The sequence below is a fragment of the Dendrobates tinctorius genome, unplaced genomic scaffold, assembly GCF_039654945.1.
Source record: "Dendrobates tinctorius isolate UK_male_01 unplaced genomic scaffold, ASM3965494v1 ptg000069l, whole genome shotgun sequence".
NCBI lineage: Eukaryota > Metazoa > Chordata > Amphibia > Anura > Dendrobatidae > Dendrobates > Dendrobates tinctorius.
Genome location: NW_027361737.1, coordinates 11,100,286 through 11,239,390, shown reverse-complemented (window position 1 = coordinate 11,239,390; position 139,105 = coordinate 11,100,286). Strand labels below are relative to the sequence as shown.

The following is a 139,105-nucleotide window of genomic DNA, read 5'->3' as shown; positions in this document are numbered from 1 at the left end:
CTTGCTGGGTTTTGTGCAGCACTGACCTTTATCAACGATTGGCATTGTTGCAGCGCCCAGGACCCCCAGGGTCCAGCAAGAGCTGCGATTCAGGTGCAGAGCGCTAGCTCTGACAGGTAACATCTTCGGGTCCTGATTGGATCAGGTCCCAATGATGTTAACCCTTTGCTATCTTCTAGATGTCGCGATCATGTGGCATTTAGAAGGTGGCAGAGGGAGAGCTCTTTACTCACCTCTCCGACACCTACTGTGATGCAATGTGATCACATCGCACAGGATCCGAGTGTTTGTCAAGGCAGCCGGAGGTCACGTGATGATTTCCGGGTCTGCCAGCTACGGTGGCTTGATAGACTCAGCCATCAGCTGAGTCTAACAAGCGATCTGACAGTGTAAAACTCTCAGGTCTCATAAAATGCAATACATGTGTATTGCAATGCATGAGACCAGTGATCAGAAAAATAAAAATTGAAGTCCCATACAGGGACTAAACAAAAAAAAGTAAAAACAAAGTAAATTTTTTTTAAAAAAAATGCCCTGAACAAAAAGCAACAAAAAAGTCAAATGGAACTATAAATCGTAGTGATGAAACCGTCATCTTGTCCAGCAAAAAACAAGCTGCCATACAGCTCCATCAGTGGAAAAAATAAAAAAGTTATAGCACTCAGAATAAAGCGATGCAAAAAAAATTATTTTTTTCTATAAAATTGTTTTTACTGTGTAAAATGGACAAAACATTACAAATGTGGTATCACTGTAATCGTACTGACCCGAAGAACAAAACTGCCTTATCAATTTTAGCACACGCAGAACGACAATAAAAAAAACTCAAAAAACACTTCCTGAATTGTTAGTTTTTGTTCATTCTGCCCCTCAAAAATCAGAATAGAACGCAATCAAAAAATGTCAATTGCTCGAAAATGGTACCAATAAAAACATCAACTTGTCCCACAAAAAACAATCCATCACATGACTGTCGGCAGATATGTGGAAAAATTATAGCTATCTAAATATGGAGAAGCAAATCTTGTTTTTTTAAAAAAAAGTATCTTTTAGTGTTTGACGGCAGCTAAACATAAAAATCAATAAAAATCCGGCATCGCTGTAATCACACCGACCTGAAGAATAAAGTCGTTTCATCACTTATACTGCATGAGGATCAGCGTAAAAAAATAAAACCAATTCTTCACCTGTTGTTCATTTGTTTATTCTGCCTCCCAAAGATTGCAGTAAAGCTTAGTTCACATTTATCCTGCGCTCTACGCTGAGTGCCTACACCGGGGTTTCCATGCAAGTCTTTGAAATACATGATTCAGATGGAACTCCTGGCGGAAGATTCCCACAGATGAAGGCACTGTGGACGCTGTTTAACCTGTGATCCGTCGGTATCCATCTAGATGTGCATAAAAGCATGGTCAGCCCCGGTTTTGTGCACTTCTGAAAAAGACAATGCTGAACAGAAGCTAGAAAGAGTCCAAAGTAACTTTGCTGCCTCAATATAGTGAATGGACCCCTGGGGGCTTTCATCTGAATCATGTCACTCAGATTTAGATGGAAACCCTAAAGTACATGCTCAGCGTAGGGCATAGGATAAATGTGATCCAAAATGTTATGCAAAATATTCCCATTAAAAGCTTTAACTCAATCGACAAAAAAGCCCCCTCTCAGGTACATTATATGTTAATGGAAATATAGGGGGCTTCCACGTTACTGTTAGTACAAAAGCTCTGTAAAAGCACTATGGCAACAAATCCAACAAATTCTGCACTTCCATATACAAATGCCCCCCTCCCCTCTGAGCCTAAACTGCATGTTTGGCATTTCTGTAGCGATGAGAGCTCGCCTAATTTACGGGTGAATGTCTCCAGAAGCATGAGCTGGGCATAATGTACTGGTCACTACAACGAACTGGTCACTATAATGGCAGTTTGCAATTTTCATTGAGCAACATCCACTGCTGCTTGATTCTGGAAAACACTTATTGAAACAAAATCGTCACTACACCTGTATATAAAATCCCAGAGGGGTGTAATTTCTAAAATGGGGTCACGTGAGGGAGGATTCTGCTTTTCTGACACTTAGGGGCTCTGTATATATAGTCCACAAACTATTCTACTATAATTTGTTCTCCAAGAGTCAAATAGCACTCCTTCCCTTACGAGTCTCGCTGTGTGGCTAAGCAGTACTGTACAGCCACATATGTGGTATTGCCACGTTCAGCAGAAATTGTGTGACACATTTTGGCACCATTTTTACCCATTTCCCTGTGTGAAAATGTAAAACCTAGGGCTAGAACTGTTTTATTGTGGTAAAGTTGTAATTATTTTCTTCTTCACTGCCCAATGGTATAAAATTATGTGGCACCCCTGTGATGTTGATATGATCACTGCACCCCTAGATTAATTAACTGAGAAATGTAGTTTGTAAAATGGGGTCACTTATTTTTTTTTTTTACTTTTCTGGGACCCCAAGGGCTCTGCCAATGTGACATGGCACCCTCAAACCAGTGCAGTAAAATCTGCACCGTAATATGGCACTCCTTCCCTTCTGAACTTTGCACTGTACCTCAAAAGTAGTTTTCATCCACTTATGGGGTATTGATGTACTCAGGAGAAATTACCTAACAAATTGTACTGTTCCTTTTCTCCTATTATCCCTTTGGAAAATTGAAAATTGGGGTCAAAGCAAAATTTTAGTGGAAAATATAGTAATATTTCATTTACTCAGCCCAATGTTATACAAGTTTGAGAATTGCCTGAGGGTTAGAAAATACTACTCCCTCAGATAAAGTCCTTGAGAGGTGTAGTTTACAAAACGGGATCACGTGTGGGGGTTTCTGCTGTTTTGGCATGTCAGGGTCAAATGTGACATGGTATCCGCAACCTATTCCAACCAAAATAGTGCTCATTCCCCTTCCATCCCTGAGCCTAAGCAGTCATTTCCCAAAAAATATTGGGTACCTGCGTACTCTGAAAAATTGCACAACAAATTTTGGCATCCATTTTCTCGTGTTACCCTTGTGAAAATAAAAAAATTGGGGCTAAAGTAATATTTTTGTGGGAAAAAGTTTCTTGAGGGGTGCACTTTCCAAAATGGGTCATTTGTGGGGGTTTTTCACTGTTTAGGCTCCTCAGGGGTTCTCCAAATGCAACATGGTGTCCGCTATCCGTCCCAGACAATTTTCCAAAAGTCAAATGTCGTTCCTTCCCTTCCAAGCTCTGAGGTGCGCCCAAACAGTAGTTTTCCTCCACGAATGTGGTATCTGCGTACTCAGGAAAAATTGCACAACAAATTTTATGGTGCATTTTCTCTTATTATCCTTGTGAAATTAAAAAATTGGGGGCTAAAGTAACATTTTTGTGTGAAAAAAATAAATGTTCATTTTTAACTTCCACATTCATTCCTGTGAATCACCTGAAGGGTTAATAAACTTCTTGAATGTGGTTTTGAGTACCTTGAGGGGTGCCACACAGGCTGCTTCTAACAATACACACGGTCACTGGGATCTCACCTCAGCATAAGATCCCAGCCCTTCACAAGTCACCACACAACAGTCTTTAGATTCAGTCCTCCAATCCAGTAGTGCGGTGAGACATCACAATTCCATGTGGTAAAATAATATCCAATCTCCATACATGATACCAGGATCCATCCACAGCTGCAGATCCTTCTACTTCAAAACACACAGCATCAACTAACTGACCATGTGACTTATTGTCCTACCACTCTTAGTATCTCTGCCCAACAAAGGGGCTGATCCCAACACCCTCCCCCTTAAACATAGCTCCAAGGACTAAGAACATTCCAGAAACCCTGTCTGCAGTCTCTGTACAGGTTTGTATATTGGAGATGCCCCCTGCAGAGTGGAAAAAAGACAAGCATGCTCCCATCGGATACAGGGCAAGGACTGCTAATGTAAGCCTGATTACAGTATGGTCCATGTGTACAGGCTGGGGGGTGACTCTCTGTTACAAGTAGTTCCATAAGAAGAATTTTAAGGTCCTGGAGTGACCTAGTCAGTCTCCAGACCTGAACCCAATAAAAAAATCTTTGGAGGGAGCTGAAACTCAATGTTGCCCAGAGACCGCCTGAAATCTGAAATATCTGCAAAAGATCTGTATTGAAACATGGGGATTTAATACGCATGGTGTGTAGGTTTATTCAGTGTGTAGGGGGGATTTATTCAGTGTATGAGTGGGATTTATTCAGTGTGTGTGTGTGGGGAATTATTCAGTGTGTGTGAGGGGGATTTATTCTGTGTGGGGGGTGCATTTATTCTGTGTGGAGCGGGATGGATTTATTCTGTGTGAAGGGGGCAGGATTTATTCTGTGGGGAGGTGAGTGGGGAGATGGGTGTGGACACAGTATGAGTAGCGAGCGGAAATATGTGTGTAGACACAGTTTAAGGAGCAGGGGTGATGGAATGTATGAGGAGGAACTATGGGGAGCGAGGGTGATGAGATGTTTGTGGACACAATGTGAGTAGTTGGGGATGTGTGAGGAAATATGGAGAGTGAGGTGGTAAAAATGTGAGGAGACAGTATGGTTAGCAGGGGGGACGTACATGAGGAGTGAAGGGGAACCATGAGGAAACAGTATGGGGGGAGGAAAGTGTCACGATCCATTTTTGGATTCATGGCAGCTCTGGTTCAACTATGATTTAAATGTAGCTTTTTTCCTTTCAGGCCAACAGGGGTTAATGTTAGTTTCTCTTGCTGCAACTGCATAGTTGCTAGGTCAGCTGATGTGGGTGGTGACTACTCCCACCATCCTTTAAATAATCACCTGATGCATCAGATGACTGTCGGTGATACAGCAATCTATATTGACCAAGCCTGGAGTAAGGAGCTCACTGGCTGCCGTGGTGAATCAGCTGGTTTCGTGGACTTTGTAGTCTGGGTGCCTTTCTTCTGCTGTGCGGTGCTTTGCAGCTGGGAAGGCTATTAAGCTAATTTTGGTGTTTTTTTCCCCATCTGTCTCGTGTTTATCACTTTCCCGTGTTGTTCCATCTGCAGTGGTGATGCTAGCGCCCTTGCTGGCCAGTGCACTAGCCAGGGCAGTGCTAGTTGACAGTGAGGGACGAGGTTCCTGACAGCAGTGGGGGGAAGGACCCACTTAGGGTGTTAGGGGAGTGCAGGGACAAGTTCAGGTTTGAGCAGGAGGTGGCCATCCCCCATTTCCATCCCGTTGTGTGTATGTCGTGCCGTCGGCTGACCGACCCCCTAGTGGGTTCATGACAGAAAGTGTGAGTGGGCACAAAATAGAGACTGAGTAGTGTGGGGAAGAGTGTAAGGGCACAGCCAGGAAGAGACAGTATGCCAAGGAGGAGGAGTGTAATGAATAGGCACAGTATACTCTATCAGGTACCTGGATGTAAATTTTTTTGTGATATTGACTAATTCTCATATTTTTATTTATGTTAGGGACATTAAAGGGGTTGTCCAAGTTGATGCTGAGTCTGCAGTCATTCTATGTGACTGCAGACTTCTGTATTCTTACATTGCGCAATGCATACATGCAGGTACATGCTGACTAGACAAGCATGGCCTCTCAATTAAAATGAATTGAGGCAGGCCGGACAAGTCTAGTCAGAATGTGGCCAGAAGTATACAAATCACATACTTGTTGTTAGGGCTGGCGGAACGCACCAAATAATAAAATAGTAGTAGGTGCGTTCGCAGCCCGGGGTCCACTGTGCAGAGGTGGTACACTGCTGCTAGATAATGGCGGAAGAATTAAGCGGTGTGAAAACAGTCACACGTGGGTTACGTCACCCAATGTGAACAAGAGCAAACTCTGTTAAGCTCACAGAACCCAGCCAAAAGAGCGCACAGTGTACGGCCACAGAACTCTACCCCAAGGACACGGGGTTAGAGTCCCTCTAGGTCCACTGAGCGTGCGGTGTTGCTGCCACGAAAGCCGCTATAGACGCTGGCGAAGGAGTGTGGAGCACGTGCACTGAGGCGTGCCGAGTCACTGGTGAGCACTAATGCCTGACTCAAACCCTGACCTACCTACGCCTAAGCCTGGGCGCTAGCAGGCTAGGCTGCACAACACATGCATACCAAGGGTAGGGGTTTCTTAATGAGTCATTCACCAGAGACATTCATACGTGCATACATCACTCACTCCTCATAGTCTGAAAATAGTCTATCCTAGCGCATGGCCGAGCGGCCATGCGAGCCTTTTATAGCCGCGAGCGTCCGGGACCTTCCTGGCTTCTCGGATGGGCCAATCCAAACACGAGCAGGACCTGAGCACGTGACCTTCGATCTTCAATGGGAGATCACTCCATGGGCATGCTCAGTGGCCCGACATGGGGACTTAGTCCCTGGAGAATCTCGCTGCTGAGCAGCATGCATTGCCATAGCTGTGCCAGAGGTGGCAGCAGCAATTAAACCCACGGAGCTGGTCTGGGCAGAGCACTGGGACCGACGAGTTTGCTGAGCGACCTCCTCTGCGGCTGGAGAGGAATGGGAGACTGCCGGAAGCAAAGCTCGGGATTCCCGCTGTGCAGCGACAGGAACCCAACGCCTAACACTTGTGCTGACATGACCATTCACTCTTGCCACCGGCAAGGGAGAATCCTAAAATTTGTGCAGTGAATGCGCTGTGAGAATTCAGAAGCCTGCAGTCACATAGAATGACAGCAGACTTTGATCTTGAACCTGGACACACCCTTTAAGTATAAAATGAAGCCTTGTAGCCAATCCTAACAGCGTGTAATATCCTCACTGTCAGGATTCAGCTCTGCAGTTTCCATTAGTCATCACATGGCCGCTTCACTTATATGAGCGTTTCATACTGACGGTCACTTCACAAGGAGCTTCTCTTCCTCCTTCTCTCAGTTTTTCACTGATTATGTAGAGAATTAGGGAGAGCAGCTCATCAACACATGACTAAGGCTAGTTTCACACTAGCATTTCTGCCGTCTGCGCACGGCCGCCGATCTGCCGCGCCCCATCCTGATATCACCGCCTATTATCGCACATGGCCGCATGCAATCTGCGCACCCTATCTTTAATGTACGGTGTGCAGACCGTGAGCTGACTGTGGGCTAGTAGGATTTTTGAGTGTGCTGCGCACTTTTGAAGGTGCGCCGAGCGCTCAAAAAATGCAACATGCTGCGTTCGGCGCACACTGGCGCACCTACAAAAGTGCGCAGCGCACTCAAAAATCCTACTAGTGCACGGTCAGCTCACGGTCTGCGCACCCTATATTAAAGATAGGGTGCGCAGATCGCATGCAGCCATGTGCGATAATAGGCGGTGATGTCAGGAGGGGGCACAGCAGGGGGCGAGGCTTATCGGCAGCCGTGCGCAGACAACAGGAACGCTAGTGTGAAACTAGCCTAAGTGTGCAAATGACCCATGTACTATGGGGGGGGTCACCACACTGAATTCTTGCCCCAGGTGTCAGAAAACCTGGATACACCTGTCTGTGTAGGAACATGGTGTCATCATATCACAACTCATGGGCAGGGAAAGAGGCAAAAAAAAGAGGATACAGACAGGACAAAATGGGATCGATCACATGGTCTCAGAGACAGTGGAGTCTTCAAAATACTTCTCTATTCAGTATCCTGATTTTTTTCTTACCCGTCAGCTTGACACAGAGGTATAGTTGATTAGTAAAAAAAAAGAGACTGTTGTAGCAAAAGGAAGTCAATTTTACAGACTTGCAAACAATGGCCAGAAGCTCTACTAAACTTGTAAGCATTTGCATTAATAAATCTAAAATAAAAAGTAAACAAACTTTGTAAATAATAGTCTTGGCATGTTTTGCATATTCAGCTTCTGTGTAGACCTACGTGTCTACATGGCTACAGACCATATAAATAAAGCTTGTGCATGATCCTGCAGTCAAGTGAAGCTCTCTTCCATTGATCCCTATGCAAAGTTTAACATAGTAACATAGTAACATAGTTTTGAAGGCTGAAGGAAGACCTTATGTCCATCTAGTTCAGCCTATTTTTAGTGCAGCTGTTCTGCATTGTTGATCCTGGGGAAGGCAAAAAACCCACAGAGTAGAAGCCAATTTTCTCCATAGGGAAAAAAAAATCCTTCCTCTAAGCTGGGTCAACCATCTACCTATAATATTATGTTATTCGTAACCTTCTATACTGTTACTCACAAGAAAAGCATCCATTCCTTTCTTAAATTCATTCAGTGAATTGGCCATCACCACTTCCTCAGGAAGAGAATTCCAGAGCCTCACTGCTCTTACCGTGAAGAACCCTCTTCTATGCTGGTGCAGAAATTGTCTTTCCTCCAAACGAAGAGAATGCCCCCTTGCTCTTGTCACAGTCCTTGGTACAAACAGTTCATTGGAGAGATCTCTGTATTGCCTTCTGATATACTTGTACATATATATTAAGTCTCCCCTAAGTCTTCTCTTTTCTAGAGTAAATAGACCTAATTTTGATAACCTTTCTGGGTATTGTAGTGAACCAACTCCATTTATCATTTTAGTAGCCCGCCTTTGAACCCTTTCAAGTTCAGTAATGTCTTTCTTGAGCACCGGCGTCCAAAATTGCACACAATACTCCAAGTGTGGTCTGACGAGTGATTTGTACAGAGGGAGAATTATGTTTTCATCTCATGTCCCCAGACCTCTTCTAATGCATCCCATGACCCTATTTGCTTTGGTGGCAGCTGCCTGACACTGGGCACTCCAATTTAGCTTCTTATTGACTAAGATGCCTAAGTCTTTTTCCATGTCTGATTTCCCCAGCAGTTTCCCATTTAGTAAGTAATTGTAGCATCTGTTTCTCCTTCGCATGTGCATAACCTTACACTTATCTGTGTTAAACCTCATTTGCCATTTTTCAGCCCAATTCTCCAATTTACTCAAATCTGTCTGTAGTTGCAAACTGTCCTCCTTTGTGTTAACTACCTTACATAGTTTTGCATCATCTGCAAATACTGATATTTTACTGTGTAAGCCATCCACTAGATCATTAATAAATATATTAAATAGTAGGGGGCCCAATAAAGAACCCTGTGGTACAACACTAGTAACCCTGGCCCAATCTGAGTATGCACCATTAATAACAACTCTTTGTTTTCTATCACTAAGCCAACTACCTACCCATCTACACACATTTTCCCCTAGCCCAAGCTTTCTCATCTTACTTACCAATCTTTTATGTGGGACAGTGTCAAATGCTTTAGAGAAGTCGAGATAAATGACATCCAATGATTCTCCTTGGTCCATTTGAGAGCTTACATCCTCATAGAAGCTGATCAGGTTAGTTTGACAGGAGCGATCCTTCATAAATCCATGTTGATATGGAGTTAAAGATTTATTAACATTGAGATATTCCATAATGGTATCCCTTAGAAACCCTTCAAAAATTTTACCCACAACAGATGTTAAGCTTACCGGCCTATAGTTTCCAGGTTCCCTTTTACACCCCTTTTTGAATATTGGTACCACATTTGCTTGCCGCCAATCAAAAGGAACAGACCCTGTTTCTATAGAGTCTTTAAATATAAGGAATAGAGGCCTGTCTATCACATTACTTAACTCCCTTAATACCCGAGGGTGAATGCAATCAGGACCTGGAGATTTCTCAATTTTAATCTTACTAAGGCGGTTCTGCACTTCTTCCTGGGTTAGGTAGGTAATAATTAATGGGGAGTTTACATTATCACTCCGCATTTCCCCTGGCAAATCCTTTTCCTGTGTGAACACTGTTGAGAAAAAAGTGTTTAAAACATTTGCTTTTCCCACATCGCTCTCTATGATTTCACCCTCCTTGTTCTTTAAAGGGGCCGACACCATCAATTTTAATCATTTTACTGTTTATATAATTAAAGAATAGCTTGGAGTTTGTTTTACTTTCCTTAGCAATGAGTCTCTCAGTTTCCACTTTTGCTAAATGTATTTGTTTTTTACACATTTTATTTTTTTCTCTATAACTTTTTAATGCTTCTTCATTGCCTCCTTGTTTTAGCTTCTTAAATGCCTTGTTCTTGTTATTTATTGCCCTTTTTACATCCTTATTTAGCCACATTGGTGCTCTCCTGTTCCTAGCCCTTTTATTTCTGTACGGTATGGCTAGCTCGCAGTGGGTGTGTAAAATTGATTTAAATATTTCCCATTTATTTTCTGTGCTCCTACTTTTGAGGACATTGTCCCAATCAATTCGGCGAAGGTCCTCTCTAAGCTGATCAAACTTTGCTTTCCTGAAATTCAGCAATTTTGTAACCCCCTTCCAGGGCACCTTACCGAAGGACAAGTGGAATTGTATTATATTGTGGTCACTGTTCCCTAGGTGCTTATCGACTCGTACTTCTGTTATTCTATCTGGCCTGTTGCTTAAAATTAAGTCCAGAAGGGCTGTCCCTCTAGTTGGGCCCTGCACAAGTTGTGACAGATAATTATCCTTGGTCACTGACAGAAATTGGTTTCCTTTCTGAGATACGCAGGTTTCAGTTTCCCAGTCTATGTCAGGGTAGTTGAAGTCCCCCATAATAATCACCTCATTGTGATTTGCTGCTTTGTCTATTTGTTTCAATAATACATTTTCAGTGGCTTCTGTTATATTTGGTGGCTTATAACAAACCCCTATGAGGATTTTTACTTTTCCCTCCTTGTATCTCCACCCATAGAGACTCCACCTCTTCATTTCTCTCTTGTATATCTTCTCTTAGTGTGGGCTTTAAAGTGGACTTTATATATAGACAGACTCCACCCCCTTTCCTTTTTTTACGATCCCTCCTAAACAAATCATATCCTTGCAAGTTAGGCGCCCAGTCATAGCTGTCTTCTAACCATGTCTCAGTTATTGCTACTATGTCGTATTTTTCCTCATACATTACGAACTCCAGATCTTCAATCTTATTGGTCAGGCTTCTTGCGTTGGTCAGCATGCAGGAAAGAAGTTTTGCTTCCTTTTTCTTAGCTTCCTTCTGAGTACCCTGTCTTGGGTCCTCTGTAGCACATCTAGTATCCTTGATTAGTTTGTCCTTCTGCTGCATGTTCTTGTCTGCTGTTTTTCCTCCCATCCCCTCTTCTTCTAGTTTAAAAGATAGTAGATAGATGATTTAGATAGTAGAATGTACAAAAATGTAAATATCTGCTTAAATAGTCTTCATTGGAAAAAAAGAGGGGCTATTGGATGAAAAAACCCTCAACTATTCAAATGTTTACACCTTATCTCCTTATTCATCCATGTGTGCAATGTTTCGTCTGAGTACGTACTTATGAAGCTGACATGTTGCATACATAGCTGGATGACCAACTACCATATATACTAGTGTATAAGCCGAGTTTTTCAGCACTTTTTTTTCAAGCCCCCCTCGGCTTATACACGAGTCAATTGTCCCAGAGGGCCGGCGCGGGAGGGGGAGCGGCGGAGCAGCAGGTCATGAAGGCAGGAGCCAGCAGCTGTGGCTAAAGCCTGTGCTGCTGTAATAGCGCACAGTGCCAGCTCCATTCGCCGGCTTCCAGCACACATCCTACTCACTTACCTGCGAGCCCTCGCTGGCACTGCATCTCGTTCGTTCCGGCGCCAGTAGCTCTTCCGGCAGAGCGATCACGTGGCCCCGCTCATTAAGGTAATGAATATGCACGCCTCTCCACTCCCATAGGCGTGGAGTGCATATTCATTACCTTAATGAGCGAGGCCACGTGATCGCTGGGCCGAAAAAGCTGCTGGCGCCGGAACGAGGTGCATCCCGGGTACGCAGGAAGGTAAAATGTTTTTTTTCTTTGTTTTTTTAACAGGAATCATGCATACGAGGATAGGGGATCAAGGAGCCATATATACAAGGTTTGGGGATAAGGCGCCATGCATACCAGGACAGCGAAGGGGGAGCCATGCATACCAGGACAGGGACGGGGGAGCCATGCATACAATGACAGGGATAGGGGAGCCATGCATACAATGACAGGGACGGGGGAGCCATGCATACAATGACTGGGACGGGGGAGCCATGCTTACAATAACAGGGATGAGGGAGCCATGCATACAATGACAGGGATGAGGGAGCCATGCATACAGACACTCACGGAGCAGCCATGCATACAATAACAGGGGAGCCATGCATGCCAAGATAGGGGTGAGGGGGACAATGCATACCCGGCTTATATTTGAGTCAATAAGCTAACCCAGCTTTTCGTGGCAAAATTAGGTGCCTCAGCTTATACTCGGTTTAGCTTATACACGAGTATGCAGGGCTGTGGAGTCGGAGTCGGAGTCGTGGAGTCGGAGTCGGAGCTCATTTTGGTGGAGTCGGAGTCGGAGTTGGAGTCGGTATAAAATGGACCGACTCCGACTCCTAAAATATATAATAAATTGGGCACAGTAGTTCAATGCAGGATGTGCTGAATATTTTTTCATAGGAGTTTGGGAAAGTTATGAAATGTCCTATAAATGGCTGTTCTATTCCTGATCTAAGGCTACATTCACACACAGCGTTTTTCCTGTGTTTTTTGCGGATACGTTTTTCAGCTGCAAAAGTTGATCATCTTTTTAAAAAACTGCATCACCTGAAAGGTTTTTGAGCTCATAGATAATGTTTTCAATAGCAAAAACAGATTAGAAATCTGCTCTATCTATCCATTTATCCATATCTGTCTATCCATATCGTATCTGTACCAAAAAGAATGAAAACCGGGTAGTACACCAATATATATTCTGTTCTATCTAAATATCTTGATTATTGGATCATAAAAATGATTAAATGTCTGAGGTTCACATTGTACTACAATAAATTTTTCACTTAAATATAAGCAATATGTGTGGGAGTCGGAGTCGGAGTCGTGGAGTCGGAGTTGGAGTCGGTGTAAGGGAAATTGAGGAGTCGGAGTCGCAGGTTTGGCTTACCGACTCCACAGCCCTGCGAGTATGTACGGGTATTTCAGGTAATGACACATATGCTTTTTTTATTGACTGCCCTTAGAACTCAACTGGTCATACACATTAAAAAAACTGTCAGAAAAACTCGATGATTTCAGCACTACCAGCTAATGTGTATCTAATGTGTGTGGTAGTGTCACGATGTAGAAATGACAGGTATCTTAGGCTGGTTTCACATTAGCGTTCTTGTGTGCAGCGAATCGTGCGCAATAGAAATGCATGCAAAAAACGCATCATGCATTTTTGTATGCGTTTGCATTTAGGTGCATTCGTTCTTTAGGGGTTAAAACCTGTGTTTACACATTTTTATGGCAAAAACGCATGCTCACGAAAGCGCAGATGAATGCATGTCCATGCGCACGCCTGCGTTCCCATAGACTGTAATGCGTTATTTTGTCACATTCTGTGCGCATGCGTTTTTTTATGCCTTTTGGCGCACCCAAAAATACAACAGGTTGCGCCTGGAGTGCAAAAGCGCACACCTTGAAAAAATGCATGCGCACTAAAACGCATACGAGCGTGTGCAAACGCAAGACCATGCACCCCCCATGTTAAAGATAGGGGTGCATGACGCATTGCGCCGCAAACGCTGCGCACAAGAACGCTAATGTGAAACCCGCCTTACATTTCCACATGCCCAATCATTTTATTCTTAAGTGAGATAAGCCAGCATCAGAGGTGTCTGGTAGACTGGGACTGAATTGTTTTGCAGTGCCAGGTCCAGGGCCATGTCAATAATCTGTGGACAGAAGCTCTGAGTACAACCTCCTACCAGAATCTCCAATTGTTGTTTTGATTAGTTGACCTGGCACCAGTCCAACTAATCAAAAGAAGAATTGCTCATGCAGAGCGGTAGGAGGCCGCTCTCAGGGATCCCGCCCAGTGACTATAGACTACTGAGGTGGCCAGTGGACCAGATCCTGTGAATTAATTTGAACCAACTCTATTGCCTGGCAGCAGTCTACTACTCTCATTTTATCAAGAACTCAGACACACAGCCAATTGTGCATAAGTAGGGGTGGGATCAGTTTGGCCAACAACTGACTTTGGAAGAAAAAACTGTGACTGGTTAGAGTCCATACCATAGAGTATTGTTGTCCGCTAATATATAAATTCTGTAATCCCTTTGATAAATCTCACTGAGTATTTTTACTTTGGATGTTCTGTAAAGTTCATGTTATTCATCATATTGTAGTAAAGGGTCTATTTTGATAACAGAGTCATTCAGTACTTGTGAATGAGCCACACCATCAGGTACAGACTATTACTATTTTGGGTAAAAAAAAAAAAGAAAACACTTTTCTACGATCTTGTACAAGGTGGCGGCTTATTAATTAATTTTTAAAAAAAAATTTCTAGGTCACTCTTTATGAAATATGCAGTTTTCATCATGGGCCACTAAGGGCTTATAATATCCCTGGTTTTTTTTGTCACTTGCCAGCTCCCGCTGTAGACTTTAGGAGCGAGACCAGTAGAAGGCAATAAAGGGATACAGATACATTATAAAACTGAATGCAGATAACATTAGGTGATGATGAAAGCTCAATGTGTCCACCCCTTTTTCCCTGCACAGTGAGGTCTGCACAGGACACTGAGCATGCCCACAACACTTTCCCCTCCCCTTTTTCCCTGCACAGTGAGGTCTGCACAGGACACTGATCATGCACACAACACTTCCCCTCCCCTTTCTCCCTACACAGGTCTGCACAGGACACTGAGTATGCCCACAACACTTTCCCCTCCCCTTTTTCCCTGCACAGTGAGGTCTGCACAGGACACTGATCATGCACACAACACTTCCCCTCCCCTTTCTCCCTACACAGTAAGGTCTGCACAGGACACTGAGTATGCCCACAACACTTTCCCCTCCCCTTTTTCCCTGCACAGTGAGGTCTGCACAGGACATTGATCATGCACACAACACTTCCCCTCCCCTTTCTCCCTACACAGTATGGTCTGCACAGGACATTGAGCATGCCCACAACACTTTCCCCTCCCCTTTCTCCCTGCACAGTGAGGTCTGCACAGGACACTGAGCATACCAACAACACTTTCCCCTCCCTTTTCTCCCTACACAGTAAGGTCTGCACAGGACACTGAGCATGCCTACACTTTCCCCTCCCCTTTCTCCCTGCACAGTGAGATCTGCACAGGACACTGAGCATGCCCACAACACTTTCCCCTCCCTTTTCTCCCTACACAGTAAGGTCTGCACAGGACACTGAGCATGCCTACACTTTCCCCTCCCCTTTCTCCCTGCACAGTGAGATCTGCACAGGACACTGAGCATGCCCACAACACTTTCCCCTCCCCTTTCTCCCTGCACAGTGAGGTCTGCACAGGACATTGCGCATGCCCACAACACTTTCACCTCCCCTTTCTCCCTGCACAGTGAGGTCTGCACAGGACACTGAGCATGCCTACACTTTCCCCTCCCCTTTCTCCCTGCACAGTGAGGTCTGCACAGGACACTGAGCATGCCTACACTTTCCCCTCCCCTTTCTCCCTGCACAGGACATTGAGCATGCCCACAACACTTTCCCCTCCCCTTTCTCCCTGCACAGTGAGGTCTATACAGGACACTGAGCATGCCCACAACACTTTCCCATAGCAGTCAACAAAACCTGTGTGTTTCAAACACCCTACATAATTTATTTTAATTCTCTGGTATTTTTGCCAGGTTTTCTTACAGAATAAAGAACATTTAATAACAGACTGAAACCATCATACAACAACATGATACAGCGCTAAGAGATTTTACTCCCTCCTTTGATGGAAATCCATTTTTCTTTGCCACATTGCTTTGAAATAGTATTCCCCAGAAACACAATTATCAGAATGAACTGCTATTACACATAGCCGGCACTGTACCTAGAGCCGCCTCGTGCTTTATGACTTTGTACCAAACATATAATTGAACCAATAAATAAATCTACTCCACAGAGGAGTGTTTCTTTGATTTATATGAGCAGTGGGTCTTTTATTTCATTTTATGCTTTACTTGAACACAAAAGCTAAAACAATTAGGATTTATAGTGAAATGTTACCGGAATATATGACTTAAATGCTAGTGAACAGATGTTAGCTGTTTAACTATTTTATTCTGTTACTATGATTGAGCCATTGGCAGTAATGGTAATATTGGGTAGATATATGAAAGATATATACTTTCAGAGTACCTTGAAAATATTATTCAGTCATGGGCTTGTAATATCAGTGTATGCTTTTAAGATGAGGATTCCAAAAAAGATACAGAATAAATGGGAACACAGAAGCCTCCCCCCTAAAAATGGTATGTGGAAGTCAGGGAAATCCAGCGATCTTGCCAGGACTGTCAGAATATCTAATGTGTATGGCATTCTCCTAGCTCTCAGGAAACAGGTGGATTACAATGCAGAATCCTTTAGTTTCTCCAGGTAATAAGGCTTATTCCACTTTCCCTATTAAAAACAAATGTCCGCTCAAGCCAAGCAGGTGTGAGAGAAAGCCCTCTAAGGAGAATGGGCAACTTAAAGGTGGGTGTGGGCAAGATTCGTAGACTAATGCCCCCTTCCCACTGGTGGACACAGACAGAAAAGTACCCCTGTGCGAGAACAGTGTACTGAACATTTGCAGCCCAATAGCGCATCAAAATGCATAATGTCACCTGCTTTGGTGGTGGAAATGGGCCCCTGTGCTGCTGCTCAGGTTGTGCCAATGATATGTCCGCTCTTGCCCATTCCCCATATCTCGCGACGGCAGAAATGGGTAAATATACAAGCTATTCTACTCTCATTGGATCACGTTTCCATTGAGGTAAGAGGAACCAAGGGTGTAGCCAACTCTTCACCTCTATAAAAAGCCTGGTTGGCTGAGCTTATGGAGTCAGGGCAGATATCTTTTTTAGGCCTCATTCAGACGTCCATGTTTCACAAACTTTCTCTATCCATATTTATCAAGGACGGAACATGTGCCCATTGTAATCTATGCTACTATTCACATGTCTGTGTTTTTTTCACAGGCCGTGTGTCAATGCAAAAATCACGGAGACATATCCAGTTTTTAGTGTCATCACAGATGCAAGTGCCAAAACAAGTCTATAGGCCAATAAAAAATCCCAGACAGCACATGAATGGTGTCAGTGTTCAGTCCGTGTGCTGTCCAAGGATAGGAGAAGCTCTGTCATTTATTTATTCATACGTGAAAAACACTGATGACACAAGGATCCAAAACACTGATGACCCCAGTACCTTTTTTTGAGTACTTGAAAAACTTTTATGTCTGAATGAGGCCTTCAATGAATAATCGTTTTGCACCGGTTATCTTGAGTCTATGGCCAGACTTGCAGCTATGGCAGTGCTACTATTCCCTGTCTTCTGACCCACAATGCAAAATCAGAGCCCCTACCAATCATGTCCCATTTACAATTCGGAGAAGCTTTTATCTGGCACCATTGTCAGAGTGCCATCCACTGCTCTTGCGGGGCTGAGTACCCAAAAAATAACCCAAATCTGTACGGATAGGTTCACATAGGGCTTTTCCATAAGGATTTGGAAGGAGATCAGCACCAAAATCAACATCAAAAACACTTCTAATATGCTTTGATTACTCATTGTATTGATTTCTATGGAAAACCCATTTTGTGGTTCGGGCAGCATGAATCAGCTTTAAGTGATGGTATCTCAGGATGTTGGAGCGTTCGTTTTTTATGAATATTTTTATGCATTACTTCCATACGTTTCAGAAGAAACTAGATCCCAAATGAGAAAGTTATTCCAACCATGCAAAAAGATCTTTAAGTGTACTATATATGTGCCGCCATGCTTGGCTCCAGCAATACGGTTAGATTTAGTTTCTGACAAGACATGGTGAAAATCTTGGTTTTGCTGCAAAGTCAGGATTCCGTATGGGAAACAGTTACATGTGACCTTATGGCCAGTGGCGTAACTTGAAGCCTGTGGGCCCCAATGCAAAAGGTCCAATGGGGAGCCCAATTATTGCAAGTCTTTTCATAAGGCCAAAAGTGACATTTGGCCCCCCTAGGCTTCAGGGCCCAGGTGCGATTGTAACCCCTACACCTATTATAGTTACACCCCTGCTTATGACAATTGTAAAAATTCAACCATCACCAAAAGTCAGGATATCTTTCTTTCACACAAGCTCTTTTCATTCTTCCCATGCCAGTCACAGCTCCACAGTCACATTAGTGTGTGTGTATGTTTAGCACCTACATACTAGAAGATAATTTACACTCGTGGGTGTGGGACAAAATAGATAATTGCTCAAATGTAAAAACCGGACGGTGACATTAAAGGGAGTGTAAAAAATGCACAATGTAGCATTAGAGGACACAGACAAGCATTATTATGTGAGATCCAAGCCTCATTGTTGATTATATCAGAATAATCAATGGCTACATTCGGAATCTCAGCAGCTCTGAACATCCAGTGAGCAACAACACTGCCATCCAGTGGCCATAGCTGGTACTACAAGTATTTCATGTATTCAATCATCTTCAATACGTTTTGTAAATATATTTTATTAATTGCATCATGCAATATTCTTCAATGTCAAAATCGTAGGTTAATATCAATAAACTGAAATTTCCTTTGTTTACATCCAGAGGTTGAATGTCCTGATTAACCCCTTAGTGACAGCCATTTTGCAGCTTAATGACCAGGCCAATTTTTACAATTCTGACCACTGTGACTTTATAAGGTTATAGCTCTGGAACGCTTTAACGGATCACGCCGATTCTGAGAATCTTTTTTCGTGACATATTGTACCTCATGTTAGTGGTAACATTTCTTCGATATGACTTGGGTTTAGTTACGAAAAAAACGGAAATATGGCGAAAAATTTGCAATTTTCAAACTTTAAAATGTTATGCCCTTAAATAAGAGATATGTCACCCACATGTCTACTTTACATCAGCACAATTTTGGAAACAAAAATTTTTTTTGTTAGGAAGTTATAAGGGTTAAAAGTTGACCAGCGATTTCTCATTTTTGCAACAAAATTTACAAAACCATTTTTTTAGGGTCTACATCACAGTCATCTACATGACATAAAATACCCAAAAGTGACACTCTAAAAACAGGACCCCTCAAGGTGGTCAAAACCGCATTCAAGAAGTTTATTAACCCTTTACGTGCTTCACAGGAACTTAAGCAATTTGGAAGGAAAAAATTAACTTTTTTTTTACAAAAAATGTACTTCAGAACCAATTTTTTTTTTAATTTCCACAAGTGTTAAAAGAGAAAATGAATCACAAAATGTGTTGTGCAATTTCTCCTGAATACGACGATACCCCATATGTGGGGGTAAACCACTTTCTGGCCGCACGTCAGAGCTCGCAAGGGAAGGAGCGCCGTTTGACTTTTTCAGCGCAGAATTTGCTGGAATTGAGATCGGACGCCATGTCACGTTTGGAGAGCCCCTGATGTGCCTAAACAGTAGAAACCCCCAACAAGTAACCCCATTTTGGAAACTAGACCCAGCAAGGAACTTATCTAGATGTGCGATGAGCACTTTGAACCCCGAAGTGCTTCACAGAAGTTTATAACGACGCAGAGCAGTGAAAATAAAAAAATCATTTTTTTTCCTCAAAAATCATTTTTTAGCCCGCTATTTTTTATTTTCCCAAGGGTAACAGGAGAAATTGGACCACAAAAGTTGTTGTGCAATTTGTTCTGAGTATGCTGATACCCCATATATGGGGGTAACCACTGTTTTGGCGCATGGGAGAGCTCGTAAGGGAAGGAGCGCCATTTTAGAATGCAGACTTTGATGCAATGTTCTGCGTGCGTCATGTTGTGTTTGCAGAGCCCCTGATGTGCCTAAACAGTAGAAACCCCCACAAGTGACCATATTTTGGAAACTAGACCCTTTAGGACCTTATCTAGATGTGTCGTGGGCACTTTGAACCCCCAAGTGCTTCACAGAAGTTTATAAACGCAGAGCCGTGAAAATAAAAAACTTTTTTTTCCTCAAAAATGATTTTTTAGCCCACTATTTTTTATTTTTCCAAGGGTAACAGGAGAAATTGGACCACAAAAGTTGTTGTATCAGCGTACTCAGGACAAACTGCACCCCATATGTGGGGGCGAACCACTGTTTGGGCACATGGGAGAGTTCGGAAGGGAATGAGCGCGATTTTGGAATGCAGACTTTGATGGAATGTTCTGTGGGTGTCATGTTGCGTTTGCAGAGCTCCTGTTGTCCCAAAACAGTAGAAACTCCCCACAAGTGACCTCATATTGGAAACTAGACCCATTAAGGAGCTTATCTAGATGTGAGCATTTTGAACCCCCAAGTGCTTCATAGAAGTTTATAATGCAGAGCCATGAAAATAAAAAATCTTTTTTTTTTCACAGAAGTGATTTTTTAGCCCCCAATTTTTTCGTTTTCCCAATGGTAACAGGAGAAATTAGACCCCCAAAGTTGGTAAATAGTGGAAACCCCTCAATTCTAGCTCCAACCCTAACCTCAACACACCCCTAAACCCTACCCTAACCCCAACCCTAATGCTAATCCCTAGCCCTAATCCTAATTCTAACCCTAATTCCAACCCTAACCCTAATTTTAACCCTAATGGAAAAATGAAAATAAATTTCTTTATTTCATTATATTTACCTAACTAAGGGGGTGATAAATGGGGGGGGGGGGTTATTTACTATTTTTTTTGTTTTGATCACTGTGATAGGGTTTATTCACAGTGAACAAAATGTACCTGTAATGAATGAATTGAATCTGCCGGCCGATTCGGTCGGCGCACTGCGCATGCGCCCGCCATTTTCTTCCCGGACCAAGATGGTGACGCCCACCGAAGGAAGCAGGAGGGCCTGGGGACCACAAGCACCATCGAGAGGTACCGTGGGGGGTTTGGGGATCCTATTTCTCTCTCCTCTGATGTGCGATCACATCAGAGGAGAAATCAAATGCAAAATTGCGGCTTTTTTTGTGATCGCCGTTATAGGGTTAATAACGGCGATCGCAAAAGCGGGGTCTGTAAAAACTGACCCAATTCATGTTCTCTGGGTTCTCAGCTACCCCCCGGCAGCTGAGACCCTGGAGAAAATCCATGTCTGACGGGCGCTATTTACTTTCTCCACAGCGCCATGAATTAACAGTGCTGTAGTTTAAGTATCCTTAACTAACGTCGTTAAAAGGCGTATCGGCGGTCATTAAGGGGTTAAAGGGGTTGTTCACTACTGAACAATGCCAGCTGAATCAATGCAAGACCCCAATTAAAATTAAAAAAAAAAAAAAAAAGTGTATGCTCACCTCCTTTCCATGGATGCTGATGTCGCTCTTCCCAGATAGTGACATGACTTATGTCACATATAAGCTGCAGCTAATGCACAGTCACTTGTTAGCTGCAGGCTTTACTACTCTATTAATTAGAGTCCAGCCAAAGATCGTTTGCTCACTGGCTTAAGCTGAGGTTATCCTGTAGTGGACTGGTGAGATGGGCCCAGACTGAGGACGTACATTCAGTTCAAATAGGCGGCACACAGAACTGGATCAGGGAGCTGGCTGTAATTGTAACGTGCTGCTGCAGTGTTAGGAATGGCGGAACGCACTAAATTATAAAATAATAGTAGGTGCGTTCGCAGCCCGGGGTCCACCGTGTAGAAGTGGTACACTGCTGCTAGGTAACGGCGGAAGAATAGAGCAGCGTAAAAACAGTCACACGTGGGTTATGTCACCCAATGTGAACAGGAGCGGACTTTGTTAATTCACAGAGCCGCACAGCCGCTGAACGTGGATGCCGGAGCCTGTTAAACTCACATAGCCCGGCCAAAGAGCGCACAGCAAGCAGCCACAGAACTCTACCCCAAGGACATGGGGTTAGAGTCCTTCTAGGCCCACTGAGCATGCGGCGTCGCTGCCATGAGCGCCGCTATAGATGCTGACTATGGAGTGCAGAGCACGTGGCACTGAGGCATGCCGAGTCACTGATGATGGCTAATGCCTGACTCAAACTCTGACCTACCTATGCCTAAGCCTGGGCGCTAGCAGGCTAGGCTGCACAACACATGTGTACCAAGGGTAGGGGTTTCATAATGAGTCAGTCACCAGAGACATTCATACGTGCATACACCACTCACTCCTTATAGTCTGAAAATACAGGCTATCCTAGCGCATGGCCGAGAGGCCATGCGAACCTTTTATAGCCGCGAGCGTCCGGGACCTTCCTGGCTTCTCGGATGGGCCAATCCGAACACGAGCAGGACCTGAGCACGTGACCCTTGATCTCCAATGGGAGATCACTCCATGGGCATGCTCAGTGGCCCGACATGGAGACTTAGTCCCTGGAGAATCTCGCTGCTGAGCAGCATGCATTGCCATAGCTGTGCCAGAGATGGCAGCAGCAATCAAACCCATGGAGCTGGTCTGGGCAGAGTGCCGGGACTGATGAGTTTGCTGAGCAACCTCGTCTGCGGCTGGAGAGGAATGGGAGAAAGCCGGAAGTAAGGCTCGGGATTCCCGCTGTGCAGCGACAGGAACCCGACGCCTAACATGCAGTGTAGTACAGTGCAACCTCCACCAGGGGGTGTGTTGGCATATGCAACAGAAATGGACTTATTGTTTATGTAAAGGAGGACTTTACACTAGCCTGATAGTGTGAAGTTATATGTTTGCTGTATTGTGGGGAGGGAAGCTCTCTTGTTGTTACTTTTGCTTTTGAGTGTATTATACCAGCAGCACGGATTGGGTGCTTCTGAATTCTCTTATCTCATGTTTATCCATATGAACTAAACTGTGCTCCAAATTATTATGCAAAAAGAGTTTAGGAGTGATAAGGTTAGAATTTTTCTGTTTGTCATTTAAACTCATTGATGGTGATGTGTGTCAGGGCTCTTTATATCACTGAAAGCAATTGCAGATTCCTGTGCAAATTAGTTTGGCAGGTGTGTCCAAATAAAGGCAAGACTACTTAAGAAGGCTGTTCCACATTATTAAGCAGCCTACATTTTTTGCCAAAATGGGAAAGAAAAAGGATGTGTCGGCTGCTGAGAAGCAACAAATTGTGGAGTATTTAGGTCAAGGCATGACTACAATCAACATTGCCAAGACACTTCATCGTGATCATCGCACAATCAAAAAGTATGTAGCGGATTCCCAGCACACACGTGTGCATGCTGATAAGGAAAGATTGAGTACTCTTTCCAACAGGCAATTGTGTCAGGTTAAAAGAGCAGCTGCAAAAATGCCTTGTCATAGCAGCAGACAAGTTTTTGAAGCTGCTGGTGCCTCCAACGTTCCCCAAACAACAAGATGCAGGGTCCTTCAGAGGTTTGCAGCTGTGCGTAAGCCATCCTGTCGAACACCTCTATCCACTGCACACAAGCAGAAACGGCTCCAGTGGGCCAAACGATACATGAAGACTGACGTCCAAACTGTTTTGTTCACCGATGAGTGCCGTGCAACGCTCGATGGTCCAGATGGATGGAGTGGAGGATGGCTGGTTGATGGACACCCCATGAAAACACAGCTAAGGCGCCAACAAGGAGGAGGTGGAGTAATGTTTTGGGCTGGAATCATGGGGAGAGATTGTCGGCCCGTTTAGGATCCCTGAAGGGGTAAAGATGAACTCCATAATCTATGTGGAGTTTCTAAAACAGCACTTCCTGCCATGGTTCAAGAGGAAGAACCGTGCTTTCCGCAGCAAGATCATTTTCATGCATGATAATGCACCGTCTCATGCTGCAAATAACACATCTGCATCTCTGGCTGCTATGGGCATAAAAGAGGACAAACTTATGGTGTGGCCACCATCTTCCCCTGACCTCAACCCCATTGAGAACCTCTGGAGCATCATCAAAAGGAGTGTCTATGATGGCGGGAGGCAGTTCACATCTAAGCAACAGCTCTGGGAGGGTATTCTGTCCACATGCAAAACAATTGAAGCACAAACCATCCAAAAACTGACAAATTCAATGGACGAGAGAGATCAGAAGCTTCTTTCGAACAAGGGGTCCTATATGCAAATGTAACATCACCTAGAATAAAGTTTTGACTTGAAAACTGTTTGATTTCATTTTGTAATAAGCTGATAATGCTTATATTTTCACAATTGACCATTTTTTGTTCAAAATAAAAATAAAAAGGTTGAAAACTCTGCTGTGCATAATAATTTGGAACATGCATTTTGAGTGTTTATTATTTTGAAAAATATACTGTTTTCATAGGCAGTTTGTTCAAAAACATTGCAATTATACTAGAATAGTAGATGACTGGAAAATAACAATGACTGCAATTCATATAGGTAATTTAGAGAAAATATGAGAAATATTTTTTGCACAATAATTTGGAACACAGTGTAAATACTGTTTACTTAAGATAACTTGCTCAGTGAAGTTCACTTGTGTACCGGCAGATTCTCAGAAGATACACTCTGCTACAGGGTGATGGTGAGGGAAGAGAGGTTGCACCCCCACACACATAGTGACACAGAGCAACAGCACAGGTGTCACAGGTAATGAAAGAGTGGTCAGACTAGCCGAAGTCAGCTGGAGCGGACTAGTTTTTAAGATCAGCCCCCTTACGAGTTAAATCCGTGAGGGGTTTGACAATCTGGGAAAACCCCTTAATGAATTGGCGAAACCCAGAAAACGCTGAAGACTTTTGAGATGTCTGGGTTGCACCCAATCCACAATAGCCTGTACCTTCCTAGGTCCATACGAAACCCCTCAGTAGACAAAATGACCCCTAGGAAGGACAATTCCTGAGCAAAGAATGAACGCTTCTCTGGTTTAGCAAATAGTGAGTTCTCCCCTAAGCCTCTGAAGAACCGCACGGAGGTGGCCCATGTGACTGTGTCAGAAGAATATATAAGAATGTCATCCAAATAAATAACCATGAAACGTCCAATAAAGTCTGAGAAAACATGAATCATGAAATTTTTAAATACTGCTGGTGCGTTAGTCAGGCCAAAGCGCATAACCAAATTCTCAAACAAGCCCTCAGAGGTGAGAAATGCAGTTTTCCACTCATCTCCCTCCCGCATACATATGAGATTGAATGCCCCCTGAGGTCCAACTTAGAGAACCACTTGGCTCCAATTGATTGTACAAATCGGGTATAAGTGGAAGGAGATAAGTGTTTCTTATAGTGATTTTATTAAGTTCTCGAAAATTGAGGCATGGTCGTAAACCACCATCCTTTTTCTTCATGAAAAAGAACCCCGCCGCCACAGGAGAGACAAATGGCCAAATGTGGCCCTTACGAAGGCTATCAGATATACTCCTTCATAGCGGCCCGTTCAGAGGTGGAGAGATTGTACAGACGGGCTTTGGGCAATTTGGCAGTGGGAGTAAGATAAACAGCACAATCGAATGGAGGGTGTGGTGGTAGAACCTCAGCCTCCTTTTTGGAGAACACATCCTCAAAGTCCTTCAGGTACTCCAGAATACCCTCCAGACTGACGGATGACACCGATACAGAAACAAGACATTTCTTAGAACAATTGGGACCCCATTTAACAATATCCCAAGATTCCCAATTAATCACAGGATTTATGTAATTGCAACCAGGGGAACCCGAACACCAGTCCCGCAGGCAGATTGTCCATAACAAAGCATGAAATACGTTCCTGGTGTAAGGAACTCACTTTAAGGAGAAACTCCTCTGAAACAAATTTGATGCCATTCTTAAGCCAGTGGTGTTATGTCAATGGCAATAACATGGATAGGAGTCTCCAGCATGACTGTTCCTACCTTGCACCTGGACACCAAGTCAGAGTTAATAAAGTTCAAGGCTGACACGCAATCCACGAAGGCAGAAGTGGACGTAGAGCCACTCCCACAACAAAGTTCCACTTGCAACATTTTTGAAAATGGAGAAAAAGGTACATGTGAGCCTGGGTGACCTCCATGACAATCACCCAGACTCAGCCGCTTGTTGGTCGGTGGACAGGAGGAGCAGTCCTTTTTCCAATGTCCGGGATCTCCACAAAAAAACCCACAATTTTCCTTCCTGCCGCCGTCTCCTCTGCTTCTCCTCGAGGTTGGCGGCCCCCACTTCCATAGGTTTAGACAGTGGCAAAACAATTGCACCAGCAGAGAGCAATGGAACTTCTCGCTGTGCAATACCTCTCGCACGCAGCCTCCGATCCATGTGGATAGCCTGAGTCATAGCTTTCTCCAGTGAGCTGGATGTAGAGCCAGAGCATCCTTCAGATTATCCATCAGTCCACACCTGAACAGACCTCTCAGCGCAGTCACCCCAGGACACTTCAGTGGACCATCGATGGAACTCGGAGCTGTACCACTTGGCTGAGTGCTTTCTCTGAACCAGACCCATAATAGTGTCCTCTGCCACCCTCACATGGTCCAGTTTGTCATAGATAAGTCCTAGGGCCTCAAAGACCCTATCTACCGACATCTGTTCAGGGGCAGAAGGGGCAGCAAGAAAGCCCAAGATTGGAGACAATCCCTAAGTAAGGAGATTATAATCTCTACCCGCTGAGTCTCATCATCAGACGATTGAGGTCTCAAAGAAAAAAATAATTTACAACCTTCCCTGAATGTATGAAATTTATCTCTTATGCCAGAAAAGGTAGCAGGAAGCTTAACCTGAGGTTCGGGAGAACGCACAACATCATCAACTGCATCCCCAGGTCGACTAATCGCATGATGGGTAGTCTGAACAGTCAGTTTTTTTCTGTAAGAGAGTATGAGATGTGACAAGGGCCTGATGTTCCACTGAAAAACCATGCATCTCCTGTGTCAACCTGGAAACTTGATCCACTAAGTTACAAAATCCCCTTTAAATGTGTTTGGTCAGCTATAATGTAACATGCTGCTGCAGTGTAGTACAGCGCTACCTCCACCAGGGGGTGATGGTGAGGGAAGAGAGGTTGCACACATACACACAGCATAGTAACACAGAGCAACAGCACAGGTGTCAGGTAATGAGAATGATCAGACTAAGTCAGCAACTGTAAGGAGCAGAAGTACCAAGGGAGACAGCAAGTGTGTAGTCAGGGACGAGCAAGAAGTCAGTACCTACCAGGAACATGGTATCAGAAACGTAAGACGTAAGCAGTTGTCAGGGTATAAGCAAGAGGGTCAGAAGCCAGTCGGAAAGCATAGTATCAGAAATGGAAAAACCAGAAACAGAGTCCAGAGATCAAGCAGAGTCATACACAGGTCCAAGTAATCAGGGTCAGAAGGAACACTAAAGGAATACAGGTCAGAGGCACTAGTTTGGAAGCTTGCAGTATAGCTGACGCTGGCCTGTAGAGGACTGAAATAGCCCAGTCAGCCCCAGAATGAGGCAGAGGGGATTAACCCCCGCATGACCAGACCAAAGAGAAGACAGCAGAAAACAAACTCTGGACTGGATCATGGCAGTAATTTGAACAATCGGTCCCCCCTGAACCAGACTGTCGGGTTTGCCGTTAAGTGTTAGGTTGGTAGTATATTGGATGGCTGTCAAATTGGATGCACTCGATTGAGTCATGTATGGACACAGACATGGGTATCTGAATTCAACTCTCATACATTTAATCAAACATGTCCAGCTTATATTCACTGCTGGAGGGGTGTACACATTAGGTCATCTCTATGATATGCGCATGTCAGGACTTGTCATGAAATTATTTATTACAGTAAAATATCCTGTCATGCATATGTCAGCTGTTCATTTCAAGTAAGTCCATTATCCTAGTTATGTCCTTTCCTGACCGGTTATAATATCATAGGCTGCAGCCAATAGAAAAGGGACACACAATAATACATGGAATTTATCATAAATCACAAGCAGTACTGGCATGTATTGCCAATATACTGCAGCCAGACATGAGGGAGGACAGTGCAGGAAAAAGAGGTAAGTTAAGGAGACAGCCAGTGTCTTATATTCAGTCCCCTCACCTGTCTCTTGTATCTTATGCCTCTCTCATCACTTCTTCCATCTTTTCTATCTCCCGCTCTTTTCTTTCTTTCCTTCTGCCGCCTCTGCAGAGTGCTATATCTCAGGGAGTGGCAAAGTGCTCCTGCTGCAGGAGGATTGTGCCACCCCGAGAGACACATGGGAGCGCAGATGTCAACATTAGAACTGGATCAAGGCACTTTTTCTTGCTGGTTTGTAGCAACTGGTTCTGCAGGAGTAGCTGGATTCCCCCCGTTCACAAATGTTTTTTCTTTTTTTTTTTAAAAAACTGCCCAGTGAGCAGGAGCAAAAAAGGGGGCAGCGTGTCACAGCCAGTCCGGGCCCTCCTCTTTCCTTCTGCTCACTGGGCCCCTTACAACAGTAAGGGCAGTATTGCCCTGATAGCAGCCCTGGGGCTCACTGCCGGAGCCCACATCAAAGGGAGGGGAGTCGGACATCAGCATGCTATTACGACTGATGTCGTAAAGGGGTTAAATCAGTGTGCACCCATCCTAGATATCAGAGGACATGCAGAAGGACAAGCTTTATAAAGAACATCTGCTCAAGACAGAAGCCAAAAGTCAGCAGTGTCCTGTCAGGTGTCATGAAGGCACAGTCCTACACCGAGAGGAGGGGGCTAAAGGAGAAGATAAACACCTTTCTTTAGCTTATTGAGATTGATCATCCATCTCAGTCAGCCTGACAGCTTTAGTGCAGTGCAGGGAGTACTCTGGAGGAACTGTACATAAAGGCCCCGCCTCACTAAGCAATCTCGGTAGCGAGATCGCTGCTGAGTCACAAATTTTGTGACGTAACAGCGATCTCACCAGCGAGATCGCTGTGTGTGACAGCGATCAGCGAGCGGCCCCCCTGCCGGTATCGCTGATCGCTGGAAGAAGCCTCTGGACATTTCTTTGGTCGCTGGTCTCCCACTGGCCAGCACGCATCGCTGTGTGTGACAGGCGACAGACCAGCGATCAGGTTTAAAAATTAATAAAAAAAATAAAAAATATAGTTATTCTCACCTTCCGACGTCGCGTTCAGCCATCCTGCCTCTCTCCACGCTCCGGTCCCAGTGATCCTTTGCACGAATGACCGCGAGACTTTGTTATCCCTCGAGACCGTGACATCTCGCGGTCATTCGTGCAAAGGATCACTGGGACCGGAGCGTGGAGAGAGGCAGGATGGCTGAACGGGACGTCGGAAGGTGAGAATAACTATATTTTTTATTTTGATTCTATTTTTTACAGCGATGGCCAGCGATGCTGGGCGCTCGGCATCGCTGTGCTGATCGCTGGTGAAGCTGTCTGTGTGACATCTCACCAGCGATCACATAGCGACTTACTAGCGATCCTGACACCTTGAGATCGGTGTCGGGATCGCTAGTAAGTCGCTTAGTGTGACGGGGCCTTAACTAGATGGAAGTTGCTATCTTTCAAATCCTGACAAGAGTGCACTAGATAAAGCATACCTTTTTGATAAAGGTATTTAGAAAAATGTTTAAAAGTATTTTATCACATTTCTTGGAGAACGCCTTTAACGCTGATTGCCATAGGTGCAGGGATAGATAACAATCAGGGAACTAATACAATATAAAGAGCTTTACCTGATAGGGTGATTGCCAAAATGGTGGAAATGGGTCCTCACCAATAACCTGTCAATCCGATCAGTGACGTTTATAACTCAGTTACAAAAACTGTAAGCAATAAGCTTCATGGGTTTCCATGGCTGAGCAGTTGCATGCAAACCTTAGGTCACAAGGTACAATGCTAGTTGTCATCTGGAGTGGTGTAAAACCACCACCACTGGGCTCTGGATCAGTGAAAACATGGTCTGTGGAGTGACGAATTGTGCTGCGCAGTCTAGCAATCGGATTGATGAGTTTGGTCCATTTCTGATAAAGCAGGACTGTTCCTAGCTAACTCAAAGTAACGTCCATAAAGACATAGTTTGGCAAGTTTGGTGTGGGAGAACTTGATGGATTCGAATTCAACCCTATCCAACACCTCCTGGGATGAATTAAAGCAAACCTGTCAGCAGGATTTTGCACAGTAAACTACAGACACTGTCAGGTATCATTTTTATCAGTAAAGCAGCGCTAACCTGACTGTGTCTGTACTGTAGGTTACTGAACACAATCCTGGTGACAGGTTTGCTTTAAAACACATTGTGAGCCAGACCTTCTCATCCAACATCAGCATCTGACATCACAAATGCTCTTCTAGCTGAATGGACAAATATTCCTACAAACATTTTCGTCTGTGAAGTCTTTCTACAAGATTTTGAACTGTCTACAGCTGCAACATGTGAGCCGATTCCATATTAATATCTATAGGTTTAGAATTAAATATTATAAAAGCTCCTGCCTGAAGATGTAATGTGGTGGTGTCCTGATACCTTGGTCCATATATTGTGAGCGTGTTGCAATTTAGACAGTTTCTTCTTACTTATATGATAGGCATTACAATAACTATATGAATAAAACCCAATTAATGTATTGATAATTGCAGATAAATGAAAGCAGTGAACTATTTTCATTAATGATCTGTATGGGGGGGGGGGGGGGGGCAAGAAGCAGAGCAACACTTCAGGTTTGTTCACAATTTTAAGAACTAGTTCTGATGGAAGCTGGAGCCTTGTATATCCAATTACACTGTTAAACAGGGAATAACAGAGCAAGGCCGTGTATGTAGTTATGTGCAAAATAAAAGTGGATGTGTTTAAAACACCTGAGAAAAAAAGCTCAATCCTCATAATAACAAGTGTTTCCAAATACACAAAGCCACTGAGAGCACTGCACATTCAATTCCAAATGAAAACATGAACAAACATCAATTTTTAAACTGAAAACAAAGAAGGCATAATAGGCTGTTCAAAAAAACAAGTGTCGACATTTTCATTTACAACTTGCATATTTACAGTATAAATTGAAATTTGTTTACAGACTTAGCTTTTTCATTTATCACTGAACTAACATTTAGTTGCGTAACATTTATTTTTAATAACTGATTACATTTGTGTGACATGGAGTCACCTAACATCTGACACCTGCAGATATTCCATCCCAAGCTAGCTGGACTACATTCCACAGTTCTTTTGCATTTTTCATGTCACTCCACAAATGCTCCATCGGATGGAGATCTGGGATTGGCCTGGCCACTTTATAACATCAATGTTGTTGGTCTGGAACCAGAATGCTGCCCTGCTGAAATATACATTTCAAGGGCATTTCTTCTTCTTCAGAATAAGGCAACATGACCTCTTCCAGTATCTTGGTATATTCAAACTGGTCCATGGAGCCTGGTATGCGATAAATTGGCCTAACTCCATAGTATAAGAAACATTCCAAAGCGATTATGCTTCCACATCCATGTTTTACAGTCTTCACGCTGTACGGTGGCTTGAATTCAGAGTTTATGGGTCATCTCAATAACGGTCTGTGGCTTTAGACTCAATAAGAATAATCGTGCTCTCATCTGTCCATAGAATATTGCGCCATTTTTATTTAGGCTAGTCAGTGTGTTCTTTAGCAAACTATTTTTTCATCATGTCTTTTTTCAGCCTTTGTATGTTAGGAGGGTTTCTTGCAAATAGTTCGACTTCACGTAGGTGTTGTCTGATAGTTGCAGGACTCAGTTAACTGAAGATCTTCTTTGAGCTACATTAGATGCTTTGCCATTATTGGGATTCTACAATCTATGCGGATGGTGGCATTTCTTTTCCTACCACGTGTTTTGTTTGCCATTTTAAAGAATTGGAAATCTTTTTACCTGAACAGCCGATTTACAATTTTCTGCACTTCTTAATGTTTTCCCCTCTCCAATCAACTTCTTGATCAAAGTTTTCACCTTCGGTACAATGTCTGGTTTGAAACATTTTACGCACCAAGCAAGGGCTAAAACCAGCAGGTACAAGATTTGCTGCCCTTCTTTAAATAAGGGCAATAACCCACACCAGTTTCTTCACAGAATGAACGCTAGTTGTCCATTACTCGCCTACACCTAGTCATGAATTTTTTCACATCATGAATGATCTTTCTGCCAAAAACCATAAACATATTAGTGATGTTGGACTGCTATTATTTTGCACCTAATAGTGATAATCACATAAAAAAGCCAGAAAGCTTTGCGTCGGATCAGTTTCTTCTTTAAGAAAACAGACCTCACTCACACAAAAACCTGCTCAAATATACAGAACACAGACAACTCATTCTGGAAAGTGTAAAGCAGAAAAGACAACTCCCCATCAATTGACTGAGGATGAACCTTCTGCAGTGTTACTCAACTGAAGGGCAGTCCCAGTCAAAATGTGAAATTAGCAGTAGCACACAAAATGGTCTCCTTTAGTCATAACAGCATGGCCTCCACAAAGTAGCACTCCATGGCTGTTACCTCCATAAGAATTCAATCATAGTTATACAAGAAGTCAGGATTGTCATGCAGTCATGGCAAAAACAGTGCTTTCTCTTGTTGGTGAACCCTAGGATACTTGGAGTAACTTTCATTATAAAATGTAGCAGTTAAATATTCAGAATTTTGCCAGAATAACAATACTACCGGGTCAGAGGGGTATTAGGCAAATGTTTAGGGCTCATGCACGTGCCCGTATACTTGAGCGCAAAGTCACCGTAACCAGCAACCTTGTTTCAACCATATAGAACAAATGGTTTCAAGGACTAGTCTACTTGCGAATGTTCATTCTAGTTCAAAAGACTGGGCAGGCCATGTTGGGTTATTTTTTTTTATGCTCGATCAAAAGCACTAGCTGTATCATTGGGCTGAGAACCAACACTGCAGATGAAGTTAGATATTTTCTGGCTGCCAAAGGACCCACATATGTCTCATGTGTATAGGTGCATTTAGACTAGGCCTACAGAATGAGTTTGCTCTCAAAGGTCATATTGACAAAGATTATTGTATAACGCAGAATAAAAGTGAATGGTACTGCTGTAAGCAGGTCATAAATCCAAATTCTAAATTTGTGACGTGTGCAGCGGTACCATCATGGGTGTCAATGTGACCCCCATTCACTTGAAAAATGCTGTGATATAGCAGCAGACTTTGGCAGAGAGACCTGTGCTGCAGGCGAAATTCTGTGTAGCCCCAGCCTTCTGTATATAAGCCTTAACCCCCTCCGTGGAAATCAGGTAAAAGAAATAGCCATGTTGAATTTCAACATTCGATCCTTCTCTAGGGGAGAAGAGCCATCACAGGTGACTGTTTTCAGCGAGTAGTCTGCCAAGTACTTTGTGTGGCCAAGCATGCATATGTGGGAAGGGGAGATGTTCGCAGAACAAATACTAGGCTGACTTGCTATTAAAGGTGTATGGGTACCATAAAAAGATTTTTCTGGTTTTGAAAAACCTCCCTTGCCGAAACAGGATTTCTTTAAAAAAAAAAAAAAAAATACAAAAAGTTTTGCTAATCCTTTCAGGGTCTGGCGATGAGTCTCCAACATTGCCATGGTTGTCTTATTCTCTGCAATGCGAACAAGTCGACAGCACTGCAGCCAATGACAGCTCAGCAGTTCTGACTGGCTGGTGCCATCAACTCATGCAGAGCCAGTGAGCTCAGTTATTAACACTAGAGAAGACAAATTATTCAGAAGTATCTAAATAAGTTTGAACAATGGGCATCGACTAATAAATGCTATTTATCAGGGAGAAATGCAAGATTCTATAACTGGGTGAGAAAAATAAAAATTTCATCTGCAGAATGGGAGGAATAGAACTAAGCAACATGTGGAATGCAGTGTTCACTGCATTCCATGGGCGTGGAATGCAGTGAATATTCATGTCTCTTTAGCAGCAGGCAGCTGGCTCCTGCCACTCCACTGGTGCCAGGGGGGCCCCCTGACTCAGGGGCCCCATAAAAACTGCATGGTGTGCAGCCTATAGTGACATGCCACTGGCTGAAGGCTCCTGGGGTAGTGAGGGCCCTAAGCAGCTGCCAGCAGATATCAGTGCTTGTGCCCACCAGAGAATCCCCCAGTACTCCAGTGGGCCAGTCTGACCCTGCCCATACTGAGCTCAAGAAGCACTACCAGGCTCTTACACAATTAAAGTACAAAGATGTACATCCAAAAAGTGCTTTGCCTACAAAGACCCTCCAGTAAAAAAGCGCTGTGGTGACTAAGAAAAGGAGAGTGGTGGTCATGGGGGATTCCCTACTGAGAGGAACAGAAGCGGCTATCTGCCAACCAGTATTAATACAGCAAAAAAGGGACAGTAGTACTTACCTGCCCAGGTCTCAGAACTAATGCACTGTCAGGGTGCAGCAAACCCACGTAGTAAAGTTGGCAGCAACATGGGTGCAAAATACTGATGAGAAAATCACTTGTTCACCAACGTCCATGTTAATGCAGAGGTATGTACAAGGCGTAAGAGATGTAGAGACCAAATGTGACAAAATAGAAACGGAGATGGAGATTAGGTGTGCTGTCCAATTAGAAAACATGACTGACCTTTTACTCAGAAACGGTCACATCTGTCCATGAGTCATGACTGGCATCAAAGCACAGCTCCATTGACATTCATGACTTTCAAGGTGGAATGCCATTGTTTGGGACAAGGAAATCCACAATTCCATATAACCCTTTAATCAATCATCCATGTTCTGTCAAAATTGATACCAGGTTTGTTTCATACAGTTACTCACTACATATCCACCCTAATACACCTCAGTCCAAAAAAATCCAAGCTGAAATACCAAACAACCAATGGACAAATGAAGTGCCATTTTAGGAATAAATGGCATTTTTCCCTAGGCCTTGTTAACCCCTATATTTCTTAAGAATAAGATGCATAATACCTCGCCTGGTCACACCAACACATGCCAGTGGGCAGGTTTCACTTCTTACATTACACGAGTAATATCTATTGTAAATTCTACAATGGCTCAGAAAAGCCAGAATCCTTACCAGTAATGCTCTTTTAATGGAGTCCACTACAGCACCCACTGGAGAGAGGGATCCGCCCATAGGAACAGGAAACCTACAGAGATAGAAGAGGGCGGTCCGCCTCGCCTCCTCATTTAGATTTCAGAGTACCTGGAGGACCGCCAATTATTAGGCAATCATATTATTCAATATTTTAATTTATAAATTTTATATCTAAGAAGGTGTATATACGCTATGTTAACTTTTAGGGAGGGTAGTGAGTGGCTGCTGTCGTGGACTCATTAAAAGAGCATTACCGGTAAGTAATCCGGCTTTTTACCCTTCGCCACGACAGCACCCACTGGAGAGACTTTCAGAGACCTTCACCTGGGAGCGACCACCGTGCTGAGGACAGCTTTACCAAAGGCTAGGTCAGAGGATGATAAATTGAGCCTGTAGTGGTTATAAAAGCTAGAAGGCGCCGACCAAGTTGCGGCCTTACGTATAGACTAGATTGCGATGTTTCCCCTCTCCGCCCAGGAGGATGCCATAGCTCTGGCGGAATGTGCCCGGATACCCTCCGGAGGATCTTTATTTCTCGCGGAGTATACCAGACAGATTGCGTCTCTAATCCACCTGGATAGGGTACCCCTCGTGACTCCATACCCCTTTTTTTGGCCCTGGAAGGATATAAATAGATCCCTACTCTTCCTCCACCTGTTAGACCTCTAAATATATTCTATAACTACTCTTCTCACGTCTAGTGTATGGAATTTTTCTTCTTCTGGAGTCGAAGGGTCACTAAAGAACGAAGGGAGGTGGCTTTCTTGCGATCTGTGAAATTTCCCCACTACTTTTCGCAGATATGAGGGGTCTGGTTTTAGTATCAACCGATCCTGGAATGTTAATAGGCACGGAGGATCTATAGATAGTGCCTGTATGTCGCTGACTCTCCTGGCTGAAGTTAGTGCCACTAAAAGCACTGTCTTAAGTGATAAGCATTTAAGAGATACTGAGTCTAATGGGTCAAATGGGGGACACTGTTAAGGCATCCGGGACCAAGTTTAAATCCCAAGGGGGAACTCTAGATATATGGGGACTGGATTAAACCATTCACAGGTGGAGATGAATCTGGATATCCATCTGTTGCCTGCCACGTTATAGCTATAGAGGGCCCCTAGAGCAGACACTTGGACCCTTAGTGTATTGACAGATAGCCGTAGATCTTTTAGCCTTTTGTAGGAATTCTAGGATGGGTACTATCGGGATTTCTCTAGAGTCGGGACCTGTGTGGAACTCTAGGAATTTTCTCCATATCCTGGTGTAAATTTTCGTGGTAGTCAATTTTCGACTTTGTAGGAGGGTGTTGACTAAACCCTCTGTGAACCCTCTTGCTCTTGTCCACTTGAGGATGGAAGAACGGCCCCCGAGAGAGTAGCTTGGGGGTTGAGGGGAGCACCCAAGGGTCTGTCACTGACATGGTTTGTAGGCATGAGAACCATGGTCTCTTGGGCCAAAATGGCGCTATCAAAATTACTCTTGCCTTCTCCGCCCTGATTTTCCTGATGACTTGCGGCAGTAGTATAATTGGAGGGAAGGCATATGCTAGTTCGAATTGCCAAGGAGCTTGGAGGACATCCAGAATTTCCGAGTGGTCTGCCACATTCAGGGAGGCAAACCTTCGCACTTGTCTGTTTCCTCTTGTGGTAAAGAGATCTATCTGGGGAAGGCCCCACAGTGACACAATGTTTTTGAATATCTGTTGGCTCAGACACCATTCTCCTTGCCGTAATGTGTGGCGACTTAGGAAATCTGCTTCCGAGTTGTCTCTTCCTCTGATGTGGAGAGCCGAAAGAGACAAAAATTGTTTTTCGGCCAAGGACAAAATCTTTCTTGGGGAAGACATTAGATTGTCTAATAGAGTTCCGCTCTGCCTGTTCAGATATGCCACCACTGTGGTGTTGTCTGAAAGGATTCTCTCGTGTTCTCCCTGAAGTTGCGGAAGAAAGTGATATAGCGCATGACTAACTGCATTCAATTCTTTTAAGTTAGAATAACCCTACATCTCTTCAATACCCAACCGACCTTGGGAGAAGGCTTCTCCGTCTACACCACCACAGGTATTTAAAATTGATCAGTAACGTACTTATATGTCTGAATCATAGCGCGAGTACGTATTGTTTGTATGTTTAAATTACCCCACTGTGGTAGGGGTTTTCTTTACTTGCAGCTGATCCAGCCTATGTATACTAGCACCGCTATATCTACTTTTATCCTATTTTTAGCCCATGCCTAATGTCCAGTACCCAAGAACTGGTTGTAATTTTCTCCCATTCTTGGAAAAAACTTCAGTCTTCCCCCTACTGGAAGAACTGGTGCTTCAGTATTTGTCTTTGCAGAAGGAGAATCCTTTAAATAGGACACCTTTATTTTTGTCCTCCTTTGTAGACCAACGATTTTGGTATTCCGCTGGTCTTCCTCTACCAAATGGCCGCCTCCTGAACGCTCTCCTATAAAATGGGAGAGAGGGGTTAAGGAAGCCCTTTTTTCTTTCCTTTGCCTTGGTGAGGATTTCATCTAGGGTCTTTCTGAAAAGAAACTCACCCTCACAAGGGATGGCACAGAGCTTTGATTTGGACTGCGTGTCCCCTTTCCAGCCACAGGCTGTCTGGTGTTATTCAGCAAGCCTGTTGTCCTGGCTGCCAGATACAATGACCCCGCCAAGGCGTCAGCTATAAATGCTGCTGCACCCCGGATTAAGGGAATAGTGGCTCGTAATTTGACCCTGGAGGTCTTTTGGTCTAGCTGCTGTTCGAGTTGGTCAATCCAGACTAGCATAGAACGGGTCGTACAAGTGCTGGCTTAAATGTGCTGGTAGCTGCCTCCCAAGCTCTTTTCAGCGAGGCATCTGCTTTGAGGTCGAGTGGATCTTTTAATATTTCTGCATCCTCTACCGGTAGAGATGATTGCTTAGAGGTAGAGGCGACCACTGCAACAACTTTCAGAACCTTAGTCCACGTTAGCAAATCCTCATCACTGAAGGGGTATCTCCTTTTTGAGGCTGAAGGAAGGTAACCTCTTTGGTCCCGTTTCTCCCATTCTTTTTTAATTAAAGCTTTGACGGCCGGGATTACAGGAAAAGCTCTTCTCTTTGTCAGCTAGACCTGCAAACATTACCTCCCGTGTTGTTTGCAGCCCCTTTGTTTCTGTGCACCCCATGGTGGTTCTTACGGACTTTACTAAATTATCCATGCTTTCTAGGGGAAAACACGAATGACCTTCTATAGCTGAAGATGGCAAAGTAGATGCACCAGAGGTATCGGAGACCACAGCCTCATCCTCGTCAGAGTCTGAGCTGGAAAAAAAAAAAAAAATGTATATACTCAAATATAAGCCGAGATTTTCAGCCAATTTTTTTGGGCTGAAAGTCCCCCTCTCAGCTTATATTCAAGTCATATACACCAGGGGGGTCAGAGAGGGAGGGGGGGCAGGGGTGTCAGGTCATACTTACAGGCGCTGTCCCTGCAGCCCACAGCTTCTCCCTTCAATGGTCGCGTGATACCGCTCCTTAAACTCACGAATATGCACATACTGTATTCATGAGTTTAATGAGCAGTACCACGTGACCGCTGAAGGCAGGGAGATTGCGGAGAAGCTGGGGGCTGCAGAGAAAGAGCCAGGACAGGCAAGTACTGTATAGTGATATTCACCTGTCCGGTGTCCATCGCTGCTTGCTGCGGTCTGGCACGTCATCTGTCAGTGACGTTCAGACAGCAGAGGGCGCGGTGACGTGGTTAGTGCGCGCCGCGCCCCCTGCTGTCTGAACGTCACTGACAGATGACATGCCAGACAGCAGCAAGCAGCGATGGACGCAGGTCAGGTGAACATCTAAGGTGCCAGCAGTGACACCGGCACCTGGCCCCCAGCGACGGAGGGGGTCATTTTTTAATTTTTAAATGCAGCAGCACATGGGGGCATAGTTTATGGAGCATCTTATGGGACATAATCTATGGAGCATCTTATGGGGCCATTATTAGCCTTTGTGCAGCATTATATGGGGTGTATTTTGTATGGAGCATCTTATGGGGCCCATCATGAACTGTATGGAGCATTATGTGGGGCTCCTGATTCAATATGGATATTCAAAAACATTTAACCTTCTGATGTCTCAATTTTACTTTTATTGGTATCTATTTTTATTTTTTAAATTCACCAGTAGCTGCTGCATTTTCCACCCTAGGCTTATGCTAGAGTCAACTTTTGTGGCAATTTTTTTTTTTTTTTTTTGGGGGGGGGGGGGGGGGGGGGTCGGCTTATACTCAAGTACATACGGTAATCGGCTTTTTGGTTTTAGTACCAATAGGGACATCACTCAACTGGGTCAGGGCCTGTAACTCCTCTCTTATCACCCTTATGTCCGTGGCTGACACTGATGTATTAGCAAAACGATGCAGCAAGCATCTTTTGCACAGCCTTTTGGAGTAGGAGTCAGGTAGGGGGCATCTACAAAGGGCACAAGTGAGAGAAGGGTAGTCAGCTTGATAGGCAGAGTGGTACACTCACCCAGAGAAGCTGTACGTACCAGATCAGGAGGCCGAGTTACAGGTTTGGTGGCGTGGCTTCTGTCCAAGGACCCTTACTGCCTTCGGGGGGGGGGGGGCGCGCGCATGTATGCCTATGTGCCGTCCCACAATGCTACTGGGACCGCCCGCATCATCCAGCTGGGGAACCTCCGGCGTCACCTGGAAGTTCCCCCTTACCACTTCCGGTGCTGCTGCTTACATGTGCGCAGCCCCCATGCTCCTGGGGCCGTGCTGAAACCACCTGAGGGGAACAGAGGCTGCCTATTCTCCTCCGGCCCCACGCTCCCACACGGGCCGGCTATATCCGGACCCCGACAGCGCGTGTCCTGCAGGAACTGCAGGCGACCTTCCCCGGACCTGACATTTTTGCTGCTGCTCAGACGAGGGGGAGCCGGAATACAGCACTCCCAACGCTGCCTCTGGACCGGAGCCCCTGCCGTTCGCATGGACACTGCACAGGCGGCTCCCTAGGACCAGGTATTCGAATGTCTGTAGGGAAGAAAAAAACAAAAAAAAAAAAAAAACAGCCCCCCACCCCCAAATCACAGGCAAGCAAAGCAAGTGTGGCCCCCCACTTGCTCAGGGCCCCGGCTTTAAGGCCAGGGTCACATTTGTGAGAAACTTGCACGAGTATCACGTCTCAATACCCAGCACTCTGGACCGGAGTGTGTGGCTGCATGTGTTTCAATGCAGCTGAGTGCTCTGGTGCGCGTGCCGGGTATTGAGACGAGTGTGAGTTTCTCACAAGTGTGACCCTGGGCTAACAGCTATAGAAGCACCATCTGAGAGAAGGAAAAGAGAAAAAAAAAAAAAAAAAAAAAAAAAAAAAAAAAAAAAAAAAAAAACTCCTTGAAAACAAAATAAGATATTTATAATTTTATTCATTTCTGAAAAGGAGACAAACTTTCTTTAATATATATAACCAGGGTTAGAAGGAACGTTCAATAAATACTTTAATACCCAAGCGTTAGATTACTCTTCCGTAACGGGCGCTTTTGTAGTGTAGCCACCGACTGGACAGTAAAGATCTGAAAATGGAAGGTGGCCAATATTAGGTACATAATTCAATTATAACCCTCATGGACAAGATTGGATATTACAAAATAAAAGTGAACCAGAAATCAGAGTACTGCAAATCAAGTTATATGAAATATACAAACATCTTTATAGTAAGAAGAAACTATAGTATCTGGTCAGTTTGGTTATACAGAAATGTAGTGGGGGAAACAGCTCTATTGAATCATTAAAGAGACTGAGTAAACTAAAGCGAACATGGTATGAAATATTTGAAGCCCCTCTGAATGTGAGGTGGGAGATTTCAATGCAGTGACAAGATGCAAAAAGCACCAAAAAGTTTAATTGCTATGAAAAATAAAGTTGTGTGAAAAAAAAAAATAAATAAAAAAAGTAAGAGGTGCAATACCATTTAAGAAAAAAAAAAAAAAAAAATTTAGACTAGAAGACTTTTCACCTATATATTTCACAGTTGAGATTTTAGTGAGTGCCGAGAGTGACGTTTATAGGGGAGTAAAGATGGTGAATGCCGTGGTTGGTGCTACAGAGGCAGATTGATGAATGACATGAGAACTAAGATGGCCTGGCTTTGGTCATGGGATAAGAGTTACATATGTTCAGCTGATGCACAAACATCAGCAGAAAAAAAAAAAAAAAGTCCACCTAAGCAGAATTTCAAGACGTGATGCAGAATATATATTGAATAAGTAATCCTCATAATTACTTCAGGCCCAGTTCATATTTTCCCTTTTGATGGGGAAACCGGATATACATCAGGCAGAGACGTGAGATATGGATGGCATATTGGAGTTACATTTGTATACTGTAAACCAAAAAGACTGATGGGACGCTAATCTCATCAATGTCAGACTTAGAAAATCCAAGTGCAATGCACCAGTTAAAGGGGAAGTGGCAATCTTGAAGAGTGAGGTTTCCCCAACAAATCCCCACGTATTAAAATTGCACGAGTGGCCAAAGACCACACAATGAAGGCGACATAAGCACTTCCAGCAGCAGCCATATTCCATGATGGTGTTAGTCTTTGTTGTCACCATCATTACTTCAGTAGGTGCCCCCTCTGGTCCACTTTCACTCCTTTGGTCTCCCATCTTCACAGACAAGACATTCCTGGTTATCCATTCAGAAGGTAAACGACAACTTCATAGGTACACATCATTATTGCTGTGTTCGGAATCTGTCTAACCAGGTGAGTAGTGAGACCACGGTACAGGGAGCCATAGCCCTCCTCCTTCACAACCAAAGACAGCGTCTGGAAGAAAGCGCGGTACTTTGTCCCCTCTTCACGTAGTCTTGTCCGCACAACCTCTGAAATGGGGGAAGAATAGAAAATTAAATATATTAGTGATAACGGAATTGAGCAAAAGAACAACCAGGCCTAATGCTAAAGGCAGAAATTATGCATGGGGGTAGTCTTGTTAGCCATATAAATGAGAGCAGGGGAACTTACAAAGTTTATAGAAACTTGTGGAGTGGAGAAGAAAAAAAAAAAAAAAAAGTTGTATACATTATATGGCACTCACCGTGGGGGTATGCTATGGAGGTGGCACAAGTCTTAGAGGTTGCGGCTGCTAACATGAGTCCAACAAAGTCAGAAGCTTCTTTTGCAGACTCCTCATTGTCATCAATGGTTGATGCAATTTTATGTTCCAGAAGTTTGCGTTTAATACTTTCGTAAATAACAAAATGGATAACAGTTTCAGAGATTCCGGCATAGGAGGCTGACATGCCCCTGTAAAAACCCTTCACACCATCTGCCTTGTACACTTTGCGGATGCACTCCAGAGCACTCATCCGTCTTTCACCTCGGTTTCTAGAGGAAAAAAAAAAAAAAAAAAAAAAAAAAAAAAAAACAAACACACACTTGAGCAAAAGTGAATTGTGACAACGTAATTTGAATCTTAACACATGTATATGGACTTAGTCCGAGTATAGTTTTAGCTTTCTTTTTGAAGATCCCAGTGAATCAGCCATCCCTGCAAACAATTGTTGGTTTCTTGGAACACATGGAAGGTTTTTTTGTTATTATATTAACAGAAGGGTTTTGCTATGAGGTGGTTTCATTTCATTTTAGTCCTGTCTGCTTTATGGTGAAGTCAATTTTGCATCAGAAAGGCAATAACCTTTCTAATGCAAACTGGCTCACAAGTGTCTGCTGTGTGACCAAACAGCGCACACTGTCCGTTTTTTCCTTCACACTGCTCACAAATCCTGAAAGGTACTCTAGTACCAAAGTGAAAGATTCCTGAATTCTCATGCACGCGTTGGTTACTTTGTAATTACTGATGCTCTTGTAGATCAGTATAGCAGTCAGTTATTACATGTGTCACATTGGTAATGCCCCCTTTATTTAAAATGAGCTTTGGATGCAGATTCTCAGGACGATCCATGTCACGCCCATAGACCTTAACAGCTCATTTACATACAAAACATGCATTTCTCTGGAATACCTTGACCTCAGCCATGTAGGTCATAGAAAACTAAATAAAATGATACATGTCCATACACAGGCAGCACGGTGGCTCAGTGGTTAGCACTGCAGTCTTGCAGCGCTGGAGTCCTGGTTTCAAATCCCACCAGTCCTTGCATTATCTGCAAGGAGTTTGTATGTTCTCCCCGTGTTTGCATGAGTTTTCTCCAGGTACTCTGGTTTCCTCCCACACTCCAAAGATATACTGATAGGGAACTTAGATTGTGAGCCCCATCGGGGACAGTGATAATGTCTGTAAAGCACTGCAGATTATCATCATCATTATCGAAGAAATGAATTACAGCCTAAAGGTTTTAATAAAACCTTCCACATTTAATATTGGTTCCAGGGAACAGAGATTAAGGTGTATTAGTAGCTAAGCAGATCAACTTACCTTGCGTCCAGCTGCAGCCGTGTTTTTACTAGCCAGATGGGATTGGTGGCCGTGATCGCAGTAAAGCCTAAATAAAATGACACTAAATTATTCTATATTACATCAAACCTAGCCAGTCAGCGATGACAACATGCACTAGTGACTAAAATTCTATAGAGGAAAGAGGATCTAGGTTTAAAGCTAGGGGAAGCATAGCTCAATAATTACAGTAAATTTACTTCTAAGCCCCACCACCCAACTCTAAAAGCCAAAATCTTAAACTGAAGGTTACTGTACATGACTCCAGGAAGGAATACTTGGAAAACTAAATTCAAGAACTTACAAAGGCAATAAAAAAAAAAAAAAAAATTGCATGAAAAGATTATTATATTGCCCTTCTGGTAAAGTTCTTGAGGAATACTATAATCAGTAACAAGGATGGGAAAGTTTTAAAGCAAGGAGGAAAAAAAAAAAAAAAAAAAAAAAAAAGTGACACCATGGTAGCTGATGTTTTAGTAGTGTGAACTAAACCATTTCAACAGGAAATAAAGGAATCCAGGAATAGAGAAATTTGCATAACCAACTTCCTAGATCACTCGTTTTGCCAAGGAAGGTATTAGGAGGACCTCCTTGTCACACGCTGAAGCCTAGAGTCAGTGAGCATGTGCAGTAAGGAGGGAGGCCAGCAGTGTGAATGACCACAAGGAAGTAAGGGGAGTGGTCTGACTGCACATGCTCACACAGAATCCAGTCCTATAGTGTTACTAGGACAGTCCTTTATGTACTACAGCAATTACCTCCCTAGACAGAACTAGGAGATTAGGAATTTGTCCCCAACGATACTATTAACACAATATAATTCATATTTTTACTTTTGCTATTCCTGGAGAACCCCATTTAAGGAGAGTTTGTCACCCCAAAAATGCCAATTAAACCTAAACACTGCACTCCCTGTCCTTCTACAGGTGTCAGTGCAGGGATGAGATGATTAATGCAAGCAAGGCTTACTCTGGGCAAGCAAGTGCTGTCAATTAAGGCAAATAGGTGGAAATGCCAGTAAAAAAAAAAAAAAAAAAAAAAAAAAAAAAGGAGCAGTACAGTGAGGACCCCCAATTTGCAAGTGCAATACATACAATAAAATAATGTTAACTGAAATCTATACAGCGTATTTTTAAAGGGGCCAAGTCCCATATGTAATTGTTCAATTTAAAGACACCAAAAACATGGAGTAAAGCCATACAAAAATTTATTCAGGAAAAATACACATGAAGACAGGAAAAAAAAAAAAAAACTGAGCCCCTCATTACCTTGCCTTTATATGTAGTGTACAGTTTTTACATGTCATCTGAATAAATTGTAATAAATTTTGAAAGGCTTGCTACTTTGTGTTTTTGGTGTTTAAATTGTAATTATGGAGTGCCCACAATACAGTTGGCCTATTTTGAGCCGGTAGGCATCTACATCTACATTGATGGTTTACACAACTATGTATCTGTTCCATTATTGTTTTCATACAATTGTACAAGTAGATTAAGTTTTAGGGGTGACAGACGACCTTTAAAGAGTACTCCCTTCACCAGTCTAGCACTCTCCCATCCAAGCACCATTATATAGCACACATGCTCTATCACCACCAGTACGGCTTTAGGAAAGGCAAAACAAAGGAAAATGTGAGAGATGAAGAAGACTTGCATGTGGTTATTGTCAAAGAAATGGCCTTAAAAATGCAATGTCCAGATCTAGAAATAAAGAGTGCTGCTCATGCAGTGCCAGAGAGGAAGGAGAAAGACTACTATGGCGTGTTCATACACCCAGATATGTTCTCCATTCACACAGAGCTCATGAGGACAGGCTGCAAACCAAATGCTTTGGCCCATGAGATGTTGAAACCATAGCCCGACTATTAAAGAAGAGTGATCGAATGAATACAATCGCACTGACAAACTTAAAATGCTCGACTTCAGCAAGTGTTCTTTTATTCCTGAATCTGCTACAGTAGAAAGTTGTGGTGACTGTTCGCTGTTCGAAGTGTTGAACAAGCCCCAGTACTAACGGAACCCTAAAGTTGCAGAATTTCCTTTTTTTATCTTGCAAGCACAATCTTTCCCAATCTCAATATCCAAAGTGAATGTGAAACAAAAGTTAAAACACTCTGTACATTGATTCTTTGTGTAGGTATTTACTGCGGATGCCAGCCTTTCCAAAATACAGTGATGTCAACAGTTTGAAAAATCCACAGCTTAAGGGTATGTGCACAAGGTGCAGATTCTGCTGCAGATCCTCAAGCAGATTACAGTACAATGTTATCCAATGGCTTTTAAAAACAGCAGTGCACATGCTGCGGATGTTTCCCACACGGATTTGCTGCGGTTTTAAATCCGCAGCATGTCAATTCTTTCTGTGGATTCCTCTGACACCTGTTCCATTGTTCATGTGTCAAAACGCAGGGGGAATCTGCAGGTCATTTTACCTGCAAATCCGCTCGGAAAAACCCACATTGTGTGCACGCACCCTAAGCAAGTAATACATGAAGATCGTTTCAGATCCTTTATAGGCCATACAGATTTTTTTGTCCCTGTCATGGATGTGTGAACATATCGATTTGTCCAGGAATGACCCACAGGTGTTCTCTATGGGATATCCAGATATCAAGACTGGTTTGTGGCGTGTGAAATGAAGTTGAGGGAGAGAATAGCAGAGGTCTATCATGTTTTTGTTTTTCTAAAAAGGTGTACACATCAGTATTGAGGGAGATGGAAACAAGTTTTTAGAAACTCTTGTTTGTGTGAAGTTTAGTTTTCCTAAGCAGTCCATGCTCAGTCTTAAAACTGAACATAAAAACAGCAAAGTAATAGATGCTCTTTATTCATTTTGATGTGTAACAAAAAAAACCAAAACAAAAAATGCATATACAGAGCAAGGGCTTGTTCACATGACCATTTTCAGCCCTAGTGCTGTCTGGGGCAGTGCGGATGAATTCTCAGTGACTGAATCTGCAGGTGGAGAAAAATGTTTGGATGCCATACAGAGGCAATTCTTGAAACAGGAAACTGTACATGGTCCTGTAAAGAATTGCTGCTGTAAGAGTGGATTGCATTTGAAGTTTAAAAAAAAAAAAAAAAAAAAAAAAACACCCACAAAAAAAAAAAAAAAAGCTGTTCTTGATGAAGCCGACTTTCATACATGCTCATGTCAACCGACCCTTGGTTTGTCAAGATGGATGCTGCACCCATTCTCCGCAGGTGCCGACCTTCTGTCCTTTTTATCAGCAGCAGAGATGGGCAGTACAAGATGCAAAATATAATTTATGCAATAAAAGCCAATTTATTCCAGCAGCTGAGACTGCCCCAAATGACCTGTGAGATTACAACATTGTGTTTGCTTTACCATGTTGTCGGATGCTTATTCATGGTCAGAAAGTTACACAATGAGTGTCATGTAATGCTGGGACAAGATAATACATTTGCGATTTGGCTCAGTTTCCAGTGGGACTGTGCCCAGAACACACAAATATTGTCTAGATAATGTCCAAAGTTGGCAGGCGGACCAAGGATGCCACTGTGCACGATCTGCAAATAAAGCTCTGGCCAATATGAAGCTGTAATAACCCATGTAACAAATTTACTGATACACTCCCACATACAGGAGTATTTAAGAGACTTAATAGGATTTATATTTGTTGTATAGTTTACTTTAGACTGAATCTGATGATCATTTGTTTAATCTCCAGGCCAAAGAGATTACACTGCATATTAATACACTTCCCAGGCAAATGTTAATCTGCAGTACATGCAGTGTCTGCACATTGAAGTAGATGAAATGGCTGCAAAAAAAGGGACATGACAGCTCTTTAATTTACTCCCCAAAATATATATTTTAGAAATAGGAGTTTGGCTTTTAAGTGTACGGCCAGCCCCATGAATTTTCTTCCACTACCATTCTTATACAAAAGGAATGTCCATTCAATAAAGTTTGAAGAGCTTAAATAGGTGGCCCACCCGTAGGATAGGCTTTCAGTGTTTGAGGGGGTAGCAAAAGCGGAGTGTCACAGAGTGTGCTCTTCTGATTAGTCAGTATTCTGTGGGTTAGACGCCACTGGTTGTCTATTGCTATGGGCCAACATCTGTACGGGCACAAAAACATAAGGTTTGACAAGTTAGTGAATGGGTAACAAAACTAAGTCTAGAGATAATTCATGTCGGTGTAATACAGATATCACACTTCAATGAATGCGACTTGCAAGAGGAAGGCATACAGACCCATGAGCCGATGAATACATAAGCGCACACACACACATCTCACCTATATAATACACTTTTGGCTACATTCATAACTCTGTATTTAACATTTTTTCAGAGCTTTTTCTTTGTTCCCCATAAAAAAAAGGCAATTACAATTCCAATGTACTGTTCTTACTCTTTTGGCTGCAGATAGAAGCTGGGTCAAGTACTCACGAGGGTTAACTTAGTCCATATTTCCGCAGGACGAGACCTGCAGGAGGCGAGCATGAGATGACACAATCTCGCGCCTTTCACAGTGGGAAATGTACAGTTAACGCCTAAAATAGACACAGGCTTTTCTGTATCGCAACAACAAGCAGTGGTCCACAACATTGCGTACCAATGAAACCCACGGAGGGGGATTTCACAAAGTATATATAGACTTGCAGAATGGGGAAAAGAAAAAAAAAAAAAAAAGTGGAGAAATAAGATAAAGGCTGAAAATAAGAAGGGTTTATAAATGAAACAAAAAAAAAAAAAAAAAAAAAAAAAAAAAGACGGGAGAATCAATAGGAACTTTAGACATTTGGCATGAACTGTAGATTAATGTATGGAAACATTATAACAGTCAGAATTTTGAAGGGAATCTGTCACCCTATTTTTTGCCTATCAGCTGCACACTGCGGAAGAGGTCCATCACCTGCGCATTGCAGTACTATGCTCTGCCCTCAAAAGGGCAGAGCAGTGCGCCGGAGCCACGACGGGCAGGTATGAAGAGGAAGTCATCGCTGCAAGATGGGAGGAGCTGGACCAGACTGAAACTCCCTCCGAACCCAGACCGCCCCTGGGTGAGTAAAATCTAACTGCTTTTTCTTCTTTCAGGGTACATCAGGGGCTTATCTACAGCATTACAGAATGCAGTAGATAAGCCTTTGATTGTGGTGGCCGCAGCTGATGGGCAAAAAAAAAAACAAAAAAAAAAAAAACAAAGGAAAAAACCACCACACACTTGTCATATTAGTGACTTCGACCAACGGCTGACACAGAGGGGCAGAAATGCTCAGACTTCTCCCTATAGCCTTTTTTGGAGTGGTGCACCTCTAGCTCTGCTCTCCTGGAAAAGCTGATCATAAATGAAGTGCACAGATCTCAGCCGAGTACTTCTGCCCCTTATATGCTTATATGCATCCAGAACAAATTAAAAAGTTGTCTGTGAAATACTTACCCTTAAAGGTTTGGATGGTACTAAATATGGATTGGAAATGTATGGTATATTTTTTTTCAGATTGTGGCAGGTACAGGTTCAACAGCCAGAAAACCCTCACCCATGGGTTGAGACTGGTATACCACAACCTGTATTATATAGTGTCTGGTAAAAAGCCGTTCTTAAGATGGAAGGGGGCCATTGATCAATGTTTAGTCTCAAACAACAACAACAAAAAAAAAAAAAAAAAAAAACCCCACACACTACACTGAACATCAAAAACTCCTAAAAGTAATTTTATCCCTGTAAAAACTGAGGATGGGCAAACCTGTACTTAGGGTTTGGAATAACCAAACTTTACTAAATCTTTCCCTAACAAACAGTGAGTGGGAGGACTATTATAAGCTGTGAGCTTGTATATCTGCACAAGTTAAATCAACTGGGTCAAAAATGAAGACGATAAAGAAATGTACACTAATGGCTAACAGAAGGGCAAATTATACAACATGCAATGGATAAGTGAGGGAATGGCCAATTGTCAGTTTATCAGATAACTGAAGTCATTAGGCCAAGATGGTTTTACACATTAATGTAAATTTTATTCTTCCTGATTACATATCGATTTAGAACAGGCTACAATCAAGGGTCAAGTAGACAAGATCAATATGGAGCCGAGTTATTTGGACACTTGAAATCTATTGCACACACTGAAGTCTCAGTGGTAAAATAGAAAGTGTAAGCTACAAGAGGGAATTCGATGAATGAGGCCCTGGTGGTGACTCGCAATTAGTGTAAGCCTTCCCGATTCTCACTTCATGGCCGTTTTCAGAGCCATTATACAGCTATGCATTTTATGGACTGTACAGTTCCTGTCAGAATAAAGCAGGAGAGTAAGTTACTTCGTTCTTTGGAATCTTTGCCAACCAATGAATTCTCATCCGCTCATACGTTCTGAGTGGTTGAGTATTCGGCGCATATCTAGCCGAGGATTGTTTTGCAATTCCTACAACAGGCCTGCACAACACGGTCTGGTAAATGAAGGTTTGAGGCCCTTGTAGATACTGGCTCACAATTGTACTCCAGTTTATTCATGTCTTGCAAATGCAAATTCATTTGACCACTTGAGAGGACAGGGGCACAAAAGAACTCAGTGTAGGGGACAATGAGGTCACTAGAGACACCGAGGAATCAGCAGACATGGCAGGGAACGGCAAGCGGCACCATGAAGAAGGAGTGTACAGACTACTATAAGGGTATGTACACTGGGCGTTTTTTGCTGTTTATGCCAATTTTCAGCTGCTTTTTACAGTACCAGCAAAGCCTATGAGATTTCAGAAATCTCATGCACAGACATTGTTTTTGTAATCAGGATTTTGTGCTTTGCTGCTTTTTTGGACATAGAGCAAGTCACTTTCAGCGTTTGGGTGTTGAAAAAACGCTTTAAAAACCCAGGTATCATTACTTGCAGCTTTTTTCTGCAGAAAAGTCATGGACAAAGACACAAGTTAGACCAAGAAACTGCACCTAAACCTGCATTTTTGCCGCAGCTTTTCTCTCCTGCCAAGAAATCAGGTTGAGCTGCAGAGAAAAAAAAAAACAAACAAACAAAAAAAAAAAAAACCACAGCAAAGACGCCCAGTGAGAACATACCCCAAGGGGGTTACTGATGAGATGGAACAGCATGAGGGAAAATATGAGTTGGGAGTGTGGAACAGTATGGAGAGGTTGGCGTACTCTGAAGGCCACACTTCGTGATAGACAGTGTAGCAGTTTTCATAAGGGAGTACTGTGATTGTTAATTTATAAAAAAAGGGAAGTTGACAGTGGGGAGGCAATGTTTTGTAAGGATGATCATATGAGGGTCGCTTTATGAACCATGACTGACAATTATATATTGTGGGGCATAACAAAAGGTAACATTTTTATTTGGGCACAAGGATATTTTTAAAGGGCGACATGTCGGGATGTGCTGCAGAAGATGGAAGTCTGCAAGCTCATGGAAACTTGTGTTGTAATTCCTGTAAGGGAATGTGCACACGTTGCAAATTACCTTGTGGATTTTTCTGCATGGATTTGGCTAAATCCGCAGGTAAGATGACCTGCGTTTTACCTGCGGATTTAGTGCAGATTAGCCTGTGGATTTCCCCTGCAGATTCCTATAACAGAGCAGGTGTCAAAAAACACAGATCCGCACAAAAGAATTAACGTGCTGCAGATTTAAATACACATGGAAAAATCCGCAGCATGTGCACTACGTTTTTAATTTCTCATAGACTTTTATGGTACTGTACAACGCAGCAGAATCTGCTGCGATCCGCAGGGCCAAGCCTGCTGCGGATTGCAGTAGAATCCGCAACGTGTGCACAGACCCCAAGAGCCAGTGTCTGATTGGTAACAACTCTCAGTATCTCCTTACCATTGTTAATTTGGGAGCATCAGGTTCATGTGATATACAAATGTATATGGGGCAGACTTAATGCTAAACTGCAGCAATCAATTGCAATGTACTGACTGTGGTTCTGGTGCTGTATTCAAACACTCTGTACCCCTGACTTAGACAATAGATTAGATAAAGAGCCCGAGTGGCCACAAAATAGCCTTTTAAGCTAACTGAATGTCTGGTTGTAAGAATTATACACGTCAGTACATATTGCTTTAAAGAATTTAGCTCTGCTCTGAGGGCAGTTAGAGGCCCACTAACAAATCCAGCTTTAATCACCCATCAGTCCCCATGAGTAGAGGGCTAGCCAAAAGGAACTCATCAGCTTGCACTATACGAATATCTGAAGAGGTCACAATACAATTATGACATTTAGTTAAGTACAGTGTTTTCATAAAGCTAATATAACAAAGTTGTATTAAGCATCAGTCAGGCTTTCCATACAAAATATTGGATACAATGGAAAGATAGAGAGAGTATATATTATATATTATATTTTTTTCCCCCTCATTGTAGATTTGGATAGCAGTAAAGCATATGCTTGTACAACTTCTCACTGAACCAAAGTTCCCATTGGGGATGTTCATCACCTAAAAGCAAAGTTATAGGATGTGTTGGCACTTAATTGGAGAGGAGTGTTACTAACTGCACGGAGAACTCAGAAATTTGCAAACAATGCATCAAGTCAAGCTCATGTTCTATCATGTGAGAAGGTGGTGTACAGATCATGTAAATATGTAATAAATGACATCTGGAATTGTGAATGGGCGAGACAACCAATTGATCAAATCCCTAAAATACTGTAATAGCATTTTCCTTAATCCTAACATGTAAATGTAGCCAACAGGGAATTTTAAACATCAGTAATGTTAGTGTCAGACTAGTACTGGAGCAAAAGCCAAGTGTAGAATATCCAAAGAGTGGAAATAAAGACTCAGACTAATTTCTATCACTGGCCTTACATCTGGCTAGACCTACTTGGTCATCATAAGTCCGGATACATACCTGCTGCCCCAGCAGAGAACATGTGCACCTGTGCGGAATCGTTCCCAAATACTTGGCTCAGTCTTTCCTTGCAGCTTGAGTAAGCTGCAAAATAGATGGCCCTGCATATATAAACAAAATTAGTTAAAGCTAGCTACATGACTAGTACATCATTCGAGCATTTGCATAAGCTTTATAGCTGTCTGACAAATACCACTAACACATACAGTTTGCCAGCCATCCTGCCAATAAACAAGCGCTACTATGACTAACCTATAAACATTACTTTTGCTTTTTACATGCAGACATTCTGGACCTGGGTATATTCCTGTAGCCGACAGGTTTACAATAAGACTATTCTGTGGCACTGAAAGCTTTTGCTATATTTAGACAAAAGTTATTTAGAGCAAAGTTGTGTTAGTAAGGTCAGCGTAGCGCTCTGCTCACATTGTGCTCTGCAGTAAAGCCCAACATGAAACATTGCAAAAATCCTGGTCATTTTTACACCCAAGACATTTTAACCAATTCATAAGCGTACAGTACCTGGAGGGCGCCACCCCCACTAGGTTAGGGCCCAGGCCTCGAAATAGGGAACGAGGACCCTCATTCTGCAGAATCATCCTGCAAATCCAGACAGAGTGCAAGTTAGATATCCAAAGCTTTAAAATCCACCCAATGCCCATCTATAAAGGGCTGACACATGACCCATAATTTAGCCATTTCACATGCATAAGGATTCATGGAAAGCTACTGGGCAGCATCAATATACTAGATCTGTATAGCTACTCCATTTTATGCTGCCAGGATTACCAATGGTAAGAGACTGTCCCAATGGCTTCTTTCCCCTCTTTAGGCACTTCTTTTTGTGAGCAAGATTCCTCTAGAAGTTGGGACGGAGAGGGAGGAGCAGAGATGAGACTTCTGATGTACGATATAAGCCATTTATATAATTTCCTTGTAATGAATTCATTTCCTGTTCTGTCCAGATGTCACTATCCCAGAATTCCAAGCGGAGGAAGTTCACCGACCGCCATATTGGGACACCCAAGTGAGGGGCATCTCAATATGGAAACTGTTGGTACCAACCTACTGCGCTGTACCACCACTCACACACAGACTTTTGCGTGGTAACACCAGCGGAAGTCACTGCACGAGTTCTACGTAGTGAATCATTCGGCTGATCCTGGTGGCAGATGCGTGACGTGTCTACAGGCAGAGGAAGCTGGTCACATTAAAGGGGTTTTCCCACAAGCGAAAGTTCATTTTAAAAATGGTGTATTGACAGTGTACAGAGCATACCACATCTCCTGGGCAGGGGAGGAAGCAAAAGACAATACTGACATTACAGCAGGAGATCACAGAGGATTCATTTTGTGAGGTAAAATATTTCACTGACTGTTTTTAAACAATATTTACCTCACAAAATGAATCCTCTGTGATCTCCTGCTGTAATGTCAGTATTGTATTTTGCTTCCTCCCCTGCCCAGGAGATGTGGCATGTTCTGTACATAGTCAGACACAGGGGTGAGAGCACAGAGGGAGGCAGCTCAAATGTGACAGCACATGAGGGAAGAACACAGCACAGGAAGGAGAGACAGACAGCAAACAAGGGGGATAGAACATGGGGTAGACAGGTCAAAGAAGAGCACAGACGTGAGAAGTCAGCACATGGGGAAAGTGTGTGTGTGATTCTCAACGCTGCAAAGCCTGCCCCCATCATGACACTGCCCTCCCAATGCAATACCATCACACCTCCCTCTAGTTTTCTTGTATTTGGTTAAGGGGGGGGGGGGGGGGGGAACAATGAACGAAAGCAGACATGGCAGAACCATCTGCCTTGACAATCTATTGAGGGGTGTGGGGAAGGGAGACAGTTGGCAAGCCCCCTATACACATTAGGCTCAGCATAACCAGGAGATATTGTTGCTCCTAGCTTGGCTTGAATGGCACTCTTACAGCAGCTCCCATGAAGCTGTATTACACTTGAAGTGTGTTTGTTTAACAAGAGAAGGTGGCATTTCTACTATCACCTGAAAGTATGCCCGATTCCAAGGTCCTGGGGTAGATAAGATCATTACAGTAGCATCTTACCCCTTTTTCCTTATTAGGCTGAATGCTGCCCAAGCAGAGAGCGTATTTATGGTGGAATCCGTAGAAAGATCTGTCAGACAAGAGCTACAACAGGCCGGACATTATGATTCATGGAAGCTATGACTTTCCCCCCCCTTTATGTCACGCTGTCAGCCATGCATCGGGTACCTCACCACTCCACAATTACGACTAGATGTGAGATTTCGGGAAGTTCCTCATTATATAAATAACTAATGGCCCATGTGCTTGGCTGTGTAGGATGCCCATATGCTGCATTAGATATGAGGAAGTGGGTTGGGGCTGGGAAGTGAACATAACAATGACTGCTCAGAGCAATTGTATATCCATGCAAAAAGTTTAAGAGACCCAGCCCTAGAGTCAATTTCTACCCTCCAGAAATCAGAGCATGTTGGACGAAGTAATGAGATCTTCTCTAATTGTCCCAATATTATTGATAAGACGTACATAGCCTCCATCAGAACCTTGCAAACCTGCGTGATTAAGCCTTATTAGGTGTTACCAAGATGAGGCCACCGTCATACCATAGGTCCTATAGGGAAGTCAAGTTTGCCATGTATGAACATTACTGAAGAAATGCCAACATTTATTCGTGGCTACTAGAAATTCAGTTTGAGGCAAAACAAGATATATTGTAGGTGGTTCTTGGCATAGAACTGCAGCTCAACCTTTAAATGTTAAATATTCCACTTCTGACCCTCAAACAGCTTCAACTGGTACACGTTATAACCCATACTGGCTTCACTGATTTATCAAAACAGATTCTGAAGCAATCAGTGTGAGCTGATAAGTTAGAGAGTTGGAAGGTTAGTTTTTGTTCACTGGATTGGTTTTCTAAAGGATGATTACTGGACAATGTGAACTGAGCCGAACACAACAACAAGTCCAGGTGACGTCAGCAGGATATCACGCAAACACATCTACTCCATATGATCGCCATTCAGCCTGCACCACTTTCACACATCCTCATTCTCTGATGTCCAATCAGGCAGAAAGGCAAACAAATTAGTGACCAAACCAAAAACATTCACAGGCGATTTAACTATATGGGTCAATATTATAAATGAGAACCAGTTTAAAGTGGTTCATTATTCAGGATCTCAGGAAATCATCTTTTGCCTCCTCAGCCAGCAGGAAATTAGAGGGACTCAGTTTGACCTCTGCTGACAAATCTGTGCTTGGTGCTTTACGGTGGGGCCCATCCAACTGTTTTTAATTCACACATGTGCATAAATATGGAGGGGGGGGGGGGGGGAGAAAATTAGACAACCCTACAAGCTAACCCAAGAAAAGGTTAAAAAATATGTATAAAGCACAGGATACATATAGAGTACAAGTGCACAGTCATGCTTACACATATGAACATGTTAAAGCAGTCAATTAGAATATGGCACACCTGGGTGCCAAACTATCAAAAAAACCTGACAGATGAAAAGACCACAAACTTAATCAATGAAGAGGATAAAGCACAAATAACAAGCCATATATGCAGAGACAAGCCAATATGTAGACTTGGATCAGCCATCATAATGTAAGCTCATACAAAACCTGCGTCAATCAAGGAGAGGACCCCACGTGTAAAGTCACAAACAAGTGCAGCTTCCTCAGGGGCAATCGTATAAAGCACCAAGTGCCTGTACTTTGTTTAAATACTGATTCTGTACTGACAACCCCTTTAAAAAAGAAAAAAAAAAAAAAAAAAAAAATCTTGTCCAGAAGCATTTTTTTTTTTACCTACAGACAGGCTAATCTGCAGCTACACAGAATTAATAATGACCGTCTGCTTTACTGGAGCAGTGGCTACATGGAGAAAGTGAAGGTTTATCTTCCCTCACCTTCCCTCCCTGACTCACCTTCACTGACTGACTCACCTTCACTGACTGACTCACTCCCTGACCTTCCCTCCCTGACTCACCTTCAGTCATTGGCACAGATCAGGGAGTGGATACAGTCACTATACAGCAAGTGGTGGCAATCACTTCCCAACAGCCTACACATGTACAACAGGCTGTCGGAGTGCCAGGGAATGATAATAGCCATGCTCACAGTATAGTAAGCAGGGACCATAACCACCCCAAGCACACCTTTCTGACTACAATCAAGTGGCTACAGGGAGGAGACAAGTTCACTTTTCTCCCTGTAGCTGCTGCTCCAGTAAGGCAGGATTTGAATGCCAATCTGTTACAGCATTTCTCATTGAAGGAGTTTTCCACTACTCTGACAACCCATTCTCAATCTGTTTGCCCAAAATAAAAGCTCACTTCTGCTCCTCTGGTGATAACTGGCTCTCCTGAGGATTGTGCAACAGTGTTACGTCAAGTGATCCCTGCAACCAGTCAGCAGCTGGCTTCACTTGCCCACCTTCACACAAATCTGGAGGAAGCAGGCTGAAACATGGAACCCAGAAAACATGGCCCTCTAACACATTACTGGAATCAGGCAGCTCTCAGATTATGGATGGATTCTCTTGATCCACTAAAGAATGCTGAACTTACCAGGCTTCTATGAAGGACTCATTGGCACAGAAATAAAGTGGTTGTACAAGCAAATATTGATGACCAATAAGAATAATCACTCCAAAGACATACTGATAGGAAATTTAGTTTGTAAGCCCCAATGGGTACAGTGATGTCTAAAGAGCTGCAGAATAGGATGGTGCTATACAGGCATAAGTCATTCCAACAGCTCAGAGGAGGTCCTCCACCCACTGAATTCCCGCTCTTAGCGCCAGTGGCCACCACATGTACACATTGAATGAAGCTAAACAGCATGTAGCAGTTGCTGTTTTGCGGTACTCAGTACCTCCTATTTGCTAAGAGTAGGTCCCCAATGTTAGCTGCCTGGACAACTTTAAAATACAGGTAGCTAGGCTGGAATTTCCACCAAGTATATTCGCTTTAAGACAGAAGTGTACTTCAATATAGCATTTCATACTTTCTTTGAACAATAATGGAGTCCCATTGGTTGCTGCCAGTTCTGAGCTGATGGCACTTGTAAACACTATGATTTCAAGTGGAAGTAAACATGATGTGTCTTTCATTTGCTGCTCTAAGTTTTATTGTCCAACCACTATGTCTACGGTCCTCAATATTGCCCATTTCTTGGTGTCCTCAATGCTGAGAAATACAGACAGATATATGATATAGCTCCCACAGAGCCATGATTTCTTCATCATTGAGTCTGTCTAGGAAGGCTTTGCACAAGCCTACATCCACTGAAGTTGGTTCTCCAGAATGTTTGGAAGAACCTCCCTCTCGAGTTCCTTCAAAAGAATTGATGCTGTTTTGAAGGCAAAAACAGATTACACCTATTTTTATTTTAGATTTCTCTTTTGCTCATTCATTTTGCCAATTTACTGAAATAAACTGCGAACACTTCTATTTTTGGAAGCATTCTTTGCCATTTTTTTTCCCCACACCTGCATAAAATGTTTGCACAGTGCTGTATATTGTTGCCAATCCCTTCCAATAATAATCATCATGTTTAGTAGAACATACTCAATAGTTATTAGTGTTAGTCATGGAATATAATAATCTAAAACTGAACCAAGTAAGCAAAACTTGAGCAGATCTAATTACAGTGGGGAAGAGTTCTCTTATCTAAAGTAATACAAGTGACAAGATTAGTAGTAGTCCCAAGGCTGCCTATTGAGTGGCATCTCTCAGATTCCAGAAGCCCGGTGTGTTGGTGCACATTAACCTCTTAGGACAGTTTCACACTGCGTTCTTCTCCACGTTCAGTGGTCCCATCTGGGATTATATCTGATCACCATGCAAAATGAGATCCAGGCGTACGTGCCGATGAGACCATTGAGTATGCTGGAGTCATTTGTGCTTTGTCTTGCATCATGTTATGCCTACAGGAAGTGGACACCCTCACGCCATCTACAATGACCTGTCGGTGAATACTCCTGAAATCCATTTTCTGCTTTAAGCCCCCACAAGACTAATGAACGTGGTGAAGGACAGTCTGAAAGCACTCTTGCCTGCCGCTGAATGATTATGTATTCTACAGCTTTGGGCAGTTCACTTTGAACCTCTGTTTATTAACCAGCTCTCAGTTGACTTCTTTACTAGTCTGCTGGTACTAGTGGCAATGCAAAGCCTTGTAATCCACTGTCACTATACACCAGGGGTAACTGGGAAGACCAGATATCACAACTACATCAGCACCGTTGGCATCTAGACACTGTGGACAATGTGGCTGCTAAACCTAGGTGGTCAGTCATGGCTACACGCATGTTAGGATGGGGTCCAACAAAGGCCCCATGGCCAGTCATTACCTTTCATACATCTGTGACATGGTCTCTAGGTACCTACCCACACGCAACCTTCGATCATCTCAAGATCTCCTTCTCTCTTCTTCCCACAACCGCATACAAGACTTCTCCCATGCTTCCTCTATACTCTGGAACTCTCTGCCACAACACAGACTCTCACCATCAACGGAAACCTTCAAGAAGAACCTGACGACCCACCTGATCTGACAAGCCTACAGCCTGCAATGATCCTCGGTCTAGTGAACCACCGCATGACCTGCTGTACCCTCTCCTACTGTATCCTCACCCATCCCTGTAGACTGAGCCCTCACGGGCAGGGTCCCCTCTCCTTATGTACTTGTGTTACACATGTTTATTATACTTATCTATATTTCCCCTTTTCACATGTAAAGGGCCATGGAATAAATGGCGCTATATAAATGCATAATAAATAATAATAATAATAATAATAATAATAATAATAATAATACTACTTGAGACAGTGCAGTGGTCCTGGAGACACTCTTGCCACTCTATTGACGCCGGCGCCATCTACGGTGTTGAGATGAACTCCAGAGATGTAGAAAGTCAATGATGAGGATTGTAGTCTTGTTTTCACAACTTCTAATGGGCACGTCAGTATGGCACCAACAGTGCCCCCACATCTGTAAAGGGAAGTCAGAAAGGAAAACAGATTTAAGAAATGTAAAATTCAACCCTGCATGTTCTGCTGATGTAGTCATAACCATCGCTTCTTCCCACGTACCGCTGAGCATTAGGGATGATGGGGGGGGAAAAAAAAAAAAAAAAAAAAGCTTCCTGGGAAGGAGTCCAGTTTTTAGTCAGGAATTTTCTGCATACGTGGGGACGTAGCCTCACAGTAAGAAGACCAATAGTGAAACCTCATATTCTTTAGTTCTAAAGGGGGTGATTGCTCAGTGGAGTCCTAACAGAACGGCACATATTAGGAATAAAAGCTGCATGGATGAATGGCTAATGAAACAAGTGAGAACTCTGATGTGTACCGGCTCAGAACTCGATTTACGGAACCTGTTACTAGGGGAGAGAGAAAAAAAAAAAAACAAAAAAAAAAAAACATTAACCCGAAGGTTAATGGAATGACCAACCTGCTCAGAGTCCACACTTAACCAAGTGCTGCAGGGAGAAAGTGAACTTGATTTCCCCCCCCCAGCAGCATTCTGGTTTTGGTCATGGGGCTGAAAGTTCATTTTCTCCTGGCAGTGGAGCTCTCAGTCCTGGGCATGTTAATGCCATTAACAGCATTTTTTCTGGTGATGGGTTCCCTTAACCCCTTACCTACAATGGACGTAATATTCCGTCCATGTGACCCTGGACCTAATTACCATGGACGGAATATTACGTCCCAGCGATCAGCGGCGCCCACGTGGTGAGCGCCGCTGATCGCGGCCGGGTGTCAGCTGATTATCACAGCTGACACCCGGCACAATGTGTCAGGGGCGGTCACGGACCGCCCCCGACACGTTAACCCCTTGCACACCGCGATCGCGGTGTACCGGGGGTTAAAGGGAAGCATCGGCAGGGAGGGGGCTCCCTCCGTGCTTCCCTGAGCCCCCCACGGCAGCGCAATGTGCAGCGCTGCTGCAGGGGTCTCTTTCCCTACAGGCCCCCGGATCCAAGATGGCGACGGGGGCCTTCCGGGGCCTGTAGGGAGCGGACTTCCTCACTGCCTGCAAAGCGTAGGCATGAGGAAGTCTGCAAAACTGCCTGTGACAGATTTCTGATCTGTCACAGTGATCTGGGACAAGGTAATAAAGAAAAAAAAAAAAAAAAAAAAAAAAAAAAAAACACACAATAAAAGTACACATCGCAGCGTCCGTAGCGACCCGCCCTATAAAACTGTCCCATTAGTTAACCCCTTTAGCGAACCCCTTAAAAAACGAAGCAAAAAATAATGATTTATTATCATACCACCGAACAAAAAGTGCAATAACGCGCGATCAAAAAGACGCATATAAATATCCATGGTACCGCTGAAAACGTCATCTTGTCCCGCAAAAACCAAGCCGCCATACAGAGTCATCCGCAAAAAAATAAAAAAAAAGTTATAGCTCGCAGAATAAAGCGATACAAAAATTTATATAAAATTGTTTTCATTGCAAAAAAAAACAACAAAACATTAAAAAACGACCTAAATGAGGCATCGCTGTAACCGTACTGACCCGAAGAATAAAAACGCTTTATCAATTTTACCGCACGCGGAACGGTGTAAACGCACTCCCCCAAAAGAAATTCATGAAACGCTGGTTTTTGTTCATTCTGAGTCCCAAAAATCGGAGTAAAAAGCGATCAAAAAATGTCACGTGCCCGAAAATGGTACCAATGAAAACGTCAACTCATCCCGCAAAAAATAAGACCTCACATGACTCGGTGGGTCAAAATACGGAAAAATTATAGCTATCAATATGTGGTGATGCAAAAACTATTTTTACAATAAAAAGCGTCTTTTAGCGTTTGACAGCCGCCAACCATAAAAACCGCCATAAATAGTAAATCAAACCCCCCGTTATCACCCCCTTAGTTAGGGAAAAATAATAAAAACTAAAAGAAAATGTATTTATTTCCATTTTCCCACTAGGGTTAGGGGTGTGTTGGGGTTAGAGTTGGAGTTATAATTGGGGGGTTTCCACTGTTTGGGCACATCAGGTGCTCTCCAAAGGCAACATGGCGTCTGATCTCAATTCCAGCCAATTCTGCGTTGAAAAAGTCAAATGGTGCTCCTTCCCTTCCAAGCTCTGCCATGCGCCCAAACAGTGTTTTACCCCCACATATGGGGCATCAGCCTACTCAGGACAAATTACAAAACAACTTTTGGGGTCCAATTTCTCCTGTTACCCTTAGGAAAATAAAAAATTGGTGGCAAAAATATCATTTTTGCTGAAAAAAAAAAAATGATTTTTTTATTTTCACGCCCGGGCATTATAAACTTCTGTGAAGCCCTTGGGGGTTCAAAGTGCTCACCACACATCTAGATAAGTTCCTTGAGGGGGTCTAGATTCCAAAATGGTGTCATTTGTTGGGGGTTTCCACTGTTTTGGTACATCAGGGGTTTTCCAATCGCGACATGGTGTCCGATCTCAATTCTAGCCAAAAAACGTCAAATGGCGCTGCTTCCCTTCCGAGCTCTGCTATGCGCCCAAATAGTCATTTACACCCACATATGGGGTATCAGCGTACTCAGGACAAATTGCATAACAACTTTTAGGGTCCTGCTACCCTTGGAAAAATAAAAATTGGGGGTGAAAAGATCATTTTTGCGGAAAAAATATGATTTTTTATTTGTACCGCTGTACGTTATAAACTTCTGTGAAGCCCTTGTAGGTTCAAAGTTCTCACCACATATCTAGATATGTTCCTTGGGGGGGGTCCACTGTTTAGGTACATCAGGGGCTCGCCAAAGGCGACATGGCGTCCGATCTGAATTCCAGCCAATTTTGCATTGAAAAAGTCAAAACGGCACTCCTTCCCTACTGAGCTCTGTCATGCGCCGAAACAGTGGTTCCCCCCACATATCAGGTATCAGCGTACTCAGGACAAACTGCACAATAACTTTTGCAGTCCAATTTCTCCTGTTACCCTTGGTAAAATAGAGAAAATTAAACCTGAAGTATTTTTTTGTGAATAAAAAAAAAAAAAAAAAGTTAAATGTTCATTTTTTTTTTTTTTTAAATATTATTCAAAAAAATTCCTGTGACACACCTAAAGGGTTAATAAACTTCTTGAATGTGGTTTTAAGCACCTTAAGGGGTGCAGTTTTTAGAATGGTGTCACTTGGGTATTTTCTATCATATAGACCCCTCAAAGTGGCTTCAAATGTGGTCCCTAAAAATAAAATGGTGCTGCAAAAATGAGAAATCGCTGGTCAATTTTTAACCCTTATAACTTCCTAATAAAAAAAAAATTTTGGTTCCAAAATTGTGCTGATGTAAACTAAACATGTGGGAAAGGTTATTTATTAAGTTTGTGTGCCGTATCGCTGTGATTTAAGGGCATAAAAATTCAAAGTTGGAAAATTGCGAAATTTTCGCCAAATTTCCATTTTTTTCACAAATAAACGCAAGTTATTTGAGTGCAATTTTACCAGTAACATGAAGTACAATATGTCAGGAGAAAACAGTGTCAGAATCACCGGGATCCATGGAAGCGTTTCAGAGCTATGACCTCATAAAGGGACAGTGGTCAGAATTGTAAAAATTGGCCAGGGAGTTAACGTGCAAACCACCCTTGGTAGTGAAGGGGTTAAAAGGCACAAATGATTCTAGTGGAAGGGAAAGGGGAACCACTGATGGCCATGTGTATTCAATGCTTTGGCAAAGAATCAAAACACCATTGTAAAATGAGATCCTAGCAGAACACAGTTGCAGAGCAGGATTATTTTTCATTTTGTTGTATCATTTGTTTTTATACTTCAGTTTTAAATTTTACGAGACCAAATATAGTGTCCCAAGTCATGTTTTGCAATATTCTCTAAAAATGAGATGTAATATGGAATCTAAATTTCTGACGAGTGATTTGTACAGAGGGAGAATTATGTTTTCATCTCGTGTCCACAGATCTTCTAATGCATCCCATGACCCTATTTGCTTTGGTGGCAGCTGCCTGACACTGGGCACTCCAATTTAGCTTCTTATTGACTAAGATGGCCAAGTCTTTTTCCATGTCTGATTTCCCCAGCAGTTTCCCCATTTAGTAAGTAATTATAGCATCTGTTTCTCCTTCCCATGTGCATAACCTTACACTTAACTGTGTTAAACCTCATTTGCCATTTTTCAGCCCAATTCTCCAATTTACTCAAATCTGTCTGTAGTTGCAAACTGTCCTCCTTTGTGTTAACTACCTTACATAGTTTTGTATCATCTGCAAATACTGATATTTCACTGTGTAAGCCATCCATTAGATCAGGGGTGGGGAATCTTTTCTGCCAAGGGACATTTGGAAATTGATAACATCCTTCGGGGGCCGTACAAACTCCGCCCACAAAGTACATCCTGACTGGCACTGGTGTCAAGATGTAATATTTCACTGCATGCCCTTCAATGTTCAGTAGTGAACACTGCATGTCTGCTTACAGAGCAAGAAGAAATTAATGATCTGGTGGCAATCAAAATACAGCTCCCTGTCAAAGCACTGCGGTCCCTGAGAATCTGCCCAGGGGTCGGATAAAAGATCGAGGGCCATAAATGGCCCTGGGGCCTGAGGTTCCCCACCCCTGCACTAGCTCATTAATAAGTATATTAAATAGTAGGGGGCCCAATACAGAACCCTGTGGTACCCCCACTAGTAACCCTGGCCCAATCTGAGTATGCACCATTAATAACAGTTGTGTTAACAGTGGATGTTTTTTCTTCATTAGCATTCTGACAGCAATACTGGAACTTTTATTGCCTTTCGTTTCCCAGCATCTGACATTTATTCAATGGGTTTACGGTCCCACACGGAATGCAGGCATAACAGAGGTTGACTGGCAGGAGGCACAAGGAGCAGCCCCCCCACGTCATGGAATCAGCCTCTGCATTATTGCCTCCACGGACTGATTAGTGATGAGCCCCAAGCTCAGTATTTTTTTGGGGGAAGGGGAGAGGGAGCAAAAACACACTTTGTTAATAAAGGGACATGAGTAATTTCCATCGCATGATCTCCACAATTGGAGGGAGGGAAAACTTTAAATGCATTCAATGGTTCAATGTGGTGAACACTCATGTGGACGAAGTGCCCTCTCCCAAGCAATTGGATGGCAGATCATCCGGTATGAGATGAAGAAACCAACTGACAATGGTGAGTGAAAGCCTGGTAAGGACCGTGAAATTGAATAACAGTGAAGAGAATAAAATTACTTATAAAAATGGTCTTTATTAGATATTTTTGGCTCAACATAAAATAATTAAAATATAACATAAGTGCATGAGGCAATTAAACCATGATGCTCAAATTTGCAAAGAGGTGCAAGAGAATACAAAAGGTTTTAAAAATATATAACAGCAATAATGCTCAAATTTGCAAGAATGTGCAACAGATGCAGAGTGCAGAGAATATGCAAAGGCGTTTGTCAAACAAGAGCACATATTCGGACTAGCCACAATAATGAATGTCACATATGCGCTGCTAACTTAAAGTCTGGGCCAGCCAGTGAGGCCATAGAGGGCTATAATGATGTAAATGTGGCTGAATATCTGCAAGTGCCAGGAGGTGGGAGAAGCATTGTGCCTGTAGAACGCGCCCAGACGCACGAAGTCTCCTTCGTCAGGGGGATGGGACTCTTGTTTGATAGACACAATTTTGCACTTTATATAAACTTTTTGCTGCTAATACATCAGTTTTTCACCTGCGACTGTGTGGTATTGAGATTATTACTTAAGACATTTGTCAGATTCTTCATAATATATTCTCACTATTATAGCGGTTTAATTGCCTCATGCACTAATTTTTATTATATTTTAATTATTTTAGGTTGTTGAGCCAAAAATATCTAATAAAGACCATTTTTATAAGTAATTTTATTCTCCACTTTTATTCAATTTCACTCACCATTGTCAGTTGGTTTCTTAAATTTATTTAAAGTATAGCAGCCATTTAAATATTAACTTTTTCAAAAGGTAAAAGATCAGCAGCAATTCCATCATTTCCAACCATTCCTGTAGAAGTTTTGAAAATAGGTATTAGACCTACCGGTAATGATGTTTCCAGGAGTCCATCCTGACAGCACCATGGAGGACGTCCTCCTCCTCCTTACAGGGACAGGAAAGCACACGAGAGGTTAAAAGGTCATGTCCCACCCCCTCTCCCTCAGTGATTTAACAAGTACCACAAGGTGGATGCTAGTAACAGTTTAATGAAACAATCATATTACAGCATATGACATAACAATACATTGTAGTATAACACAGCCGGGAGGGAACTACCCATGCTGTCAGGATGGACTCCTGGAAACATCATTACCGGTAGGTCTAATACCTATTTTCCAGGACGTCCAACTGACAGCACCATGAAGAGTACCAAAGCACCTCCTCAGGGTGGGATTACCGCCTGGAGAACCTTTCTCCCAAATGCGGTCTGTTGACCAGCTAACACATCAAGCTTGTAGTGCTTGCAGAATGTATTAAGACTGGCCCAGGTTGCTGCTCTACAGATTTGATCCACCGACGCCCCCGCCCGTTCGGCCCATACCGCCCTCGTAGAGTGGGCCTTTATGGAATCTGGCGGGTTGGCGCCTCCAGCTTGGTAGTCGTCCGAGATTACTGAGGTAATCCAACGCGCAATGGACGCCTTAGAGGTCCTCTTCCCCTTATTTCTACCCCCAAAAAGGATGAACAGGTTTGGGTCGATGCGCCAGCTATTGGTGGCCTCTAGGTAGTCTATAACTGCGCGCCTCACGTCCAGCGAGTGAAGACGCTGCTCCTTTTTATTACGGGGATTATCACAGAAAGATGGTAACACTACCTCCTGGCTTAGAATTTTTGGAGAGGCTACCTTTGGGGTAAATGCCGGGTCTAACCTTAAGATTATACGGTCATCTCTTATCTGGAGATATGGGTCCTTAGTGGACAGGGCCTGGATCTCCCCTATTTTGGCCGTGGTAATGGCTACTAGGAAGGCAGTTTTACGAGTGAGCGCAGAGATGGTTAATTTCTCACCGAGGGCGTAGGGGTCTGTACAGAGAAACCGAAGTACCAGGCCCAGGTCCCAAGGCGGGGTGAGCTGCCTAATCGTGGGGCGCAGGCGCTGTGTGGCTCTTATAAATCTTATTACCCAGGGATGTGAAGCTAACTGGTAATCGAAGAGGGCGCTCAAGGCTGAAACCTGGACCTTTAGAGTTCTGGGCTTAAGGCCTTTATTAAAGCCTGCCTGCAAAAAGCTTAGTATGCTAGGGAGGTCAGGGGTGCCTGCCACAAGATCGGATCTGCCACCCTCCAGACAGAATCTTTTCCATATCTTTCGATAGATTGCGGATGTCACTGGTTTCCTACTGGCCTGTAGGGTGGATATGACCTGATCCGACAATCTCTTTGCCTTCAGGATGTCCCTCTCAGGATCCAAGCCGATAGGTGGAGTCTTGCTGGGTTCGGGTGGTGGATGATGTCCTTCCACGGGGGTAGTTCGACTGGATTTCCTACTGCCATGGCTCCTAGAAGGGGAAACCAGCTTCTCCTCGGCCAATATGGCACGATCAACACCACTCTTGCGTGGTCCTCGCGTATCTTCCTGAGCACTGCTGGCATGAGAGCCAGTGGTGGGAACGCATAAGAGAGGGATTCTCCCCAAGTCTGACTCAGGGCGTCTACGCCTTCCGGGTGGTCCATCGGATTCAGGGAGTAGAATCTGGGGACCTTAGAGTTCTTCCGGCTTGCGAAAAGATCTACACTGGGGGTCCCCCCCCCCCCCCCACGCTGACAAAGATGGTCGAAGATTTCCCTGTTCAGTTCCCACTCTGTCGGGTGGATCTGTTGTCTGCTCAAGTAGTCTGCCACTTCGTTCTGGGAACCTTCTAAGTGTACTGCGGTCACTGATCGGACTGTTCGTTCTGCCCACGTGAATATTTTTCCTGCCAGGGCCTGTAGCGGTTGATGTCTGGTTCCTCCCTGGTGCTTCAGGAATGCCACTGCCGTTATATTGTCGGATAATATGCGGACATGATGACTTCTTAGTACCGACTGGTTTCTCCGCCACGCTTCCCAGACCGCGAAAAGCTCTCTGAAATTGGAGGATCTGGCCCTGATGCCTACTGGCCATTTCCCTTGGAAGATCTTCCCTTCTATGTGGGCTCCCCATCCCCACACACTGGCATCTGTGGTGACTACCACGTATGGAGAGGTTGTCCATTGTACGCCCACCTTCACTCGTTCTGGCAGCCTTAGGGGGTTTGTCTAGTGACGCCTGACTTCTGTCCCACTTTGCAAGGATCTCTCTGTAATAATCGAGTGGAATTGGGCCCATCGGACACACTGGATGCAGGCTGTCATGAGGCCCAAGACCTCCATTGCCTCTCTTATGGAGCACTGACGCCTCAACAGGTCTCTGGTTCTGGCCTGAATAGTCCTCTGCTTCTGCTCGGGTAGCCAGGATATTCTGTCGGCGAGTCTAGGAGGACTCCGAGGAATACGTTTCTGGTGTCTGGCCTGAGGTCCGACTAATCCCAGTTGATCACCCAGCCAAGGAACTCCATTACGGTAGTTGCTCGGATCCTGTCTCGAATAAGCGCTTTTTTGGATCTTGCCACCAGTAGGAAGTCGTCCAGGTATGGAATGATCACAATACCCTGATCTCTCAGGTAGGCCACCACCTCTACCACCAGTTTTGTAAAGATTCTGGGAGCTGAAGCCAACCCGAATGGAAGACACTGGAACTGGAAGTGGCAGGTCCGGGCTGGTAAACTGACCGTGAACCTTAGTAGGCTCTGGGATGAGGGATGGATAGGGACCTGGTAGTATGCCTTTTTTAGGTCTAGGGTGCACATGACAGCGTCCCTATCTATTAGGGGGATTGCGGATCTGATAGATTCCATCCGGAATCTCTTGTATCTGACCCAGGCATTTAGTGGCTTCAGGTTTATGATGGTACGGGCCTCGCCGGATGGTTTTGTGATTGAAAACAGGGAAGAGTAGTGCCCTCTTCCTCTTTCCGTTGGGGGAACTGGTATTATGACCCTTGAGTTTACCATGTCCTGAAGATCCGTCCACATTGCGGAGTCCTCCAGGACGACAGTGGGGGCAATATATCTGTCGGGGGGAGGTGACTAGAGCTCTATACTGTAGCCTTCCACGATGGTTCTGAGGACCCACCGATTTTGGGTAACTCGGGACCAGTTTGCTGCGAAGTGGCGAAGTCTCCCCCCAATACCTATGGTGTCATTGCCTCCTCGATCTAGATGTTGATGTGAATGAGGGACCCCTGTTCCTCCCACCTTGGCTGAAGGAGCACTTCTAGGAGCTTCTATTGGACCTTGCCCGACCTCTGAAGTCAGTCTGTCTCCTGGAGAAGGAGCCTCTCCGAAAGGACTGGGGCCACCTGGGTTTTTCCTCCGGGAATCCTTTATTTTTATCAGACACTAGCTCTAGAATGTTATCTAGGGCTGGACCAAATACCCTCAGGCCCGAGAAGGGGATGGCGCATAGCTTTGTTTTAGAAGCGTTATCCCCCGACCAGGATTTAAGCCAGACTGCTCTCCGGGCCGCATTAGAGAGGGAGCCGTTTCTGGCTGCAAACCTTACAGATTCAGCCGACGTATCCGACAGGAACACTGTGGCTGATTTCATGAGGAAGTGATGCTAGGATCTCTGATCTAGGGGTCTTGTTGGTTAGGTGTTCCTCCAACTGCCCCATCCACAAGAACATAGACCTGGCCACCGAGGTGGCTGCTATGTTGGCCCTAACCAGAGCAGACGTCTCCCATGTTCTCTTTAACAAGACGTCCACCTTCCTATCCATCGTGTCTCAGAGACCTGATGAGTCCTCGAATGGGATGGCCGTCTTTTTGGTAACCTTGGCGACTGGGACATCTATTTTAGGGACTTCCTCCCATGCCCGTGTTTCCTCGGGATCAAAAGGCAGTCTATTTTTAAAGTCTCGGGAGAGTATCAACCGACGCTCTGCCTCTTTTCACTCCTCCTGGACCATTGTTTTGATGTGTTCACTTACAGGGAACACTACCTGCTTCTGGGCCACTAGTCCTCCAAACATTAAGTCCTGTCTGAACTGTGGTTTAGGGACTTCCTCTATCTGCATAGTATTTCTGACTGCCTGGACCAACTCGTCCGTGTCCTCAAGTCTGAACAGGTACTTCCTGCTCTGATCCTGTCTATCCCAGGACAGGATCTCGCCTTCTTCCTCCTGGTCTGAATCCCAGAAGTCGGACTCCTCGCTAGGGCTTGCTTCCGACACTGGGTCTGCTTCCCACCTTGGACGCTTGCGACTTGGCCCTGGGCTGGTGGACTGACGCCGTGTGAGGCTGGCTGTAGAGGCCTGGACTTCCTCCCTTATTAGCGATCTCATTTCGGCAAGAAGGGATGGCCGTTACTCACCTATGACCCTTGAGGTACAGGGTCCGCATAGGGTCTTGTTATAGGTGTCTGGCAGCTTTACCCTGCATACGGGGCATCGGACCGACTTGGAGGTGGCTTTAGCCGGGTCCTTTGCCCCCGAGGGGGATTCTGCCGGGATTCCCTTCTCCTAATACAGAAGGGGCACCTACTCAGATCTGGCTGTGAGGATGGGTGGGGGGTGGGGGGAAGGGTGGTCTGCGCTATGCACACTTACCCCTCCACCTGCTGGAGCGTTGCCTTCCATTCTGGCACGATTCTGCAGAGCGCTGTGGATCTCAGGAGCACGCGCCCGGGATTCAAAGCCGGCATCTGACGTCACCGGATGTGACGCACGACCTCTCCGCGATAGGCCGCCTCCTCCACTTCCTGCCCGGGCTCCTGCGCGTGACCGCGCTCTGCTTCTCCCCAGGTGCCTGCTCAGCCCGCCGCTTGCAGGGAACCGCCCCCTGCCTGCGCCGTTGGAGCCATCCTGTGGGTGCTCGACCTGCCGCCTGCGGGGGCCCGACCTCCGCTTGTCATGGCGCTGCTGGAGCCCAGCGCCGACTGCGCTCATCCTCCTGCCGGTGCCTGCTCGGCCAGCCGCCTGCGGGGTGCCGACCCTCGCCTGTTAGGGCGGTGAGTCCTGGAGCCGAGAGCCTCCCATAGGGAGGAACGGCTCCCTCCAGGAGCGTCGTCCTGCTCCTGGCCTTTGGAGCAGAGGGACTCCCCATCGGAGAGTGTCGGCCCCGGGATCTCTTGACAGGGGAAGGCTTGGACTGGCCGCACGATCCCCTGAGCCCCTCCGGTAAGTTCTCGTGTGTCCCTCCGTGCAGGGACAGGAAAAACACTGAGGGAGAGGGGGTGGGACATGACCTTTTAACCTCTCGTGTGCTTTCGTGTCCCTGTAAGGAGGAGGATGACGTCCTCCATGGTGCTGTCAGGTGGACGTCCTGGAAATTCACATTCTTTGTGTGCCAAGTCTCTTCCATGATTCCTGGTGGAGCTTTAAAGGGAACCTGTCACCCTATTTTTCAACTATGAGCTGTCAGCACCGCCATCAGGGGCTTATCTACAGCATTCTTTAATGCTGTATATAAGCCCCGATGTAACCTGAAAGATAAGAAAAAGGAGTTAGATTATAGTCCCCGCGGGGTGGGGGGGGTGTTTTGGTCTTGGTCCGATGGGTGTTGCGGTCCGGCGCCTCCCTTCCAATGGAGACGTCCTCTTTGCTGCCTGTCGTGGCTCCTGCGCAGGTGCACTGCTGAGGGCAGAGCAGAATACTGCAGTGCGCAGGCGCTGGACATCTCCCGGCGCCTGCACACTGCAGGACTCAAGGGCAGAGCAGTGCGCCTGCGCAGGAGCCACGACAGACAGCAAACAAGAGGACGTCACCGTTAGAAGATGGGAGGCGCCGGACGGGATGGCGACACCCATCAAACTGAACACCAGGTTGAGTATAATCTAAGGGCCCCGTGAAACATAGCGATCTCGCTAGCGAGATCGCTTGCTGAGACACAAGTTTTGTGACACAACAGGGATCTCACCAGCGAGATCGCTGTGTGTGACAGCGATCAGCGACTGGCCCCCCCTGCCGGTATCGCTGTAGGAAACCGCTGGACAATTCTTTTGTCGCTGTTCTCCCGCATCGCTGCGTGTGACAGGCGGGAGACCAGCGATCTGCTGGTAACTAATGTACACATCGGGTATCCAAGGGATGTGCGTCCCTTACATACCCGATGTGTACGTTAGTTACCAGCTCTCTGCATCAGCGCGCTGGTAACGAACACAGCGACACCGCGCGCTCGGCGTCGCTGTGCTGATCGCTGGTGAAGCTGTCTGTGTGACAGCTCACCAGCGATCACATAGCGACTCACCAGCGATCCTGACATGTTGATATCGTTGTCGGGATCGCTGGTGAGTCGCTATGTGCGACTCCAGCTTTACCCTTTGTTCTTATGTTTCAGGTAACATGGGGGGGGGGGGGCGCGCTTATCTGCAGCATTACAGAATGCTGCAGATAAGCCCCTGATGGCGGTGCCAGCAGCTGATAGGCGAAAAATGGGGTGACAAATTCCCTTTAAGAGTTAAGGTACTGTCACACTTAGCGATGCACCAGCGATATGATGCGGTCAGGATCGCTGGTGCATCGCTAAGTGGTCGCTAGTGGGCTGCCACACAGGCAGATCTCACCAGTGGCATTGTAGCGGTCGGGGGGGGGGGGGGGGGGGGGTGTCGCTACTTACCTGTCACACTAGGCGATCCTGACATCCTCCCACCCGGCTCCACAGGAAGCTGACAGCGAGAACCAGTCCTGGACGTTCCCACGCGATCAGCGATAACCAGCGGGTCGTAGGCAAGTATCACACACAGCGATATCGCTACAACGTCACAAGTTACAGCGAAATTGCTAGCGATATCGCTAAGTGTGACAGTACCTTAACTTTCACTTTATAAGAGCTCAGGACTAAAGAAACTTTGCAAATACCACAGTCTATATGTTATGTTTTTTATCTAGCATCTTACAGCACCGGAGAAGTGAAGACATTTCTGAAGTCACATGCTTATCATCCCTTGTAGACTAAGGCTATGTGCACACGGTGCGGATTCTGCAGAGTTTCAGGCCCTGCGGGTCCGCAGCAGTTTCTGCTGCGTTGTACAGTACCATTCTTTGCAATGGTAAAACCAAAACGCTGTGCACATGCTGTGGGTTACAATCCGCAGCATGTCAATTCTTTGTGCGGATTCTGCTGCAGTTTCACAACTTCACCATTGTGAGATGTGAAACCGCAGGTCTAAGCAGGCTAATCCGCAGGTATTTTGACCTGCGGATTTTTCGAAATCCGCGTGGAGAAATCTGCAGCACTTCCAGCTACGTGTGCACATAGCGCTCGGCCGTGTTATATGGTAGGCATAAAGGTTAAGGCTATGTGATAAAACATCGCACGTCACTTGGACCAGTGTTAGGCTAAGTGCACATGTACCGGAACTCTCACGGAAATTACCGTGAGAATTCCGGAATTCCAGTCCGCGGGAAAAACGCATTTTAAATTCCCGCGGAAAAACTAGCATTTTGCAAGCGTATTTAGCTTGCAAAATGCTAGCGTTCTCCAAGCGATCTGTAGCATCGCTTGGAGAACTGATTGACAGGTTGATCACACTCGTCAAACATAGTGTTTGACGAGTGTGACCAACTTTTTACTACTGAGGCCGCCTATGCAGCATCAGTAGTAAAAGATAAAATGGAAAAAAAAAAAAAAAAAAAAAAAGTGTTATTCTCACCCTCCGACGTCCCGTGCATCCGTTTCCAGTAGTCCTTTGCGAAAATGCCCGCGATGACGTCAGTTCTCGCGGGATCGCGACGTCTCGCGGTAATTCTCGATGACGTCGCGCGAATGACCGCAAGACTTTGCGATCCCGCGAGAAGGGACGCCATCGCGAGCATTTTCGCAAAGGACTACTGGGAACGAGAGCGTGAAGAGAAGCGGGAAGACTGCGCGGGACGTCGGAGGGTGAAAATAACAATATTTTTTAATTTTAAATTCTATTTTTTACAGGGATATGGTACCCAAAGCCCGGAGGACAGTCTCCTCTCCTCCGGACTGTGGGTACCATCCGCAATTGTTCTGCTTACTTTCCGCATGGTGTGCACAGCCACATGCGGGAAGTAAGCGGAACAATGCATTCCTATGGGTGCGGGATCGCCACGATGCCGCAAATTAATGAGCATGCTGCGGTTTTTACCGCAAAGCGATTCCGCCGCGGTAAAAACCGCAGCATTAGCACAGCATTGCGGAATCCCATAGGAATGCATGGGATGCTTATTTTTTGCGGTTAAAACCGCCGCGGAAACGCGAAAAAAAACGCCACGTGTGAACTCAGCCTTACTCTATAGGGCAGCTCACATCGGCAATTATTTTCTCATGCAGATTCGGCATGAGAGAATAGTTTCAGCGAGACTCTGCTCACTCACACCCATACAAGTCTATGGGTGCATGGGAATTATCAGACTGCACTCTGATGTCAAGTATTTGCACGTTTACAGCACATCAGTCTGGTCAATGTTTTTGCAAGGTTTTTCACCGAAGTAGGGGGTGGGGTGGAAGAAAAACTACATGAAAATGTTCCTGCAAACATTGAATGTGGGCATCTACCCTATGAGAGATCATTACTCAAAGTCAATACATTTAGCAAACCTTGAAAAATTAGCAGGGATTAAAAGCAAAGTCAAAAAACAAAACTACAGGCAAGTATTCGGGGGTTCAGTCATTACTGATTATACAGAGCGGCTGCTCTGTTACTGGCCGCAGACAGACAGGATCGTGTCCAACAGGTCTTTGTCAACAGCTGCTCGACAATCCCTACAGCCGCACACAGCGGCTGCTCGACAATCCCTACAGCCGCTGCTCAACGATTCCCTCAGCTATACAGTAGCTGCTTGACTTCGTACACAGGCCTGGGTACCTTCACTTTCTTTGACAAATGGACGTCCCTCGCGGCTCTGTCACTGTGGCTGCCCTAAAATTTATATAGACTTGGCACACACCAAAAAGATTCTGATGCAGAAAGGTGGTTTTAATGAATTGCAGTACATACATACAGATGTTTCGGTCTAGGACCTTCATCAATGTACAATAAGTTGTACTGTGAGCTCTTAGTGACTGGGCTTTAAGGGAGAAACCAATACTGCAAGGAGGCACCTGCGGCTGTCCCACGTGGTTCTATATAACAAGTGGATGCAGTATCCACCACGAATCCAAGTTACCAGGGTTGTGCCAACGGTTTTGTTCTAATACTGTGGCTGCCCTAGGCCTACCACCACAGTGGTTCACCAGTCCGAGTCCGTTCGGTTTAGTGGTACCCCAGGCTGTCTGCGGCTAATCCTGTCAGGGCCACCCCCCTGTAACTGGCACAACTGTCAGTCCTCTCAGGAACTTCCTTTCTCCTCAGCCATGCCTCTTGTTTCCTGTGCTCCCTACACTGACTGACTCTTCCAGAAAATTCCATCTGCCTTTTATCACCTTCTGCTCTGGTAACTCCGCCCCCCAAGACTCAATGGTTTTTCTTAGCCAATGGCTGGTGTTCAGTCCTAACCTACAACCCTCCACTGGTCAAACCCCAACACTACGCTTTGTTCTCTTTATCTACAGCCGTTTTCCATCTCTCACTCCAACACTGCCTTACACCCTTTGCCTTCCTATTACAGACAGGTTCGTCCGTCAGTCCACCTTCCCTACACCTGACATTTTCTTCCTGGAAGAAGACGACAGCTGGGGGACCCCCATTTCCCTTTGATGTGGTAGATCTCAAGAGAAATTAAATGGAAATTTGACTTTTTGCAGTTGCTATTATTCTGTAAATAATGGTGATCGCAAAACTGGGGTCAGTAAAAACCAACCCGAATCATGTTCTCTGGGGTCTCAGCTACCCCCAGTAGCCAAGACCCTGGATAATTTCCGACACTGGGGGGCACTATACACTTATTTCTCAGCGCCGTTAAAAAGCGGTGCTGAGGAATAAGTACCCATAACTGCCACTGTTAAAGGAGTATAGGCAGTCGATAAGGGAACTAGTGTAGTGAATTTGCTTTCTGGCCTACCTCTGGTTACTGCTGAAGGTGGTAGAGCTGGTCAGGTTCACAGAGGAGTTGCAAGTTCTTTCTGGGCTCCCTCTGGTGGTTACTGGAGGTAATGGAGCTGATCTGATTAACAGAGGCTTGCCACCTGATAATGAGGACGACGATTGGAGAGCTGGGGTTTCAGACAGCCAACTCCCTCTCTATCCCTGCCTCCTGAGGTCTTAGTTTCCAGCTCAGTCCCTGCATGCTCAGCTAAGGGTTCTTTTGCTACTGTTCACATTTGATCTGGTTTTGTCTATTTCAGTTTTGTGTGGGTCAGCCAGCTCCGGCTGGGGCTGTGCTGAATCACCATCCATATTTTACTGCTTGTGCCAGTTTGTTTTTGTCCCTTATTAGATTGGCCTCTTTTTGCGCTGCTTTCAGAATATACCAGAGTGCTGATATAGTGGGCGAAGTCGTGCGACTTCAGTATTTTTGCATCAGACGTGTTGGACCTTTTTGCAGGGATTTTTGCATGATTGCAGTGTTTTTACTGTCTAGTCAGTGTGGGTCCCATCGTTTGCTCAGTCTATTTTCATCTTGTCTCACCGACAATATATGTTTGGGGGCTATCTATTCCTTTGGGGTCTGCTCTGGGGCAGTTTAGATTTCCCCTTTCTTAATTTCCCCTTTCTTGCTTTAGGGTTAGCTCTCCGGCTGTGCTGAGGTGTCTAGGCTCATTGTAGGCATGCTCCATGGCTACTGCTAGCTGTGTGGATAGGATCAGAGGTCTGCAATCCACTTAGTTACCAACCTCTCTGGTTTTCGGTGGCTTAGCTTGGGCCTGCTCTCCTCCTCGGTGACCCATTCATAACAATTAAGTATAGTGCCCAGCTGAGTATGGATTTGAAAAAAGCCTTAGGCCATGTTCACATGAAGATTTATTTCGTGCAAAATCTGCTTTCTGCAATACCAACAGAAGTTACAAGACTACAGAAATCTCATGCATACACTTTACCTGATGGAGAACTGCACCAAGTCAATTCTTGGTGAATAAAACATGTATTGAAGAGAAAGCTGACATTACAGAAATTAAGGCAAGCTGCAAGTGAACACAGCCCTATACAAGTTCAAAAGAGGGAAAATTAAAAAAAAAAAAAATTAGCTCTGCTAAATATTGCGCATGAGTCATTTGTATCGATCTTTCTAAAAGGATAAAAATAAAATTAAAAAATAAAAAAAAGTGACAAGACAGTTTACTTCACTAGTTTAAATAAAACCTGAATTAGGAAAACGACAAACACCTACAAAGAGGATGAGCAGGGCATGGCTGGCTTTTTTTTTTTTTTTTTTTTTTTCTTTTTACACAAGAGGAAAAAGACAGAAACTCACATTTGCCACACATTAAAAATAATTCTGTTATGAAGCTACATGTCCACAGGGACCCCAGGGCTTATAGTGCCCACCCTACAGGCCTGATTGGATAAGTCTGGAGGCGGAAGGTGACAGCCTCCCCAAAGTCTAATTTCCACCTACAAACAGCGTTGCCGTTGTGTTATTGCAAGCTTTTCCAAGACTGACTGGATGACAAAATACAGGAGAAAGATTTAAAAGGAAGACATTTTAAAGAAAAAAAAAAAAATAATTGAGAGAAAAGGGGGGGGGGGGGGGGGGGGGAACCCTGCACATCTTTTTTGTCAAAGAAAAAACCCCTTTCCTAAATCCAATGTCTCGCTGCTATGCATGAGTATGACAACACCATTGCATCAGGCAGTTTAGTGCAATCTGCACTTTCTTACTAGACTGTAAATTCAGTGGGTTTACAAGATATTAGGGGTAAATGGAGGAGAGGGAGCCTGTGGGATCCAGCAGATCTGTACAAGAACATTTACATCAATTAGACTAGCTGCTCCATTTTCCTCTCATTTTGGAGCTACCCCTAGTTCGGGATGTGAACCCTGTGTACACAGAGCACAAGCCAATGTGACAGAAGGCCTCAGGGAGATAATGAGAACCTGGGATCTGCAGCACAACAAACCCATTTCTTTGTCTACAGATCTGGTGTTACCAGAGTTTTTTCCCCCTACTTAATAGAAGGCACACGTCTGTCCTGCATTTTTCTGCCAAGCACTAAACACTTCCTGCCAAGACTTTTGTTAAATGGCAGACAGGGGCCACAAGGCTGCAGCGTCCAGAGAGTTGCTACCTAGTTCATTAATTTGTTGGACGGGCGCTTGTATAATTAGTGTGTACACAAAGCAACATGCCCCAGATTAGGGACACACGAGCTTTTGTACCGAGAGTCTTGGCAGTGGGCTGAAGAGAAAGAAAAAGGGAAAGTGTAATCTCTCCACAAGACTCAGAGTCCACCAGTAATTATCTAAAGCCCTTTGTTACCCAGCAGATTGGCAAAAAGCACTAAGAACCTCCCCCCCCCCCCCCCGCTTCATAGGCACATAAAGTGAGGAGGGGTACACTGGTGGGCAAGACGAAGAATTGGTAAAGTGTGTATATATATATATATATATACACACACACATATATATATATATACACACCCCCCATTCTTGCCACTGTGTTATATTGCAGCCTGCCTGTGTTCTTCCAAAAGAATGCCAAGTGAAGAGGCCACCATATTATAGCACCATTTATTCCATGGTGCTTTACATGCACCATATTGCATTTAAACTTTTTTTTCCTCAACTTATGACTACTATTTCAAAGTATATAGACACACTGCTAAAGTTGATCCTCAAAGCAGATTTTAAATCCACAAAGTTACATTAGGATGCAGATCTTCTCAGAGGTCTGCTGAAATGGCCTCCAAGGCTGTGTGCACACGTTGCGTTTGTCCGTTTTGGCAAAAAACCTAAAGTATTTCCTAGTTCCAGCAAAGTGAATGAGTCTCCTGTACATGTTTCTGCAGACTTAAATCTGCAAAAAAAATAAAAAAATAATGTCAATTTCCAGCAGATTTCACATACAGATGAGTGGGTTTTTTAACCCCCCCCCCCCCCCCCCCCCCCCCCACACACACACAACAACTGCCAAAGACACTTATGCGTTTTCCCTGCCAACACATTAGGACTTGCTGCTACAAATAATGAATGTGTGCACCATCACATGAGTGAAGCAAAGTTTGTGACTAACGGTGTATGGTAGTGAGGGCCATGTAGAGGTTTTATTTCCACTCTCCCCAGTGTAATACCTCACAATTAACTTCTCCACTAGAGTTTAAAAGCTGCGATTGGATCCTAAAGTGTATCCCAAGATATAATGCAGGGAGACTAAGATCTTAGCCATTGTAATAATAGTACAATAAACTAAGATTGAAGCGTGGCACTGCTTGGGCGGGTTTCATCACGAGACCTTGATGAGGTTTCCTGGAAGATGCACCTTCAGAGGAACCTTAAATGACCCATGCCCTGAGGTAGCAACAAGGAGCAATGACTGGAAAAAGGACAAGTCATTAATTAGCATGATGGAAAGACAGCCAAAAAGGTCTTCCTATAGAAGTAGGGACTCTTAGGCCTCTTTCACACATCAGTTTTTTGCCTTCAGGCGCGATCCGGCTTTTTTTTGTAAAACCGGATCCGGCAAAATGCAATGCCGGATCCGGTTTTTCCCCCATTGACTTGCATTAGCGCCGGATCGTGCCGGATGGCATTGCGTTTCATCCGTTTTTTGCCGGATCCGGCAACTTGTCCCATTCCGGCGTCTGGAAAAAATGTCTACTGTAACGTTTTTTGTCTCCGGCAAAAGAGCCGGATCCGGCGCTTCCAGCTTTTTGCTACAATGTAAGTCTATGGGCGCCGGAATGCGCCGGATCCAGAAAAAGACGGATCCAGCCACCGGATCCGGTTTTTTTAAGTCTGCGCATGCTCAGATCCAATTGGCCAGCCTCCAGGAACAGAGACGGATCCAGCAAAAAAACGGATCCGTTTCTACAGTTCTCCAAAATTTATGCCGGATCCGTTTTTTCTAAAAAAAAAGCCGGATCCTGCCTGACGGCAAAAAACTGATGTGTGAAAGTAGCCTTACCCCACCACATATGTAAGGAAGTGAGCCATGATAATGCGACTTCTGTAGATGTAAGAGTTAGGCATGCTTTTAGCACAGTGGGAGTGCTGCACTACACAAGCAAGGGGAGAAGGAAAAAAGCACAACGTGCGAACATCGCTTCTATACAAGTACGAAGTTTGTTGGTGAATTTCCACCCCCCCCCCCCCCGAAGGATTTTTTTTTAATGCAGATATTCAGGATCAGAAGAGGAACACAACAGCACAGAAGCTCATCCTCCAGAGCATCAGATTAAACAGGAATTCTTCCCCAAGGTGAGCCCAATGTAAGTGCAATAACTCAGTAATGAAGAGCTATGACAGCTATGGAGCAGGCAGGCGATGGAGCTCCTGTGCTATGTGGAAAAGTATGTACATGTCCTTGGGTAACTTCGCTCTGCCCATTACTGACAGCTCGTCTGCAATGTGCGGCTCAGGGTAGTGACGTGGTAAAGCTGCATTTACAAGTAATTCCTCCTTCTTCTGCGCTCCTTTCACAGCTCTGCGACCTCTGGCCTACTGCGGAGCAGCCTGACAACACAAGGAGGCTTCCTGCAGATATTTACCCTCAAACACCAGGAATAAAAGATGTGCATTCAACAAGGTTAATCAGGCACAATCCTGTAGTAAAACATGGGATAGAAGTGAATTCTTCCCAGCCTTCACCCCATATAGTCCAGCACTGCTGCACAACATCCCAAATACGCAGTATACACTCTTCTTAGCGCTTCCTCTGATAAAGATGTACTTACAGCCAAATAGAGCCTTTTTTTCTTCTAATGGTCACATCAAGTTTCAACTTCATTACTACCCTGGCAATTCCTTTAAGATACTTCAGCTCCCATCATGGTCAAATCTGCTTAAAGCTCTGAGAAGGGATATAGTTTAGCCAGGATGGGCAATAGCACTTTTACAACTTTTTTTTGTTTTCTGTTTCATGGGCAAATAAGACCTTACACCCAGATATGTTACTATAACATCCAAAGAAGTTATGGTAGGTCCTAAAGTATGGCTTCTACATGGATGAATCATAGAATTGTAGAGTTGGAAGGGACCTCCTGGGCCATCTGGTCCAACCCCCTGCTCAAAGCAGGATTCTCTAAATCATCCCAGACAGATGTCATGGCTGTCCCGGCCATGATTTGTGCAGTACTGAGTTAGGAGATATTTCCTGCTAACAAGCAAATTCTATTCGGTGAATTTAGAAGATATTCAGTTTCATTTTAGTATAACCAACAGCTTTCAGGAACAATTATCACTGACTATTGTGCCAGGTCCCTCAGAGCATGTGACTATCAAAGGACCCTCTTCCCACACCTCCCAATTATGGAGGGATTAAAAAGCAAGTGAATTATACACCAGAGAATAACTACAGTATATAAAGTCTTTTCTCCCAAGACACAGAACAACTCTACAGATAAGACCTTTAACCCCTTCACCACCAGGCCACAATTTTTTGGGTTTAGTCTCCCCCCAATCAATGTAGCCATATGAGGGCTTGTTTTTCTTTTTAATGACACCACTGGATTTTTCCAGTACATTGTGGCAAAATCCAAGTGCAGTGAAACTGCAAAACAATTCCACAATTTTTTGGATTCATCTTATTTACCATGTACACTATAAGGCTTTGTGCCCACGATCAGGATATGGCAGAGTATTTTTGCTGCATTCATGCCACAGGTAAACCTGCATGTGTTCAGTGAGCCATGTGGATTTACTGCATGTAATGAATGGCTATGGGCGAGACGACACCGCGCAGACCAGCATCTCCGCTGCAGATAACAGACATGCTGCAGCTCGTAAACCAGCACCGTAGGAGAGTCTATAGTGTCAGAAGCACAGTGAGCATAAGAGTTCTAGAAATCCTATCCGCTGCGCTTGAAAGCTAGAAAGCAGCGGTTGACAGCGCAGATGAGCGTCACCCAAAACACTGGCATTACAGATTGTAAGCACATGCCCTTATAGCAAGACTGACCTGGCACAATGACTACAGGTCAGTACCAGTGCACAGGTATACATGTAGAGTTTATTTTAAGGGATGAATACAAATTTTTTTTTTTGCAGTTTTTCCCCGAGACCCAATGCTGGGTGATGGCTTGTTTTTGTGCACCCTGGGCTGGTGTTTTTTATAGATACCATTTTGGGGCACATATGATTTGACCACCTCTTATCGTGATGTTGCGACAGCCCAAAAAAACAAGCAATTGTGTTTGATTTTTTTCCCCTCATTATGTTGTTTACCAACCTGATCAGTTTTTATATTTTGATAGACTGAACATTCACAGCAATACCAAAAATGCCCCCCCATTGTCTAGTTATGTAATGGAGCAAAAAAGGTGTGTGTGTGTGAAAACTCACTTTATTCAGTAGTCCCCTTAGAAGACTTGAAGCCATGATTGCTTGTGCTGTGCATAGCAGCGCTTCAGCGTATAGCAGAAATCACAGTCTGCTGTGAATGCCAACTCAAGGCTGGCATTCATGAGTATCATAATGGCAGGCACAGGGGTCTTCTGCAGATGCCTGGCTGTCATGACAACCCATCAGAGTCCCATAGTCACAGCAAGTGTTAAATCCCGCTACCAGTGATTGACAGCAGGATTTAACTGGTTAACAACTGCAGGCAGAACACTGCTGTTCAAGGTACATGTCAGCTGATTAAGTCAGCTGTCACAGGGGGAAAAATGCGAGCTCAGCGTTGGAGCCCACAAAGTCAGGGACATGACATATGTCGTGAAGGGATTAAAGCATAACCACCATATTTCAAAGATCGATTACACATGAAAATAAGTCTTTGTAAAGTATCTTATCTGAGAAGTCTGCTTCTACTGCTCCTGGACTGATCATTAATAATTCATAGGTAAGATCTGTATTCAGTGATGACCGATTGCTACATTACCGATTGCTACATTACCGAGATAGAATCTTCCCAATACCATCTGCCATCTATGTAGATGAGAGGTGGAGGCTCTCTGCCACCAGCTGCTCCGCCCTTCACATGGAATATTGTGTAACAATTGCCATCTCAGCAATGTAAGAAAAATAAAAAAATAAAAAAGTGTTGATGAATACAAATTCTACTCATGGAGAGGGAAGAAAGAGGAGATTTTACATAGTGCTTTCTATAGAAATTAAAGGGGAATTACAGTAAACATTCATAGTACCGTATATTTGTCCCTGATTGTTTTTTGGTTTCTCATTACGTAGCCCACACTCCACAATTTTCTTCCTATGACAAACTGTATAAACTTGATAACCTTCTAGTCTGCAGTTAGAGTTCAGTCTGTTCACACAGGATAGATATCAAGAAGATTCTTTGCTACAAAATCTGCATGAGCTACATTAGTATTCTGTTATGGATTTGCACTGGATCTCTCACTAGGCATTACAAAGGAGAAACGTGCACATCAAATAAAATCTGAGCTACATGCCAGTTTGTGCTCCTCTGCTATTGTTCAGAAAAGCATGTTGTGAATAACAGGTCTTGATCTGGGGTCCAATTGTGACCATTTCCACAAAAAAAAACAAAAAAAAAAAAACAACCCCATGTAGTAGCTATGTCTTTTCTCCCATAGTATGCAATATGTGAACCTGCCAGCCTGCTCTGCACCAATGATGGTGTACAGTTTCTGGTTTGATTTTTTTTCCTGGCCAAGTTCCAAGGCTATTGAATGGTCAGATAGTACAGGGAGAAACCCCATTAGTTATTAAGTGGTACCTGCAAGACAGTTTTTTTATTCTTAAATTAAGCAAAAGTAAATTACAGAACTTTTCTTCACCCAAGAAGTGAAAAGTTGCATTTACTTTAAAACATTACTGTGAGCGCAGACTGGTCCTTTCACAATAATCTCTCAGTGTAAGCAGGCTGCCGATCACCTGATGAATGGGCAACACACTTGTTCAAGTGAAAATTTTGTGTTGCACAAAAGATTAGCAGCGCATTGCTATGTGTAAAGGAGACTCGCACTGCTGAGTACAACGGCACACTACAGGCGCTGAACAATGTGCTACAGATAGCACCAGTTACCATGATCTCCCGATGAAAGGTACGGGTTCCCTTTAGTGACCAATACAAATCTCTTTTCTAAAGAAACCCCCATGAACCTGAGGTTTCTTAAAACCCTAATTTTGCCCCATGGGAACATATCCTTAGATTATCCCATTGCTTTAAAATTGGGATGAAAGCCAATAATGAACCTTTACACCTTAAGAACCCTGTCTAGCTATAAAGCCCCAGGGGGACACAGCCACATAACTAGGCTAGTCACCACTATGGAGTAGGAGATATTAGTAGCCATTAGTCATGAGATGAAGAATCAGATAATTAAGGAACAGCTGACTAGAACAATGAATAGCTTGAAGGGGAGGGTGACTCAAGCACTTCCCCACTGGAGATTTGTGATTTTAGGGGGCCACGGCAGACTCGAGCAGTGAAGTAACTAGTAAAGCCTTGAATCCAGAGAGGCGTCTGTAGAAGGATCATGTCCGGCTCTCCTGGCACACACCGAGCTGTAATCTGTGGTTTGATTCTGCGCTATTACAACACTTGATAGGGCATTGCCCTTATGCTGCTGTACAGCGGCCAATTCCCTCACTGCGCCATCATCCATGATCTCTGACAGCCAAGAACCTACATGCTGTGCAGGTGAGCGATCCGAGGACCAGCCATTCCTCCCAGAATGTACAGGTTATGTTAGTAATTACTATGTTACAAAGCAGGTAAATACCAGAGGAGGGTTGAAAAGAAAGTTATAATTACATGATAAAACACCACAGGAGGCCCAGGACTCACAGCCACATCACTATGGACTAAAGACTACCCTCTCCTAGTGTATCCTCACCCATCCCTGTAGACTGAGCCCTCACGGGCAGGGTCCCCTCTCCTTATGTGTCCCTTGTCTTAGGGTACCGTTACACCTAGCGACTCACCAGTGATCCCGACTAGCGATATGACGCGGTCAGGATCGCTGGTGAATCGCTGGGTGGTCGCTAGTGAGCTGCCACACAGGCAGATCTCACCAGCGACATCGCTGGGGACGGGGGTCGCTACTTACCTGTCAGACGCGGCGATCCTGTGTCCTCCCGCCAGGCTCCACACGTCGCTCGTCGTCACAGCAGGAAGCGCCGCAGGAAGTGGACGACGAGGAATGGTCCAGCAGCTTCTCGCGCGATCAGCGATAACCAGCAGGGGAGCGGTCGGAGGTAAGTATCACATGCAGCGATATCGCTAGTAATATCGCTGTAACGTCACAAAATCGGTGATATTGCTAGCGATATCGCAGTGTGTAACGGGGGCTTTACACGTTTATTATACTTGTCTATACTTTTCACATGTAAAGCACCATGGAATAAGTGGGGTTGTATAATAAGTGAGGAGACTACACAAACAAGGTGCAATGTTACAGCGATCAGTCACAAGCGGACTAAGCAAAGCAGCAGTTCCTGTAGTAGACAATCGCTAATAACGCAGTTCCCGAGAATGTGTTTAAAGTAGTGGTCACTGTTAGGCCAAGGACAGAGGCACACCGTAAGCCCAGGCATTGCCATCTGAAGGTGGCCAGAATAAAGCTGGCGCTGAGCACATTTAGCACTTACCCCCTCCCAACAGCCAAGAGGTCATTTTATGCTCAAAGTCTCATGAATGACAGCTACAATCTGACTGCTACTACTTCCATCTCAATAAGTTGCCTATGTACCATACATGACAAAAGGCTGCTGAAATAAGGAGAAACCGTGCAGGGCACAGACAGGCCTAGAGTAGTGTTTGCTACACTGGGGACAGGGGCTGGATAGTAATCCCCCCCCACACACAGGGACCTAGTAAACACCAACATGCTTTATTAGCCTTTAGTGAATGGAAGTTTATAGTAGGGGTGTTAAAGAGTTACTTTTTAAGTATATGGAGATATTTATACAACTTTGGCTCAGTTTACAGATTATGTGCACCCCATAAGTGGATCATTTCTGCTCCCACATGCCCATAGAGCTGACGGGACACATCCAGCAGCAGTGGTGGTCCCTGACAGGTTCTCCCCTAGCCCAGCTTATGTACAAGCAGCTCCTGATGGGAGCATTCTCCTTTATACAGTCACAGCAATTAGTGATAAAGAGCACATTACACAGTGCTAAACCCAACACCTGTGTATAGCAGAGGCACACACTGGCAGTAGCCAAAGACAAGCTATGCAATGGTCACATCAGATACAGAGGGGCATTCTGAGCAGAGGCATCTGGCACCAGGGCTGTATGCCACCTAATATCTGCACCCACTATGGTAGATAAAGGGGTCCTCTGCTCCCCTTAGGCAGCAGCCAGATGAGCACAGCTACCCCCATAACTGGTCACTGGCTACAGGAGCCAGGGCTGGCTGGCGCCACAGGTCGTGCACCCCTGGTCCTTACCCCTCCAGGGCACAATCACCCCCAGCAATGTCTGCAGATGGTGGGTGCTGTAGCCTCATTAGTGCATTACACCAGCCAGGCCGGACACCTGGGCCACAGAGTACACAGCACCCATGCCTAGTGATGGAGGGCCCACCCCGGGGCCACACGTGCACCTACCCTCCAGCAAACAGATGCACCAGGGTATCTCTCTGGCTCATTCTCTCATTCTTCTCCCCTGCAGCCAGGTGGAGGCAGCAGGTCCCCGGGGAGCCGCCGGGCCGTTTGCCCGCTCTCGGGTGACAGATGTAGGAGGCAGCAGTCAGCACCCAGCCCGCAGACGTAGGCCGCCACCATGCACCGCTCAGCGTCTGCAGATAGCGGCTGCTCACACGCAGACCTGCCCGAGTATATAAAGGTGTATGGCGCCTGCACAAACCGTGGAGCTGCCCGCCGTGACCTCACACACTGCCTGCCCAGAGCACCGTCCCCTGCCTTCTACGCTCCCCTCTGCCGCCTTCACCCCCCTGCTCGCTTATGAATATTCAGCAGCCCGAGATAAACACAAGCTGATTGGCTGCGGAAGTGTGAAGGAAGTGACGGCGGGCGCAGCTGCTTCACCACGTGACCTGGCTCCTGCTGGGATCTGTGTGTGAGGAATGTTCATCAGCGGCAAAAGACTACAGATCCCAGCATGCACTGCCGCACAGGGGGCGTGTCCGAGGAGCGTGGCGGCGGCAGTAAACTTCAGCCGCGTTGTTGGAGGTTCACAGGTCGCCCGGCTGTGGCTGATACGTGCGCTGCCTCCACATCTGCAGTCATCTGTAGACGGGTGGTTATTACCAGGCACTGCTGGAAGCTGCGGCACCTCCTGCGGGCGATGCCAGGGTGCCCCATCTACTGGTGGCGTCCACCACAGTCAGGCGCATGACCTAGAGAGTGGTGGGAAGGGCGAGCTGAGGGAATGTATGGCTCTGCGCCCCTAAAAGCTGGCAAGTCCAGCAGTATAAAGAATGGGCCCTGAGGTCTGAAGAGCGCCCCTGACAAAAGAGAGTAACCCTCTGCTGCAGCGACCGCCCTCCCCCACCTGATCCCTGCGGAGGCCCCTCATAGGCGGCTGCCCACGGATTAGATAGGTCACCAATGTCTGAGCCGCTACCAATACCTGATCCGCCACCAATGTCTGAGCCGCCACCGATGTCTGATCGGCCGCCACCAATGTCTGAGCCGCCACCGAGGTCTGATCGGCTGCCACCAATGTCTGATCGGCCGCCACCAATGTCTGAGCCGCCACCAATGTCTGAGCCGCCACCGATGTCTGATCGGCCGCCACCAATGTCTGAGCCGCCACTGATGTCTGATCGGCCGCCACCAATGTCTGAGCCGCCACCAATGTTTGAGCCGCCACCAATGTCCAATCGGCCACCACCAATGTCTGAGCCGCCACCAATGTCTGATCGGCCGCCACCAATGTCTGAGCCGCCACTGATGTCTGATCGGCCGCCACCAATGTCTGAGCCGCCACCAATGTCTGAGCCGCCACCAATGTCCAATCGGCCACCACCGATGTCTGATCCGCCACCAATGTCAATTGGCCGCCACCAATGTCTGAGAAGCCACTGATGTCTGATCCGCCACCAATGTTTAATCCACTATCAATGTCTTATCCACCACCGATGTCTGATCTTCCAGGGCTCGTTCTGCTTGGAGCCTAAAGAGCAGCAACCTCTAGTCTCCGATGGGTAAAATGGCAAAGAGCTTGTCAGAATAAGCAACTCTGCACTTTACTGGTTATTAAAATTCATCTCCGTTCTCAAGAACTGGGTCATTTTATGTGTCATTGCCTAGTCTACCGGCCACCACTGCAGTGTGAGGCTGAGCTTGTGTTTTTAAGTAGAGTTGGTGAAAATCGATTCACAACATCAGGTCCATCGGCCACATCTGTAGTCTATTGTCGCTGGACAACACCCCTGAGAGCTGCCTTCAATCTCCTGGTTTTGCTGCTCCTCTTGACTACCCGGCCTGGTGACAACACTTTGGTGTGACACACATGTGACGTAAGCGCTGCGCAGTTCCATAGGGCCTACTTAGCTCCCAATTCAGTGTCAGTGAATTCTGCAGAGGCAAATCAAATACGGTGTCCTAGTAAGCAGGAGGTCAGGACTCGAGAGCGGTGCACAACTGAAAAGGTGTTTTGGGAGAAACCCTCTAAGCATTTCTCTGTGTCACACCTTGCAATGTGTATTATGAATTGCAGCACGGCTGCACTCAGTAATGGTGGCCGAGCGCCAGTTATGGCTATAGCTTCAGTTCTGATAAGTTTATTACTGCAGATAATTAAGACAAGTGTTAATTAGCGCTTTCAACCATTGCACAAGGTTTACACCCACATTAGGGAGGTTGGTTGACTGTTTTGTAACTGTCCTATATAGTTCGGTAAGGTTAGACCTGTTATCCTGCAGAGCGAGTCCAAAGGAAGGCAAAAAAAACCTGACCAGCGCCTCCCAAGAGTGAATAGGTGCAAGCTGCAAAATAAGCGAAGGTTTTTATGTATAGGTATTTTGGAGGGTGTGACTCCCTCTGCTCTGACATTTGCACTCCTCTCATTGACCTGCAGGTGTTCTCAACCAGTTCTACTTTCCCATTCAGATTGTAGGCTTGTAGCCCAAGAGAGACATGTTTGTCCATTATTGTAGGTTTTTTAGCTCGAATGTGGCATATACAGTCAGATATGGAAGGGTTATTCTAGGACCCGTCAGAGGTGTCACCTTGCCATGGTTGATGGGCACGCATGAATTGGCCACTTTATGCGCCAAGAAACTTTGCTTATTTTGTAAGTACATCTTGCTGAGGGACAAAGCGTTTGGAAGTTGTTATTTCCATTGACGCTATATGTCTTGGCAGTCACAGAGTGCTGCTGGTCTTTTTTTACAGTATACACATCTTGAGACTATACAGGAGTCTCAGAATGGTGCTCTATAGGTTGAATGGGCAGGCACTGAGGGCGGGAGTGTGTAAGCCGTGGCAGAGACTAGAGCACCTCCTCCTGGGGAATGTAGTCTAGAGGCACAGAGAAAGAGAGCAGAATGAAAGCAATAACAGGCCACAATACTGGATGAAGGGGAGCTAAAAAAGGAAAATAAAACCAACATGTTTTTTTTTGTTAACTCATCGCAGTGCGTGACCCATCTTTTTTTTTTTTCTCGTGCCTGAAAAGCCCCCTAAATTTACCTTGGATTTTATCTACATTTAGCCAACTGAGTATACAGTATAAGTTGACGTATTATGAGTGCTGGGATCAACCAGATAAGTCACTCTCTCCTCCTGGGAATATACAGAGCTAACTAATCAGTTTAGTAGTCTGCTTTTTCTTGATCCTCAGTGACCAATTCCCCATTACCATTATTTGGGGACCCAGTTGTGCTGATTTTGTTTTTTTTTTCTATTCTTATATTTAAAGGGGTTGTCCGGGCTCTTTTCCTTTTCTGCGGGTGTACGTAGGCTGCAGAATGCTGACAGTATGTAATATATGTATCATTAATGCATTAATGTTCCAAAATGTAGTGCAGACCCAAAAACCAACATTAGACCATGAGAAGGGCAACACAATAAAAAAAGAATATATAGAGATTGAGAGTAGAAATTTGACCACTGCACAATATAGAAAGGCTTCTAAAAATTACCCCAAGGGGTCTGTACCATACACACTGAAAGAGACCATGATGAGGACCTCACAATACATTTTGCAGTTACTACAGACATATGATAAAGTTTGGGCACCCCTATTAATGTTAACCTTTTTTCTTTATAACAATTGGTTTTTGCACCAGCTATTTCAGTTTCATATATCTAATAACTGATGGACTCAGTTATATTTCTGGATTCAAATGAGGTTTATTGTACTAACAGAAAATGTGCAATCTGCATTTAAACAAAATTTGACCGGTGCAAAAGTATGGGCACCTCAACATAAAAGTGACATTAATATTTCGTAGATCCTCCTTTTGCAAAAATAGACTGGGACTGGGATGGCCATTCCAGAACATTGTAATTGTTCCTCTGCATGAATGCCTGAGTAGATTTGGAGCGGTGTTTTGGATCATTGTCTTGCTGAAATATCCATCCCCTGCGTAACTTCAACTTCGTCACTGATTCTTGCACATTATTGTCAAGAATCTGCTGATACTGAGTTGAATCCATGCGACCCTCAACTTTAACAAGATTCCCGGTGCCGGCATTGGCCACACAGCCCCAAAGCATGATCATAGAATCGTAGAGTTGGAAGGGACCTCCTGGGCCATCTGGTCCAACCCCCTGCTCAAAGCAGGATTCGCTAAATCATCCCAGTCAGATGTCTGTCCAGCCTCTGTTTGAAGACTTCCATTGAAGGAGAACTCACCACTTCTCGTGGCAGCCTGTTCCACTCATTGATCACTCTAACTGTCAAAAAGTTTTTTCTAATAACTAATCTGTGTCTCCTCCCATTCAGTTTCATCCCATTGCTTCTAGTCTTTCCTTGTGCAAATGAGAATAAAGTTGATCCTTCTACAATGTGACAGCCCTTTAGATATTTGTAGACAGCTATTAAGTCTCCTCTCAGTCTTCTCTTTTGCAAACTAAACATTCCCAAATCCTGCAACCTTTCCTCATAAGACAGGGTTTGCAGACCGGTCACCATTCTGGTCGCTCTTTTCTGAACTTGCTCCAGTTTGTTGATGTCTTTTTTAAAATGTGGTGCCCAAAACTGGACACAATATTCCAGATGAGGTCTGACCAAAGAGGAGTAGAGGGAAATAATGACTTCACGTGATCTAGACTGTATGCTTCTGTTAATACATCCTAGAATTGCATTTGCCTTTTTTGCTGCTGTATCACACTGTTGACTCATATTCAGTCTGTGATCTTTTAGTATACCCAAGTCTTTTTCACATGTGCTGTCACTTAGCCCTATTCCTCCCATTCTATATATGCTTTTTTCATTTTTATTGCCCAGATGTAGTACTTTGCATTTCTCCCTGTTAAAAACCATTCTGTTAGTTGCTGCCCACTGCTCCAGTTTATTTAAATCTTTTTGAATCCTCTCTCTCTCTTCTCTAGTATTAGCTATCCCTCCTAGCTTTGTGTCATCAGCAAATTTAATCAGTTTACCCTCAATTCCTTCATCTAAATCGTTGATAAAGATGTTGAACAGTACAGGGCCCAGGACAGAGCCCTGTGGTACCCCACTTGAGACATTCTTCCAACTGGATGTGCAGCCATTTACGACCACTCTTTGGGTCCGATCACTAAGCCAGTTATGAATCCACCTAACAGTTGCCTTGTCCATTCCATACTTAGTCATTTTTTCAATAAGGATTGTATGAGAGACTTTGTCAAATGCTTTGCTGAAGTCAAGATATACTATATCTACAGCATTTCCTTGATCCACCCAATCAGTGATTCTGTCATAGAAGGAAATTAAGTTAGTCTGACATGACTTATTAGTTACAAACCCATGCTGACTCTGTTTAATCACTTCATTCTTATCCAGGTATTGACATACATGTTGTTTAATAATTTGTTCAAAGATCTTTCCTGGTATAGAAGTCAGACTCACCGGCCTATAGTTGCCTGGGTACACCTTCTTCCCCTTTTTGAAGATAGGAACAACATTTGCTCTTCTCCAGTCTTCTGGCACTTCTCCTGTTCTCCAAGAATTTTCAAAGATTATGGAGAGGGGTTCAAAAATTTCTTCTGCTATCTCTTTCAGTACTCTGGGGTGTAATTCATCTGGACCTGGAGACTTGAATTCATTTAGGTTAGTTAAGTGTTTCCTCACTATCTTTCTGTTTATAGATATCCTGGATTCTTCTATTCCCTTAATAGGACAGTGAATAACAGTTGATGTTACATTTCCTTTCTGAGAGAAAACAGATGCAAAATAGGAATTTAAAAGTTCAGCCTTCTCAACATCCTGTCTTACCATTTCATCATTTTCATCCTGTAAAAATCCTATAGCATCTTTGACTTTTCTTTTACTTTTGACATATCCCCAAAATCCTTTATTATTGCTTTTGACATCTCTTGCAAGCCTCAATTCATTTTCAGCTTTAGATAATCTGATTTCAGGTTCTGCAGACAGCATTATATTCTTCTTTAGATATGCCTCCCTCTTTCCATTTTATAAACATTTTTTTCTTCCTTTTTAGCATGTGCTTAAGTTCTGTGTTCATCCATCCTGGTTTCCTTAAATGCTTCCTATTCTTCCCTCTTTTCGGAATTGTTAACATCTGTGCTTTGAGAATTTCATTTTTCAAGATTTCCCATCCCTCCTGGACATTTTTGTCTTTTAGGATATCCAGCCATTGGATCCCTCCAATTCTCTTTCTGAATCCCTTAAAATCTGCCTTTCTGAAATCTAACCTTAGTGTCAAAACTAAAGGAACACAAAGAGCGCGATAGGGTCTTATCCGGGTTAATGCTGGAAAAGTAATTTAGATTATACTCACCCTTTTTAGGAGAGGTTCAAGCATGTAGGATCAGTAATCTGCTTGCTGCATGTCCAAAGGTCAGCTCTGTGACCGCTTACACATCAGATTTTGGAATAAATTCTCGGACTTTTGTGCGCTGCCAGATAAATTCACCAATCCAATATTTAGGAGAAAGATTAATCCATTTATTTCCCTGAAAATAAATGGATTAATCTTTCTCCTAAATATTGGATTAGTGAATTTATCTGGCAGCGCACAAAAGTCCGAGAATTTATTCCAAAATCTGAAATCTAACCTTGACGTCTGAGTCTTCACAGGTCTTCCGCCTCTAGTTATCCAAAATTCTAAAATAGCATGGTCGCTACCTCCTAGGGTCCCAGCCACTTTTACCTCCTCAACCATTTCCTCCCTGTTTATAAGGATTAGATCCAAGGTAGCAGTTCCCCTTGTTTTCTCCCTTACCTTTTGGAAGATAAAGTCAGCAAGAGAGGATAAGAATTTCCTTGACCTGTTAGTTTTGCCTGAGAGAGATTCCCAACAAATTTCTGGATAGTTGAAATCTCCCATGACAACTATGTCATATTTTTTGGAGAACTTGGCCATTTGATGCATAAAGAGTTCATCCATATCTTCAGCTTGCACAGGCGGCCTGTAGTAAATGCCTACAATGGTGTCCTTTCCATTGTTCTGTCCTTGTATTCTTACCCAAACAGTTTCCACAGAACTCCCAGTCTCTGAAGCTTCAATCTCTGTGCAGATATACGTGTTTCTAACATACAATGCGACACCCCCTCCTCGTTTATCAAGTCTGTTTCTTGCAAATAAGTTGTATCTTTCTAGTCTTGTATTCCAATCATGTGTATTGTCCCACCAAGTTTCAGTGATTCCAATGACATCATATTTCTTTTCCTGTGTTAGTAGTTCCAATTCTCCTTGTTTGTTGCCCATGCTTTGTGCATTAGTATAGAAACATTTTAGTTTGTGATTGGTTTCTCTTTCTCCAATATTTTTATTAATTAGATTCTTTTGTCTTTGTTCTTCCTTTCCACTTCTAATAGCAGAGTTCTCAATAGCATTTGTCAGGTGTATGGCTTTTTCTGGCCTTTTGCTTCCCTTCCCATGTTGTTCTAGTTTAAAGCTCTCCTTACAAGTGTAGCAAGGCGACTTCCAAATACTTGCTTTCCAGTCTTCGTAAGGTGCACCCCATTTCTAGCAAGTAGTCCATCTTCTAAGTAGTTCACTCCGTGATCCAGAAATCCAAATCGTTGCTGACGGCACCATCGACGTAGCCAGTTGTTCACCTGCAGAATCTTATTCCACCTCCTTGTTCCATGGCCATCCACTGGGAGGATGGAAGAGAAGACCACCTGCGCTCCCAGTTCTTTCACTTTCTTGCCTAAGTCTTCAAAGTCTCTGCAGATTGTTTCCAGGTCGTTTCTTGCGGTGTCATTTGTCCCCACATGTAGTAGCAGGAATGGGTAGTCATCTGTAGGTCTGAAGAGTCCTGATATTCTGTCAGACACATCTTTAATTTTGGCACCTGGAAGACAGCACATTTCTCTTGAAGTTATATCCGGTCTGCAGATAGCGGCCTCTATTCCTCTCAACAGGGAATCCCCCATGACCACCACTCTCCGTTTCTTCTTCACAACATTTTTCTTTCTCCACCAAATTTTACTGTGGGTAGCAAGTGTTTTTCTTGGAATGCTGTGTTTTTTTAGCCTCCATGCATAACGCCTTTTTGTATGACCAAACAACTCAATCTTTGTTTCATCAGTCCACAGGACCTTCTTCCAAAATGTAACTGGCTTGTCCAAATGTGCTTTTGCATACCTCAGGCGACTTTGTTTGTGGCGTGCTTGCAGAAACGGCTTCTTTCGCATCACTCTCCCATATAGCTTCTCCTTGTGCAAAGAGCGCTGTATTGTTGACCGATGCACAGTGACACCATCTGCAGCAAGATGATGCTGCAGGTCTTTGGAGGTGGTCTGTGGATTGTCCTTGACTGTTCTCACCATTCTTCTTCTCTGCCTTTCTGATATTTTTCTTGGCCTGCCACTTCTGGGCTTAACAAGAACTGTACCTGTGTTCTTCCATTTCCTTACTATGTTCCTCACAGTGGAAACTGACAGGTTAAATCTCTGAGACAACTTTTTGTATCCTTCCCCTGAAAAGCTATGTTGAATAATCTTTGCTTTCAGGTCATTTGAGAGTTGGTTGTTTTGAGGAGCCCATGATGCCACTCTTCATAGGAGAATCAAATAGGAGAACTACTTGCAAGTGGCCACCTTAAATACCTTTTCTCATGATTTGATACACCTGGCTATGAAGTTCAAAGCTCAATGAGGTTACGAAACCAATTTAGTGCTTCAGGAAGTCAGTAAAAAGTAGTTAGGAGTGTTCAAATCAAGAAAATGATAAGGGTGCCCATACATTTTGCACAGGTCAAATTTTGTTTAAATGCAGATTGCACATTTTCTGTTAGTACAATAAACCTCATTTGAATCCAGAAATATAACTGAGTCCATCAGTTATTAGATATATGAAACGGAAATACCTGTTGCAAAAACCAAAATTGTTATAAAGAAAAAAGGTTAACATTGATAGGGGTGCCCAAACTTTAACATATGACTGTATAGTTTATCAGCAAAATTCGTCCTTCAAATAATATATTATGTGACACTTCTCAATCTAATCTTGAAATCTTTTTTTAGCAAGTATGTGTACCATCCAAGTAACAACAAGAAGCATGTAAAATGTTTCTTTATAAAAATATAATTTTTATTAAAGAGCAATCATTTTAAAAAAATACGTTAAAAAATGCACAAAGAAAGGTGCTGGAATTGATGAGGGAACAAAAAAAACAAGGCTGTGCCAGAAAATCAAGGGCAGTTCAAAATAATAAATGGATATAATACAGAATAAACAGGATGGATGGGGTGATGTTTAAACATTTTATGCTGCAATTGATTTGCATGCATTACATTATGACTCCTCCCCCTAACCTGGATAGAGCATACTACAAATGGCTGGCAGGCATAAGAAGTTGGGAAGTCTAGTGCACTCTGTAAAGATGCTGAACATTTAAAGGTGCCTTTCCTAACAATGTGCAAAGTTTTCCAAAAATTACCCAAGGAGTATATATCATACACGCTGAAAGATGCCGTAATGGGGATATCACAATTCACTTAGCAGTTATTACAAGTGCTAGAGATATAAAGTACAAGTTTCACCATTGCAGAATGTGCAAATGTTTCAAAAAATTAGCCAGGGGGTCTGTTATAAATGGGTCACCAAGGAGAAAAACAACACACGCTAAGGCCTCTTTCACACATCAGGTTTTCGCCGTCAGGCGCGATCCGGCGCTTTTTTACAAAAACCGGATCCGGCGAAATGCAATGCCGGATCCGGTTCCCCCCCATTGACTTGCATTAGAGCCGGATCGAGCCGGATGGCCATGCGTTTCATCCGATTTTCGCCGGATCCGGCAATGTGACGCGATCCGGCGTCTGGAAAAAACGGCTACTGTAACGGTTTTTCATACAATGAAAGCCTATGAGCGCCGCAATGCGCCTGATCCGGCGATAGCCGGATCCGGTGGCCGGATCCGGTTTTTTTGGTCTGAGCATGCTCAGTAGCTCTGCCCACAAGACATATATAAAAGCAAGACAGTGGGACCCTCAGCCACACCGAACATGCCACCCAAGCCAAGAACCAGGAGCAGGAGAAGGCAGCAGACATCTGCAGCAACACCATCAGCACCACCCCAAATGGAGCAGCATGCTGAACAACGGGAGGGGAGTCCAGCAGCAGATGAGAGACGGTAATTATCAAATCCCCCATTCCTCCAAACTAGGGCTATGGAATATCAAGATATTCATTGGCCCTTTGTTTCTCTTTATTCAACAGCCGCCCAATAGATGCAGCAGCAGCAGCAATGGCAGCAGCTGGAACACCACCCACAGCCATGGAGTCTGGCCACCAGGAAGACAGCACATCTTCTTCTGGGAGCCCTCCCTCGAATCGTCAGCGTTTGACGGTAAGTTTTTATTTCCAAAATCCATCATCTCTGTAATATATGTCTATTCATTGCCTTTTATTTCAAAACAGGAATCACAAGATGAAGAGGAGCTCCCAGAAGAAGAAGGAAGGGGTGGACAGACACTTGGAGTGGGCTCACAATTGGTAAGTTTTTTGCATCAAACGCAGAAACACAACATCACACTACACACAACACATAGAAAACAATGCACCGCAGACCACACACAGCAAACAAATGCCTACATCCAAAGACATAACATTTTTTGTTTTCTTCTCTAGTCTTCCCAATCTGGTGCTCGGCCAAGAGGTCCTCGCAGTGCCTCCCAGGGTCGTCGGCGACAGCAACGCGGCGGTCACCAGCGTGTAAGTATAAATATTTTTGCTTTGTTTTTTTGCACTTTTTATTTCATTTCTTTTGTGGAGGCTAATTATGTTATTTTTGTCTTTTTCTTTAACAGCCTTCACAGCGTGCTCCCGACTCTGACGGTGAGGATGGAGGACTCGATGTGGACCACCTCATCGATCTCGTCAGAGAAAGGGAGCCGCTCTGGAATATGGCTGACCGCCGCCATGCTGACCTTATCGTTACCCGACGACTCTGGGAGGAAATCTGTTCGCTCCTTGTGGACCGCTGGGAGGACCTCGAAGCTCGGGCCCAGATTAAAGAGCGTAAGTATATACAGTACCGGTTGCTTGATTTAAACCAGTGTTTCCCGAACTCCAGTCCTCGTGGTCCCCACGGATCATGTGTTCAGGATTTCTATTTACTTTGGAAATCCTGAAAACATGACCCCTGGGGACCATGAGGACTGGAGTTTGGGAAACACTGATGTTGTATACTAACCACTTTGTCCTTTCTCGTTTCAGGGGAGAGAATTGTGAAGCGGTGGCGGTCTGTGAGGGATCGTTTCAAGAAGGAGTTCAATAAAGAGATGCGGGCCCCGAGTGGATCTGGAGGACGCAGGAGCAAGTACAAGTACGCACGAGCCCTGTCGTTCCTCCGGGATACAATGCTCACCAGAAGGTAAATATTACACACCACATGTGACAAAAAAATGTTTAGATGTAACTTTTTTTTTTCAGCCAGGGCCATACCATGTCACTATTTTAATTGTTTTTTTTTCTCTTTATTCCACAGCACGGTGAGCAGCACTCGGGAGCCTGCACAATTTGACCCTTCTGAGGCGATCCCTGAGGAGACCGGCACCGAGGGACACTTCGACCGCCCCGGTACATCTGCACCTTCCCAGCCTTCCCACACATTCGACCCATCTGTCCCATCCACCAGCACAGTAGCATCGTGGCCGCCTACATTACATGAAGCTGCTGGTGCGGAGATCGCTTTCCCTTTACCCCACCCTTCTGCCCCTGCCACCTCTAGTACACCTGCGGGTACTGGGCGGCAGCGGCAGAGGGGTCAGGAAAGGAGTTATGCGCCAGAGTTCTTGCATCTGAATGCATCTTTCCAGAACTGTCTTAAAGTCTTGTCAGAGCAAATCTCTGTAGGCTTTCAGCAGATCAACTCCAGCATTCTGGAGGTGAAGACACTTCTCCAAACCATGCATTCAGAAGCAAGATCTTCGCCAAACCACACCTTTTTCAGGTCTGTTGTGGAGCGCATGGCAACACTATCTCCTACCCAGCAGATGCATGTAATGCATTCGTGCCACGGTGCTCTACAGCAGGTTACCTCCCAACCTCCACCTCCCACCACTGTAGTTCCTCCACCTGCACCCCCTCCAGCCACTTTCCATCCTCCCCCTCCTATTACATCTGCACCCCCTCCAGCCACTTTCCATCCTCCCCCTCCTATTACATACCAGCAACCTCCCCAGTACCAGCAACCTCCCCAGTACCAGACATCTCCCCACTTCCAGCAACCTGCCCCGTACCAAACTCCTTCCCCGTACCAAACTCTTTCCCCGTACCAAACTCCTTCCCCATACAACTTTCCATCAACATCATCTCCTACAGTCCCTGCCCAACCCTCCACTCCACCGCCCACCACCTCTTCTGCCTCCCACATGTCCACCCATTCTGTAGCTTTTTCCACACCATCACCTCTAACTGTTCCTTCCCCACCACGATCCCAGTCCTCTCTCCACACTCCCATTGTCGAAGTGTCCCGCAGCCCCTCCAGCAGTATTTCCACCCCACACTACACAGATTTATGATGTGTTTTGTAATAAAAATGCCCATTTGGTTTCAAACCTTTATTAAAAAAGTTTTTTTAACTTGAAAACCAGTTTACAAAAAAAAAATATTTTAAATAAAAGTTAAATTATTGTTTACACTGGTTGTCTGTCATTTCTTTCTGCGGCGAAATATGTTTATAAAAAAGGTTAAATACAGGGTATTTAAAAGGTAAAAAGGTATTCAAAACCAGGTATATAACTGTGGGTAAATTTTAGCTTTTTGCCACAGTTGTGTTCCTGGTTGTGTTTGAAGCAAAGTTTTTCACCTAAAAAGTTGTGTTTATTGTTGGTGATTTCCTAACAATGTACACAACTTTTGTTAAAAGGTGAAATACTTTGCATAAAACACAACCAGGTACACACCTGTGGCCTAAAGCTAAAAATAGAGACCATGACAAGATAGCCAACTTTGGTTGGCAAAGGTATATACTGTTGGTACAGAAGGTACACAAGTTTGGTTAGGGCACAAATCTTTCACACTCTGTCATCCTGCCAGTGTACTCTGCCTTGAGGTGACATAAAGTATAGTGCAAAATTGTCCCTCATTACTGAAACAGTCACAGAACTTCTAGTGGTAATGTCATGGTAATCTTGCAAGGTGGTTTCTTCAGAGGTGTCCTCAATGGAAATGGGTTCCTTGCAGATAACAAAATTGTGGAGTACCACGCAAGCTTTGATCACCTCGTCAACAGTTTCTGTCTTGAGGTTGATCGCAGTCAATAGGACCCGCCATTTGGCTGTCAGAATACCAAATGTACATTCAACCATTCTTCTTGCTCTTGTGAGGCGGTAATTAAAAATGCGTTTTGGTCTTGTCAGTCCTCTGCTAGAGTACGGTTTCAAAAGGTGTTCTGACAGCTGGAAAGCTTCATCCCCTACACAGACAAATGGCATAGGTGGACCAGATGTTTGCGGCAGCGGTCTAGGTGGTGGGAACTGGAAGGTGTTTCCATACAGTTTACGCCCCATGGCAGACAGTTTGAAAACTTGAGAGTCATTGGAGCGGCCATAGGCCCCAATATCAACAGCAATAAATTTGTATTCCGCGTCAGCGATGGCCATGAGGACAATTGAAAAATATTTCTTGTAATTGAAATATTCCGATCCCGATCCGGCTGGCTTTACAATGCGGATATGTTTCCCGTCCACAGCGCCCAAGCAGTTGGGAAACTGACATATCTGTTGAAACTTGTCAGCAATTTCAATCCACCTCTCTGTTGTGGGCTCTGGTAAAAACTCTTCAGCTAAGGAGTCCCACAGTGCACGGCATGTGTACTTCACTATTCCAGATGTGGTGGAAATCCCGAGTCTGTACTGGAAATGCAGTGATGAAAGGGATTCTCCAGTTGCAAGAAATCTGTGGGGAATTAAAAAACAATCAATTAGTTTCAAATCACATACCAAAACTCAGCTATAACACTTGGAGATACAAACTACCACCAACAAGATTGCAGTGAAAGTGTGCTCTGATGCGATCACATCCAATAAATGTGGCTTACCTTAAAGTCACCATCAGACGCTCTGCGGGTGAAACAGAGAAGCGGCAATAGGTGTCCGCTTTTCTTATGAGGTGTGCAATGCGCTCCACCAAGTAATCAAAATTCTCCATTTTCATCCGAACATATCCAAAAAATTTATCCGTGTTTCGTCGAAGGTCCATGCAGAGTGTAGAATAGACCCCACGCGTCATTCTCTTGGCTGTGATGGGGTGGATCCACAAACGTCGTCTACGATGCCTGATGCGCTGCTGTCTCGCTCTCTCCTCCAGAACAATCACCCTCAAACGATTCGCCTCCGCTATAAAATCCGCCAAATTCTTCAAAATATTTCCAATGACAACATCCATCTTCGCCAGTAACTTGCTCTTCTCTCCAACCTGCACTTTCCCCTCTACAACCTGTCAAAGAAGGGCTGTAGGAACACGCTATATATAGTTTTCCAGTAGCCAATCCCGTTGGGAAGGCCACAAGGGTCAATTTTAAAAACCGGATCCGGCGTAATCCGTCGAAAAACGGATAGAAAAACGGATGAACCGGATGAGACGGATCCGGTTTTGTCTGTCAAGAACAAGACGGATCCGGCAGAAAACCGGATCCGTCACATCAGGTTTTACAAAACATTTGCCGGATCCGGCGTTCCGGCACGACGCCGGATCGCGCCTGACGCCGAAAACCTGATGTGTGAAAGTAGCCTTAGTCTCAGAAAACCAGAGAGGTTGGTAACTATGCAGATTGCAGATCCCCTGATCTTAACACACAACTAGCAGCAGTCGTGGAGCGTGCCTACGATGGTCCTGGATGGCTCGTCACAACCGGAGAACTAAATAAGCCTAAAGTAAGAAAAGGGAAAACTAACTCCCCCAGAGCAGACCCCAAAGGAAAGTCAGCCCCCCACATGTATTGACGGTGAAACAAGATGAAAACACAAACAAAGGCAGAAAAATAGGCTGAGCAAACGATGGGGCCAAACTAACTTGAAAGGACAGGAAAGGAAAGATACTGTCTGCAATCTGCCAAAAAACCCTACCCAAAATAAAGTCCAACACTTCTGATAACAAAATTAACCCTGAAGTCACTAGACTTCTCCCACTATATCAGCACTCTGAAATATTCTGAGACAGAGCAAAAAAGAGGCCAATCTAATAAAAGGCAAATTGGCAAATACAGATAAATAAGAGTGGAGATTCAGCACAGCCCAGCCGGGCTGGCTGACCACACAAAAACTGAATTGACCAACAAGAGCAAGTGTGAACATTAGCAAAAAAACAAACTTAACTTGAGAAGAATGGAGCAGAGCTGAAGTCCAAGACCTGAGAAGCAGACTGAATCACCAGCAACAGGATAGGGCGTCGGCTGTCATATCCAGTCTGATACTCCAGAGAACCAATCATTATCCTCCTCGTCAGGTGGCAGACCATTACCAATTAAACTAACCTCACCACCTCCTGTCACCACCAGAGGGAGAATGGAAGGAGAACTCCCAGCTGGTGGAGCAGAAAATGAGCTCATAACGGGTCCCTCTCAGACAAGTTGAAAGACGCCGTGATGGGGACATCACAATACACTTAGCTGTTCTTACAAGAAGTAGAGAGCACAAGTTTGACCTTTGCACAATGTGCAAAGGTTTCAAAAAATACAAAACAATACACACGTGGGGTATACATAGATGACACTTTGTACTTGTTGCAGAAGCAGGAGGATGAGTTGATTTCCTGAATTAATCCTTTTACAAATGAAACTGCCTCATGGATATCTATGTAACAGCGATAATATTGGATATGTCTGTCAAACTTAGAGGAAGTCAAGGGCGACAGGGACTCGAAACGCCCCATGAACATAGCGGTGCCGAACTGCTGAATACATACAAGTGGACCTTCCTGAAAGGAGAACAAATTATGCTGTAATGTGAATTTCAGACATCTCAGAAGAAAGGTTTTTTGTTCAGATCTCATCTCCAGATCTTCTGTTAGGAAGTGATCTACCGCCTCCAACCCCAAACTGTGTTCTATACTTGAATATAATGCTACCACATTTAGTGTTAAAAATGAAAAATCTTCCTTATATTCCTCAATTCTAAAAGAAGTTGGGCTGAATCACGTAAATAGGATGGTAATTTTAGTACATATTTCTGCAAAAAAAAGGTCTATGTAGTGTGATAGGGAACTTGTAAGAGACCCAATCCCCGAGATGTTGGGTCTACGGGGGGGGGTTGTCCTAGTGTATTTTTAGTAAATGGTAGAAAGATGCTTGGTTGGGACTTGAATTCATAAGGAAGCGCTTTTCTTTTTTATTTAACATGTATGCTTCATTTATCATATGGTTGTAATCTTTTAAGAATGTCTCTGCTGGGTCAGTTTTGATCTTATAGTATTTTTTATCTGAAAGAATTCTATTCGCCTCTAGAAGATAGTCCTCCCTATTTTGAAGTACTATCCTACCCCCTTTGTCTGCCTGTCGTATAACGATTTGATCATTTTTTTTGGAGACGTTAGAGTGCCAATAATTCACTTGATTTAAGATTATTTTTGCCCTTCCTTATACGGTTAATGTCCTCAAATTCTTCCATTACTAAAGAATAAACGGTTGTAACGGATATGTGGTGTTATGTCTTGATGTATATATGGATCCATAGGAATCAAAGGGATTTCCATTTTATTTTTTGGGATCGAGAAATGTCTATTAAGAATTAATTTCCATACAAATTTATTCAGATCAAGGAAGAGTTGGAATCCCTCTACACTCTGTGTTGGACAATAGTTGAGCCTCTTTTTTAAAAGGTTCGTTTCCTCTCTATCCAGAGGATAGCAAGAGAGTTTGAATATTTTTATTGTTTCAGAATCTTTTTGTGAGGGGTTACCCTTTTTATTTCTTTTTCCTCCTTGTTTCCCTCTGGTGGACATTTTCTTTTTTTTATATATGTTTTTTTCAGGGTTGGAAAGTAACTCTTGATGGAGTTCTGAGGTACTGTTATAGAGAATGGTGGGTTGAGAGAGGTTATTGTGGTAATTGTGGATAAGGGAGGGGCAGGAGAACGTGTGGGTCCTATCTCTAAAAAAGAAATGTGAGCTGAAGTACTGGTGGATGATGAAAAGGATGAGGCAAGCATACAATTATCGCAAGCATGAAAAAATCTTTATTACTCATGTTTTTTAAATAAATTTAATTTGACAAATACAAAGTGTCCTCACCATTCTGGACATCTCCCAAATGAGTGGTTCATAGCTGACATCTGTTTGGGGATACATTCTACAAGAGGGGAGTGCCTCCGATTTCTTTTCTCACATATCCCTTGGATTTGTGAATGCAACAGGACCAACACAACTCCACGCCATTCGGAAGGGCAGCATACCATGAGGTTGGATCCCCATTTGTAATCAAATTGCTGTGTAGCATTGTGCCTGTTAGGTTTCTGCGCCTGCTCTGCAGGAATCCAGACCCTTACATTCTGTGGTCTCTTGCTGTTTATCTACCGCAGAGGAGATTGCCTTGCAGCAAATCTCTCCAGGGGCTAAGTCCCTCTGTCCTCCTGAGCATGCCCATGAGATGATTTCCCATTGGAGATCGGGAGTCATGTGCTCAGGTCCTGCTCCAGATCTCATTGGTCCATCTCGGAGATCTGGAAGCTTCCGGCTGCTATAAAAAGTGCGCATGGCCATTCCGCCATGCGCTAGTATAGACTTTTCAAGCTAAATGTGTGAATGGTGACGGATGTATGACTCTGGTGACTGACTCATTAAGAAACCCGGCCTCTCCTCTCTGTCAATCCCTGCACTGGCTCCCCATTACCCAAAGACTCCAGTTCAAAACCCTAACCATGACATACAAAGCCATCCACAACCTGAGTCCTCCGTACATCTGTGACCTAGTCTCCAGGTACTTACCTGCACGAAACCTCTGATCCTCACAAGATCTCCTGTACTCCCCTCTTATCTCCTCTTCCCACAATCGCATACAAGATGTCTGTGTATTATTTATTTTTATTTAGTGTGTTCCGCCGTTCCTAACAGTGCCTATCCTGCACAACCCCCAAAGGTGAACATATAAATATGTATATGTATCACGATTGTTTTCTATATGTCATTTATTGCGCTTAGGTAGTGCTCTCTGGTTTTCTCTCCTCAGTCTCCTGCAAAATTTTCTTCCTTGTTGTAGAAGGAGGAGGAGGAGTTGATTTCCTGAACGAAATGGTTTTGGATGGTAAGGGATGGATGTTAAGACAACTTCCAAAAAAATAAAAAATTTGGCCTGCATTTACATAATGTTGCTGTCATCTGTAAGGCATGGAAAGTCAGAGGAAATCCAGCCCTTGTTCAATTTTAGAAGAGTCAGCCGGTCTGCATTTTCCATTGACAGGTGTGTGAGCCTAGCCATTATGATTGCACCTGCTGAACTAAATACCTGCTCAGACAACACACTCCCGGCAGGGCATGGCAGCACCTCCAAGGTGTACAAGGAGAGGGCAAGCCAAGTGTGTAGCTTGGACAACCAATAGTTAAAGGGCACTGAAGAATCAGGAATGATGCTGGTATGGTCACTTAAGTAGTCCTTCACCATCTTGGTCAACTTCTCCCTCCTTGTCATAGTAACACCCACAGAAAGCCCTTGCTGATGGGACGGTATCATGAAAATGGCCCAGTTGTAAGACATTTCCCCCCCTGAGTTGCACCTGCTGTTTGTTGCCCTCCCCTGTACTCCGTGTGGTTGAAAAGAGCCAGCATCTCTGCCACCAGTGTTGTCTGAGGGTAATCTTTTGAGCAAACCTTTTACTACGGCCCTCTGGCATGCATGCACTAAAAATGGCACGACTGCCTACGACATTAGAAAAACTGAATTCTCCTTGTACCGTGGCTCAAGAAAAGTGCTTAGCCAGTATTTCGTGGAGGACAAAATGTCTTTCATGCGAGGGTCTTGGGAACGACATCTGGACATGAATTCTGCCAAGTGTGGCAGACTACAAAGAGTCAAACATTCAGTGTCCTCACCAGGAAGAACATTAACCATCCTCTCCTCCTTACGACATATAGCTTCCTACTCCTCATCTTCAGGCCATCCATGCTGGACAAGCATGAAGCTGGGATTGGGAGTCCCCTCTGTAGCACAGAGCAAAAAATCCTGTTCCTCCTTCTGTTCCTTGTCATCGCCCAATGTGGCCTGAAAATCCTGCATGAGGCTGGGCTGTGTGGTATCAGCCACTGTACAATCTTTCTCCATAGCCACCTGCCTTGCACTCAAAGCTTCCTCTTTCAGATTCTGCAGCGAACATTTTAATAGACAGAGCAGTGAGATGGTTACGCTCATAATAGTGTCATCAGTGCTCACCATCTTGGCGCAGTACTCAGAAGTTTTGAAGAATCTCACATAGGTCAGCGATACACACCCACTCGGCCGTTGTTCTGTGTGGAGGCTGAGTGTTACTCTGATGGGTATTGAGAAGCTGTTATTCAGAGACTGCCCGCTGCTGCTCACCAAGCCTTGTCAACATATGGAAGGTCGAATTCCAGCGTGTGGGCAGGTAAGGTACTCACAGCTCACAGTGCTAGCGAGTATCTCACCGCAGCGAAGCCTGGCTGGGAACAGAGCCAAGTGACCAGAGGTAATCTCTAAGACATCACCCCCGGTCACTGAGCACTGACAGTGCTAGCGGGAATCTCACCGCAGCTCAGCCCGGCTGGGAATGGAGCGCAGTGACCGGATGTAACCTCTATGACATCACTCCCGGTCACTGACGCTGCATTTTCAGCAGCTCATTCACCAGTGGTTCTCAGCCTTTGCAGTTGCATCTTGGCACCGTACAGGTTGAAAACTACAGCATGGGACAGAACGACAGACAGGTATGGTATATTGTTTTTTTTATTTTACTTTTATTACAGGAGAACGAGGGCTTCGGTGGAAGAAGCGTTTGGTGAGTATAACCGTGTTTATTATTTTTAAATAAAAAATTAAAACTGTGTTTTGTTTTATTTCTAATAAAACACTTTATTCTGGCTGTGTCTTTATTTACCATATAACTATAGGATTAGTAATGGATAGGTGTCTTATACACGCTTCTCCATTACTAAGCCATGGACTTCAAGTCATCTGACAATACAAAGGTGACATCAACCCCACAAATATGAACCCCACTTGCCACTGCTACAGGGCAAGGGGGAAGAGCCGGGCAAAGCGCAGAATTGGTGCATCTAATAGATGTGCCTTTTCTGGACAGCTGCGGGCTGCTATTTTTAGGCTGGGGGGTCAATATCCATACCCCCTTACCAGCCTGAGAATACCATCCCCCAGCTTTGAGCTTTAGCAAGGCTGGTTGTCAAAAATGGGGAGTACCTCATGCCATTTTTTGTAATTATTTAAATAATTTAAAAAAAACAGCATGAGGACCCCTCTATTCTTGATAACCAGCTTTGCTGATGTAGACAATTGAGAGTTGCAGCCCTCAGTTATGAGTTTTGCCTGGCTGGTTATAAAAAATACAGGGGAACCCATGCCATTTTTCTCATTTATTTATTTATAATGCAAGCCGTGGCTGATGAATACCCCCATCACCCGCTCCTGCTGTCACTGTTATTAGCAGCAGCAGGCATAGGCTGATGGGAGTAATAGTCCCATCAGCTGACGCCTGCTGTCTCTTTTATCACTTAAATGTAACTCTCATCATTCTCCCCTGCTTGCGCTGATTGCCGGCAGAGCAGGGGAGAATGATGAGAGCTGTGTTCAGCACTCGACGCCGGAGAGCAGCTCTTACTGTAACGCTTCTTCCCCGCCGCCGATGCGTGTCACAAGGATGACATCCATGTGTGTTATGTGTATGCACGTGTGCGGGATGCTTTGTGGCCTGTGCTGACATTAAAAAATGGACATATCAGCGTGTTTTGCCCATGGACACACGGCCCGTGGAAACACAGACATGTTCACAGACCCATTTACTTGAATAGGCAAATAGCGCTCCATTCCTCCCGAGTCTCTCTGAATGGCTAAGTAGTACTGTACAGTCACATATGGGGTATTGCCACATTCAGTAGAAATTGTGGGACAAATTCTGGTGTCATTTTTACCCACTTCTTGTGTGAAAATGTAAAATCTTTGGCTAAAACAAAATTTTGGTGGTAAAAATGTAGTTATTTTGTCTTCACTGCCCAATGGTATAAAATTCTGTGACACCCCATGGTGTCAATATGATCACTGCACACCTAGATGAATTCATTGAGAGGTGTAGTTTGTACAATGGGGTCACTTTTGGGGGGTTCTGCTGTTCTGGCGCCTCATGGGATCTCCCTGTGGGTCATAGTACCTGCAAACCATAACTGTAAAATCTGGCGCTCCTTGCCTTCTGAGCCTTGCACTGTGCTTGAAAAATATTTCCCAATTACATGTAGTGTATTGCCACACTCAGGAAAAAATGGACCTCAGTTTGTTCTAAAAAAAAAATAAATATAAGCCCTTAGAAAAATTAAAAACTTGGGGCTAAAACAACATTTTAGTGGTAAAAATGTAATTTATTCTTTCTTCACCGCTCAATGGTATAAAATTCTGTGACGCACGTGTGGTGTCAATATGATCACTGCACCCCTAAATGAATTCAATGGGGAGTGTAGTATGTAAAATGAGTTCACATATGGGGGATTTCTGTTGTTCTTGCACCTCAGGGGCTCTGCCAATGTGACACGGCACCCTCAAACCATTCCAGCAAAATCTGAACTCCAATATGGCACTTCTTCCCTTCTGAGCTTTGCACTGTGCCTCAAAAGTAGTATTACCCTACATATGGGTTATCGGCGTACTCAAGAGAAATTGTATAACAACTTTTGAGGTCCTATTTCTCCTGTTACCCTTGGTAAAGTAAAAACTTGGGGGTGAAAAAATTATTTTTATGGAAACAAAATGATTTTTTACGGTTCTACGTTATAAACTTCTGTGAAGCACTTGTGGGTTCAAAGTGCTCACCACACATCTAGATAAGTTCCTTGGGGAGGTCTAGTTTCCAAAATGTTGTCACTTGTTGGGGGTTTCCACTGTTTAGGCACATCATTTAGGCACCAAAAGCAGCATGGTGTCCAATCTCAATTCCAGACAATTTTGCATTGAAAAGTCAAACGGCGCTCCTTCTCTTTCGAGCTATGCCATGCGACCAAACACTGGTTTACCTGCAAATATAGTGTATCAACGTACTCAGGACAAATTGTACCACATCTGAGGTCCGATTACTCCTACTACCCTTGGTAAAATAAAAATATTTGGATCTGAAGTAAATTTTTTGTGAAAAAAAGTTAAATGTTCCTTTTTTTAAAATATTCCAAATATTCCTGTGATGCGCCTGAAGGCTTAAATGTGGTTTTGAGAACCTTGAATGGTGCAGTTTTTAGAATGGTGTCACTTTTGGGTGTTTTATATCATATAGACCCCTCAAAGTGACTTCATATGTGATGTGGTCCCTAAAGAAAAATGGTGTTGTAAAAATGAGAAAACACTGTTTAACTTTTAACCCTTATAACTTCCTAACAAAAAAAAAATTTGGTTCCAAAATTGTGCTGACGTAAAGTAGACATGTAGGAAATGTTGCTTATTAAGTATTTTGTGTGATATAGCTCTGTGATTTAGGCTATGTGCACACGTTATGGATTTTGTTGCAGATCCACAGCTTTTTTTCCGTGCGGATTTGCACCAAATCCGCAAAGGGTAGCTTAAGCAATGTTATTCAATAAGAATCCAGAATTGCTGTGCACATGCTGCAGAAAATTCAGCGCAGATTCGCAGCGTTTTATTTTCCGCAGCGTGTCAATTCGTTTTGCGGATCTGCAGTGTTTCTGCACCCATTGACATGCATTGAGTCAGTCAAATCCGCAGCTAAACCGCAGGTGTAAAAAGGTTTGCGGATTAGCTGCGGATTTGCGTGCCAAAAACGCTGCACAAGGGAAGGGGGAAGAGTGTGTGGGCGTACACTATGTGTGAGCAGAGAATATGTGCATGTCTGTCTGATTCTGGATGCGGGAGTCTATGTGTAGCCATGCATCAATTGAACACAGTCGCTGGATGATGGGACTACTATTCCCATCCGGCTATGTCTGCTGTCACATATAACATTGACAGCATGAGCCGATGATGGGACAGAGGTAGTTTAATCATCTGGTGACTGTGTTCAATTGTAAAACAGAAAAAGGACAGTCATACTCACCAAACACCTAATCCCCGATGCCCACGATTTCCTGCAATAAAAATAAAATAATAAACCAACATATACTTACTGTTCTGCACTAGTCCATTTAATAACTAGTGTCCCACGACTATCTCACCTGTAGAACAGTCACATCGGGAGATTTCACCGCTCTACATGGCTCCGGTGATATACTGACAGGAGGTATCCTCCTGCAGTATATGACTTCGCCACGGTTAGAGGTCACCGGAGTTCATACTGTCACTTGCGGCACCGCTGCGTGAGAAAATGTTCATACAGCGATACTGCCTTAAAGTGTGAGCACGAACTCCGGTGAACTCTCAGTGATGCCCTGCAGGCACTATTATCGCCTGTCAGTGTATCACCGGAGCCTTGTAGAGCAGTCACATCTCACGATGTGACTGTTCTACACGTGGGATCGTCGTGGGACACACGGCAAATGGACTATGGTGGTACAGTGAGTATTTGTGTTGGTTTATTTTTATTATGTAACACGGGGACGGCACACCGGGAAAAAAGTGTCGGCTGGCAATCGAGTACAGTGGGGCTGCCACCACCAAGACATAGCAGAAACACTCTGTTCCCACAAGTCGAAACAGCAACATTTCCAGGGCTAGAAATCTGGCAATATGGGTGTTTAATGTTTGGGCCTGTGGGTGGGTGGCTGGATATTTCTGCTTTCTAGTAAATGTCTGGGGCAGGGACAACTGAACACTGAGCTAGGGCAACAAAGTAGACGCGGTCGCTTGTGTTGTCTGTGCAACTACAGGTTGTTGGCAGGAGGCATCAGCACCTGCTTAATGGACAGCAGATTGGAAAAGCCGTAACACAGGGGAAGGGGCAGTGGTTTCACCCTTAGATACAGACTTGTTACCTAGGCGTTCTGCCGACCTACTTGGGTGCTTGGCTGCCATGTGCTTTTGCATGCTGGTGGTGCTCAGGTTGGCAGTGTTCTTGCCTCTTCTTAGCTTGGTTTGGCAGATGGTGCAAATTAAAGTTTTATCTGAAGGACTTTCAGAAAAAAACTGCCATATAGGGGAACGATGCACCCTTGGCCTGTCATCGAGTGGAACAGTTGACCGAGTTCTACCTTTGGACAAACCACTACCTCTTCTTGCCTGTTTTCTTGCTAGGGAGCCATCCCTCTCTGCACTGCTGTGCTCGCTAGGCTTGCCACTGTGCCAGGTTGGATCAGTGGCCTCATCAACGACTACGTCTTCTTTCAATTCCTCAATCTAATTCTCCTTCTGAGCTGCGATTTAATGCTGACCTGATGGCAACTGTGCCTCATGATTATCCTCCACCTCTTCTGACATCAATTGACCTTCCACAACAGGCCTTTCTCCTAGCTGTGGGTGCTCAAATGTTTGGGCATCACTGCTCTCCACCTCCTCATGAACCTCTTTAATGGTTCACTTGGAGAGGCCTGACAAATTACAAGGGAACGTAAACAGTTCCTCAGAGTGGCTAGCGTTAGGGTCATATGTGTCTTGGGACTCTTGATGGTGGGAAGAAGACCCAGGTAGAGGATTCAGAGGCCCAGCCTCTTGGCTACAGAAACTGGACAGTGTGGAACACTTCATGGTGCTGTTTGTCTACACACTGGAGTCTTTGTCTGCCATCCAACCCACAACATCCTCACACTTGAGAAAACATTAGTTTTTTAACATCCTCACACTTGTCTGGGTTCGTTAGTGGTGTAGTGCGCTGACCAAATTTTGACAGCAGCCTAGAGCGACATACAGTCACCTTCGGATCTGTCACAAGGCCTTGGCGGGCACCACCAAATCCACATCTCTTAACGTCACCCTTTTGTATCTTGAATACGTTATGCTTATGAAACTATTAAATACTGGCTTTATTTTTCACACGTACCCTCACAAAGGTCTTATGTCCAAATTCACTGTATCTAGCAATGTGTGGATATTTTTTTTGGAGATCGTCTTGCTGGCAAACTCCAACTGCAGAGTAATGAAGATTATTGCCCCTGATAAATTGTCACGTACGATTATCTCTACCTGGATTGTGGCAGTTGCACAACTGCTAGATAAAGATATGCTGTTTTTTAGAGCAATGCAAAATTATGATTTTTTAAAAATCGGCTTGCTGACACACTGCAAATGCAGAGTAATGAAGATTATTGCCCCTGATAAATTGTCACATAAGATTATTAGTACCCAGACTGCGCCAAGCCCACAACTACTGGATAAAGATATGCAATTTCTTTTAGAATAATAGAAAATTATGATTTTTTAAAAATCGGCTTGCTGACACACTGCAAATGCAGAGTAATGAAGATTATTGCCACTGATAAATTGTCACATAAGATTATTAGTACCCAGACTGCGCCAAGCCCACAACTACTGGATAAAGATATGCAATTTCTTTTAGAATAATAGAAAATTATGATTTTTTTTTTTAAATCGGTTTTCTGACACACTCCAAATGCAGAGTAATAAAGATTTATGCCTCTGCTAAATTGTCACTTACGATTATCTCTACCCAGACTGCGCCAGTCGCACAACTGCTAGACAAATATGAGGTATTTTAAGTGGAAAATAGGAAAGAGCTGAAGCATGTACTTGCAATGATCAGAACATCCATTTGCCTGCCTTTCACCCACCTTTCCTTCCTATTAAATCTCTCACTACTAAATCCCCACCAAACAAATAAAAACAAGTAATCTTGACAGTCTTCAGCTCTTAAAAGAGCTTTTTGGAATAAATAACGCTCACTATAACTTTCTAACACTGTCACTATGCTGCTTCTGGCTGCAATGTGCACAAGATGGAGCCGACAGCGTTTAAATAGTCCCTATGACGCTGGAAGGGCAGCCAATCACAGTAATGCCACACTAAAGATGGCTTCGGCATTACTGTGATTGGCAAGCCAGCCAAGCATGTTCATTGGCAGCAAATAAAGCGCATAACATGTTGGACGGGTCAGCCAATAAAAATGCCTAATTACTCGCCGAGTAACGAATAGCTCGAATACCGTACTTTTCGTGCAAGTAATGAATAGTGCCGAATGTATTCACTCATCACTAATGATCTGCTAATAATCTGGACAGACTCAAAACATGATCTGCTTACCTTCCACAATAACTTCAACAAGTCCCACCCAACCATCAAGCTCACCCTCAACTTCTCAAAGTCCCAAATACATTTTCTGGACATGACCATATACATCAACGACAACACCATACAAACATCAATTTACCGTAAGCCCACAGGTCACCGGCATATTTTATATGGAACAGCTATTATCCAAGACACAGAAAAAAATCCATCTACTGTCAAGCTCTGAGGTACATTCGTATCTGTTCAGACAATAAGGACAGAAAACTACAGCTGCTATCACTGAGGAATACATTCCTACAAGAAGGATAAAATCTACTGGTAATAGATGAACAGATCCATAGAGTTACAAGGATCCCAAGAAGCAGCCTCCTGGATTAACCCCTTTCTGCCATGTGACGTACTATCCCGTCCATGTGCCCTGGGACTTAATTCCCAGGACGGGATAGTATGTCACAGCGATCAACGGCGCTCACAGAGTGAGCGCCGCTAATCGTGGCCGGGTGTCAGCTGATTATCACAGCTGACACCCGGCACTATGTGTCAGGGGTGGTCACGGACCGCCCCGACACGTTAACCACTTGAACACCGCGATCAAACACGATCGCGGTGTACCGGGGGTTAAAGGGAAGCATCAGCAGGGAGGGGTCTCCCTCCGTGTTTCCCTGAGCCCCTCACAGCAGCGCAATGTGCAGCGCTGCTGCGGGGGGCTCCTTCCCTGCAGGTCCCCAGATCAAAAATGGCGACGGGGACCTTCGGGGGCCTGCAGGGAGCTGGCTTCCTCAGTGCCTGCAAAGCGCAGGCAAGGAGGAAGCCTTGTGCAGTGCTTGTGACAGATTGCTGATCTGTCACAGTGATCTGTGATGTGACAGATCAGCGATCTGTCACAGGACAGTGATGTCCCCCCTGGGACAATGTAATAAAGTTTAAAAAAAAAAAAGTGTAAAAATAATTTAAAAAAAAAAAATCGCTAAATAAATTAAAAGAAAAAAAAATATTCCCTAATAAATTCATTTCTTGGAAATAAAAAAAAAACAATAAAAGTACACAAATTTGGTATCGCTGCGTCCGTAAAAACCCGCCCTATAAAACTGTCCCATTAGTTAACCCCTTTAGCGAACCCCTTAAAAAATAAAAAACTAAGCAAAAAATAATGATTTATTATCATACCACCGAACTAAAAGTGGAATAACGCGCGATCAAAAAGGCGCATTTAAATATCCATGGTACCGCTAAAAAGTCATCTTGTCCCGCAAAAAACGCGCTGCCATACAGCATCATCAGTGAAAAAATAAAAAAGTTATAGCTTGCGATGCAAAAATAATTATTTTTTATATAAAATTGTTTTCATTGCATAAAAGCACCAAAACATAAAAAAAAGACATAAATGAGGTATCGCTGTAACCGTACTGACCCGAAGAATAAAACTGCCTTATCAATTTTACCGCACGCGGAACGGTGTAAACGCACCCCCCAAAAGAAATTCATGAAACGCTGGTTTTTGTTCATTCTGCATCTCAAAAATCGGAATAAAAAGCGATCAAAAGATGTCACATGCCCGAAAATGATACCAATAAAAATGTCAACTCGTCCCGCAAAAAATAAGACCTCACTTGACTCGGTGGGTCAAAATATGGAAAAATTATAGCTCTCAATATGTGGTGATGCAAAAACTATTTTTAAAATAAAAAGCGTCTTTTAGCGTGTGACAGCTGCCAAACATAAAAACCGCCATAAATAGTAAATCAAACCCCCCGTTATCACCCCCTTAGTTAGGGAAAAATAATAAAATTAAAAAAATGTATTTATTTCCATTTTCCCATTAGGGTTAGGGTTAGAGTTAGGGCTAGGGCTAGGGTTAGGGTTAGGGCTAGGGCTATAGTTAGGGCTAGAGACTAGGGTTAGGGGTGTGTTGGGGTTAGGGTTGGAGTTAGAATTGGGGGGTTTCCACTGTTTGGACACATTAGGTGCTCTCCAAACGCAACATCACGTCTGATCTCAATTCCAGCCATTTCTGCGTTGAAAAAATGAAATGGTGCTCCTTCCCTTCCAACCACTGCCATGCGCCCAAACAGTGCTTTACCCCCACATATGGGGTATCAGCCTACTCAGGACAAATTGCAAAACAACTTTTGGGGTCCAATTTCTCCGTTGCCCTTAGGAAAATAAAAAATTGGGGGCAAAAATATCATTTTTGTGGAAAAAAATATGATTTTTTTATTTTCATGCTCGGGCATTATAAATTTCTGTGAAGTCCTTGGGGGTTCAAAGTGCTCACCACACATCTAGATAAGTTCCTTAGGGGGTCTAGTTTCCAAAATGGGGTTACTTGTGGGGGGTTTCCACTGTTTAGGTACATCAGGGGCTCTCCAAAAGCAACATGACACCCGCAGACCATTCCATCAAAGTCTGCATTCCAAAACGTCACTACTTCCCTTCCGAGCCCTGACGTGTGCCCATACAGTAGTTTTCTCCCACATTTGGGGTATCAGCGTACTCAGCACAAATTGGACAACAACTTTTGGGGTCCAATTTCTCCTGGTACCCTTGGAAAAATAAAAAAATTGGGGACTAAAAGATCATGTTTGTGGAAAAAATACGATTTTTTTATTTTCACGCCCAGGCATTATAAACTTCTGTGAAGCACTGGGGGGGTTCAAAGTGCTCACCACACATTTAGATAAGTTCCTTGGGGGGTCTAGTTTCCAAAATGGTGTCATTTGTGGGGGGATTCCACTGTTTAGGCACATCAGGGGCTTTCCAAACGCGACATGGTGTCCGATCTCAATTCCATCCAAAAACGTCAAATGATGCTGCTTCCCTTCCGAGCTCTGCCATGCACCCAAATAGTCGTTTACACCCACATATGGGGTATCAGCATACTCATGACAAATTGCTCAATAACATTTAGGGTCCTGTTACCCTTGGGAAAATAAAAATTGGGGGTAAAAAGATCATTTTTGTAGAAAAAATATGATTTTTTAATTGTACCGCTGTACATTATAAACTTCTGTGAAGCCCTTGTGAGTTCAAAGTTCTCACCACATATCTAGATAAGGTCCTTGGGGGGTCTAGTTTCCAAAATGGGGTCACTTGTGGGGGGTTTCCACTGTTTAGGTACATCAGGGGCTCTCCAAACGTGACATGGCGTCCGATCTGAATTCCAGCCAATTTTGCATTGAAAAAGTCAAACGATACTCCTTCCCTTCTGAGCTCTGCCATGCGCCAAAACAGTGGTTCCCCCCTAACATATCAGGTATCAGCGTACTCAGGAGAAATTGCACAATAAGTTTTGCAGTCCAATTTCTCCTTTTACCCTTGGTAAAATAAAAAAGAATTGAACCTGAAGTATTATTTTTGTGAAAAAAAGTTAAATTTTCATTTTTTTTAAAATATTCAAAAAATTCCTGTGAAGCACCTAAAGGGTTAATAAACTTCTTGAATGTGGTTTAGAGCACCTTGAGGGGTGCAGTTTTTAGAATGGTGTCACTTTTGGGTATTTTCTATCATATAGACCCCTCAAAGTGGCTTCAAATGTGATGTGGTCTGTAAAAATAAAATGGTGTTGCAAAAATGAGAAATCGCTGGTTAACTTTTAACCCTTATAACTTCCCAACAAAAAAAATGTTGGTTCCAAAATTGTGCTGATGTAAAGTAAACATGTGAAATTGTTACTTATTAAGTGTTTTGTGTGCCGTATCTCTGTGATTTAAGGGCTTAAAAATTCAAAGTTGGAAAATTGCGAAATTTTCAAAAGTTTCGCCAAATGTCCATTTTTTTCACAAATAAACGCAAGTTATTTGAATGAAATTTTACCACTAACATGAAGTACCATATGTCACGAGAAAACAATGTCAGAATCACCAGGATCAATGGAAGCGTTTCAGAGTTATTACCTCATAAAGGGACAGTGGTCAGAATTGTAAAATTTGGACCGGTCATGAACGTGCAAACCACCCTTGGGGGTTAAGGGGTTAAAGACTGAGGGAAGAGAACAACAGGGTGCCTCTTGTGGTCACATACAACTCCCACATGAGCACCCTAAGGAAAACTGGTGCTGATCTCCAATCCATATTCTACAGAGACCACAAATTGAAAGAAATATTTCCAGAACTACCACTTCTCTCCTACAAACAGCCCCCTAACTTAAGGAATCTCCTTGTCAGAAGAGTCCACTCATCACCATCAGTGATGGGCACATCCCCATGTAGCAATAAAAAATGCAAAACTTGTACCCACATATTACCCACAAATACAGTCCGCAAACCCAACACAAATCAGGACTATTAGGTCATGGGTTTTTTTCCATGCTCATCCTCCAATGTGGTGTACATGATACAATGTACATGGTGCCCTGAAGGTATATATATTGGGGAAACCATGCAAAACCTACAAATAAGCATGAATCTACACAGACACACAGGAATGAAATGGACACGCCTGTGGGGAAACATTTCTCTGGACCTGGACACTGTATGACAGACTTATAAGTCTTAATACTAAAAGGTCATTTTAAAGATGACAGAGAAAAATGGAATTCAAACTGATAAAGATGTTCAATTCTTTGACACAAGGACTCAGTTTAACATCTGGATTTATGACTCATTACAATTCACACCTCCACCAGACGGATTCCAGATAACTAAGAAGAACATTCCTCCTTCTTTTCCATTTGTAATATAATGCCTAATTTGATTTCCTTGGCTTACCTTTAGGAGGCATTACCTCTCCCACCTCATGAACAAATGTCCTGCTGTAATGTCTCTTACATGTTGTGCCTTTTTCTTATTAATTAATTTGTAATCCTGCCTGAAGAGAAAGCCTCTGTGCTCTGAAAGCTTGCAAACATATATTATTTTCTGTTTAGCCAATAAAGGTATCACTCCGAAAATACTTTTATCATCATTGAGAAACAAAGTATTCAAAGTGGTAAAAATGTAATTTCTTCTTTTTACATCGCTCAATGGTATAAAATTGTGTGACGCACGTGTGGTGTCAATACGATCACAGCATTCCTAGATGAATTAACCCCTTCACGACCAATGATGCCACATAGGTGTCACGAAAGTCGGTGCCAATCCGACCAGTGACGCCTATGTGGCGTCATGACTTTAAAGCCCCCCTGCGGGTCGGGTGACCGGGGTCACTGAAAGGTCACCCGACCTGCAGATACAAGGGGCTTTGTACTTCACCACAGGGGGCGTGGCTTCGCACCCACATGGCTACGATCGCTCTGATTGGCTGTTAAAAGTCAAACTGCCAATCAGAGCGATAGTAATATTTCATCAATTAAAATTGATGAAATATTACAATCCAGCCATGGTCGATGCTGCAGTAGCATCGGACATGGCTGGAGACCGTGATCCAACCCCCCCACGACTCACGGGTCCGATCGGCCCCCGATACCGACTGACGGCGGCAATGTGCCGCCGCCGTCATCATTTGCTCCGCTCCCCCTTGTCTCCGCTCCCCCCACCTTCCAACCCCCCCTCACCCCCGGTACCTCCGATGTCCCGCTCTGGCTCCCAGTGTCCCGCCGTCCTGTTCCATGGGCGCCGCCATCTTGGAAAATGGCAGGCGCACTGCGGCTGCAGATTCCATTCATTCATTTTGATCACTGTGATAAACTCTCAGTGATCAAAATAGAATGAAAAGTAAATAAAACCCCCGTTTATCACCCCCATAGGCAGGAACAAATAATAAAATAAATTATTTTTATTTTTATTTTTCCATTAGGGTTAGGGTTGGAAATAGGGGTAGGATTAGGGCTAGGGTTAGGGTTAGAATTAGGGTTAGGGTTGGAAATAGGGTTAGGGTTAGAGTTGGAAATAGGGTTAGGGTTGGAATTAAGGTTAGGGCTAGAGTGGAATTAGGGTTATGGTTGGAATTAGGGTTAGGGTTGGAATTAGGGTTAGGGTTGGAATGAGGGTTAGGGTTGGAATTAGGGTTAAGATTAGGGTTAGGGATCTTTTGGGGTTAGGGTTGGGATTAGGGTTAGGCTTGTGGTTAGGGTTATGGTTATGGTTGGGATTAGGGTTAGGGGTGTATTGGTGTTAGGGTTATGGTTAGGGTTGGGATTAGGGTTAGGGATGTGTTGGGGTTAGGGCTGTGGTTAGGGGTGTGTTGGGGTTAGGGTTGGAGTTAGAATTGAGAGCTTTCCACTGTTTAGGCACATCAGGGGGTCTCCAAACGCGACATGGTGCAACCATTGGTTCCAGCCAATTTTTGCATTCAAAAAGTCAAATGGTGCTCCCTCCCTTCCAAGCCCAGACAAGTGCCCAAACAGTGGTTTACCCCAACATATGGGGTATCAGCGTACTCAGGAAAAATTGCACAACAAATTTGGGGGTTTAATTTCTCCTGTTACCCTTGGGAAAATAAAAAATTGGGGGCTAAAAAATTATTTTTGTGGAAAAAAAATGATTTTTTTATTTTCACGTCTCGGCGTTATAAACTTCTGTGAAGCACTTGGGGGTTCAAAGTGCTCACCAGACATCTAGGTAAGTTCCCTGGAAGGTCTTGTTTCCAAAATGGGGTCACTTGTGGGGGGTTTCTACTGTTTAGGCACATCAAGGGCTCTGCAAATGTAGCGACGACTGCAGACCTTTCCATTAAAGTCTGCATTTCAAAACGTCACTGCTTCCATTCCGAGCCCTTACGTGTGCCAAAACAATGGTTCCCCCCACATATGTGGTACCAGCGTACTCAGGACAAACTGGACAACAACTTTTGGGGTCCAATTTCTCCTGTTACCCTTGTGAAAATAAAAATTAGCGAGTTAAAAAATCATTTTTTAGTTTCACAGCTTTGCGTTATAAACTTCTGTGAAGGACTTGTGGGTTCAAAGTGCTCACCATACATCTAGATAAGTTCCTTGGGGGGGGTCTAGTTTCCAAAATGGGGTCACTTGTGGGGGGTTCCACAGTTTAGGTACATTAGGGGCTCTACAAATGTAACATGACGCCCGCAGACCATTCCATCAAAGTCAGCATTTCATAATGTCTCTACTTCCCTTCTGAGCCCCGATGTGTGCCCAAACAGTGGTACCCCCCCACATATGGGGTACCAGCGTACTCAGGACAAACTGGACAACAACTTTTGTGGTCCAATTTATCCTGTTAACATTGTGAAAAAAAATTGTTGGCTAAAAATCATTTTTTTTTAGAAAAAAAGATGATTTTTTATTTTCACGGCTCTGCGTTATAAACTTCTGTGAAGCACTTGGGGGTTCAAAGTGCTCACCACACATCTAGATAAGTTCCTTGGGGGGTCTAGTTTCCAAAATGGGGTCAGTTGTGGGGGGTTTCTACAGTTTAGATACATCAGGGGCTCTGCAAATGTAACATGATGCCCGCAGACCATTCCATCAAAGTCAGCATTTCAAAATGTCACTACTTCCCTTCCGAGCCCCGACGTTTGCCCAAACAGTGGTGCCCCCCACACGTATGGGGTACCAGCGTACACAAAACAAACTGAACAACAACTTTTGTGGTCCAATTTCTCCTGGTAGCCTTGTGAAAATAAAAAATTGCGCACTAAAATATAATTTTTTGAGGAAAAAAAATATTATTTATTTTCATGGCTCTGCGTTAAAAACTTTTGTGAAGCACTTGGGGGTTCAAAGTGCTCACTATGCATCTAGATAAGTTCCTTAGGGGGTGTAGCTTCCAAAATGCGGTCACTTGTGGGGGAGCTCCAATGTTTAGGCACACAGGGGCTCTCCAAACACGACATGGTGTCCGCTAACGATTAGAGGTAATTTTCATTTCAAAAAGTCAAATGGCGCTCCTTCCCTTCTGAGCCCTGCCATGCGCCTAAACAGTGGTTCCCCCCACATATGGGGTACCAGCGTACTCAGGACAAACTGGCCAACAACTTTTGTTGTCCAGTTTCTCCTATTAGCCATGTGAAAATAAAAAATAGCGTGCTAAATAATCTTTTTTGAGGAAAAAAAATGATTTTTTATTTTCACTACTCTGCATTATAAACTTTTGTGAAGCACTTGGGGGTTCAAAGTGTTCACCACACATCTAGATAAGTTCCATAAGGGGTCTAGTTTCCAAAATGGGGTCACTTGTGGGGGGTTTTCACTGTTTAGGCACACAGGGGCTCTCCAAACGTGACATGGTGTCCGATAACGATTGGAGCTAATTTTCCATTCAAAAAGTCAAATAGCGTACCTTCCCTTCCGACCCCTGCCGTGCGTCCAAACAGTGGTTTATGACCACATATGAAGTATCGGTGTACTCAGGAGAAATTGCCCAACAAATTTTAGGATCCATTTTATCCTGTTGCCCATGTGAAAATGAAAAAACTGAGGCTAAAAGAAGATTTTTGTGAAATAAAAATCCTTTTTTTTTTTACGGATCAATTTGTGAAGTACCTGGGTGTTCAAAGTGATCACTATGCATCTAGATAAGTTCCTTGGGGGGTCTAGTTTCCAAAATGGGGTTATTTGTGGGGGGAGCTCCAGTGTTTAGGCACACAGGGGCTCTCCAGACACGACATGGCAATATATTAAATATTAATATTGCAGCATATTTTCCATTCAAAAAGTCAAATGGTGCTCCTTCCCTTCTGAGCCCTGCCGTGCACCCAAACAGTGGTTTATGACCACATATGAGGTATCGGTGTACTCAGGAGAGATTGCCTAACAAATTTTAGGATCCATTTTATCCTGTTGCCCATGTGAAAATGAAAAAATTGATGCTAAAACAAATTTTTTGTTGGAAAAATTAAAATGTCCATTGTTTCCTTCCACGTTGCTTTATTTCCTGTGAAACACCTGAAGGGTTAATAATCTTCTTGAATGTAATTTTGAGTAGCTTGAGGGGTGCAGTTTTTAGAATGGTGTCACTTTTGGGTATTTTCTGCCATATAGACCCCTCAAAGTGACTTCAAATGTGAGGTGGTCCCTAAAAAAAATGGTTTTGTAAATTTTGTTGTAAAAATGAGAAATCGCTGGTCAACTTTTAACCCTTATAACTTCCTAACAAAAAAAAATTTTGTTTCCAAAATTGTGCTAATGTAAAGTAGACATGTGGGAAATGTTATTTAGTAACTATTTTGTGTCACATAGCTCTCTGGTTTAACAGAATAAAAATTCAAAATTTGAAAATTGCGAAATTTTCGCCAAATTTCTGATTTTTTCACAAATAAAGGCAGGAATTATCAACCTAATTTTACCACTAACATGGAGCCCAATATGTCACGAAAAAACAATCTCAGAATCACTAGGATGCGTTGAAGTGTTCCAGAGTTATTACCTCATAAAGGGACACTGGTCAGAATTGCAAAAAATGGCCTGGTCTTTAAGGTCAAAATAGGCTTGGTCATGAAGGGGTTAATTGGAGGGTGTAGTTTGTAAAATGAGTTCACATACAGTGGGGAAAAAAAGTATTTAGTCAGCAACCAATTGTGCAAATCCTACCACTTAAAATGAAGAGAGGCCTGTAATTGACATCATAGGGAGACAACAACTATGAGAGTCAAAATGAGAAAACAAATCCAGAAAATCACCTTGTCTGATTTGGCAAGATTTATTTTGCAAATTATGGTGGAAAATAAGTATTTGGTCATTAACAAAAGTTCATCTCAGTATTTTGTTATATATCCTTTGTTTGCAATGACAGAGGTCAAACGTTTTCTGTAACAAGTATATCGTGGCACAACTGTGTTGGTTCACAAAAGAAGGTTCCCACACCAGAATAGATACCAGATAAAAAATTTTGGCACTCAACTTTTTGTCGTAAGTGAAGAGTTTTATTTGCAGTCACATATAAACGTTTCGGCTGTAACAGTAAGCCTTCATCAGTACACAAGACTGCTCTTGTTCACTAAACTGCTGAACGTTAAGATAGGAAGCCACTGTAATAATGGGAGTGATGAGTAAGTAATGTGCCATCCACACTGGATTATGAGGCCTAGAGACCTAAGAGAGAGGGGACGCTAGATCAGTGTCCACAGCAAACGGAAAATAGTGGAATCAATCTTCTATGAGGTCCACATTTAGTATGGGGATGGAATGGACTCAGATGTAGCTAAGCAGCCTCAGGAACAAGTATGAATATATGGATGCCCTTGTTCATGTACATGTAATTAAATGAACAGCTGTTTCGTTGGTGGGGGGTGGCGCCGTGTGACCAGGAGAGTACGCGGAATCCACCACTAGTGTGACAGGCCGACTAGCAGTGTGTCCCACTAGCGGTGGATTTCGCGTACTCTCCAGGTCACACGGCGCCACCACCCACCAACGAAACAGCTATTCATTAATGTCCTATTTGTGCCCTTCTCTTTTTCCACTATCAGGGTCGGCGGGCTTTGCCTTGGGGGTGATACTCTTCTAGTTTCAGCGGATGTTGAGTCCCTCTACACTAATATAAGACACACTGATGGCCTCAATGCAGTGAGATTTTTTCTGAGTATGTCAAGCCTCACTTTAGGGCTGAGGGACCTTCTGCTGGAACTATTGGAGTTCACCCTCACACACAATTTTTTTGTGTTCAAGGGGTCCTTCTACCTGCAGCTCCAGGGGACCGCAATGGGAGCGGCCTATGCGCCCTCTTATTCTGGTCTGTTCCTGGGGTTATGGGAGAGGGACCTCTTCATGTCAGATGAGGGTGGGTCGATGTGCCGTGTCCCGTTTTGGACGCGGTACATCGATGACATATTCTTCGTCTGGCATGGCACGCCCGTCGACCTTGAACAGCTGATTGTCCTCCTGAATAGCAATGACCGCAATATCTATTTAACCTTTACACATAATGCTTATTCTTTGGATTTCCTGGATGTCACTATCAGGAGGGACCATGCTGGGGTCCTGCAGACTGACATCTTTAGGAAGACAACCGCCACTAATTCATTGCTCCATGCGACTTCTAGTCAACCTGATCATATTATTCGAGCTGTTCCAGTGGGACAATTTCTACGGCTCCGCCGCATTTGTTCAACGGATAACGATTTTTTTAGGCAGGCTGAATTATTCCACCAACGCTTTTTAGTGACTCCAGGATGTTGGCCTTCAGGGCAGAGTGGCAAAGAAAAAGCCATATCTGAGACTGGCTAATAAAAGGAAAAGATTAATATGGGTATTCTTTTCAAGGGTATTCTAACCATTCATTAGCCTTCTTACACAGTTAATATACCATACAAAGAGAAACAGTGCAAAAAGTCCAGCGTACATATGGGTAAAAGTACAAATCTTTATTGAAATACCAAGCGCAGTAAAATTGTGGGATAAAAAAGTGACACTACAGAAAGAGACAATGTAATGCTGAACAACACACGTCAACATAATTCATATGATGGATAAATGTGTACCTCTGGCAGGGTAGGTGATGACATATATAAACAGAGAAAGTGGGGTGGAAAGCACATAACCAAAGTAAAGGGAAAAATCCCTGGCTAAACCACACTAAGTTGAAACCACCAATATCTCTGAGGATCTAAGAAGACACATACCAGGAAGAGAAGGTACTGCTCAGCATACACTGCCAACGCCGACACACGTTTCAGATATAATTCCTTCCTCAGGGGGCATGTGCAACAGCAGATATCTGAACTATTTATAGAGGATCTCAGAAACAATTGCCCTAATGGCACCAGATGACACAAAACCCTCCCACCATCACGACAGTGCAAACGCCGCTAGCGCTGACACACCCACGGGGCCCCAATGAGGTCAGACGCCAGACGGCAGGCGGAAGTGAGGAGGGAAGAAGTCGCGTCATCCGGCGCATGGGCAGACCGCTGGACAACAGCGGCGGCCATCTTAGATAGTGGAAAAAGAGAAGGGCACATATAGGACATTAATGATAGTGTAAAATAGCGCGGTATGGTAGAGCATAAGTATATAGAAGGGTATAATTATGAAAACACCAATTACGGCGAGTTCATAGTAACCAAATAACGCTAAAGGCCGCGTCATCCGGCGCATGCGCATACGTCATACTAGTGGCAGTAGCCATCTTTGAAATTGGAAAACATAATAGTATATTCCATAATACGTACATAACCATACGGGACATGTTTTAAAAGAGATATTAGGGAAAGGACAACAAGAATAACTAGGAAGACCTTAAAATGGAGGTTCATATTAGATCAATGACAAATTGGTATAGTGGGAAAATAAATTACCCCATATATATATATATATATATATATATATATATACATAAATCAAATAATAGAAACCATACCGCAGCAAGAACTTTATAGATATATATATAAACAATTACAAATATATCAAAATACACCACAAAATTATGTAGATATCACAAAATGTGCATAGTCAAATCTTCAGCCAATTCTTCAACAAATTGGTAGGCATCGGAAAAAATGGAAAGTTCATGTTCATGGAAAAGGCACTATGTCATCCACCCCAGGAAATAGACAGACAGCAGCAGAAAAGATCGAATAAACGTGTTGTCACTGAAAAGTAAAATCAATGTTAAAAGCACACAGAAAAAGTAGCGTCATTACTAATGCAGCATAACGGAGACTATAGAAAAGGGGCAAATGATAGACATTCATTCAAGCCATTTGGATGAACTGTTTTAAGTTGCCAAATCCACCTTGATTCGAGTTGACCAAGTCTCTTTGATAGACCCCCACCCCTGATATCTATTCTCAGGGCATCAATACCCCTAACTTTCATAAGGGAAGCATCACATTCGTGATGTTCCTTAAAATGTCACGGGATGGTCCTAAGGGTGGAAGAATCCTCATGTGTACGTGCCGCCTGAATCCCCAACACATGTTCTCTCACGCGAACCTTAAGATGACGTGTGGTTAAACCAACATAAATCAAGCCACACGGGCATGTGGCATAGTAGACAACGTATCTTGTAGTACAGGTGATACGTTGCCGAATAGTAAAAGTTTTACTGCCACTTGAATCACAAAAAGAGTCACTACGCACAATGTTGGGGCAGGCCACGCAACGGCCACATGGGACACAACCACCCCTAGGGGTGGAGACATTCAAGAATGTAGATGGCTGGCGGGCAGAATAATGACTAGAGACTAAATGATCTTTTAAATTCTTGGCACGCCGAAAAGACATAGAAGGCCTCTCGGTAATAAAATTACCGATAATCGGATCTATCTGAAGGATAGGCCATGCCTTTTGTAAAGCCCCACGTAAAGCGTTTGACCTAGAACTAAATGTTGTAACAAATCTTACAATCTGATTTGTATTAGACGGCCTGGCTGGATTCGCTCTATATAGAAGATCTTGACGAGAGGCATACTTGGCCCTATTGAAGGCCTTCTTAATGGACCTTCAGCTGTAGCCTCGTGCTAAAAAGCGTTGGCGGAGTAATTCAGCCTGCCTAAAAAAAATCGTTATCCGTTGAACAAATCCGGCGGAGCTGTAGAAATTGTCCCACTGGAACAGCTCGAATAATATGATCAGGATGACTAGAAGTCGCATGGAGCAATGAATTGGTGGCGGTTGTCTTCCTAGAGATGTCAGTCTGCAGGACCCCAGCATGGTCCCTCCTGATAGTGATATCCAGGAAATCCAAAGAATGAGCATTATGTGTAAAGGTTAAATGGATATTGCGGTCATTGCTATTCAGGAAGACAATCAGCTGTTCAAGGTCGACAGGCGTGCCATGCCAGACAAAGAATATGTCATCGATGTACCACATCCAAAATGGGACAATGCACGTCGACCCACCCTCGTCTGACATGAAGAGGTCCCTCTCCCACAACCCCAGGAACAGATCAGCATAAGAGGGCGCATAGGCCGCTCCCATTGCGGCCCCCTGGAGCTGCAGGTAGAAGGACACTTGTAGCCCATGTCCTGGAAGCATCCTTGTGTGGTGGCTCTTGAAGGAATGACTCCAGCAGCAGTCCACTCCTTGTGAATTTCCCCCAAATATTTGAAAGACCTTGTTAGGGCTGGCGGAACGCACCAAATTATAAAACAATAGTAGGTGCATTCGCAGCCAGGGGTCCACCGTGCAGAGGTGGTACACTGCTGCTAGGTAATGGCGGAAGTATAAAGCGTTGTGGAAAGGTCACACATGGGTTACGTCACCCAGTGTGAACAGGAGCGAACTCTGTTAATTCACAGAGCCGCACTACCACTGAACATAAATGCCGGGGCCTGTTTAGCTCACAGAGCCCGGCCAATGAGCGCACAGGAAGCGGCCACAGGACTCTACCCCAAAGGACACGGGGTTAGAGTCCCTCTAGGCCCACTGAGCGCATGGTGTCGCTGCCACGAACGCCGCTAAAGACGCTGGCTATGGAGTGTGGAGCACTTGCACTGAGGCGTGCCAAGTCACTGATGATGCCTAATGCCTGACTCAGACTCTGACCTACCTACGCCTAAGCCTGGGTGCTAGCAGGCTAGGCTGCACAACACATGCGTACCAAGGGTAGGAGTTTCTTAATGAGTCAGTCACCAGAGACATTCATACGTGCATTCATCACTCACTCCTAATAGTCTGAAAATACAGTCTATCCTAGCACATGGCCGAGCGGCCATGCTAACCTTTTATAGCCGCGAGCGTTCGGGACCTTCCTGACTTCTCGGGTGGGCCAATCCGAACAGGAGCAGGACCTGAGCACGTGACCTTCGATCTCCAATGGGAGATCACTCCACGGGCATGCTCAGTGGACTGACAGGAGACTCGCTGCTGACCAGCATGCGTTGCTATAGTTAGCCCAGAAGTGGCAGCAGCAACCAAACCCATGGAGCTAGTCTGGGCAGAGCGCCGAGACCGACGAGTCTGCTGGGCAACCTCCTCTGCGGCTGGAGAGGAATGGGAGACTGTTGTGAGTTCATTTTCCCCTTCACCTTTGATGTCTGATGAACTCCCTCTGCTGGTGAAGAGAGGTAGTGAAATTGATTGGGATGGGAAGAACCTGTTATCTGAACAGGCGGAGTGTGATTGAACATCTGGAATTTCTGAGTGGATATAAGGCAGCCGACGCCCTGCAGGGTTTGCTGGTGACCCTTTCTGCTCTGAGCTCTGGCATCCAGTTTTAGTTCCTGTCTACTAAAAGCTAAGTTTTTGCCCAGCTATTATTCCATGACATTTTTTCTGGTTTCCTTAGTGTTTGTATTCAGCCAGTCCTGGTTGGGACTGGCTGAATTCCATTTTTGTCTCTGATCAGTTGATCTCTTTGTTCTGTTTTCAGAATATACTTGAGTGCTGATATAGTGATTTTGAAGTCTAGCGACTTCAGGGCCTTTTTTTTCCTATCAGACGGTTGGGACATTTTTGTAGGGTTTTTTGCGGCTTGCAGCCAGCATATTTTCTGTCCTGTCCTATCTAGTTAGTTGGGCCCCATCGTTTGCTCAGCCTGTCTTTCTGTCTGTGTTTGTGTTTTCATCTGTTTTTCACCGACAATACATGTTGGGGGCTGTCTATTGCTTTGGGGTCTGCTCTGGGGCAGTTTAGATTTCCCCTTTCTTTCTTTAGGCTTATTTAGCTCTCCGGCTGTGACGAGGGGTCTAGGGCACCGTAGGAACCCCCCACGGCTACTGTTAGTTGTGGTGAATAGGATCAGGGGTCTGCAATCCGCTAGCTACCAACCTCTCCGGTTTTCTGGACTTAGCCTGTGTTTTTGTTTTTTCCTCCTCTGGTGACTCATTCATAACAGAATCACCAGCCTTACCGCAGATTCTAGGGTACTCAATAGCAGGAAAGAATTGTGTAAAAAAAAAAAAAAAAAAAAGTGTCAGAATTTTTTTTTTGTGTATATTTTTTCCTCTATTTCTCTGAGGCCGTAGGGGGAATTTTTTCTCAATGGAGATTAAGCAATTGTCTGATCATGTGGAGCAGCTCACTGCTGAAGTATGGGGAATTTCCGCCTATCTTGCTCATTCACATGCTGCTGAGCCAAAGATCCCTACTCCTGATGTGTTTTTCGGGGATCGGTCTAAATTTTTGAATTTTAAGAATAATTGTAAATTATTTTTTGCCTTGAAGCCTAACTCATCGGGGAGCTCCGCTCAGCAGGTTAAAATTGTCATCTCTTTGCTGCACGGCGATCCCCAGGATTGGGCGTTTTCTTTAAAACCTGATGATCCTATTCTAACTAATGTGAACGCATTCTTTCAAGCCTTGGGGTTGTTGTATGATGAACCTAATGCTATTGATCAGGCTGAAAAGGCCCTGTTGGCATTGAGCCAGGGTCAGGATTCTGCAGAGTTGTACTGTCAAAAATTCCGAAAGTGGGCGGTCCTTACTACCTGGAATGATGGTGCCTTGGCAGCTCTCTTTCGGAAGGGTTTGTCAGAAACCGTAAAATATACTATGGTGGGATTCCCTGTTCCCTCTGGTCTTGACAATTCTATGTCATTAGCCATTCAGGTTGATCGGCGTTTGCGTGAACGCAAAACTGCACGAGAGGTGTTGCCACCTGTTGAACAAATGTCTGAACCTATGCAATGTGATAGAGTTTTGTCTAGGGCGCAACGTCAGGAGTTCAGAAGGCGTAATAAGCTGTGTTTTTTTTGTGGAGATGCCTCTCATATTATTTCTGTCTGCCCTAAATGAGAGAAACGTTTTGCACACACATTTGCTGTGGGTGGTGTTCAACCTAAGTTTCTTCAGGCAATTACTCTGATCTGCTCCCTGGCCACATTTTCCGCTAAGGCTTTTGTGGATTCGGGAGCAGCTCTGAACCTGATGGACTTGGATTTTGCTAAACGTTGTGGGTTTCCTATGACACCTCTGCGGACGCCTATCCCTTTGAGGGGTATTGATGCTACTCCTTTGGCGAAGAATAAACCTCAGTTTTGGACCCAGGTGGTAATGCAGGTCGCCCCAGACCATCAAGAAAATTGCAGATTTTTGGTGTTGCATAATTTGCATGATACCATTGTTCTGGGATTTTCTTGGTTGCAAATCCATAATCCAGTTTTGGATTGGAAATCTTTGTCTGTGGTGAGTTGGGGTTGTCGGTGTGCCCTTAGTGACGCTCCTGTTTTCTCCACCTCTCCCCAGTCGCATGATGTTCCTGACTATTTGGCTGATTTTTATGATGTATTTAGTGAGAATGAGTCTGCATCTTTGCCTCCTCATAGGAGTTATGACTGTGCAATTGAGCTGAGCCCTGGGTGTAAATTTCCCAAGGGTCGACTTTTCAATTTATCTGTACCTGAGCACGAGGCTATGCGATCCTATATTAACCCCTTCCTGACATGAGACGTACTATCCCGTCCACGGTACCCGGGCCCGTATGACCGGGGACGGGATAGTACGTCTACCGCGATCAGCGGCGCCCACGTGGTGAGCGCCGCTGATCGCGGCCGGGTGTCAGCTGATTATCACAGCTGACACCCGGCACAATGTGTCAGGGGCGGTCACGGACCGCCCCGACACATTAACCCCTTGCACACCGCGATCAAACGCGATCGCGGTGTACCGGGAGTTAAAGGGAAGCATCGGCAGGGAGGGGGCTCCCTCCGTGCTTCCCTGAGCCCCCCACGGCAGCGCAATGTGCAGCGCTGCTGCGGGGGACTCCTATCCTCCAGGCCCCCGAATCCAAGATGGCGACGGGGGCCTTCGGGGGCCTGGGGAAGCTGGCTTCCTCAGTGCCTGCAAAGCGCAGGCATGAGGAAGCCTTGTGCACTGCCTGTGACAGATTGCTGATCTGTCACAGTGATCTGTGATGTGACAGATCAGCGATCTGTCACAGGACAGTGATGTCCCACCTGGGACTATGTAATAAAGTAAAAAAAAATTTAAAAAAAAGTGTAAAAATAAATTTAAAAAAATCGCCAAATAAATTAGTAAAAAAAAAAAAAAATATTCCCCAATAAATTCATTTTTTTAAAATAATAAAAAAAAAAAACAATAAATGTACACATATTAGGTATCGCCGCGTCCGTAACGACCCGCCCTATAAAACTGTCCCATTAGTTAACCCCTTTAGCGAACCCCTTAAAAAATAAAAATAAAAAACGAAGCAAAAAATAATGATTTATTATCATACCGCCAAACAAAAAGTGCAATAACGCGAGATCAAAAAGACGCATATAAATATCCATGGTACCGCTGAAAACGTCATCTTGTCCCGCAAAAAACAAGCCGCCACACAGCATCATCAGCAAAAAAATAAAAAAGTTATAACTCGCAGAATAAAGCGATGCAAAAATAATTATTTTTTATATAAAATAGTTTTCATTGCATAAAACCGACAAAAACATAAAAAAACGACCTAAATGAGGTATCGCTGTAACCGTACTGACCCGAAGAATAAAAGCGCTTTATCAATTTTACCGCACGCGGAACGGTGTAAACGCATCCCCCCCAAAAGAAATTCATGAAACGCTGGTTTTTGTTCATTCTGCGTCCCAAAAATCGGAATAAAAAGCGATCAAAAAATTTCACGTGCCCGAAAATGGTACCAATAAAAACGTCAACTCGTCCCGCAAAAAATAAGACCTCACATGACTCGGTGGGTCAAAATACGGAAAAATTATAGCTCTCAATATGTGGTGATGCAAAAACTATTTTTACAATAAAAAGCGTCTTTTAGCGTGCGACAGCCGCCAAACATAAAAACCGCCATAAATAGTAAATCAAACCCCCCCGTTATCACCCCTTTAGTTAGGGAAAAATAATAAAATAAAAAAAATGTATTTATTTCCATTTTTCCATTAGGGTTAGGGCTAGGGTTAGGGCTAGGGGTGTGTTGGGGTAGGGTTAGGTTAGGGTTAGGGCTAGGGTTAGGGTTAGGGCTAGGGTTAGGGTTAGGGCTAGGGCTAGGGCTAGGGTTAGGGCTAGGGTTAGGGCTAGGGTTAGGGCTAGGGTTAGGGGCGTGTTGGGGTTCGGGTTGGAGTTAGAATTGGGGGTTTCCACTGTTTGGGCACATCAGGGGCTCTCCAAATGCAACATGGCGTCTGATCTCAATTCCAGCCAATTCTGAGTTGAAAAAGTCAAATGGTGCTCCTTCCCTTCCAAGCTCTGCTATGCGCCCAAACAGTGTTTTACCCCCTCATGTAGGGTATCAGCCTACTCAGGACAAATTGCAAAACAATTTTTGGGGTCCAATTTCTCCTGTTACCCTTAGGAAAATAAAAAATTGGGGGCAAAAATATCATTTTTGTGGAAAAAAAATGATTTTTTTTATTTTCACGTCCGAGTGTTATAAACTTCTGTGAAGCACTTGGGGGTTCAAAGTGCTCACCACACATCTAGATAAGTTCCGTGGGGGGTCTAGTGTCCAAAATGGGGTCACTTGTGGGGAGTTTCAATAGTTTAGGTACATCAGGGGCTCTCCAAACGCACATGACAACCGCAGACCATTCCATCAAAGTCTGCGTTCCAAAACGTCACTGCTTCCCTTCCGAGCCCCGACGTGTGTCCATACAGTAGTTTTCTCCCACATATGGGGTGTCAGCGTACTCAGGACAAATTGGACAACAACTTTTGGGGTCCAATTTCTCCTGGTACCCTTGGGAAAATAAAAAAAATGGTGACTAAAAGATCATGTTTGTGGAAAAAATACGAATTTTTTATTTTCACGCCCGGGCGTTGTAAACTTCTGTGAAGCACTGGGGGGGTCAAAGTGCTCACCACACATCTAGATAAGTTCCTTGGGGGGTCTAGTTTACAAAATGGTGTCATTTGTGGGGGGTTTCCACTGTTTAGGTACATTAGGGGCTCTCCAAAGGCAACATGACACCCGCAGACCATTCCATCAAAGTCTGCATTCCAAAACGTCACTACTTCCCTTCCGAGCCCTGACGTGTGCCCATACAGTAGTTTTCTCCCACATATGGGGTAGCAGCGTACTCAGGACAAATTGGAAAACAACTTTTGGGGTCCAATTTCTCCTGGTACCCTTGGGAAAATAAAAAAAATGGTGACTAAAAGATCATGTTTGTGGAAAAAATACGAATTTTTTATTTTCACGCCCGGGCGTTGTAAACTTCTGTGAAGCACTGGGGGGGTCAAAGTGCTCACCACACATCTAGATAAGTTCCTTGGGGGGTCTAGTTTACAAAATGGTGTCATTTGTGGGGGGTTTCCACTGTTTAGGTACATTAGGGGCTCTCCAAAGGCAACATGACACCCGCAGACCATTCCATCAAAGTCTGCATTCCAAAACGTCACTACTTCCCTTCCGAGCCCTGACGTGTGCCCATACAGTAGTTTTCTCCCACATATGGGGTAGCAGCGTACTCAGGACAAATTGGAAAACAACTTTTGGGGTCCAATTTCTCCTGGTACCCTTGGGAAAATAAAAAAATGGTGACTAAAAGATCATGTTTGTGGAAAAAATACGAATTTTTTATTTTCACGCCCGGGCGTTGTAAACTTCTGTGAAGCACTGGGGGGGTCAAAGTGCTCACCACACATCTAGATAAGTTCCTTGGGGGGTCTAGTTTACAAAATGGTGTCATTTGTGGGGGGTTTCCACTGTTTAGGTACATTAGGGGCTCTCCAAAGGCAATATCACACCCGCAGACCATTCCATCAAAGTCTGCATTCCAAAACGTCACTACTTCCCTTCCGAGCCCCGACGTGTGCCCATACAGTAGTTTTCTCCCACATATGGGGTATCAGCATACTCAGGACAAATTGGACAACAACTTTTGGGGTCCAATTTCTCCTGGTACCCTTGGGAAAATAAAAAAATGGTGACTAAAAGATCATGTTTGTGGAAAAAATACGAATTTTTTATTTTCACGCCCGGGCGTTGTAAACTTCTGTGAAGCACTGGGGGGGTCAAAGTGCTCACCACACATCTAGATAAGTTCCTTGGGGGGTCTAGTTTACAAAATGGTGTCATTTGTGGGGGGTTTCCACTGTTTAGGTACATTAGGGGCTCTCCAAAGGCAATATCACACCCGCAGACCATTCCATCAAAGTCTGCATTCCAAAACGTCACTACTTCCCTTCCGAGCCCCGACGTGTGCCCATACAGTAGTTTTCTCCCACATATGGGGTATCAGCATACTCAGGACAAATTGGACAACAACTTTTGGGGTCCAATTTCTCCTGGTACCCTTGGGAAAATAAAAAAATGGTGACTAAAAGATCATGTTTGTGGAAAAAATACGAATTTTTTATTTTCACGCCCGGGCGTTGTAAACTTCTGTGAAGCACTGGGGGGGTCAAAGTGCTCACCACACATCTAGATAAGTTCCTTAGGGGGTCTAGTTTCCAAAATGGTGTCATTTGTGGGGGGTTCCACTGTTTTGGTACATCAGGAGTTTTCCAAACGCGACATGGTGTCCGATCTCAATTCCAGCCAAAAACGTCAAATGGCGCTGCTTCCCTTCCGAGCTCTGCCATGCCCCCAAATAGTGGTTTACCCCCACATGTGGGGTATCAGCGTACTCAGGACAAATTGCACAATAACTTTTAGGGTCCTGTTACCCTTGGAAAAATAAGAATTGAGGGTGAAAAGATCATTTTTGTGGAAAAAATATGATTTTTTAATTGTATGGCTTTATGTTATAAACTTCTGTGAAGCCCATGGGGGTTCAAAGTTCTCACCACACATCTAGATAAGTTCCTTAGGGTGTCTAGTTTCCAAAATGGTGTCATTTGTGGGGGGTTTCCACTGTTTTGGTACATCAGGGGTTTTCCAAACGCGACATGGTGTCCGATCTCAATTCCAGCCAAAAACGTTAAATGGCGCTGCTTCCCTTCCGAGCTCTGCCATGCGCCCAAATAGTGGTTTACCCCCACATGTGGGGTATCAGCGTACTCAGGACAAATTGCACAATAACTTTTAGGGTCCTGTTACCCTTGGAAAAATAAGAATTGAGGGTGAAAAGATCATTTTTGTTTAAAAAATATGATTTTTTAATTGTATGGCTTTATGTTATAAACTTCTGTGAAGCCCATGGGGGTTCAAAGTTCTCACCACACATCTAGATAAGTTCCTTAGGGGGTCTAGTTTCCAAAATGGTGTCATTTGTGGGGGGTTTCCACTGTTTTGGTACATCAGGGGTTTTCCAAACGCGACATGGTGTCCGATCTCAATTCCAGCCAAAAACGTCAAATGGCGCTGCTTCCCTTCCGAGCTCTGCCATGCGCCCAAATAGTGGTTTACCCCCACATGTGGGGTATCAGCGTACTCAGGACAAATTGCACAATAACTTTTAGGGTCCTGTTACCCTTGGGAAAATAAAAATTGGGGTGAAAAGATCATTTTTGTGGAAAAAATATGATTTTTTAATTGTACCGCTGTACGTTATAAACTTCTGTAAAGCCCTTGTGGGTTCAAAGTTCTCACCACATATCTAGATAAGTTCCTTGGGGGGTCTAGTTTCCAAAATGGGGTCACTTGTAGGGGGTTTCCACTGTTTAGGTACATCAGGGACTCTCCAAACGTGACATGGCGTCCAATCTGAATTCCAGCCAATTTTGCATTGAAAAAGTCAAACGGCGCTCCTTCCATTCTGAGCTCTGCCATGCGCCGAAACAGTCGTTCCCCCCCACATATCAGGTATCTGCGTACTCAGGACAAATTGCACAATAACTTTTGCAGTTCAATTTCTCCTGTTACCCTTGGTAAAATAAAAAAAATTGAACCTGAAGTATTTTTTTTATGAAAAAAAGTTAGATGTTCATTTTTTTTTAAATATTCAAAAAAATTCCTGTGACGCACCTAAAGGGTTAATAAACTTCTTGAATGTGGTTTTGAGCACCTTAAGGGGTGCAGTTTTTAGAATGGTGTCACTTTTGTGTATTTTCTATCATATAGACCCCTCAAAGTGGCTTCAAATGTGATGTGGTCCTAAAAATAAAATGGTGTTGTAAAAATGAGAAATCGCTGGTCAACTTTTAACCCTTATAACTTCCTAACAAAAAAAAATTTTGGTTCCAAAATTGTGCTGATGTAAAGTAAACATGTGGGAAATGTTAGTTATCAAGTTTTTTGTGTGCCTTATCTCTGTGATTTAAGGGCATAAAAATTCAAAGTTGGAAAATTGCGAAATTTTCAAAATTTTCGCCAAATTTCCGTTTTTCTCACAAATAAACGCAAGTTATTTGAATGAAATTTTACCACTAACATGAAGTACAATATGTCACGAGAAAACAATGTCAGAATCACCGGGATCCATGGAAGCGTTCGAGAGTTATGACCTCATAAAGGTACAGTGGTCAGAATTGTAAAAATTGGCCCGGTCATGAACGTGCAAACCACCCTTGGGGGTGAAGGGGTTAAGGAGTCGTTGGAGAAGGGTCATATTAGACCATCCTCTTCACACTTAGGTGCTGTTTTTTTTTTCGTGGCCAAGAAAGATGGTTCATTAAGGCCTTGTATTGACTATCGTTCCCTCAACAAAATTACTGGGAAGAGTCTTGAGGAGATCATTTGCATATTCCCAGTGCCTTCTGGGATAAGTGAAGAGTCTCCGCGAGCTCAACGATCACTGGGTTTTGGCCGTTGCAGCTGAAAAGAGGAAATCGGAAAAACCGCGCGCCTATCGGCGCGCGAATTTGGGCTCATCTTTCATCATTTTTAAGAAATCTCAAGATGGAAGAGGCCAGGAGCCATTTGGTGAGCTGCATTTCTTGCTACATGTTCACAGACTTACCAGTGGAAAAGCCAAACTTCACATGCCACAAATGCAAGCTTGTGTCCCTGTTGGAGGAAAAGTTGCAAAATCTCGAAGAGAGGTTAGCTACGTTGAAGATCATTAAGGAAGGTGAAGAGTTCTTGGACAGAGCAGAATTATCTCTTCATGTTACAGAAAGAGAAGAAATTCGAAGTGCACCTGAAGAAACAGAGGAATGGAGACATGTGACCCAGAGAAGCAGGAGGATCAGGAGGCAGTCAGCACCCATACTGCTCAGAAACCAGTACCAGGCTCTCACGCAGGAAAACAATGAAGAAATACATCAGGATAAGACTTTGCCAACAAGCAGCAACCTTGTACGCCTTCAGAGTCCTCCTGGATGGAGAAAGAAAAATGTTGTGAAGAAGAAACGGAGAGTGGTGGTCATGGGGGATTCCCTGTTGAGAGGAACTGAGGCCGCTATCTGCAGACCGGATATAACTTCAAGAGAAATGTGTTGTCTTCCAGGTGCAAAAATTAAAGATGTGTCTGACAGGATATCAGGACTCTTCAGACCTACAGATGACTACCCATTCCTGCTACTACATGTGGGGACAAATGACACTGCAAGAAACGACCTGGAAACCATCTGCAGAGACTTTGAAGACTTAGGCAAGAAAGTGAAAGAACTGGGAGCGCAGGTGGTCTTCTCTTCCATCCTCCCAGTGGATGGCCATGGAACAAGGAGGTGGAATAAGATTCTGCAGGTGAACAACTGGCTACGTCGATGGTGCCGTCAGCAACGATTTGGATTCCTGGATCACGGAGTGAACTACTTATACGATGGACTACTTGCTAGAGATGGGGTGCACCTTACGAAGACTGGTAAGCATGTATTTGGAAGTCGCCTTACTACACTTGTAAGGAGAGCTTTAAACTAGAACAACATGGGAAGGGAAGCAAAAGACCAGAAAAAGCCATACACCTGACAAATGCTATTGAGAACTCTGCTATTAGAAGTGGAAAGGAAGAACAAAGACGAAAGAATCTAATTAATAAAAATATTGGAGAAAGAGAAACCAATCACAAACTAAAATGTTTCTATACTAATGCACAAAGCATGGGCAACAAACAAGGAGAATTGGAACTACTAACACAGGAAAAGAAATATGATGTCATTGGAATCACTGAAACTTGGTGGGACAATACACATGATTGGAATACAAGACTAGAAGGATACAACTTATTTGCAAGAAACAGACTTGATAAACGAGGAGGGGGTGTCGCATTGTATGTTAGAAACGCGTATATCTGCACAGAGATTGAAGCTTCAGAGACTGGGAGTTCTGTGGAAACTGTTTGGGTAAGAATACAAGGACAGAACAATGGAAAGGACACCATTGTAGGCATTTACTACAGGCCGCCTGTGCAAGCTGAAGCTATGGATGAACTCTTTATGCATCAAATGGCCAAGTTCTCCAAAAAATATGACATAGTTGTCATGGGAGATTTCAACTATCCAGACATTTGTTGGGAATCTCTCTCAGGCAAAACTAACAGGTCAAGGAAATTCTTATCCTCTCTTGCTGACAACTTTATCTTCCAAAAGGTAAGGGAGAAAACAAGGGGAACTGCTACCTTGGATCTAATCCTTATAAACAGGGAGGAAATGGTTGAGGAGGTAAAAGTGGCTGGGACCCTAGGAGGTAGCGACCATGCTATTTTAGAATTTTGGATAACTAGAGGCGGAAGACCTGTGAAGACTCAGACGTCAAGGTTAGATTTCAGAAAGGCAGATTTTAAGGGATTCAGAAAGAGAATTGGAGGGATCCAATGGCTGGATATCCTTAAAGACAAAAATGTCCAGGAAGGATGGGAAATCTTGAAAAATGAAATTCTCAAAGCACAGTTGTTAACAATTCCGAAAAGAGGGAAGAATAGGAAGCAGTTAAGGAAACCAGGATGGATGAACACAGAACTTAAGCACATGCTAAAAAGGAAGAAAAAAATGTTTATAAAATGGAAAGAGGGAGGCATATCTAAAGAAGAATATAATGCTGTCTGCAGAACCTGCAGGGCACAAATCAGATTAGCTAAAGCTGAAAATGAATTGAGGCTTGCAAGAGATGTCAAAAGCAATAATAAAGGATTTTGGGGATATGTCAAAAGTAAAAGAAAAGTCAAAGATGCTATAGGATTTTTACAGGATGAAAATGATGAAATGGTAAGACAGGATGTTGAGAAGGCTGAACTTTTAAATTCCTATTTTGCATCTGTTTTCTCTCAGAAAGGAAATGTAACATCAACTGTTATTCACTGTCCTATTAAGGGAATAGAAGAATCCAGGATATCTATAAACAGAAAGATAGTGAGTAAACACTTAGCTAGCCTAAATGAATTCAAGTCTCCAGGTCCAGATGAATTACACCCCAGAGTGCTGAAGGAGATAGCAGAAGAAATTTTTGAACCCCTCTCTATAATCTTTGAAAATTCTTGGAGAACAGGAGAAGTGCCAGAAGACTGGAGAAGAGCAAATGTTGTTCCTATCTTAAAAAAGGGGAAGAAGGTGGACCCAGGTAACTATAGGCCAGTGAGTCTGACTTCTATACCAGGAAAGATCTTTGAACAAATTATTAAACAACATGTATGTCAATACCTGGATAAGAATGAAGTGATTAAACAGAGTCAGCATGGGTTTGTAACTAATAAGTCATGTCAGACTAACTTAATTTCCTTCTATGACGGTATCACTGATTGGGTGGATCAAGGAAATGCTGTAGATATAGTATATCTTGACTTCAGCAAAGCATTTGACAAAGTCTCTCATACAATCCTTATTGAAAAAATGATTAAGTATGGAATGGACAAGGCAACTGTTAGGTGGATTCATAACTGGCTTAGTGATCGGACCCAAAGAGTGGTCGTAAATGGCTGCACATCCAGTTGGAAGAATGTCTCAAGTGGGGTACCACAGGGCTCTGTCCTGGGCCCTGTATTGTTCAACATCTTTATCAACGATTTAGATGAAGGAATTGAGGGTAAACTGATTAAATTTGCTGATGACACAAAGCTAGGAGGGATAGCTAATACTAGAGAAGAGAGAGAGAGGATTCAAAAAGATTTAAATAAACTGGAGAAGTGGGCAGCAACTAACAGAATGGTTTTTAACAGGGAGAAATGCAAAGTACTACATCTGGGCAATAAAAATGGAAAAAGCATATATAGAATGGGAGGAATAGGGCTAAGTGACAGCACATGTGAAAAAGACTTGGGTATACTAATAGATCACAGACTGAATATGAGTCAACAGTGTGATGCAGCAGCAAAAAAGGCAAATGCAATTCTAGGATGTATTAACAGAAGCATACAGTCTAGATCACGTGAAGTCATTATTTCCCTCTACTCCTCTTTGGTCAGACCTCATCTGGAATATTGTGTCCAGTTTTGGGCACCACATTTTAAAAAAGACATCAACAAACTGGAGCAAGTTCAGAAAAGAGCGACCAGAATGGTGACCGGTCTGCAAACCCTGTCTTATGAGGAAAGGTTGCAGGATTTGGGAATGTTTAGTTTGCAAAAGAGAAGACTGAGAGGAGACTTAATAGCTGTCTACAAATATCTAAAGGGCTGTCACATTGTAGAAGGATCAACTTTATTCTCATTTGCACAAGGAAAGACTAGAAGCAATGGGATGAAACTGAATGGGAGGAGACACAGATTAGATATTAGAAAAAACTTTTTGACAGTTAGAGTGATCAATGAGTGGAACAGGCTGCCACGAGAAGTGGTGAGTTCTCCTTCAATGGAAGTCTTCAAACAGAGGCTGGACAGACATCTGACTGGGATGATTTAG

General features: G+C 44.0%; 1 protein-coding gene across 2 annotated transcripts; it reads right to left on the bottom strand.

Moving 5' to 3' along the window:
* Positions 1-40,044: 40,044 nt before the first annotated feature.
* On the bottom strand, positions 40,045-85,847 carry SLC25A36 (solute carrier family 25 member 36). 2 transcript variants are annotated; one of them, XM_073581086.1, is made up of 7 exons: positions 85,497-85,847; positions 58,768-58,938; positions 52,450-52,527; positions 51,928-52,028; positions 43,080-43,146; positions 41,739-42,028; positions 40,045-41,523 (listed from the first exon to the last, which is right to left on the bottom strand). In XM_073581086.1, the coding sequence occupies exons 1-7, from the start codon at positions 85,535-85,537 to the stop codon at positions 41,330-41,332; spliced, it is 942 nt and encodes a 313-aa protein (XP_073437187.1). In that variant the 5' UTR covers positions 85,538-85,847; the 3' UTR covers positions 40,045-41,329. The 2 variants fall into 2 exon arrangements, with proteins under 2 accessions (XP_073437187.1, XP_073437188.1); XM_073581087.1 differs by lacking the exon at positions 58,768-58,938.
* Positions 85,848-139,105: the final 53,258 nt, after the last annotated feature.

Excerpts from the sequence above, each read along its gene's own strand:
- SLC25A36 (XM_073581086.1), bottom strand. The coding sequence starts at position 85,537 with ATGAGCCAGAGAGATACCCTGGTGCATCTGTTTGCTGGAGG. Across the intron at positions 52,528-58,767 it reads GGACCACTGCACTGTCTCAA|GATGATTCTGCAGAATGAGG; the intron begins GTAGTATTATTA and ends CTGGATTTGCAG. Across the intron at positions 41,524-41,738 it reads CTCCATAGCATACCCCCACG|AGGTTGTGCGGACAAGACTA; the intron begins GTGAGTGCCATA and ends CCCCCATTTCAG.